This window comes from Nyctereutes procyonoides, unplaced genomic scaffold, assembly GCF_905146905.1.
Source record: "Nyctereutes procyonoides isolate TBG_1078 unplaced genomic scaffold, NYPRO_anot_genome, whole genome shotgun sequence".
In the NCBI taxonomy this organism is placed as follows: Eukaryota; Metazoa; Chordata; class Mammalia; order Carnivora; family Canidae; genus Nyctereutes; species Nyctereutes procyonoides.
Window position 1 is genome coordinate 4,587,119 of NW_026575052.1, and position 109,287 is coordinate 4,696,405.

The 109,287-nt window shown below is 56.5% G+C and overlaps 3 protein-coding genes, 1 long non-coding RNA gene and 1 pseudogene across 6 annotated transcripts; 4 read left to right on the forward strand and 1 right to left on the reverse strand.

The window, feature by feature from the left end:
- Positions 1-1,066: 1,066 nt before the first annotated feature.
- PADI4 (peptidyl arginine deiminase 4) lies at positions 1,067-32,106 on the forward strand. Of its 2 annotated transcripts, none has more exons than XM_055332289.1 (16): positions 1,067-1,369; positions 9,926-10,106; positions 11,829-11,895; positions 13,751-13,818; positions 15,013-15,130; positions 16,952-17,077; positions 18,489-18,667; positions 18,794-18,897; positions 19,856-19,967; positions 21,288-21,395; positions 26,582-26,736; positions 27,581-27,722; positions 27,937-28,039; positions 29,133-29,200; positions 29,773-29,913; positions 30,401-31,582. In XM_055332289.1, the coding sequence occupies exons 1-16, from the start codon at positions 1,278-1,280 to the stop codon at positions 30,470-30,472; spliced, it is 1,836 nt and encodes a 611-aa protein (XP_055188264.1). In that variant the 5' UTR covers positions 1,067-1,277; the 3' UTR covers positions 30,473-31,582. The 2 variants fall into 2 exon arrangements, with proteins under 2 accessions (XP_055188264.1, XP_055188263.1); XM_055332288.1 differs by lacking the exon at positions 30,401-31,582 and adding an exon at positions 31,589-32,106 and having other exon boundaries at positions 1,071-1,369.
- LOC129513539 (60S ribosomal protein L9-like) lies at positions 22,893-25,182 on the forward strand (annotated as a pseudogene).
- A 5,327-nt stretch (positions 32,107-37,433) lies between the features above and the next one.
- PADI6 (peptidyl arginine deiminase 6) lies at positions 37,434-58,194 on the forward strand. The gene is made up of 16 exons (XM_055332298.1): positions 37,434-37,543; positions 38,309-38,492; positions 40,185-40,257; positions 42,911-42,978; positions 43,443-43,557; positions 44,368-44,493; positions 48,631-48,809; positions 48,926-49,029; positions 51,873-51,984; positions 53,210-53,317; positions 53,531-53,685; positions 54,218-54,374; positions 54,487-54,610; positions 55,726-55,796; positions 56,812-56,973; positions 57,817-58,194. Exons 1-16 carry the CDS (start codon positions 37,452-37,454, stop codon positions 58,060-58,062), a joined length of 2,076 nt encoding a protein of 691 aa, XP_055188273.1. The 5' UTR covers positions 37,434-37,451; the 3' UTR covers positions 58,063-58,194.
- Positions 58,195-59,442: 1,248 nt separating this feature from the next.
- Positions 59,443-84,260, reverse strand: RCC2 (regulator of chromosome condensation 2). Of its 2 annotated transcripts, none has more exons than XM_055332296.1 (13): positions 84,162-84,260; positions 82,618-82,924; positions 77,309-77,402; positions 74,002-74,145; positions 71,033-71,164; positions 70,544-70,632; positions 69,234-69,348; positions 67,170-67,336; positions 65,308-65,488; positions 64,959-65,064; positions 64,135-64,207; positions 62,423-62,500; positions 59,443-61,792 (listed from the first exon to the last, which is right to left on the reverse strand). In XM_055332296.1, exons 2-13 carry the CDS (start codon positions 82,915-82,917, stop codon positions 61,688-61,690), a joined length of 1,584 nt encoding a protein of 527 aa, XP_055188271.1. In that variant the 5' UTR covers positions 82,918-82,924; positions 84,162-84,260; the 3' UTR covers positions 59,443-61,687. The 2 variants fall into 2 exon arrangements, with proteins under 2 accessions (XP_055188271.1, XP_055188272.1); XM_055332297.1 differs by lacking the exon at positions 84,162-84,260 and adding an exon at positions 84,029-84,100.
- Positions 84,261-87,133: 2,873 nt separating this feature from the next.
- On the forward strand, positions 87,134-89,723 carry LOC129513889 (uncharacterized). Its single transcript, XR_008665316.1, has 4 exons — positions 87,134-87,372; positions 88,777-88,903; positions 89,036-89,150; positions 89,241-89,723. It is a non-coding gene; the product is annotated as an uncharacterized LOC129513889 (long non-coding RNA).
- Positions 89,724-109,287: the final 19,564 nt, after the last annotated feature.

A 109,287-nucleotide genomic window follows, 5' to 3' on the forward strand; every position in this document is an offset into this window, starting at 1 on the left:
ATTGGCTGTCTCTTTCTATTAAAAAAAGAAAAGCTCCTATGAAGGCTGGATATTTGTCTGCTTTGTTCACTTCGCATCCTCAGCGCCCGGAACAGGCCTGGCAAACAGTAGGCAACCAAGAAATATTTGTTGAGTTGATAAAACTGCTTTGGGCTTGTTCTCTCTGTGGCTTATTCATAGCCAATGTGAACCCCCAAGATGCTGAAGAAAAACAGGGCAAAAAGGAAAAATAAAAAATCACTCCCGGAGGCCTAAGGCTTAGGATAGATCCCAGCCCTGCCGCTGATGTGCTGGGTGACAGTGGGCATGTCAGCCCTCTCGGTGCCTCGGGCCCCCGTCCACAGGGTGACCGGATCTGGTGGTGAGTCGGGTCTGGTGGTGACAGTCCCCTCTCCCGGCTTCCGTCCGGAGCTCAAACTAGTCCTAACCCCGTGACCAGCTGGAGAAAGTGGGTTTATTAGGCCCGGCTGTGTGCAAGGAGCCACGGGGCCGTGCCGCAGCGTCAGTGGCCGCCTCATCCGCCCACACAGAAGAGGGGCTCTGGGCCTGGAGAAGGTGGTCTGGGGCCCGGCGCACTCTCCAAGGGTTGGGGAGACTCGGGGGTATCACTTGGCTTCTCTGTGCCTCAGTTTCTTCTGCCCCGTGAGAACGATGGTGGTTCCGACCTCGGGGAGCTGCCGTGGGGACCCAGTGGGGAGAGGATGACAGCGTTTACCCCACGTGCCTCATGGGGTTAGTCGCCTGGTGCACAGAACACACCCGAGGCGGTGAGCTGTCACGTGGGGGCCCAGCCTGCGGGGACCTGTCCCAGGCCATGCGCGTCTTCGAATGTGTTGCCCGGGGAGGGGGTGGGGGGTGAGCTCCAGCTGCAACCTCCCGAGCGCCTCCTCCTGTCTGAGACTGTGTTTGGCACCGTGAGGCAAGGTTGGCCGCACTCAGGTGTTCACGGCCCGGCCCAGGCGCCCATGGGGCTGTCCCCGGAGGACGCACCCCTGCACTCGCCACTCCCCTGCCCCACCGGTGTCCTGAGCCCCGGGCCTTCCCGGGAGACTGACGGAGCCAGCCTGCCTGCCCTGGTTCTGGCACCGACGCTCACACGGCCCGGGTCTGAGGGGCAGCTCCGGGGCACGAAGGGTGGAGAGAACCCGCCCCGGGACCTGAGTGGGGAGGGGCTGGGCTGCCTGTAAACCGCAGGTGCTGACTCATGGCTCTGCTGGGCCGTATAAAGGAAGCAGTCGAGGGGCTTCGTGCAGCTGGAGGGACGGGCTGGCGGGACCATGGCCCAGGGCTCGGTGATCCACGTGGCCCCGGAGCAGTCCACCTATGCCGTGTGCGTGCTGGGCACCGAAACTCAGCTGGATGTCTACAGGTGAGCAGGGCCGTCCCGGGGGCGGGGCACAGGGCCACGGAGGCTGGGGAGCAGGTTCCAAAGGCACGGGGTGTGCAGTTGGCTCCGGCTTCAGGTTGTGGCCGGGGGAAAGCTGGAGGGTGGGAACTGAGTGGCCCAGGGATGTGCGTGGACTCAAGGCCTCACCACCAGTGAATTATCACAGGGCCCACAGGACCCTCTCCTTTCACCAATGAGGCACTGGAGCTCAGAGAGGGTCTATGACTTGCCTGAGGCCACACAGCAGGTGTGCCCTGGGAGGAAGGCCGGGCCCTGGCTTCATGACCCACACCTGGTTTATGATGCAGATTGTTACCCCCTACCTCGCAGCCAAGCCTCGCTCCACGGCTGTGTAATATCATACACGTGATGGGACAGGCTCGGGGTTGGAAGAGGCTGGGGCGGGAGGGCCGTCCCTGCTGTGGGCCAGCTGGTGGCTTTGGCCAACGGAGCCTCACGTTCCCCTTCTGTGAAATGGAGATAATACCCACTTCCTAGGGTGGTTAGAGGGATTAAATGTGAAAGACCATGGGAGTGTGTCCGTACTTAGCACGGAGCTGGACGTACTGCTGGTGGTTGTTCATCCATCCATCCATCCATCCATCCAACCTTCCATCCTATACCGACTGAACACCTACTATGTGCCAAGCCTGGGCCAGGCTCTGGTTAAACAAAATGGTCTAGGGATGCTCGACAAGTGTGCCCGGTTGGTGTCGTTGTAATGAGCAATAGTCGGGGCCTCCCCTGGCTTCCCCCCTCCAGGACATGTGTGGTCCTAGAACGGTGCCCACACGGGTGTCTGGGGGCATTTCCTTAAACGTGTCACTGGCTGCCTGCATCTGGGCCTTGGAAGAGCAGCAGCAAAGGTCTGGGGGTGCTTCCTGGAGCTGTGGAGGGGAGGCAGGAGATGGGAGGTTAAGGGCAAAGGGAAAGAGAGGCCGAGGTCGCCTGAGGCCCCATGACCCTTCCAAGAGTGGGCTCCTCCTTCAGTGACACATCCCACCCCCTGCATGTCTCAGGGACAACAGCTGGGGCTGCCACCCTGCTGCCTACGCAGAATGCATTCATCAGCCTAACGAGGCAGGCAGTGCTGTTGCTCCCATTTGGCAGAAGGGGAAGCCGAGGCTCTGAGAGGTTCAGTAACTCCCCTGAGGCCACACAGCTCATAGGTTCAAACACAGACAGCCTGGCTGAGACCCTTCACTCTCTCTTCCGACCTGCTCATGACAGCAGCCCCCGGCCAGCGCCTTCAGCCCGTCCCCTGAGCGGCCACCACCCTGACTGTGGCCTGGATTCTCTCCCTGCACAGACGGGCTGGCACTGCCTCCTCCCCAGTGCCGCTCCCCTGACCTGCTCCCGGCACCTGCACACCACCCCCCGCCGGAGCGTGACCTCTGTCACTGGGCTCAGAGCCCCCAGGGTTAGAAGCACAGGGCTGCAGAGGCAGGAGCAGACCCAAGAGTGTGGGCTCCTATCCAGAGCTGCCCTTAAAACGCTGCTTGTGATTTTTCACTCTGCACTTGGTAAGTACCTCTCCCGCAACGGGAAACACATTGATTATATTCCAGCAAAATCCCACTGACCTGAGATGAATACTGAAACCTGCGGAGGGCTTTCCGTGGTGCTTGTGGCTAGAGTCAGGGAGCTATCACGACCCCTGCTGCTAGGTGCCAGGTCCTTCTGTCCCTGATTTCTAATGAGCATCACACCCATTTTAGAGATGAGTAAACTGAGGTGTCAAGGTCATGCAAATTCAAGGTGAGGAAGCCAGGAAATTCAAACCCAGGACTATACAACCCCAAACTCATTCTGCTTCCCTAGCACATGTGGCCTCTGAGTGCTGTGGGGCTGGCCTCACTGGGCACTGCTGCCTGGTTGGTGGAGCTCAGGGAGCTTCCAGACAGCTTGGGAGGCCTAGAATGGGGTGGAGTGTGGTGCGGTCTGGAAGTTGTCAACCACGAAAGATGGTAGATGCTCTGGCACTGCAATTAGGAGGATTCTCCTTTTCCTCCCAGTGTCTCCTTCTCAGCAGATGGCCACTCAGGGTGACGGCAGAGAGCATGGACAAGTCTCTGAGCTTCAGTTTACCCATCTGTAAAATGGGACTATTTGCATCCATGCTGCCGGGCTGTGGTGGGGGTTAAACTGCACGAGGCATGCCTAGTGTCTGGCAGGTGCCCCGTCCCGTATGGATTGTGTGAACCACTGAATGCAAGAGTGGCAGACGCTAAGCGCGGTCTTCTCTGTAGATTACGATAAGGCTTTTTCACTTCATAGTGTCCTTTGATGAACAGAAGTTATTTATTCTCATCTAGTTGAACTTAAATCTTTTCTTTCTTTATCTTATTTTATTTTTAAAAGATTTTATTTATTTGACAGAGATCACAAGCAGGCAGAGCAGCAGATAGAGGCAGAGGGAGAGGGAGAAGCAGGCTCCCTGTGGAGCTGAAGGCAGATGCTTAACCCACTGAGCCTCCCAGGTGCCCCTTTCCTTTAATGTTTATTGCTTTTATATCTTGTTTAAGAAAGGGCATAAAGATGCCTGTGTCATCTTTTTTTTTATATATTTTATTTATTTATTTATTTATTTATTTATTTATTTATGATAGTCACACAGAGAGAGAGAGAGAGAGAGAGAGAGGCAGAGACACAGGCAGAGGGAGAAGCAGGCTCCATGCACCGGGAGCCCGACGTGGGACTTGATCCTGGGTCCCCAGGATCGCGCCCTGGGCCAAAGGCAGGCGCCAAACCGCTGCGCCACCCAGGGATCCCTCATCTTTTTTTTTTTTTAAATGCCAACACTTAAAAAAAAATAAAATAAAATGCCAACACTTACTTACGATAAAACTCTCAGTAAACTTAGATGGGAATTTCCTCAACCTGATAAAGAGTATCTACAAAAACCCGCAGCTAACATCAACCTAATGGTGAGAAACTTGAAGCTTTTCCACCAAAACCAGGAGCAAGGCAAAGAGTCCCCTCTCACCACTGCTTTTCAACATCATACTAAAATTCCTAGCAAGTGCAATGAGACTAGGAAGAGAAATATGAGAGATGCCAATCGGAAAGAAATAAACCTGTCTTTGTTTGCAGGTGATGTGATCATCTGTGTAGAAAATCCAAATGAATTAATAAAAAAAAAATCCTAAAACTAACAAGCTATTATGGCAAGACGACAAGATACAGAGTTAAAAAGTCCATCATTTCCCTACTTACCAGCAAAAAACAAGTGGAGTTTGAAATTTAAAAACACGATACTACTGACATTTGCATTCTCCCCAAAATGAAATACTTAGGTATAAACCTAATAAAATAAGTATAATATCTATATGAGGAAACTACAAAACTGCTGAAAGAAATCAGAGCAGTAAATAAATAGAGAGATATTCCATGTTCATGGATAGGAAGATTCATATTGTCAAGGTACCGGTTCTTCCCAGCTTGATCTATAGATTCAATGCAATCCCATTTTGTGGATATTGACAAACTGATTCTAAAGTTTAAATGGATAGGTAAAAAACTCAGAATATCTAACACAATATTGAAGAAGAAGAAAGTTGGAGAACTGACATTATATTATAAAGACTTATTATAAAGTTATAATCAAGACAGTGTGGTATTGGCAAACAAAAGAGAACTAAATAAATGGAACATAGTAGCCCAGAAATGGGTCCACATAAGTATAATCAACTGACCTCTGAGAAAAAGCAAAGGCAATACAATGGAAAAAGGAGGTTTTTTCCAAAAAATGGTACTGGAAGAACTGGACATCCACATCCAAAAAAGGAATCTAGACACAGACCTTACACCCTTCACAAAAATTAACTCAGGATAGGCCATAGACCTAAATGTAAAACGGAAAACTATAAAATTCTCAAGAGGTAACACAGGAGAAAATCTAGACGACCTTGGGTTTGGCAGTGACTTTTTAAATATGACACAAAAGGTGCCATCTAGAAAAGACAGAATTAATAAGCTGGACTTTATTAAAATTTCAAAGTTATGCTCTAAAAAAGACTGTAAAGTGAGTAAATAAGACAAAGCACAGATTGGGAGAAAATATTTACAAAAGGTACATCTGATAAAGGATTGTTACCCAAAACATACAAAACATTTTTTTTAAAGATTTTATTTATTTATTCATGAGAGACCCAGAGAGAGAGGCAGAGACACAGGCAGAGGGAGAAGCAGGCTCCCTGCAGGGAGCATGATGCGGGACTCGATCCCGGGACCCTGGGATCATGAGCTGAGCTGAAGGCAGACGCTCAACCGCTGAGCCACCCAGGTGCCCCTATACAAATAACTCTTAAAACAACAATGAACAACCTGGTTAAAAAATGGGCTAAAATCTTAACAGACCAAAGAAGGTATGCAAATGGCAGGGAGGCATGTGAAAGATGCTCCACCACGTGATATGCCATCAGGGAAATGCAAATTAAAACAACCATGAGATGCTGCTTCATACCTATTAGAATGGCCAAAATCCAGAACACTGAGAACACCAAATGCTGGACAGGATGCAGACGAATAGGATCTCTGGTTCCATTGCTGGTGATCATGCAAGATGGGATAGCCACTTTGGAAGACAGTTTGGTGATTTCCTATAAAATTAAACATACTTTTGTCATACAGTCCAGTAATTAGACTTCTCGGATATTTACCCAAAGGGGGTGAAAAGTTATGTCCATGTAGGGCACCTGGGTGGCTCAGCGGTTGAGTGTCTGCTTTCGGCTCAGGGTGTGATCCTGGGGTCCTGGGATCAAGTCCCGCATAGGGGTCCCTGCATGGAGCCTGCTTCTCCCTCTGCCTGTGTCTCTGCCTCTCTCTCTCTCTCTCTCTCTCTGTGTGTCTCTCATGAATAAAGAAATTTTAAAAATCTTTAAAAAAAAGAAAACTTATGTCCACATAAAATTTGCACATGGATGTTTAGAGCAGCTTTGTCCACAGTTGCCAAAACCTGGAAGCAACCAAGAAACCTTTCAGTAGGTGAATGGATGAACAAGCTGTGGCCCATCTAGGCCATGGAATATTATTCAGTGCTAAGAAGAAATGAGCTATCAAGCCATGAAAAAACACGGAGGAAACTTAAAATGCATATTACTAAGAAACAAGCCAATTTGAAAAGGTTGCTATGACCCTGGCTGTATGATATTCTGGAAAAGACAGAAGTATGGCAACAGTAAAAGATCAGTGGTTGCCAGGGGTTGGGGGAAGGAGGGCTAAGTAGGCAGAGCACAGAGGGTATTTGGGGCGATGACACTACTCTGTATGATACCATAATGGTGGCTGCAAGTCATTATATGTACATTTGTTTAAATTCATAGAATGCACAACACCGAGAGGGAAACATAATGTAAACTGTGGATTTAGGGCGTTTATGATGTGACAGCGTTGACCTACCAATTTTAGCAAATATTCCACTCCAGGGGATGATGCTAATAATGGGGCAGGCTGTGCATGGGAGCGGGGGGCAAGGGATACGCGGGAAATCTCTGTCCCTTCCTCTCAATTTTACTATAAACCTAAAACTTCTCTAAAAGAGAAGATCTATTTTTTTTTAAATATTCAAATGTTTGCCTTTCATTTTTAAGTCCTAAATCCACCTGGAGCTTGTTTTTGTATATGGTGTGAAGGTGGGATCAGTTTAATTATTTATCCTATTTAACTGTCTTCCACCTGGACAAGCCATTGTCCCAGCACCATTTGTGACGTCATTTTCCCTTTGCCCGGTTATCTGCAAGACCACCTCTGTCTCAGATCAAGGACAGTCTCTCTCAGCTATATCTATTGTTTGTCCCTGCCTGAGCCATCACAGCACCATCCATGGCTTTCTGGTAACTTACACCTGGTAGAGCAAGTCCCTCACCTTTTGCTATTTTTCCTTCAAGAGTACGTCGACTGTCTAAGCAGCTTGGTTTTGTCAATCTTGGAATCAACTTGTCAAAGTCCATGAAATGTCCTAGAATTCCATTGAATATATCCATTCATTTGGAGGGAATTCATACATTAATGATATTAAGCGTTTCTAACTATGTCGTATTTCTTTCTATTAATCTGTGTCTTCTCTAGTGCTTTGAATAGGTTTGTTTTTCTCCATAAAATCCTTACATATCATTTGTTAGATGTAGCCTAAGTACTTTACAGGGATTTTTCCTAATGTAAATTATATCTGCTTATAAAAATTATTTTTCTAACTATTGCTGATGTACAGAAATGCAGCTGATTTTTGCCTCTCCACCTTACTACCTACCTTATTAAATTCTTAGTGTATCTTTTATTTTTTTTATTTTTTTTAAAGATTTTATTTATTTATTCATGATAGTCACAGAGAGAGAGAGAGAGAGGCAGAGACACAGGCAGAGGGAGAAGCAGGCTCCATGCAGGGAGCCCGACGTGGGATTTGATCCCGGGTCTCCAGGATCGCGCCCTGAGCCAAAGGCAGGCGCCAAACCACTGCACCACCCAGGGATCCCCTTAGTGTATCTTTTAAATTCAAAGTTTAAAGTTTGGGGGAGAGGTTGCAGATAATCATGCTCTGGGATTTTTGTAACCTTTTATCAATTATCTACAAAATAATCTCCTTTTCCTATATGGATTTTTTTCCCATTTTTCTATTTTTTTTCCTTTGATCAGTCTTGCCAGAGTTTTACCAGTTGTATCAGTCTATTTTGGCTCTGTTGATTTATATTTCACAGATTTCTACCATCTTTATTTTCTTTTGGGGGAGTATATTACATTGTATTTTATTTTTCTGTTTTATCCTATATACTCATATTTTAGCTTTTCTCTTCTTTTTGAAGATCTAGGCATTTAAGGCACAAAGCAACACCTTTAGCTCCCCAAAAGTGTTGAAATGTAGCATTTTATGTATTGCTCAGTTCTAAGTATTATTATTTAATTTCCATTAATTGTCCTTTGCCTTGTTAAGTTATATAGGAGTCTGATTTTAAAATTGCCAAGTGTATGGGGTATTTAAAAATGGACTTTATGTTAGTGGTTCCTAGCTTAGTTACGTTCTGATCAAAGAATGTGCTACCTACACTGTATGTGACCTGTTCTTTAGCATTTGTTGCAACTTTGCTTTGATAGCCAACTATGTGATCAATGTTTTTTACTGATCCACGTGCACTTTGCTTGGGAAAATGTATATTCACTAGTTGTGGAGCAAAGAATTCTATATATGTGTACTAAATTGACCTTGTCAATTGTGTTACTAATTTTTTGTCTGCTTAATCTATTGTTGATTGAGAAAGAAGACTTGAAGTCTTCAACTATGATCATGGCTTTATTAAAAATTTATTAATTTTTTTATACAAAATTAATTTTGTCTGATATTAACATACCCACTCCAGCTCCCTTTTGATCAGTATTGGCTTAATGTATGTTTTTCCTTTCCTTTATATTTCATCTTTTCTGGATCCTTATATTTTAGATGTGCCTCTTATAAATATTATATAGATGAGTTTTGTTTCAGTCAAAACTCTCTTTTAACTAGTAACATTGATACATTGACAGTTATTTTGATTATTCATATATTTGGACTTGTTTTTACCCCTTTGGTATTTTTATCTGTACAATTTTTTTTCTTGGCGCACTTGGGTGGCTCAGTCAGTTAAGCATCTGCCTTTGGCTCAGGTCATGATCTGGGGATCCTGGGGTCAAGCCTCATGTTGGGCTCCCTGCTCAGCAGAAAGTCTGTTTCTGTCTTCCCCTCTACCCATCCCCACCACTCATTCTCTCTCTCTCTCTCTCCTTCTCCCTCTCACTCTCTTAAATAAAAAAAAATAAAATAAAATCTTTAAAAAATAGATAATTTAGTGGGGTACACAAATCTAAGTAACAGTTATTTTTTTCAAAAATATCCTGAAGATTCATGTTATTCAACTGTCTTCTGGATTTCATTGTTGCTATTAGGAAGCCTGCTTTTAATCTACTAGTAATTCCATTGTAGATGTTCTGACTCTCCTTTCTGGATACCTTCAATATCTCCTCTTTGTTTTTGGTGTTCCTCAGTTTAACCCCCATGGTGTGTATGTGTGTGTGTGCATGTGCATACAGAGAAGGGAGTCCTTGGAGATCCTCCCTTATGTCTCATGATCTCAACAGTGCCCTAAAAAGTATACTTTAATCAGGATCTAGTTGTTTTGTAAGAGGAAGGTCCTTCAGAGTACTGGTGTACCATATTCCAAAAGCAGAAGTCTGTGGTTGTTTACAAATACATGGTCCTCTGTGCGCACACTTGTGTGGTGTAAACTCTGGGTGTGCTGTCTGCTATACATATACAGTATATGCTGTGTGTGTGCATTTGGTAAGCACATAGCTCTGTAATTCTCCTAGTTCAAATATAAGTCCTTCAGGTCAGGAGATTTTTTGTTTGTTTGTTTCTTACTACCTCCCAACAACCTCACAGCACTTACCCCCACAGTTAGGGTCACCTGGCTGCCATGTGGTGTTTACACTTGTTGGTTGAAAAGCAAGAATGCGGGGCCAGGCCTCCCTCACTATGTCTCTCTGTCCTCCCCACTGTCTCTTCCACAGCTCTGCCCCCACGGGCTACACATCCTTCAGCATCAATGCTTCCCCAGGAGTGATTGTGGATGTTGGCCACAGTCGTCCAGCCAAAAAGAATTCCACAGGTTCCTCCAAGTGGTCCCTGGACCCCAGCCTGGAGGTGAGCCTGAGGATGAGAGCCGCCAGCAGTAGCACAGGTGATCAAAAGGTGAGTGTGGCAGCTGTGAGGTGGGATGTGTGAGAGGAGGTCAGCAGGTTGCAGCAGGTTGCAGCAGGTCAGCTACCCATGGTCTGTCTCCCATTGTCCCACAGCCCCAGCCCCTTGTAGAGCTTCCTCCTCTCTGGATACTATGGTGACTATTCCAGCTACAGCATCCTCACAGACAATACAGGGATGCCAGGGGTTCATAGAGGCCGGGTTTTTATTAAATTCATCCATTCAGCAGGTGTTTAGTATTCACCTCCTACATGCTGGGCACTACCAGGCTCTGGAGACACAGAAGGGAACAGATCAGGTGAGGTTGCAGCCTGCAGGGGGCTTACAACCAACACATGTAATGGCTTACAGGTAAGCCATTATAAGTGGTGGTGAGGCTATAAGGCCACAGCCTGGCAGGCTGGAAGCTCTGCTCCATGTCCATTCGTTTCCTGTGGCTCCTGGACAAATGACCACAAATTACTGGTTTATATCAACAGAGTTGTATCCTCTCTGGAGGACAGAAGCCCAAAATCAAGGTGTCTGCAGAGCGGCACTCCTGGAGGCTCTGGGGAAGAACCAGTTCTTTGCATCCTTCAGCTTCAGCTTCCTAAACTCGTGGCCGTGTCACTCTGATCTCTGCCTCTGTGGTCTCGGTCCCCCTCCTCAGGCTGTCAAATCTCCCTCTGCCTCACTTTTATGAGGACACTAGTCGTTGGATTTAAGTCCTCCCTGGGTAATTCATGACCATCTCATCTCAAGACCCTTAACTACATCTGCAATGACCTTTTTTCCAAATAAGGTCACATTCATAGGTTTCAGGGATTTGGCTGTGGACATAGCTTTTTCAGGACCACCACTCAACTCATTGCATCCCCCTGTGACTGCAGATGGGCTCAACAGGACCCTTTAGGGTTCCCACAGAGATCTGGGCCAATGAGCACTTGTTTCCAGCAGGGCAGGCCAAGCAGTCTTCACCTTGGGGCAGAGTTGTTGCCTGCTGTAGGAGCATAGAACTTGGGCATCAAAGTAGGTTGAGGGTGAGGATGAGGATGCAATCGGGAAAGTTCTTGGAAGAGATGGCAAGCTAAAGGATGCAAGGAATGACCCACCTCAGAGAGAGAAAGTGGAGTGAGAACTCTACGGGGCATGTGGCCTGTATGCACACTCTAGATGAAGAGATGACCAGGCATGTGTTGGGGAAACTGAGGAAGATCTATCTGGCAAGAAAAGATGGTGAAGAGGGAAGTGGGGAATGAGGGAGCAGTATTAGAGAGTTTGGCATCAGGGATGTCATTTTCTGAAGGCAACAGGAAGCCAGGGAAAACCTGTCATCCAGGGAGTAAGAAGTCTGCTTGTCTTAGAAAGACCCCGTGGGCTGCAGTGTCCTGAGTAGATTGGATCCAGGCAATCCACTAGAGGCTGGTGCCATGGCCTAGACATGAGGCGATGGTGGCCGTGACATCTCCCTGGATCCCCACTATCTATGGGACAGACCCAAACAGCCCTTCCATTCCTGGCTCCCACAGCACCCTCATTTAAGTGGCGTAGGCATTGGAGTACTTTGCTACCCCTCCATGCCCACCGGTTGGGATGCTTCTTATAGGCTGGCACCACTTCTTGCTCATCCTTGTCTCTTCCTCGGCCTCTCACCCTGAACTGGCACACAGCAGGGGTCCAGTTAGTTTGTTGAATGACTAAGAGAAGACCTCTGTGGTTTGCTCTGTCTTTTAGGTTCAGATTTCATACTATGGACCCAAGACCAACCCAGTCCAAGCCCTGCTCTATGTCACCGGTGTTGGTAAGTGATTGACCAGGATCTTGGGATGCCACTGCCTTTCCCTCCACACACACGCCATTGCTATGGGTCTCTCCAGGAGAAAATACACTCTGGAGCTTACCTTAGACTGAGCAGAGAAAAGGGACAATTTCTAGCTAGTCATATATGTGGTGGCTCATAAATATCCCCTCCCCAGCTTATGAGCCATAAATTCAACTGGGAAGAGAGGAGAGTGCATTTACAGGGAGTTCAGTTACATCTTAATGTTTTCTCAACTTAGGAAGTGGTGCATGGATTTCCACATATGAATCTCTACACCTTTTTGATACTTCAAACATCTATAAGAAATGTAGATGATGTCAATGTCATATACGATAATATATATACTGATATTCCCCAAATGCCATGACTTCCATCCCATCTTTACTGTTTTGCTGTATCAACGATCTGCACAGACTCATATTTATTTCACATTCTTCTTTAAATCATTTTCTTACTTGACCTCATCTTGAACAATAATATGGTAAGATGACTATTACCATTTAGATGGGCACTAAACGTCAGAGCAGCATGGGAAAACTTCAGGTTTCATTTCGTTGATGAATTTCATTTGGTAATACACATTTATTTCATGAGCACGCATTTAAATCATATGAATAACATAGCACTCATTCTATACCAGGCACTGCACTGAGACCCTACATTTTTTTTTAATTTTTATTTATTTATGATAGTCACAGAGAGAGAGAGAGGCAGAGACACAGGCAGAGGGAGAAGCAGGCTCCATGCACCGGAAGCCCGATGTGGGATTCGATCCCGGGAGACCCTACATTTAAACCCTACAACGATTCCGTGAAATCGGCACTATTATATTCCATTTTACAGATGAGTAAACTGAGGCACAAGGGGTAGACAGACTTGCCTAAGTTCATGCAGCTGGTTAGTGAAGGAGCCGGGAAATCCAGAGCCCTAGACTCTCTGTGGCTCTGGCCTGACACTAACACACGGTTATGGGTGTGTTTAAAAGGTCATCCAGGTCAGTGTCCTCCCGTGAGCCCCCCACGTCGCTACATACGATGTAGGTACATGGATCTATGTCACTGGAAAGACTGATCACGTGTTCTGATGAGGGTGGGAAGGATTTATTTATTTATTTTTTAATTTTTATTTATTTATGATAGTCACAGAGAGAGAGAGAGAGAGAGAGAGAGAGGCAGAGACATAGGCAGAGGGAGAAGCAGGCTCCATGCACCGGGAGCCGGACATGGGATTCGATCCCGGGTCTCCAGGATCGCGCCCTGGGCTAAAGTCAGGTGCTAAACCGCTGCACCACCCAGGGATCCCGGTGGGAGGGATTTAGAAACAGATGTGTGCTTTCTCGGTCTTGACATTTGGATAGAGTGGGGTGTGTATGATTTGGCCCCAGTGTAGCTATAATGCACACAAAGAAGAGCCAGGTGGGGTTGGATTAACCACTGTGTCCCCTGCCCCGAGGTCACTGGGGGCTGGAGTTGGAGCCAGAGGCCTGTGAGAGCCTGGCTAGGTGTCCTTGCAGGGGTTTTGCACCAAGAGTCCCATTGGGGTGGCTGGGAATTCTTTCTGGGCCCCTGAAGGTGGCCAGATGTGTTGGCCTCAGCTGTGGCAAAGGAGGATGGGTGTGGCCAGAAGCTCCAGCTCTGCTGTCCCAGTTGCAGTCAAACATCTTCCCTGGGGACATGGGGGTGTCCTTGAATTTGTGTCTCCTCTGAAGGGGAGGGAGAGAAGCCATGGGGCAGGTCATCCCCGGGGTGGGAGGGAGGATTATCCGGTGGGACCACCCTGAGTCCCTGCCCTCGTACCCTCACCAACCCTCTCCTCTCACTTGGTGGGATTGCAGAAATCTCCCTGAGCGCGGACATCGCCCGCACGGGCAAAGTGAAGCCTGCCGGAGCCAGGAAGGGCCAGGTACGCTGAGCCACCTGGCCTCCAGGTGCTCCCCCTTCCGCTGGGTTCTCCTCTGGTGCCCCCTGGTGGTGGCCACACGAATGGCCGCCTGTCCCTTGAAGAACAGCAGAAAGGAGAAACCCCAAATTGCCTTTGCCATTTTGCTCTATGTATTTCCCCATTTCTTTTGCAAAACTAGATTCTCACCAATTGTGAGTCCCGAGAATGTGTTGTCCCACAAATTCGAAACTACAGAGTCACCCGGTTAATGCACAGCCGAGAAAAAAATTTGTAGGCAGTTCTTCACTCGGGTGGGAGGGGGGGAATAAAACTCCCCCACCCCAGGGTTTCTGGGCTGGTGGGAGAGGGTCCCGCGGAGCTGCCCACGGGGAGTGAAGACTAGAGAAAGGGCGACCTGGCAGGGGGCAGAGGAGGGAAGGAGCCACGTGGGGGCAGGAGAGTCTGGAGCCTAAAGGCAGAGTAAGTGGGGTGTGCAGAAGCGGGGCGTGCAGGTGGCGTTAACTGGGTCTGCGGAAAAACCTCAGGGTGTCCCTGAAACCCCAAAGCCGCCTGCACGGTTTAATGCTGGTGTGCACTTTAGGAGGACATGGGCCATCAAGAGATGAGGATCCCTCTGTGGGGTCAGCCAAGAGGGGAGGGAGGAATTACAACCTCGGAGTGGAATCCGCGCTTACGTCCCACCCAGAACGCGGTCATTCCCCGGGGCCAATGCTGTCCTGCAAACCAAGACGTCATCACTAACACGTCCCTGCCGGGAGGGGCTGCTTAATTTGCTTTGATCTTTGGACACACAGCAACTGGCTGCTAAGAATAGCACCCACACTTTGGTGAATGAGTAATTAAGAGTTCACACAAGGCAACTATTGAGATTAGGATCTTGACATAAATATTTAGCACGGTCCGGTTTGCCAATCCGACAGTTTTTGTAAAGCTGCGAAAATCAGTTTTGCAAAACAGCAAAGCTTTTTTTTTTTTTTGAAGTGGATGAATTGCATTTTTGGTGAACTTGTTTAGGGTTTTTGGAGCAGGCAAACAAGACTCTCTTGGGGACCAAAGAATTAGCTGGTGTAGGATCGAGATGTGTAAATGGCACAAGACTATCGAGGTGCTGGGGAAAGGTGGCTGGGCTTCCCCACGAGTTGGAGGGACGCACACGGTTGCTCAACATGCCCCGTCTCTGCTGGGTGTCCACAGAGGACCTGGACCTGGGGCCCCCACGGGCAAGGCGCCATCCTGCTGGTGAACTGTGACAGAGACAAGCCCAAATCTTCCACCATGGACTGCAGGGATGATGAGGTGGTTGACAGCAAAGGTAAGGACCCCCACGCCCAGCCTCCCCCTGCCCAGAGAGTAAGGGAAATAGAGCTTTGCCTTTTTGTAAAACCCTCTTGTCTACGCAGCCTGAGCTTAGTATCAGGCCTCAGAAATGGGGGTTATAAGAAGCGTGTTCTTATTAGCTTGTTCATTGGGTTTTTCTTTTTAAGATTTTATTTATTTATTCATGAGAGACACAGAGAGAGGCAGAGACACAGGCAGAGGGAGAAGCAGGCTCCCTGCGGGGTGCCCGATGTGGGACTCGATCCTGGGACCCCGGGATTGTGACCTGAGCTGAAGGCACGACCCGCTGAGCCACCCGGTTGCCCCTAGCTTGTCCGTTGTATAAGAAGAGTAGACAAGGTCCTGAGAGGGTAGGTGACCCACCCAAGGTCACACAGCAGCCAGAGAAGAGCTGGGACCAGGCCCGAGTCTCCCAACGCCTCTGGGCCCCATGTTCCCATCTGCTGCCCGACCTACATTTCTGCTCTTGAGTCAAATCCTGGGACCTGGGGAATAAATCAAAATGAAAGCCTCACTACTGCCCCAAAGTCAAGTCTAGCCACCCTGCCCCCTGCTGGACACTGCTCTGACCACCTCAGAATCACTAACTCATCCGATCCTTGAGTACAAGGCTTGGAGGTACGTCCTGTCCTCATCCCCATTTTATAGCTGGGGAAACTGAGGCACAGGGAGGGGAAGCAATTTGCTTAAGGTCACACAGCTGGTAAGTCACAAGCTCTGGATCTGGGCCCGGGCACCGGGACCCCTGGCATCCCGACCCAGGTTTGGGGGCACAAGGAGGGTGGCGGGCACAGGGCCTCCACTGGCAACCCTCTGAGTGTGGCCGGGGTGGAAGACACACGGCCCACCCGCCCTGGAGGAGGTTGGCAGGGCCTGCTGCGGGGCCTTCCCGGGGACCTGCCAGGACAGCCCAGGAACAGGTGTGTTTTGAGGGTCCATGTGATCGTCTCCACCCCCTGCTGAGGGGCAGCGTCTCTGCGGTGCCCGCGCACGGAACAGTCGGAAGGGGCCCAGGGCGCCGGCTCCCTTCCCGCGTGTCACCTCCCTCCTCCCTCTGCGTGGGCCCTGCTCCGAGCTCTGTTGACCGACAAGGACGCAGAGGCTGGGGGAGCCAAAGGAGCTCCCAGGGTCATGCACATCCGGGGCTCCAACCTGTGCCTCCAAGTCCCCCAACCTGGTGCCTACTGCCCGGGGGTGACCGAGGTCCAGCTTTGCTCCGCCCTCACCTTTGTTGGCCGTTATTCGGGTTGGTTCACTTCCCACTCGGGCCCAGGGCAGAAACCCGGATGGTTCCACAACTCGTCATCAAGCAGCCTGCCACGCACTCATCACGGTTCTAGGTGCTTCCAAGCTCCAGGGGCCGGGGACGGAGCAATAAACAGGATGGTTGTGGCCCCCCCTTCCCCGAGCGCCTCGGAAGCTCATTCTAGCGCCAGAAGCCCCAAAACGTCATTAGCTTTGATGCCAAAATAAAATCGTCCTTTAAATCCCAGCAGGGGCACAAAGAAAATAAAACCAGGCCAGGGGCATCTGGGGGGCTCTGTCGGTGAAGCATCTGCCTTTGGCTCAGGTCATGATCCCGGGGTCCTGGGTTCGAGCCCCACATCCAGTTCCCCGCTCAGCGGAGAGCCTGCTTCTCCCTCTGCCTCCGCTGCTCCCCCTGCTTGTGCTCTCTCTCAAATAAATAAATTAATTTGATTTAATTAACTAATTAAAAAAGAAAAGAAACCCAGGTGACGGGGTCAAGGGGCATCTGAAGGGAGCAGTGAGAGAGGAGAGGGTCTTCTCGTTCCAGACCTGGAGGACATGTCCCTGGTGACCCTGAGCACCAACACCCCCAGAGACTTCTTCGCCAAGCACCAGCTGCTCCTCCACGTGGCCAAATCGGAGATGGACAAAGTCAGGGTGTTTCACGCCAGCCGTGAGTCATCGTTGGCCGTCCCCTCGGTGTCCCCTTCCCACCCCCGGCACAGCCCCTTTGCACCCCTTTCGGTGAATAACTCCCGAGCCCCTGTTATGTAGCTTGTCCTGAGGACCAAGGCCGTGGCAGCGAGCCAGACGGCCATCCCTCCGCTCCCTTCTAGAAAGGGAACACAGACGAGATGCAAACACACAGCAAGCCGATGTCCGGTGCTGGTGGCCACCGAGGAGGAAATACCGTCCCTGCCAAGGACGGCTGTAATTGCGTCTGTGTCTTCCTCTCTGCACACGCACGCACACGCACACACATGCACGCACGCACGCTCACAGGACGCCTGCTTCCGGGGCTTGTTGAATCCAAGCCGACTGCGTACATCCACATTCCGTAATAATTTGTCCTCCAGCATCCGCACCTGCTACTGCGTGCCGGCCCTGCTCGGGGGGCTCGGGGCTCGGGGCGTAGAGCAAAGAGCAGAACAAAGCCCCTGCCCTCGTGTCCCCTTCCTCTGGGTGGTTGAGGGAGACCGAGTGTAAAATAATTACATGAAACATCTAGTGTGTCCGAAGGCGTTAAATGCTGCACAGAAGCAAGAGGGAAGGGGAGTGTGGATGAGGGGGAGAGTCCAGGGCGGGGGTGGGAGGAGTTACGTGAGCGGAGGAGGTGCGGGAACAGCCGCGCAGGCACCAGGCGAAGGGCATTCCAGGCAGAGGGAACCGTGAGTGCAAAGGCCCTGGGGTGGGTGGCACCTGTGGGCCTGAGGGAGGGAGCAGGGAGGCCAGCGTGCTGGAGAGCAGCACCGGAGCAGGCGGGTGGGCGTTCGGATGGCAGATGACGGGGAGAAGAAGGGGGACAGGCCAGCTCCGGGAGGCCTGGACGGTTTTGGCTTCCAGTCTGAGGGCCGTGGGGGAGGCCATGCGAGATCCGAGTGACTAGCCTGCTACTGATTTAGTGACAGACCAAGTCTTGGCCTCCGCTGAGGCATCACCTCCTCCGGAAGCCTTCCCCGGCCCTCCGGGGTCCCCCCATCACAGCACTCACTAGCATCTCTGCTGCTCCTCGCTCACCCAGGAGCCTGTGCGCTCCCTGGGGACCAGGACAGTGACCATGTCCCTGGTCTCCCCAGCTGCCAGCTGAGAGCAGGTGCTCAGGAATGAATGAGTGAATGAATGAATGAACCCTGATGCATGTTGGACTTGTATGTATGTGGTCGGGACCGGCTCGGGCGCCCCCCCACCCGCATCACCCCATCCCTGGACCCCCAGCCGGAGCGCGACGTCCCAGCTGACGCTCTGGTTTCCTTCCCCTACGGGAGGCTCATTTTGCTGCGACATGTCGTCGTGACGGTGGTGGCCCTGGGAAGGCCTGGCGGCCCCGGGGAGACTAAGACTCGGGCTTCCCTTGTCTCTGCCAGGGGGCAAACAGGTCTCCAGGTACAGGGCGGTCCTAGGGCCAGAGCAGCCCTGCCACCCCCTGGAGCTCCCCGGAGGCCAGCACAGCACAGACTTCTACGTGGAGGGTCTTGCTTTCCCCGACGTCAACTTCCCGGGGCTCGTTTCCCTCACCGTCTCCCTGCTGGACACGGCCAACCCGGTAGGCCGAGGGCAGTCCCTGGGTACCCCGAGTCCCGCTAGAGGCAGGGGGTGCGGAGCCCAGCCGGGGAGGAGCGGGTGTCGGGCCCTGGCGGCCGTGGCAGCCCTGCCCTTGCCCTCCTTACAGGAGCTCCCCGAGTCCCTGCTTTTCCAAGATAGTGTGGTCTTCCGGGTGGCCCCCTGGATCATGACCCCCAACACTCAGCCCCCGGAGGAGGTGTACGTGTGCAGGTGAGCGCCTGGAGGCCAGGGGGCGGGGCACAGACACCCCCCCAGGGGCCCTGGGTTCAGCCACAGCCTCCCCCCACACCCTGAATATCTGCTGTGTAAATGGGGAGAGACGATCCCTGCTGCTCTCTCTGGCCAGTTTGGAATAAAAAGGTGGGAAAATTCCTGTTGCTACTGTTTCGTCCCCACTTTCCCGCCCTGATGCGGGCTGAGGGCGGCTTTCTCTCCTGAAGGCCCGTGGAGTTTGCTAGACCTGATGGATGAAAACCTTCAGCCCGTGAGCCAGCCTCAAGGCTCAGTGCGGGGCCTCTGCACCTTCTGCACCAGAAACCATTTCAAATGCCTGTTTCTGGCCAACCTCAGAGCTCTGGGGTCTGGGGGCTGGGGCTGGGGCTGGGGCCGGGGCCGGGGTCTGTCTGCCCTGTAACAAGCTGCTCTGGGAGCCTCGGCGTCCACCTTGCCCTCTGAGAGCACCTGTTGAGTATGCTGTGGCCTCGGGGAGGAGCTTCCCATCTACTCTTTCAGCGGCTTCTGGGCAGAAGAGGTGAGGGGCAACCTGGTGGTTACCTGGAGGTCAGGACGCAGCCTGGAAGCCAGCAAGGCCTGGGTTCGAATCCTGATGCTGCCCCCACCCCCCACCCCGATGGCATGACCTCGAGCACTGACCTCCTCATGGTGGCCTCCTCTGGATGGAAGGGGAACCTGCCGGTCCCCTCGTGGATCGCCGCAAGAGCTCAGTGAGCTGTTTGCTGAGAGCAGAGAGACGAGATGAGCCGGGCCTCTCCATCCAGGCACAGGCATCTCCTGAGCTGCCACCGTGCACCTTGCCCACTCCATCCAGGCCTGAGCTCCTGCTCCAGCCCTGGGGACCCTCTAGGAGTCCAGCTTGCCCCCTCGGAGCCTGGCCAAGGCCACTGCCCCCAGGATCCAGAGCACTAAGGAGCTTGTCTTCTGCTTCTAGGATGCTGGAAAATGTGGACTTCCTGAAATCAGTAACTGCTCTGGCCAAGGAAGCCAAGTGCAAGCTGACCATCCCCTCCAAGGAACAGAGCAACGATGATCGGTGGATGCAGGTACGTGGCCCTGTGGGGCAGGCAGGGGGCCTGAGACACACCAGGGGGCCTGCACTCCTGGGGCTGGGCCTGGCGGCTTGCTGGCCACCTCTCCTCAGATGGGCAGGAAGTGAGGAACCGCTGAGGGTCCTGGCACATGGGGCCTCAGGCAAGTGAACAAACCGGCTTTGGCTGCCAGCCACGGCATGCCTGCCATGGTCACCAAGATGAAAGCCACCTTCCTGCCTGAAAACTCTCAGATGACCCTCCAGAAATGATGCAAACCGGTCCCTCCAGTGGCCCTCCCTCCAAGCTCAGCCATCACACCAGGCCGCCCCCCTGCTCCAGCACTTTCCGTGGTTCCCATCTCCTCCTTCTCAGCCTGCCTCCAGGCCCCCCCCCCCATCCGGCTGCCCCTTGCCTTTTGCCAGCCTGCTGGCCGCATCCCTATTCTGCTTCCCCCATCATGCCACAAGCTCCCTAAGGACGGAGACTGAGTCTCACTCAGCTCAACACCCAGCACCGGCATGGGCAGTGGCTGCAGGCGCTGGCAGGCTGAACCCAACCTCCTCACCACTCCTTTGCCTTCTTTGCGCTTCCACCCTGCTCCCGCCCCCGTGCCTGGACCCACTGATGGTCCCTCTCTCCGCTCTCCATTCCCATCCCCCATAACCGATCCCGCTTGTACAATCCCAGCTCCAAAGCTTCCCCTCCGGAAGTCTCCCATCCCTCTCCTAAGCCCACAGATAGCACCCTCGCTGCCTTTCCCATCGTTCTGTCTGCGTGAAGTTGGGCTGACGAGCATAAGACTGCTGGCAGCACCATTTTTAAACTACAAAACTGGCAATTTCAGGGGGTTCAGCCTATTTGAGGTCACATCCGACATCACATCTGTCAGAAAACTGGGTGCATCTCTGAGCCCTCCCCGCTTCTGCCCCCTGGGCAAGGCTGGGTCTGACCTGCCCCCTCTTTGGGGGAGGGCTGCTCTTCCCCCGCCCCCAGGTCTCAGCGTGCCAGTTCCCATTCTCTGCCTGTCCCAAGCACATCAGGAACCCCTCCTCCTCCTCCTCACACTGGGTGCTACGTGCCCAGCTCCCTGCAGACAGGTCCTGACGCTCGCTCACCAGGTCCCCAGCACCTGCAGCACCCGGCCCCAACACTCACCAGGAGTGGGGGTGAGCCCCTTTGGGCACACACAGGATAATAAGCTCTGCTTCCTCAGAGCCCCTTCTCTGGGGTCACACACTGCACAGGGATTAGCCCTTGAGCACAGGGGAGGGTGACCGCGTGCAGGCCCCCATCCCCACGCCCCTCAGCCCTCTTTCCGCTCGCCCTGCACAGGACGAGATAGAAATCGGCTACATCCAAGCCCCGCACAAGACCCTGCCCGTGGTCTTTGACTCTCCGAGGAACAGGGGCCTGAAGGACTTCCCCATCAAGTGCTTGCTGGTACGTGCTGGGGGGCCGGCGGCTCCGGGACCCCCTGCCCCAGGCCTCCTTCCTCCCTGGGCTCGGCAGGTTACTTCCTGTATTTTTGTCACTGCCGAGATGAAAGCAGGCTCTCCCTTTCCCAAAGCTCCTTCCAGCCATGAGCTCAGCCTGTCCTCAGAATAACCCTGCCAAGGACGTCAGGTCACACTGGGTCGTCCTGGTCCCACTGAGGATGCTCTCGCTGCGGGAGGGGGGGGGGCAGAATTGGAACCTCCCCAACTCCCCGAGTGGGAAGGAGGGATCTGGCCCTTGTGATGGGTCCATCTGGGATAGGGAGCGGGTTTGGGGATCAGAGTGGTCATTTCCTAGATGTGAGTCTGCATGTGTGTGGGGGTGGAGTGGGGGGCATGTATCAGTGAGTCATGCCAGACCAGCCCGGCGGGTTCGTGTAGACTCAGCACAGAATTATCATGATAGGGGCAGCCGAGGTGGCTCAGTGGTTTAGCGCCACCTTCGGAGTCCCAGGATCGAGTCCCACGTCGGGCTCCCTGCATGGAGCCTGCTTCTCTCTCTGTCTGTGTCTCTGCCTCTCTCTCGCTCTCTCTCTCTCTGTGTCTCTCATGAATAAATAAATAAAGTCTTAAAAAAAAAGAATCATCATGATAGGAATAGTCACATTGACTGAGCACACACTCTGTCGGTCACGATGCCAGGTTCTCTACAAGCACGGACTCGTTTAATTCGTCCAGCAACCTTTAATCTAGATGCTATCACTAGGCCCATTTTATAGATTAGGAAACTGAGGCTCAGAGAGATACAGTCGCTTTCCCAAAGTCACACAAAAGAGGGGAGGAGCTGGCCCTCAAACCAGGCGGCTTGGCCCCGGGAGCGAGCTCCGTTCCCAGGATGCCACCAGGTGCGCGCTCCAGGTGCCAGGGCAGCGCAGGGGAAAGGAGTGGGGGGCACAGGGTGCAAGGTTTGCACCGAGGAATGGCTTTCCGGGGAGCACCCTGCGCCCCGGGGAAGGGGAGGCAGCCCTGCCCACACGGGAGGCTTTGAAAGCAAGTCTGAGCTCGACTCCGCACCTTGTCCGAGTCTCGCTCGCTCTCCCGCGCTGAGCGGTGCCACACAGATTTCGTGGGGTCCGGGTGTCTCTCTGGCTGGAATCAGGTTCCTCCTGTTTCAGGACCTCGGGGATCAAGGGGCAGCTGCTGCGGGGACTACAGTCCCTCCCGCTGCTTTCAGCCCTGCTCTGCTCAGCGGCCTATCGCCCGCTTCGCTGTGCTGAGGGTGACAGAGGCCAGAGTCTCTGACATCACAAGCCTAATCGCCAGCGTCACCTCAGCACAGGTGTCCCTACCTTTCCCACACCTGGCCTTGCGCGAGGGGCTGCGATGCTTGCTCAGGCAAGTGCAGCTGCGGTTTTCTGACTCGCATCACCCAGGAGGGGAATTGGGGTAAAAGTCAAACTTGTCACCAGACAACGTCGTCACCATCTGCTCTTCCAAACTCCTCATGGGCCGCTTTGCCTGTTCCTCACCCAGCTCCAACCCCACCTTCCAGGCCGCCTTCCTCTTCTCCAACGTGCCCAACTCCCCCGTACCGGAGCCTCCGCAGGGGCCGTTCCCTCTGCCCACCGTGCTCTTCCCACTTCACATAAATCTCTGACTTGTTATTTTGCTTTTGTTGTTTCCCTACAAGACTGTGAGCAGCATGGTGGGGGGGGGGGGAGCAGGGCCAAGGCCACGGCGCCCATCACGCGGACGCCACTTAGCACACCACATGCTCGCAGGGGCTGTTCTTCCCCTAAGAAAAAAATTCAGTAAATTTTTACACCAGCCGTGAGTGGAAAACCAGCAGCACTTACTGTGCGCAGAGGGCAACGGTGGAGGTAGACAGAGTGAAAATAACGCCACCGGAGCCAGCTCCACACGAGGGGGTGCGAGAGCTGAGCAGCGGAGGTTTGCTCCATGGATGTTAACATGGGTTTTGAGGATGGATTTGCACACTCTGGGTCCTCGATGAGCCCGAAACACTAGAGGAGAGCTCACAGGGCGACGCGTGTCAGTCTGTGCGGGAAGCTGCACAAGCAGGTGTGAGTGGCCCCTGCACCCGCTGCTGCTGGGGGGCCACTTCGCATGCGGGCCAAGGGTGCACCCCACTTGCTTTGGGAAATCCAAGCCCGTGGCCTGTGGAGCTGAGCCCCTCTCATGGAAAAGGCCAAGGCAGCGACTTCTGTGAATTTATCATTCGTTCATCAAATACTCTATGAGCCCGTGCTCCATGCCCAGCCTCGCTCTGGGCACTTGGGATACATCATGAGCAGCACCAAGGATCCCACCCTCATGGAGGTGACATTGTAGCCCAAGAAGACAGTGAACATTAAGTACTGTGAACAAATACATTATATCGTACATTGGAAAGTGGAATCTAATGCTACAGGGAAAAAAAAAAGGAACAGAATCAAGGGGCTCCCAGGTGCTGGAGTAGTGGGGGGATTATGCTGCAATTTTATTCTATTTTTTTTATTTAAGGATTTTATTTATTTATTTATTCGTGAGACAGAGAGAGAGAGAGGCAGAGACACAGGCAGAGGGAGAAGCAGGCTCCCTGCGGGGATCCCGATGCAGGGCTCGATCCCAGGATCTCAGGGTCATGATCTGAGCCGAAAGCAGATGTTCAAGCACTGAGCCACCCGGGTGCCCCTACATGGCAATTTTAAATAGGAAAAGGTCAAGGTAGGTCTCTTTGAGAAGCGGACACTGGAGCAAAAACTCCAAAGAGGTGAGAGAGTCGGCTGCGAGGATGCCTGGGTGAGGAGTGTCTGAGGCGGAAGAAAGCCAGTGCAAAGGCCCTGGGGCAGGAGCAAGCCCGGCAGAATCAGTGAAGAGCGAAGAGCGAGGAGGCCAGAAGGGGTGGAGCAGAGAGAGCAAGAGGAAGGGTGGGATCTCTTTGCCGCACCTGCTGGGAAGGGAGACCGTTCTCAATGATCAGACTGTCGACATTCCAGAAAACGCGGACGTCACTCTGACGGGATGCACTGTTACTGCGAAGGGCCCCAGGGGAACCCCGCGGAGGGACTTCAGTCACATGCACGAGGAAGCCAGTCTCGTTGGAAAGAAGAAGAGGCTCTAAGTGGTCCCATGGTGGGAACTGGAACAGAACTGGAGTCGTGGGCAGAGCAGGTCAAGGGCGTTGCGCCGGGCTTCCCTTACAAGACGAGGTCTGTGTGCGCTCACTTCCCCTTCAACGTCGTGGTGCAGGAGGATGCTTCTTGTGTTGAAATCTAACGTTTCTGGGGTGAAAAATACGTCCCCTGGGCTCGGATAAGGCCAGGTGTTGCGTGTTCAGTATCTTGAGATAAAAAATGAGTTAATTCTCGAAGGAAATGGCATTGAACTTGCATCAAACTCAGCAGCTTCGATTCGGCAAGCCACGGGAGTTCAAAGTAAGGATACCGGAAAATCTGGGGACGGTATCCACGTTTCTGAAAAAGGAACAGTTCACCAGGCTGATGGATAAGATCCGCAGCTACAGAAACAGCAAGATGTCGGATGGTTTTTCAGACTTACCTGTGATATCTGAAAGATGCAATAAAAGCTGTATTGGAGGGAAGAATGAAGGCAGGGCGGGAGGAGAGGCTGTCAGAGGTGATGGGGATGGAGTCGGGGGCAGGTCCTGTGGCCACTGCGGGGCTGTTTGTTTAAACCCTGAGAAACTGGGGGATTGTTGCAGAGTCTTAAACGGAGGATTTGACCTGATGGATGTTATAAAAGGGGAGCTCTGGTTTCTTGTTGAGAATGGATGGCAGGGGGCAGGGGGTCAGGTGGGCAGGGACATGAGGTGCAAGGAGGAGGCAGGAGCCAGGGGGACAGGGACAAGAGGTGCAGGGAGGAGGCAGGAGGCAGGGGGCAGGGACAGGAGGTGTAGGGAGGAGGCAGGGGGCAGGGGGCAGGGGTTGGCAGGGAAGTGCAGACGGGAGACAGATGTGTGGGGTGGTCAGCACGTGTTCCATGTTCCGGGAGACTGGGTGCCAGCACCAGGAGGAAGACAACTATAGAGAATAAAGGATGAGAGAAGAGGCTGGGGCAGGCTGCCCCGTGCACAGGAGCCTGAGACGCAGGACCCAACAGCGTGCAGTGTCCTGAAGGCCAAGCACAGAGAGTGTGCGAGGACATGAGTGTGACCAGCTGACTCCCCTGACGCCGGAGGGCACAGCTCTCAGGGCTCAGCTGTGTGGTCAGGAAGTTTCCAGGGCACAGCGGGCACGGGAGTCGGGCTGGCATGGGTGTCAGAGAGAAAGGGAGAAGTGGGATTGGGAATGATCACCCTTTTGGGGGACGCTGGGGCCAGTGCAGTAGGCAGAATGGTGGCCCTCAAACACAGGCTCGCGCTAATCCCCAGGACCCGAGGCTTTCCTGTGGCAAAAGGCCCTGGCGGGTGTGACTCAGTTCGGGACCCTGGGATGGGGAGGCGCCTTGAGTTATCTGGCGGGCTCTAACCATCCTGGTGCTCCTTGGAAGACGGAAGATGGAGGACGGAGTGGGAGAAGGGCCGTGTAGACACAGCAAGTACCTTGACCACGAGGGAAGAGGCCACCAGGCACGGTGACAGCCAGAAGCTGGAAGGGCAGGGAAACAGCCTGCCCTCGGGGCCTCCAGAGGCAACCAGCCTGCCTTGATGTTAGCCCTGGTTTCAGAGCCCAGAGAGAACAAATGTGTGTTGTTTTAAGCCACTAGCTGTGTCACAGCAGCCACAGGAAACTCATAGTGGGGGTGAGAGACGTGTCGCCTGCCTGTTCTTCCCATGAAGATCCACGCAGGACGTCACAGCCACTTGGGGAAGCCAGTTCCAGCCCAGTCGGGAGGGAGCACGGTGTGGTCCAGGAGGCTCGCTGTGTAGATGGTCAGTCCTCCCTCATCTGGCTGTGGGGCCTGAGGAAGCCACCCACCGCTCTGACCAGCCTTCTGTCTGCGGAATGAGGACAAAAATGCTACTTGGCAGATTCACTGTCACTCCCCAGTTAAGGTTTGGGACGCTGTGGGCTCATACCAGCCCCCACCGCCGCTCCCTCCGTGGCCGGCGAGTCCGCCCGGGTCTACACTGCACCAGCTCCGGCCACGGCGAGCCTTCCTGCGGCTGGGCAGCCCGTCCTCATGCGGGGACCCACTCTCCACGCCTGGCATGCGCTTCTCCCATCGCAGGGTCCAGATTTTGGCTACGTGACTCGAGGGCCCGAGACTGGAGAGGTTACTACCTTCGACTCCTTTGGAAACCTGGAAGTGAGCCCCCCGGTCACTGTCGGGAGGAAGAAGTACCCTCTGGGCAGGATCCTCATTGGGAGCGGCGGCTACCCCAGGTGAGGAGGGGAGGGGTGGAGAGGGCCAGACCCGCGGGTCCCAGGAGAGGAGGGGAGGGCTGGCTCAGCCGGCGCAGGGAAGGAAGGCAGCCGTGAGCAAGAGGGACAAGGCCTTGCTGCTGTTCTAGTGGGCGAGACACAATGTTAGACAAATAAGATCATTTCAAATAGTGAAGAAAGCAAAAAGAGAGGGGCAGAGGAAGAGTGGGAACTGTTAGGGTGACTAGGGAGGCGCTCACTGAGAGGGCAGCCCTGGAGCTAAGGCCCGATGACAACAAGGACAGGGCTGTGTGGGATCTGGGGTGGAGGATTCCTGGCGGATGAAAGAGCACGTGCAAAGGCCCTGCGGCAGGACTGGGTGTTCAAGAAGGCAGAGTGGCCGGAACAGATTGTATGATGGGGAGCAGAGGGCTGGACTGGGAAGGACCGTGGAGACAGGGCCAGGAGACTGAAGCCCGTGGAAGTGGAGGGATGGTCCCCAGTCTTCACCGCCAAGGAGGGATTTACCCACTCGGCTGGGGCCGGCTCTCCACATCCACCCGGGTAATACGGGCCAGCCTCAGGCTTACCCCCAACAGCAGCATCTGGGCCGAGTCAGTGAGCAGTGTGTTCTGAGGCTAAGCTCTGGTCTTACTGACTGTGCCGACTTGGTGCCTCAGTTTCCCCCCCTCCAACAAACTGGTAAATTCCTCCCGTTTGGAGGATGGTGTAAAGGAGTCCGGGCCTCTGATCCCTTTCCTCGCTGAAGGGGGGAGGCTTGATGCGCCTGCCAGGCCTCCATGTCCCTCAGAGGCGCCCCTGCTGCCCCCACCCCCGTGACACCCCCTCCGTCCTGTGCGGGCAGCAAGGAGAGCCAGGAGATGCACCAGGCCGTGCAGGACTTCCTCAGCGCCCAGCAGGTGCAGGCGCCCGTGAAGCTCTACTCCGACTGGCTGTTTGTGGGCCACGTGGACGAGTTCCTGAGCTTCGTGCCCGCGCCCAAGAAGGTGCAGTCCCGGGGGGCTCCCTGAAGGAAGCCCCATGCCTCCTCCCCAGGCCCCCAAGCCTCGCTCTGCCAACTGCCCCAGGAGGCCTGCCCGGCCGCGTACAGCCGCCTGGCCTTCCCTCCACCCCAGGAGGGGGCCCCCCTGGGTCAGAGCCCATGCTTTGGGGAGCCCCCGGGGACACGGCTGACCTCTGCCCCCGTGTTCCTGCCTCCAGGGCTTCCGGCTGCTGCTGGCCAGCCCCCGGGCCTGCTACGCACTGCTGGAGGAGCAGCTCAAGGGGGGCCACGGGGAGGCTGCGCTCTTTGAAGGCATCAAGAGTAAGCTGGCTCTGCCCCCCGCATCGGGCTCCGTTCTCCACCGTCGCGGGGTCCCCGTAGGAGATGGCGGCGAGCTGGCGGTGGTTGTCCCCTGAGCACCTGCTGTGCCCCAGGCTCCGCGTGACCCCGGGCCGAGTAGCTCCCCGCCCTCGCCGTTGGGGCTCAGGTCTCGGGGAAGTGACTCAAGTAAATGACAACAGCTCAGGGGGCCTTGCGGGAAGGGGGGTGGCGGGTCCCTGGGAGGAGTCCAAGGGAGGCTTCCTGGAGGAGGCAACAGACCAGGTGAGTGGGAGCATGAGTGAGTAGGAGGTCGCCCAACGGGGCGCTGGGACGAGAGGAGGAGGAGACACATCTCAGGCAGAGGGAACAGGGAATGCAAAGGCTCAGAGGCAGGAGAGAGCGAAATGAAGTGTCTGAGGACCCGAATGAAGTCCAGTCTGGCTCAAATGCTGAAAGAGTGAATGAATGAATGAATGAGTGAGCGAGTACATGAACCAGCGATTGAAAGTTCTGTCCGTCCGGAGCACAGAAGGAAATCTTGGCGTCCGCAGGCGTGCGCTGGCTCAGAGGTTGGTGAGTCTCCACCGCCGAGAGGTTTTACCAAGTATCTGCAGGGCGTCGTGTGATATCAGGAACCCGTTAGACCCCCGTCTGCCTCTCGGAGATGGGATCCCTTTGGAGGTAATTTAAGGGACTGAAACATTTTTTTATTTTTTAAAAAATTGTATTTATTTATTTGACAGAGAGAGGGAGAGAGAAAGAGCGAGCACAGGCAGGGGGAGCAGCAGAGGCAGAGGGAGAAGCAGGCCCCCCGCTGAGCAGGGAGCCCGACGCGGGACTGAGCCCAAGGCAGACGCTCAACCGCTGAGCCACCCGGGGCCCCAAGAAAAATGCTTTTAAGGAGAACTTATGCTCTTGAAATATTTCATTAAAGGCATTCGCCTCCTAGATGCTCGCAACGAACCTGTGCGTTAGGAATTACAACTGCCGCCTTTTTATAGCTGGGAAGGCCGAGGCCCCGCCGGGCCCACCAGGAGGGGGGACCTCGGCCTCTGAACTCATCGGCATTCTTTTTTCTTTTTCTCCATGACAGAAAAAAACCAGAAAATAAAGGACATCCTGTCAGACAAGAAACTGAGAGACCAGAACTCATACGTGGAGGTACCAGCCTGGGAGGCAGGGGACGCATAGCCTGGGCAGACGGGCGCGGGGCGGGTGCCTTCACCGGGGCGCCCGATGCAGAGCCTTCCCCTTCCGCCGGCTGCGTGTCGGCGGGGTGGTGAACGGATTTGGGATTTGGGTAGCCGTGCGTGGGACCGACAGACAGATGCTAGTCACCACCGTGGGAACACGCGCGAAGGATGCGTGGGAAAGGGGGGAAGGGAGGCTGGAAAAGCCGGAGCCCCGGGAAGACGGGTGCAAGTCTCAGAAGCAGAGGGACAGGCGGGAGAGAGGCCGAGTGCTAGAGGGACACGGGGTGGCCAGGAGCACGGGGACAGGTGGGCAGAAGCAAGAGGCGGGGGGCTGGAGCAGAGCAGAGCCAGGGAAGGAGGGAAGCGAAGGAGGTGCCATCGCTGCCTTGCCCTCGCTGTCCCTGGTGCCCTCCCCACCACAGTCCCCAACCCCCAGGGGCGCCCTGCTGCGCCCCATCACCCCCACCGGCCCTCCACCCCCTCATCGCCTGGCCCCTGCCCGAGTTGACCCCACCACACCCCCCCCTTCCCCCCCTCCAGAAATGCATCGACTGGAACCGGGAGGTGCTGAAGCGGGAGCTGGGCCTGAGTGAGCGGGACATCGTGGACATCCCCCAGCTCTTCAAGCTTCAGGAGGAGGACAGTGGGATCCTCAAGGCCGAAGCCTATTTTCCAAACATGGTGAGGAGGTGGGCTCCGGGGTGGGCCCAGGGCCTTAAGTCAGGGACCCGGGGTGCGGATCCAGGAGGCCTGGGCATCACACAGCTGCCCTGGGAGCCCCAGACTCTCATGGGTCTCCCTCATGGATGAGGCCCAGAGAGGTCGGGTCTCTGGCACAGGAACCCACAGCTGGTAAAATGGGATTTAGAACTGGAACCCGAAGCCAGGGTCTGGCTGCAGAGCCCACGCCGTCACCACCAGGGCTCTTCCCTGCACGGGCTGCGGTGGGGGTGCGGTGGGCAGAGCAAGCCGCTACCAGGGTGCTCTCGGGTCGCGTTTGGAAGGGATAAGAGTGGGCGCAGCACTGCAGACTGGGTGCTCCGGGGAGACCCCTCCGAGGGCAGGAAGCCAGCGCTGCTGGGCTGGGCAGATTCTCTCCTCTGAAGGGCGGACTTGAGGGGGCTCCCGCCCTTACCAAGGACCTTACACTGTGACCCCCTCCCACCAGCACCATCTCAAGGCCGCCTGTTGTATTTTTACTGTCCCTGTGCCCTTCCTCCGTCTCCACCAAGGATACTAGAGGGCCAGGCGACAACCTCACCCAGTTCTCCGGAGGCCCCTCGGCTCCCCTCTCCTGCCGGGCCTGGACGTCACAGGTCAGGGGCAGCCGGGAGCCCCTGGCACAATGGATGTCAAACTGGTCCCCCCCCCCCGGCTCACTGGGGTTCAAAGACGGTGCCTCAAAACCCAGTGGTTTGGATTTTCTCTATTTTAGGCATCAAAGTACTGCAGGAGATTTTGTTTAGAAGAGGGTCTGTGGTTAAAGCAAGGCAGGAGGGGGTCCCTTGAACAAAATTCCTTGCCCCAAGCATTCGGTTGCGTCGCGTGAGCCCAGCCAGGGTTCCCAGGCAGGAAAGGCTGACGCTGGCGGCCAGGGGATGGGGCATCGTGAATGAAGGCGTGGGTGCCACTCGGTGCCTTGACTGCGGGCTCTGCAGGGGCCCTGAGCCTGGCTCAGCCCCAGGGACCCCCGGCGGGAGGTGTGAGTCTGGATGTGGAACTGGCAGAAAGACTCAGGGAGTGAGACACTCGGCCAGCAGGGGCTGGCCTGAGTCGTGACAACGACTCCTGAGCCCGGGAGACTGACCCTGCACCTGCTCCATGAGCGTGACAGCTTGTTGTCCCAGCAACGTAACTGCATTTGGGCTCCTGTTGCTGGTGAGGCTCAGAGAGGCCAAGTGACTTGCCTAAGGTCACGCAGCTACTGAGTAGCCGGGCTGGGATTCAAACCCGGGTTGGCCTGCAGCCAAAATCCTCCTCCTTTCACCTCCCGGGATAAGGGAGGAAACAGCTATTTACATAAGTGTTAGGTAATACACGGGGAGCACTAACTGCCGGGGTTCGGGGACTCACGGGCGGCTTCACAGAGGGGGCGCCCCTGGAGCTGGGCCTTGAGTCACACAGAGTTTGCCAGAAGGTGGCAGATGGGGAAGGAGAGTGTAGCGTTCATAACACGGGCCCTGGAGTCTGATAGACTTAGGTGGCCTGAGTCCGCCCACTTTACCTGTCTGGGCCTCTGTTTCCCCATCTGTGAAGTGGGGCTGCTATTTCTGAAGATCAGAAGAAAAAGGGGACACACAGGTGGTGATGCAGGCTGCTGCCCTGAGCTGGGAACACCCCCCCCACCTCCTTGCAGGTGAACATGCTGGTGCTGGGGAAGCACCTGGGCATCCCCAAGCCCTTCGGGCCCATCATCAACGGCCAGTGCTGCCTGGAGGAGAAGGTGCGGTCCCTGCTGGAGCCACTGGGCCTGCACTGCACCTTCATCGACGACTTCTACGCCTACCACGTGCGGCACGGGGAGGTCCACTGCGGCACCAACGTGCGCCGGCAGCCCTTCTCCTTCAAGTGGTGGAACATGGTGCCCTGAGCCCGCCTCCACCCGCCAACCCGGAGTCCTTGCCCTCCCGAAGCTCCCGAAGCTCCCGGCCAGACGCTCTGGTCCCCTGCAGTGTGGCATTGCAAGAGCGCCTGGGCACAGGCTGGCTCCCTGGCTGTAGCCACCCTCCCGGCAGCGGCTTGCCCCCTTCCGCTGTGCCCTGGCCTCTGGGGCCCCCCCTTCTGAGGACCCCAAGATAGTCCTGGCCTTGCAAACTCGTTTCTGCTGTGTGACGCCCCAATAAAGTTTTATAATCTCTTTGTAAGTGAGGTCAAGCCAGCGTCGCCATCCTTCGTGCATTCGCTCATTGTCACCGTCAGACTGAATGTCACAGGCTCGAAGGTGCTGTGGGGCACGTGGAAGGCCAGCGTGACTACGCGTGGCTTTCTCTCCCAGGCCTATCCTTGGTCTGTGATGTCTTCTGTGACCAGAGCCCAACTGATTCTAAGCTCCCACAGAGCCCTTGATGGGGCAGGGGTGGGAGTGGGGGGTGAGGGGAGGGCTGAGCTCCCCCTCCAGCCCCGGGGACGCAGCACATCCCTCCTGCAAAGTGCATTGAAGTCCGTTTCCAAGCAGGCAGCTGCGTGAACATCCTGAGGCTTACGGGTGCCCGTTTGATGGTTCGCTGTCGTGTGGACGTGTCAAGGACGCACCTGTGCTGTGTGCTTCGTGATAAGGAGAATTATAGGAAGTACAGTGGGTTCCGAGCACATGGGCAGGAAGAGCGGCAGGGACAGTCCTGTGGGCCTCGGACTGGTCGGAGACCCCAAAGGGATGCGCATAAAGTTCCCAGGGCAAAGGTGGGGCCAGGGGTTGCACTCCTGTTCGCGCTGTCCTTTGAGACAAAGGCAACAGACGCCTGGAGCAAGAACCCGAGGGGAGCGTGAGGATCGTGAAATCCATCCAGGGAGCAGCGAATTCTCTGTGTCCCTCACACTTGTCGTTGCCATTCCAGCCCGGTGAAGGGCCCGGTGTGACGCTGTCCCCAGGCTTTGCGGAAGGAAGTCCCTCTCTCCCTCTGTGGCCTTTATGTTTCCTTTCATGGCCCTGACAAGGGGACTTAGGTTCCTCTGCAGAAAACAAAATCTGATGCATCTGGTGCCTGGAGATTTTAAAAAATCAAGGCCAGATCTTGGCTGCATAGAGCCTGAGATGCTCAGAAACACCCGGAGATACTGGTTTCGTGTGGTCATTGGAGAACGTACGATGGTGGAAAAGGTGGACATCCAACCCCTCCACCCTCGCACCACACAGAAAGGGATCCCAGAAAACCTGGCTCGAACTGTGCTTCTCTGAGGAGAGTCTGCTGCTTCGCCTCCCAAATTGCCAGGCAAAGGATACACGAGTGGGTTTTGGGGACAGCAAGGGGCCTGTGCCCAGGAGGTCATCCCCAGACCTGACCGACGGGCTCAGCAGACAAAAGCTAAAGGTTTGGCCAGGTCGCGGGGCTGCAGAAGGACCCAGGGACGGGCTGGTGACTGAAGCAGCCTTGGCACCACGACACACGCAGGTGAGCCTCTGCGGGCCGCTCGCCCGGCGTGGGAGCATCTGCCAAGGGCCAGGCCCAGGGGAGGGAAAGCACCAGCTGTGAGTCCTGCCAGCCCCTCGGAGCACCGAGCCATCCGAGGATAGCACCTGGGAAGCTAGAACTTTCCAGCTGCCTCCTGTCCCTTCGCCAGCGGCCACAGGCTACTTTCCCGAGGCTGCCGTATGTGACAGGTTACCGCCAACTGGGGTTCGTAACACAGGAGACATGGATCCGCTCAGTTCTGGAGGCCAGAAGCCCCAAATCAGTGTCCATGGGCTGAGATCAAGGGGGGGCCAGGGCTGTGGTCCCCCCGGGGGCTCCTGGAGGAGTCCGTTCCTCATCTCTTCCAGCTCCTGGTGGCCGCGGCACACTTCCAGAACCCTCCTGTGCTCACCTTGCCTTCCTCTGTGGCAAATCTCCCTCTGCTGCTTCACAAAGACGCTTGTCCCTGCTTTTAGGACCTACCCAGAAAAGCCAGGATAATCTGCCCATTTCAAGGACTCGTGGTCACATGTGCAAAGACTGCCTGTACGAGGTGGCACAGGTTCCAGGGATTAGGACCTGACATCTCATGGGGCCGGGGCTGTTAGTCCACATGCCACAGGTCAGGAGCCCCCTGGTCCAGCTGCAGCAGGCGGAAGGGGCAGAGAGAAGCTGAGCATCCCTTCTCCACAGCCTGAAGCGTTGCACCTGCATTAAGCTCTAATGATCAGGGCACCCGGGGGGCTCAGTGGTTGAGCGTCTGCCTTTGGCTCAGGTCGTGATCCCGGGGTCCTGGGATCAAGTCCTGCATTGGCAAGGAGCCCGCTCCTTCCTCTGCCTCTCTCTGTGTCCACCATAAATAAATACATAAAATCTTTAAAAAAATAATAAACCCTAATGGCAAAGGGACAAAACTCAACTTTTTAAAAATTAAGATATAGGGGTGCCTGGGTGTCACAGTCGGTTAAGCGTCAACTCTTGGTTTTGTTTCAGGTTGTGATCTCAGGGTCATGATATCAGGCCCCGCCTGGGGCTCTGCGCTGAGTGTGGAGTCAGCTTGGGATTGTCTCTCCCTCTCCCTCTGCCCTTCCCTCTGCTTTCTCTCTTGAAAATAAATAAATAAATAAATCGATAAGTCAATCAATCAAGACTGAGCTATAATGGACACGTAACACTGGACAAGGTTAAGAAGTACAGCGTTGATCTGATCCACTTACACACAATAGGATCACCACATGGTGGTGGCTAACACCTCTGCACGCCACATAATTATCCTGTCTTCTGTGTGTGTGTGTGGGGGTGTGCGGGGCAGATTTAACTTTATAAAACCAAGTGGGAGGTTTTCTTTTGTGTGCACTTTGATGTTTCAACCTCGGAGTTGAAATTATCTGGTCACTGTTTTGTGTCTGGTTCCCAGAAACTGATGCGGGGAGGGGGAGATGTGCCTGCAGGTGGGGGATGGGGGCGGGGAGGTCGGGGAGAAGCAGGAGACAATGTGCAGTGTGGTGGCTACAATGGTTCTGGGTGACCCGGGGGATGCCCTGGTGCTGGGATAAACCCTTGAAGTTGTCCTGAATTAAGATGAACAGCCTGCCCTTGTCCTCCCCTCCCCCCACTTTGGAGGAAGCTGCCCCCAGAGAGGGGGACGCGGCCTTGGGAACTGGCACGGTGGACAATTCCAGGAGGGGGCCCCTGCAGCAGCTGGGGGAATGAGTGATGCCTGCGTCCCGAAGGGGGTCAGGTGGCGCACCATAGCATCCCCCACAGTGACCTGAAGTGACCGTGGGACCCGGTGACCAGGGAGTGAGCTTCGTGGAGGAGCCGAGGGGGACTGTGTACACTGAGTAAGCATGCAGGGAGCTGTGGGAGTCTAAGCAAACTTGCCTCAGGGTCACAAAGCCCTTGGTTTGCTTGGAGAGCCCCATGGAAGCCCACTGGGTTATCTTTTTGAGGGGAATGGGGGTCATGTAGTCATTTGCACAAGAATTTATTGAGCATCTCCTACATCCAGGACCCTTTTGTGGGTGCTGGGGATTCAGTGATGAACAGGAAGCCCCCTGGAGGGGGAGCAAGACCCACTCTAGATCTCCCCAAGTCCTTCCCAGGCCCAAAGGGGTCTCCGTCCCCCAAGTTGAGAGTGCTCTGCACCCCCCCACACACACCCCGCTCAGAACCCTGGCACAAGGCAGGGTGGTCCAAGGTCAGGGGGACAGAGCTCCCAGACTGGCTCCAGAAGCCAGAGCCCAGCACTCAGCAACCCCCCCCCCCCGCCCCAGCCCGGCCATCCCCTCCCTCCAGCCCACCTCCTCCGGCTTGTGTGTGAGCAGCCAGGCAGGCAGGTGGGCGGCCGTGGGCGAGAGCACACTCGGGCTGAGCGCCTCCTCCCTGTTGAATCTTTGCCACTTTCAGCCCAACCAGAAGGGCCTTTAGGGTCTTCCTGGCCCACCCACTGTCTCCAAGACAAGCCCCTAAATAAAGCTGCCCCTGACAGTGAAATGTTGCGCGTTTAACGCTTCCAAGGAGGGATATTTCTACTTTTAGTCCCGAATTTAACAATCCTGGCTGACGGAGCGGACTTTACTCAGGACCCAACTCACGCCCCCTGTGCCGTTCGTTACACACCAGACACCCATCACAGCGCTGCCCGCCAGGGCCAAAGCCTGAAGACCAGCGTGTCTACCTGCAACGGTCCGGCTCTGCTGGGAGGACCCTGCAGCCATGAAGAGGGATGAGGATGCTCTTCACATGCTGCCAGGAAGGCCTCTCTCCGGGTCGCACCATGAAGTGCAGACAGCGAGACACGGACCCTGGGCAGCGTGCGCTGCCACGCACATAAAGATAAGGAGGAGGGGAGGACATGCACACGCGTTTGCTGGTCATGTGTGACATTTCTATGGACAGACACGGATGCCGCTGGCTGCCTCCATCAGGAACTGGGCAGGTGACAGCAGGGGGGATGCTGCTGCAAGCCCCCTTTGAACTTGGGACCATGTGAATGTGCTTATTTCAAAAACAACCATAAACCTTCACTTTTAAACCATAAAATGAACACTGCTTTAAAGTTCGCTGCTGAGGTGCCTGGGCCGGGGGGTGGGGGCGCTCAGTCTGTCAAGCATCTGCCTTCGGCTCAGGCCATGGTCCCAGGGTCCCAGGATCGAGTCCCACATTGGACTCCCTGCATGGAGCCTGCTTCTCCCTCTGCCTGTATCTCTGCCTCTCTGTCTCTCTCATGAATACATAAATAAATAATTCTTAAAAAAATAAAGTTAGCTGGTGAGTCCCTTGGGCGGGAGCAGTTCTCCTTTCTTTGCCCAGTGTGCTCAAGGAAGATGGGAGGCAGCTGGTGAGCCAACCAGGCTCTGCAGGGGCTCCCCTGCTCACTGGTTCTTCCAACACTTGCCATGCTCTGTCTGGGAGCGGAGGCCACCGCTGTGGACAAGGAGCGCCCCCTAATCACCTGAGGATGGACCCCAGGCCTGGCGGGCCCAGGAGTCCATGACGTTGGCGAGCACCCCGATCATTTCTGCAACCGCCCCGCGTTGAGAACCCCGGGCCCAGCCCTTCGCCCGGCTCACCTCCTCAGTTTCCAGGAAGCACACGCCCTAGAACTGAGGCCCCAGGGCCCCGAGATGCTGCAACATGCTGCCGTCCTGACCACTGCCCCACACCACCCCCCCCACCCCCCCCCGCAGATATGTGCTCCTGACACTTCCAGCTGAGCCAGTCCTGCAGCCCATGGCCAGGTCACTCTGTACCCCTGCCCTGCATGGGCTCCCCAGACCACCTCTTGCTCCCAGCTGAAGGCCAGAGACCTGAGCAGCCAGCCTCAGATGCCCTGGATCTGCAGGAACTAGCTAGCTAATGGATTAGCGCTGGCGGGGCTCCGACCCCACCTGCTCCTCTGCACCACCTCCCACCCCAGCAAGTCTCCTTGGGGAAAATCAGTCACACCTGGGCAGCTGCCGAAGTGTCCTTAACAAGGGGCGGGCTGGGGAGGCCCTGAGCCCGTAAGAGAGGAGGGGTCGGGGGAGAGTGGGGTTATTTGAGGCTGCTGTGCTGACCTCGGGTTGTCGTGTAGGTCTGGGGGTAGTCGGCTTGGAGAGCCGTGCCATGTCTTTCCAGAGCATCATCCACCTGTCCCTGGACAGCCCTGTCTGTGCCCTGTGTGTGCTGGGCATGGAAATCTGCTTGGATGTCCATGGGTGAGGAGCTGGGGGCTCTGCTGGGGTTGCCTGGGGGACAGGTGTGCACAGGGACGCTGGTGCCTGACTCCCATACTGGGGTTGCCCCTAAACTATGTGGGGGCCAGGGGTCACCTCCTTTCTCTGCAGCTTTGGCTCCTGCCTCACCTCGAGGAGTGTGGCTTGGGTGTCTAAGGACCTCCCAGTCCCAAAACTGCAAAATCCTGACCCAAGTCCCCTAAATCCTGCCTCTGCCCGATATGGGCTGTGGGACCTCAGAGAAACCAGTGCCTTGCCCGTTCTGTTCCCTTACTGGTGAAAGTGGCATGAGGCTGGCTCTCCAGGAGGCCATGAGGATTAAGGGGGGGGGGGGTGTTCTATAAGTTGGAGCCTTGGGGGAGGGGGGTGACTTGCTCCTGAGAGCTCCAGTCTTCCCCGGGGTCACAGCATGGAACTCCCGAGACCCGTGTCCCTATAGGGGTCCCATCTGGCTCAAACAGCTCCTCTCTTCATGGGCTTACAAATAAGATGTAGCCTTGGTGACTTCTGGAGCCTGGGTGGGAGGGTGAGGTCTGGGCTAGAGCTGGTGGGAGGGAGGCTACAGGCCCTTGGAGCGGGGGGAAGGTAGGAGGGGGTGAGGTCTGTGAGGACCACGAGGCTGCCCTGAGCAGCAGGCCTTTGGCTCAGCGCCCTAAGGAGAAAGAGGATAAGGAGCCGGCTGTGCTGTGGGCCGAGGAGGGGAGGCTCTTGTGCCCTAAAGTCTCCTCGTCTCGTCGGGCTGACCAGGTGCGCCCCGGAGAAGTGCGAGGCGTTTACCATCAGCGGCTCCCCGGGGGTCTCGGTTGACCTCCACGGCACGCTCCCAGGGCCAGGCCGGGAGGGGACGACTGTGACCCGGTGGCCTCTGTCAAATCCCACGGACGTGCTGGTGAAGATGACCTGCCCCAGCTCCGCCAACGACGGGGACCAGGTGCGCTGGGGCGGGGCCACCTCTGGGGGCAGCCTCCTGACACTGGGGTGTCCTGGGCCTGGAGTCCAGGAGAGGGGGTGCCCGGCCCCCTGCTGACCTGATGCAAGCTCAAGCACGCCTGTCTCCTCCCCGCCTCCTGACCGCACCGGGCTGGCTTCCCAACAAGCCGCTTCTAAAGTCTGGCTCCAAGGTTTTAGCAGCAAAACGCAGATGGGCTTTTTGACTAAGGCTGGTCCTTGGGGATGTGGAGATTTTATTTTTTTTTAAGATTTTATTTATTCATGAGAGAGAGGCAGAGACACAGGCAGAGGGCAAAGCAGGCTCTTCACGGGGAGCCCGATGCGGGACTCGATCCCAGGACCCCGGGATCACGCCCTGAGCCCAAGGCTGACACTCAGCCACTGAGCCCCCCCAGGTGCCCTTTATTATTTTTCTATTTTGGGGGGTGGAGATTTTAATGAGACTTAAGAGCTAACGTGTATCGAAGGCTGTGCGCTGGCTATCTGGAGGTCAAGAGGTCAGTCTTCCCTCCGTTTACACACAAGGAAACTGAGGCACAGAATGACCTCTCCCCAGCCTGAATGACGTGACTAGAGTGGGGCAGATCGAGGACTGGAGCCCAGGGCCGTGTTCTTTCTCCTGGGCAAGCCGTCTCCCAAAGGGCACCGTTGGTGGCAGGAGGCTGAGCTTGTGAGGCGGGCTCCGCTCGGTGGTGGCTCTGTGGCGGCGGCTGACCGCCCCTGCAGGGTGATTGGAACCACCGGGGACTTCGAAACACTCGCCACCCAGGCCACAGCCCCTGCCAATTAAGCCAGGCTCTGGGTGGGCCCCTGGCTTCTGTGGCTCATAGCCCCCACCAGGTGCCCCCAATGTGAAGTGGGGGCGAGGACTAGGGCAGCGGTCTGCAGAACTTGCTGGAATGGTCGGCTGGCGCTCTGTGCCCAGGGCAGGGCCTCCCTCGGCGTCAGGCAGTGCACTTAAGCCCTGCGTAGCTCACAGGATTCACGGCTGTGAGGTGTCCTGGCTGAGCCCCGAGGACCTGAGCAGTGTTCTCTGCCCGGGGCTCAGCCTCCAGCACCGTCAGGAGGCGTCTAGGGAGACCCTGGACTTTGGAGGACAGAAGCTTCCATTTGGAAGCAGGTGGTGGGTCACATGGCCCCACGTACTGGTGAGCTCTCTGGTCCGTGATGAGGGCTTGGTGGGCCAGGCCCGTGGCTGAAGCGCAGGTGTTTGTCTCAAGTACAAAGGCCCTTCTGGAAGCAGTTTGGTGCGGGACGCAGGAAAGACTTATTCAGGTTCCAGGCCCCACCCCAGGTGTCCTACCTTTGAGTAATCAGCTGAACACTCAGAAGCACCCCTGCTTCCCCGCTGCCCATCTCCAGGCAACAGGTGCGACCCCAGGAGGGCGGGGGTAGGGCGAGGAGGATGTCCAGCATGGCCTAAATCTCGACCTCCAGGGCCAGGCAGCCTGGATCTCCCATCTCGTGCCACCCCTTTCTGGTTGAATGACGTAGGGCAGGTGCCTTGGTGTCTCCCCTTGGGGTGGAGCCTCGGGTGGGCTCGCCCCTGGCGGACCCTGCCCCGCGCAGGCAGACCTCAGAAGCTCCGAGGCTGGAACGTGAGACCGACGTCCAATGGCCGGACGTGGGTACGAAGCCTCCGCCCCACCGGTTCTGGGCGCTATCTCCACAGGTTCTGGTCTCCTACTATCTGCCCGATGAGGACGCCCCCGTGGCCACGGCCGTGCTCCGCCTCACCGGGATTGGTGAGTGGGCTCCCACCCCGGGGGGCGAGGGGCAGGCATCGCGGCAGCAAGAGGGTCTGCGGGGCTCTTCCTGCAATAGGCTGCCTCCCGTGGGTCCCGGATGGACCTGGATGGACTGTCCCTTCCCGGCCGCCCTCCTCACCCTGACCTGGTCCCTGCGGGCAGCATGGGACCTTCCCTGTGACCCCGCCATCTACCCACCTACCCTCGGCCCCACCTGCACTCTGCTGTCTCTGTTACAACTGGGGTGAGTCTGGTGCAAGGTTACCCTTCTCCTGTCAGGTCCTTTCCCCTCTCAGAAACCTCCTTCGACAGCTTACTGGTGTGGGAAGTGGCTTCCCGTAGCCCTGACCCGGCTCCTTTTCTAGATTATTCCAGAACAAGCTGGAACCTCTATCTTAATAGAAGCAAGCTATGCTCCCTAAGTCTCTTAAGGAACAAGATACAATCTTTACTTTTTTTTTTTTTTTTTTTTGAATCTTTACTCTCTTAAACCTGATTCTGGATGGTCTTCAAGCCCTACTCCCTAGCTCGGGACCCGCCGTGTCTCCTGTGCTGTCTCTAGTCAGACCACCAGCAGCACTGCCCTTGAGGGGGACCCTAACGACCCCTCCTTCACTAAACCCGGTGGTCCTCGGTGCTCCCCTGCCTTGACCTGTCAGCAGTAATACAACTGCTTCCCCTTTCTTGACGCATTTTGCCTGAAACCTCCCGGGACCTTGCGCTCAGCTTTCCTCTACCCAGCTGGCTGTTCCTTCTCGGGTCCCTTTGCTGGATCCTTCAGCCCCCACCCAACCTCCCTCGCCTGGCAGAGGCACTTTAGGCTCAGGCATCAGGTCACGTGGCTCCGTAGACCGATGGAGCCACGATCCGTCCTTCCAGGCATCTCCCACACACTTGCGTACCCGCTGACCCAACATAACTTCCTCAGTGTCTAACCAACGTCTCAATATATCCCAAGTGGAACTGGCTCTACTTCTGGGGAAGACGGAGGAGTAGGAGGCCCCAAACTGGCCATCTTCTCCTCTAGACCTACCTTCTGATGATCTTCCCATTGAAGGACTGTGGCGCCCACCCTTCTAGCTGGCCAGGCCCACACCCTGGGTGTCCCTCTTTTCCTCTCCTTCCTCCATCTACATCAGTCCACACATCTTGTCATGGTTTCCTCAAAGTTAGCTGGATGCAAGCCACTTTGATGGATGTTCTTGGCTGGTCCGAGCCACCAGCCTCCCTTGCCTGGGTCACTGCATGGGTTCTCCCTGGGGATGGGTTCCCCCCAGGGTTCCCTGCTCTGTCCTTACTGTCCTACTGGTCTACTCCTGGCCTGGCTCCTAGAGCAGGGTGTCTGGAGAAGGACATCTGATGACGTCTCTTCGGATCAAAGGCTTCCAATGCTTCTGTAAAGCTGGCATCCCTTTTACCCACAAAACCTACATGAGCTAGTCTTCTACTTCTGATCCGTGGCCTGTTTCTCTTTTCTATGCTCGTTCTGCTCTGGGCCCAGTGGCCTCTGGACCCTTGACTTTGCCACCTTAAGCTGCTTGTTCTAATTGCTTTTACCCCAAATATTAACACTGATCATTTTTTCACCTCCTTCCGGCCTCTGTTGGTATTTTAACTCTTTAGAAGACGTCTCTGATCATCTAAAACTGAAACCACCCCCCACCTCGTTTCCCATGGCACTTTTACCATTGGACATAATGTGCATTTTACTTATTTCTTTACCCCTTGCCACTGCTGCGTGTGCTCACACACTCTTCCCTAAGATTGAAGGCCGGGCCGCCTGTCTCACGTGCTGCTGTATCCCTGGGACCTAGAACTGTTCCTGGTTTGTAGTCAGGATCCTGTCCCTGAGTATCCACACCAGGCACCAAATATATGCGGCCACTGTGGTCTGTTCTCATGGCCCAGGCATTCCAGTTGGGATATAGCACGTCAGGGGAGAAGCTCTATGAAGAAAAATAAAGCCACACGGTGGACAGTGTGCGGTGCGGAGGAGTGGAAGGGGGGATGTAGAGACTGTAGGAGGAGCCTCTGATGATACTTGGGCAGAACCTGGATCCCTCAGCTCCCAGAGGCTTGGAGTTGCCATGGATTGAGGCCTTCCTAAGTCTTAGAGTGCCAGGAGCTTCCCAGAGGGCTAAAGAGGTGGCTCCTCCAGGGAGGCATCACCTGGGTGGAGTCTGCGAGCACGAGATGGCATCAGGACCAGAGTGGACTTGTTCTGTGAATTCCCAGGGGGTTAGGGGAGACACTAGGATACTTGGTCCTCTCCGGGCTTGCTCACGAGAAGCAGTCTGCCTCTGAGGAGTTTTTTGTTGTTTCTTAACATTTTTAAAAAAATCTTCATTTGAGAATGAGAGAACATAAGCAGGGGGAGCAAAAGAGGCAGAGGGAGAAGCAGACTCCCCACCAAGCATGGAGCCCAACAGGGGCTCCATCCCAGGACCCCAGGATCCCACCCCGAGCTGAAGGCCGACGCCAAACGGCCTGAGCCACCCATGTGCCCCTCTGAGGAGCTTTCCTCTAAGCTGACCTCATGCCCCCAAGACTGGGCATCCCTGATCCAGCCTTGGGCAGCGCTGGACTTACCTGCCGCTGCGAGGCTCCATCCAGCAGGTCTGGGTGGCGGAGACTTTCCCTCTTGTTTCAGTGGTCTCCCTGGACGTGGACATCTACCGCAGTGGGCAGGTGGAGATAGCGAGTGACAAGCAGGCCAAGGTGAGGCGGCCCGGGGAAGGGCGCGGGTTCACACTGTCTGGATCCTGTAGTGTCTTTGATGTCAAATTGCTCCACTACGATCAGAATGGATGAAGTCCATGTCTAGCTCCTTAAAAACCCCTCTATCTGATGGTAGGTCCCCATTCTGGCCTGGTCGTACGTGGTCGACCAGAACAGGCCCCCTAGGTGGGACGGGTCTCTCCCTTGTACCTCTGTCCCTGCTTCCCCAGCACTGAAACCAGGCGGGGAGCTGCAACCTGCACCCAGCTTCTTCCCTCTCACTAGACCCATTCCCTGGGTGCCCCACTCCACTGGCATTGCCTTCTCCTATTAGGTGTCGAGTTGGCAAGGAGGTCCCTGTCACCCTGGAGAAAGCCTTGGCTCTGCTCCCGATGTGGGGTGGCCTCTGGAAAGCAGGATTTATCTGGCTGCTTCCTGAATCCACTCTCCTGTTGTCTTTGCAGAAAAACTGGGTCTGGGGTCCTAGCGGTTGGGGTGCCATCCTGCTTGTGAACTGCAGCCCTACTGACAAGGGCCAGATCATAGACCAGAAGACCACCAAGGTGTTCTTTCCAGAGGGTAAGAACTGGCCACTGTCCTGGGACTGTTGCCACCTTTTCTTGCTGGGGTCCGCCTCTCCCGGGGCTTTGCTGCCGCCTCACTCGGTGCACACGGATCCCAGGCGGAGGCCCACCCTCTGCGCCCACAGCCCCTCATCAGAGGCTTGGAGCTTGTAACCAGGAAGAAAGCGGCCCCATGGGAGCAGTGTGGGCCCTGAGGGCGGACAACAAACTACTTCCTGTCTCTGGACTTGAGCGTGTCCACTTACCGGGTCTTGCTTTGCCATCTGTACAATGGGGATGATCTAGCTGGCCTCACTAAGCAGTGGAGAAGACTAAGCACGAGGAGGATGCGTGAGCATCTTCCTAAAAACCCCCTCGTGACCTGGGCTGGGAACCCCCGACTGTCTTGGGGAGAGCAGTGTTGGATCTGGTCCTCATTTGTGGTTGGGACCCAGGTTCTGGGCCTTACAGCATGAGGGGCTGCCCTGGCTCACACCAAGGCTGGAGGGGGACCCTCCCTGAGCTGACCGTGCCAGGCCCCGTTCCCTGTGTTTGGGGGTGGGGGGCCGGGTGCTCTCCCAGGCCGTATGGGGCAAATGCTGACCTGACTCCAAGCAGACCCCAAAGATGGCAAGTTGCCTGTGGCCACGTGGGGCAGCGAGCCACAGACACCTGTTGCTGCAGACACCTGTTGCGGGGCTGGGCCAGGGCGGAGACGGGGTGGGGGGGGTCCCCAGTGCCCCCACATACAAGCCCCAGCCCTCGCCCTACAGCTCCTCCCTCCACTGCTGGAGGCGCCTAAACCTTCACCTTGTCTCTTGTCCAGAAATAAAGAGCCTGTCCCAGATGACCCTGAACGTTCAAGGGCCCGGCGCCACTTTAAAGAAATACCGGCTGGTTCTCCACACCTCCGAGGAAGAGGCGAGGAAGGCCCGAGTCTATCGGCCCCAAAGTGAGTGTTCTTGGCTTGACCCGCTTGACCTGCTCTCCCAATGCACCAGGGGCCGGCAGTGGCCACATCGCTCCTGGCGGCAGGGACCCCTTCAGAGGCCACCTGGGGCTGCAGGTCAGGGCCTGGTGTGGCCACACTTGCGTCCCTGGGACTCTCTGGCTGCCACCTCCACGGACTAAGCCGAGACCTGCGGGTGAGTGGCTGTGCCTCCAAGCCACTTTCCCCAACAGTGATGACCGTAGTAGTGGCGGCCCATCCTGCGGGATTCCCGTGGCTGGGGGAGAGGAAACCCACGCTGGCTGGAAGCTGTTGCCTCCTACGCATCAGCCAGGCTCTTCTGCCAGTTGCTCCTGCCGGAAGGGGCCATCTCGCTCCTGTACCAAGACCCCGCCGTATTGTTTCCAGAACTCGGAGGCCAAGGAGCGGAGTGGCAGCTTGGCGCTGGCATGTCCGTCTCCGGCATCGCACCACACCCTGCCCGTCCCAGCTGTAGCTCTGTCATCCTGAGAGACAGGTGGCGTGTTCACCTTCTACAGATAAAGCCGCAAAGGCTGTTGGTTTAGAAAGTGGAGGTCGGCGTGTCCAGCAAAACCTCCCTGAATGAACAAGGCTTTTTGTTTGGTTTCTGGCGTATCTAACCAGGTGTAGTATTCAGTGCCTTCTCTCAAAAGCCAAGTTCAGCTTCGGCTGGGCGACTGGGGAGCGCTCCGCTATGGCGTGCCCGTCTCGCCATCTCCTGCACTGGAGAGCGTGCCTCGGCGGCTTCCCCGCCTGTGCTCAGCCTGCTAGCTTGTCTTCTGCTCCGTCCCTTCTGCAGACCACGGCTGAACTTGGAAGTGAGGCAGCCCAGGCTGGTCGTATGTGGGCTGGGAGCGAGCCTTAGCCGAGGGGTCTAAGCCGGGTTCAGGCCCCGAGGAGGCTCTGGCCCAGTGTGACCCACGGTGTACAGATAAGAGGCCGTGACATGTGTAGCTTGCTAAAGATGTTGTGCTTCATCACCTGCACCAAGCTGTCAGGGGTTTTTTTTGTTTTTCTTTTTTTCTTTTTCTTTTTTTCTTTTTTCTTTTTTTAAACAAAAACTTAAGGGCATCTGGCTAGGTCGGTAGAACGTGTGACTTGATCTCGGAGTCATGAGTTTGAGCTCCATATTGGGTGTAGAGATTACTTCAAAATAAAAACAGCTTAGGAACACAGGGCAACACAGGGCACCCGGATGCCAGGCTGGTGCAGTCAGTGGAGCATGTGACTGCTGATTGCAGGGCTGTGGGTTCGAGTCCCACGTTGGGGTTAGAGTTTTAATTCTTAAAAATGTTTAACTTCTAAAACAGGGCAGGGATACACAGACATTGTTTTCACAAGCCCTCCAGGTGATTCTGAAGCAGCCTAAAGGTTGAGAATCCCTGCTCTATAAGCTACAGCAAAGACGTCTAAGGGGGGAGACTCCAGAGAACTAGAAAGCCGGAGCAGAAGTTCTGGTACAAAGGAAAAGGAAGCCTTTCAGGAGGGCCGTGACTGACTGTAGCCAATGCTGTTGCTAGAAGAGTCAAATCTATGGTAAAGTCTTGGTTTTTCGAAATGATGGTCATTTGTGAACTTGATGAGAGTAGTAGGGGTGGAAGCCACCGCGAAGCGAGAGGAGAGGACTCTGCCGTAGAGGGAACCGTGTGGAGGTGGAGGAGGGGTGATGTCTGAAGCAGGAAGAGCACAGCACCCCTGCAGGTGGCCCGGATCTGGCGGGGGTGAGGAAGCACATCTAGAGCAGGAGCTACAGGCGACCATCCCACCCGGGGGACACGGGAAGCGGGTGCGCTAGCGGACAGCACGACCGTGGTGTTCCCGAGCAGGGTTGAGGGTGGCTCTGAGGCTTGGTCCCCCCTAAAGTGGGGTCGTTCAGCATGGTGGTTCCTCTGGCTGCTCAGATACAAGAGAGCCCTGCAGATGTGGCTTAACTAGAGTGGAGGTCATGGTGTGGGAGCCGATGGTACGTGTGCCAGGGAGCAGGCGTAGCTGTGGCTCTTAGAATGTGCGTGCATGTGGGGTGGGGGGGGCGGTGAGATGGGTCGGCAGGGTGGGGGCTGGGGTTAAGCATCACAGGTGGAGTGTACATGAGCTGAAAAGATGAGATGCCGACAACCTGCTTGGAGGGGGTGTCGGGGCCGTGAGCACGGAGTTTCGTGGCTGAGGTGGCGCAGAGCTGTAGCTCGTTGCAATGAGCTCAAAGTAGAGAGCTCATGGGTGGTCTACGGTGTGACAAGCAGTGACCACAATCATGGTAGAGACGAGCCGGTGCTAGAACAGTCCATGGAGGACGGGGGCATTATCTGCTAGCATGTGCTTCCCAAGGGACTAGGATTCTCGAGGGATGAAGAAGTGGGCTAGAGGTATTGAGGATCAGACCCTGCGGTACACAGAAGGGAGGAGAAAAGCACAGCTCCGACCCGTGTTTACTCTGTTCTGGGGCTCCAGCTCCAAGGGTAGGTTCACTGGCTGCTCTGCAAGCCTGCTAGGGACAGACAGCCACAGACAGTTCGAAGGTAGCGGAGCTGAGAGCTGAGTGGGAACAGGCATGAGGGCAGAAGAGTGTGTCTGGGGCCCAAGGTACTTTGCTCCCTCCTCACCCCTGTAACGGGGATGGCAGTCACAGCCTCTGCCCCCAAGGTGGGGAGGAGGTGCATAGGAATCCACGGGCCTCCACCGCGGTTCCCGGCGCATAGTATGTGCACAACAAAACTTCAGCCGAGCTTAAACAGCAGCTAGAAGAGAAGCCCCCCCCTCCCCCAGTCAACGGCAGAAGAACTGAAGTGGCTGGGAAGCTGCCGGTAGGTCCCCAGGCAGACCTGGGACCCCCTTGCCTCCCACCACTCCATGCTGAGTCAGCTTTGGGTGGAGCCCTGGGCCCTGGTGCGGTGGAAGGTGCTAGGCCTATGGTAGCAGCTCTTGGGGTGTCGAGTGGTGGCCAGCACAGGCCTGTCTGGGTAGCTGGGAACTCCCACAGGGCTCCAAGTTACCTGCTGCAAACCTCCGCAGCCAGTTGAAAGAGCTGTGTCCCTGTGTTGGGCAGCTTTGGGGGCTCCGGTGGCAGATTCTATCTTGTCCGGCTTTTCTCCTTCAAGGCCTGGGTGCCTGAGGATTTCCTGCAGAGTGACTGGGAGCCAGCAGCTGTCTGGACCCACGAACCCACAGCCCCACGCGGGCCACCACAGTGCACTCACCCAGAGCGAGGGGCCAGTGAACTGGAGCCGAGCCTGTGCCCGGAGGTGGCGGTGGCTGCAGCAGCCATCTGCTGGCACCAGCTGTGAGAGGATGCAGTGCCCAGATGGTCCGGGGCCTGGGTGGACCGAGGTAGACCTGGGATTTCCTAGAGTTGGAGGCTGTCTAGAGGCTCTGAGTGGGAGCAGCTGCCATCAGGGTAGAGCAGCCACACCAGGAAGGAGTCAGAAGGCGGAAGGTGGTGGCAGGAAGGTCCAGTGGGGAAGCTCAGTGGCCTCGGGTCAGGACCTCCTCTGAACGGAGAACGAACCGATCTGGGACTGAATTAACTAGATCCGACCACAGGGTGGGGTCACTTCTCTCTTCTGTGCGTGGTTTTGTATCTCACACCCCAAGAAGCGCTGGGCTCCGCACAGCTGATGGGAACTTTCCTTGGCTTCTCAGGAAACGCTCCGAGGCCTGCCCTGTCCGACAGGCCATTCCCACGGACGCCTCCCTAGCGCTTCCTCGGGCAGGCTCGGACTTTTCAGATGAGGCTGCCAAGCCGCCCCTTGTAGCTTCTCCCCTCTAAGGCTTCTTAGGATCTCCTCCCCAAAGCTGGCCCAAGCGTAGATCCGCCTCCCTCGGGTCTTGCCCTGGCCTGAGGGCCGGGAAGGCGGGGGTCTTCATCTGAACCCCTGTCCTCAATGTGGGATGGGTCTGGGAGCCGCGTCGCTGAGCCGTGGCCCCTGTTTGGGAATGAGCAGTGGATTATCCACTAAGCCCTAAACACTGGAAACACAGGGACAGAAAGCCAGCTTGGCCCCTGTTCCCCGGGGGGGCTTCCAGCCTGGCTTCTCCCCGGAGCAGGGAGCTGGCACCCCGAGTATCTGGTGTGCAGGCGGGCGCCGGGCTGCGTCGGCAGCTGGCCCGTCCCTCTGTCCCCAGGAGACAGCTCAAGCACCTTTGAGGTGCTGCTGGGGCCCGGCCAGTGCACCTACACGTTCACCCCCCTGGAGAACAACCTGAAGGAAACCTTCTACGTGGAAGCCATCGAGTTCCCGTCTGCCGACTTCTCGGGCCTGATCTCCTACTCCGTCTCCCTGGTGGAAGAACCTCAGGACCCGGTAGGTCCCCAGGTAGACCAGCAGCCCGGGGCCCACGTGGGAGGGGGAGAGTGTGGGGACGAGGGGGACGGGGAGGCAGAAGCAGCTCGCTGATGGGGCCCTGGGGGCCGTTGCAGTCCATTCCAGAGACCCTGGTGTACAAAGACACGGTAGTGTTTCGGGTGGCCCCCTGCGTCTTTATTCCCAGCACCCAGATGCCTCTGGAGGTCTACCTGTGCAGGTAAGAAACCCTCGGGCTGCCCCTGGGGTGGCATCTTCATCTTCGTGATGGAGGCTGGGCCCAAGCACGTCCAGTCCCAGCCCCTGGGAAAGAAGAAGTGTCAAAGTCGGGCAAAGCTGTCACTTGTCACTGCTGAGGTCTGGAAGTTTCCTGAACTACTTCTCAAGTGCTCACGGCCTGCAGAGGGCCACATCTGAGGGCAGGAAAGCCAGGACTGGCGTCTTAGCTAGGTGGCCACATCCCTATGGAGAAGGGGACAAAGGGCCCTGGCTGGTAAGACCCGCAGGAAACCATCAAGGGCCTTGTCTGTACGATCGCTCCGACCATCTGGAAAACCAGGGCATAAGCAGAAGGCAGGAACCGGCTCGGCTGCTGCAACAGTGCGAGCCAGACACAGTAGTGGCTCAGGCCAGGCGGTGGGAGCACAGAGGTTAGATTCAGGGGTGCACTGAGGGTGGACCCTGCCTACCCCCTGACCCAGGTTTGCTGACACATGGGCTATAAGGAAACAAGACCGCCCCCTGGGCTTGGGGTCCACAGTAAGGTGGATGGTGATACCACTGCTGACATGGGTAGAGTCGGTGCTCTGGTCCTGGTGACTTAAAGCTGGGGGCATCCACTGGGTTTCTAAACTTCTGGAGCTCCGTGGACAGTTTGGAAGCTCCAGATGAGTCTGGGTGTCCCTGGCAGGTGGAGGACGTTCACAGCCACAGGCCTAGCCGTGCTCGCGAGGAGTACTGTACCCAGGAAAGGCAGCTGGGCCGTGAGCTCTGGGGTGACCTGACGCTAGTCTGGGTGAGAATCTGGCAAAGGCAACCAAGAAGGCAGAGGAGGTTCGGTTAGAAACCAGGAGAGGGGGAGATTCAGTGGCAAAGGTGAGGGGGCCAGCTGTGTGAAACCCCAAGAGAACGAGATGCCCACTGATTTTGGCAAGATAGGGGCCATGCACCATGCAGCAAGAAATCCTACGAGGTGGGTTTGGAAGCACTGAAGGACGAATGGAAAGGGAGTACTTTGCAAAACTCTGAAGAAATGGGAAGCAAGAAGGGGATATGAAGCCAAGGGAAGGCTGGTTTTTAAGGTAGAAAGCAAAGAACGATGCTAATGGAATGACCCAGCAGAGCAGGAAAAATCCGAGGGGAGGGGAGTGGCAGCTCCAGGAACCAGGCTGGTAGGACGTGTCTACAGGTCCTGTCCGTAGGTACAAGGACTACTCACTCGCAGCCCAGGAGGGAGAGCAGAGCAAAAGGACGAGGGATGTGCTAGGACGACAGCTGTCGGGGGCTAGGACCAGTTCCCGTTGTCACCAGCGGCTCTTCTCCAGCTAGTCTCAGTAACTCGAGTTCTAGGGAAGAAACGTGGAACTGGACTAACCAGGCCTGGGCTCTGCCAAGCGAGTCACCCCAAGCGCGTGGGCAAGCATAGAACAAGGATGACGATCCTAGGTTCCAAGCCAAGGGAAAGAGGAAGGCCAAGAAGCAGAAAGCTGGGGGGACAGCAGCTGAGGACCAGAGGTCCCAGTGAAGGGGGAACTGGGAGGGGGTGGAACCAGATGCCAGATGGAGAGCTTGGAGGAAGTGCAAGTGCCCCGAGCAGTGCCTCATGGCGAGGGGCGACGGTCCTTTTTCCAGGCCCGGTGGGGATGGAAGAAAGCTTAGCCCTTCCGTGGGAGAGGGCTTCCAGAAGGGACCCCGGAGGAAGGCCAGGCTAAAAAGTGAAAGAGCTCCAGGGATTTTGCTGATAAGATACCCAGACACCAGATCTTTCTACTTTGTCTTTTGTATCTGAAGATCAAAGCTCGCTCATAAGAGGCATCTGCTGAAAGCCTGGCCTTCTAAGACTCTCCCCTAGAGGGTGGCCTGCAGGCACAGCTTGACCCAGCGTGGCTGCCAGCCTGGGGCCACCCGCCCTTCCCCCAGCACATGTCCTCAGACTGTTCCAGACCTGGTCAGCCCGGTCAGCTACCGGCAGCCTTGTCTGTTGACCAGAGAGATCGGTTGGTTCTTTGGGGCCACAGAATAACGATGGAAGTCTTGGACGTGGAACCAGACTAGAATCTCCATTTTGGCGCTTCCCAACAGTGACCTCGCTGGCATTCAGCTTGTGAGGATCTGTTTAAGATTTTATTCATTTATTCATGAGAGACCCACACAGGCAGAGGGAGAAGCAGCCTCCCTGCAAGGAGCCTGATGCGGGACTTGATCCCGAGACTCCAGGATCACTCCCTGAGCCACCCAGGCGTCCCAAGGATCTGTTTATAAAATGAGCGGTCTTAATGTCTACCTCAAACATTACTGTTTATCCCCAGCAAGGAACAGCTGTGCGTCCTGGTCCCATGTGGCTGTGCACGACAGCACTACGATCCCAGCGTCCAAGACCTACCTCCCCATCAACCACACAAACGTGGCAACCTTGTTGGCCTCCCATGGCGGGGTTGCTTGGCTGCTTGGCTTCTTGGCTTCTTGGGAGAAAACTATAGCTCCTTCCGGGTAGAAGTCCGCCCTCTGGGTAGACTGAGGTGTGGGAGAGCTTGGGGCGGGGCTGGGAGGCACACAGGGGGAGGGACAGCAGGACAGGGACAAAGCAAGCTCTTGAGGATGGATACTGGTAACCCTTGACCTGACTGCATGAGCTGGGTGCCGCTGAGTGAGACCCAATCGAGGAACCAGCTTGTGCTCCAAGAGGTGGGGGGGGGGGGGGGATAGCAGCTCTGCTTACCTCGGGGCTAGGGGCATAATCTCTCTTGCCCAGAAGGTGGTGTCCCACCCCTGGGAGAGTGAGGCCATGACGGGGTGGAGGGAGCCTCGAGGGCCTCCCCACAGTTGGCGTCTCTCCTGTGGCAGAGAGCTGCAGGTCCAGGGTTTTGTGAACACGGTGATGGAGCTGAGCGAGAAGAGTAACAGCCAGGTGGCATCTGTCTATGAGGACCCCAACCGCCTGGGCAGGTGGCTCCAGGTAAACCCACCTGTTGGGGAGGGGCTGGGAGACTTGCATGTGGCACCTCAGACCAGCTTCATGTGACCACTCCACCTGCCCAGCAAAGCTCAGACTAACTAGAGGGGGTCTGTTCCTAGGACTTTAGCAAGGACTCACGGAATGATGTGCCCAAGTCCTAGCCACTAAGGGATAGCTTAGGGTCCAACTTCCTTCCATTCCACGATGTGTGTGTTCGAGACCACAGAATACCTAGGTGCTAACAGTCTGGTACCTTCACCCCCGGGCCGACTGCTGGAGCCCTGAGGTCTGGTGCTCCCCTCTCCCCCGGTGGCTGAGTGAGGACTGTACACTGGCCACCATTCTACGTCCTGGAGGTAGAGGACGATGGGACAGATCGTGCTCCTATACTAGCAAGGACACAGGGCTCTAAGCTCTGGGAAAGCAAGATGCCATAGTGAGTCTCTAGCCCAGACTAGGCAGTTTTGGGTGGTCAGGAAAACCTTCAACTTCAGGAAACCCAGCTGGCCACGCGAAGATTGGGGGTAGGTGCCACATGAGATATTAGAGCTCTTCGTGTAGGAGCGCGGCTGATGGGAAGACCCCGATGGGGTGAGGGGGTGGGAGTGTGCTCGGAGGAGCAGAAGAACGGAAGGGCTGTGTGGCCAGGTCAGAGCAGAAAGGCCAGAGGTAGGAAAGAGCCAGATCCTATACTAGAGACCTTTTTAAGTCAAGGTAAGGACTAGACACGAGTTCACAAGGTGGGATGACGTCGAAAGGTGAGAATTCAGAGTGAAATGTTCTGACTTCGGTTTTTAAAGGGCCCCCTCTGGCTGAGAACTAGAGAAGTGGTCTTAGGAAGGGGCAAGAGTCCGAGTGAACTGGTTGTAGGGGCCCCGCAGCATCTGGGGAAGGCCCGGGCTGGCTTCAGGGAGGAGTCCACCTGCCACCTGAAGACGCTGAGGCTTGTGTGTGGACGGGGTGCAGAGGCGAAGAGCGGGGAGGATCTAGGTGACCCAGGTTTTAAACGTGATGCAGAGAAGGGTCTGGAAGAGCCCCCAAAGAAAGGGGGATGTCCAGCTGAGGTTCAAGGCCCAAGCAGGAGTTGGCAGATGGGGGTTCCTTGTGCCCCCCGCCCCTTGGAGGCGGCCTGTGTGCAGGGAGTGTTGGGACTGGCAAGCCAGACCCGGGCAGGAAAGCAGCCGGTAGAGCAAGGGGACTCAACTCCTCCTCCTGTCTCCTCCAGGACGAGATGGCCTTCTGTTACACCCAGGCGCCCCACAAGACGCTCTCCTTGGTCCTGGACACCCCTCGGGTCCTCACGCTGGAAGACTTCCCCATGAAATACTCACTGGTGTGGGGCTCAGTGTGGCCGATCGATCAGACCCCATCCCACCTGCCCAGAAGGGATGGGGTGCCAAGCGGGGGAGGGCCCGAGGGGCCTCTGGGGGCAGGGGGTGTGGGACTCTGAGAGTCTGGATTAGCGATGAGCCTGGGGCTGAACGCCCATCCTTCCTAACCTACCCTACCCCCCCACCCCCACCCGCCACACTGCGTCGTCTTCCAGAGCCCCGGGGTTGGCTACGTGATCCAGTGCACCAAGGACCACAGGGTGGCCAGCATGGATTCCATTGGGAACCTGATGGTGTCCCCACCTGTCAAGGTGGAAGGGAAAGAGTACCCCCTAGGCAGGATCCTCATTGGCAGCTGCTTTTACCCCAGGTGAGGCAAGAGGCCAGGTGGTGGCCAGCTGCCCTAACACTAAAGGGACCTGGTAACTCCTCTGGCTCCACCTGACTTGCACATGACTCAGCAGGTCATCTGCTCTGGATCATTCTCTAAACTGCCAAGAGAGGATTTTTGAGTCTTTGTTGTGGGAGATTATAGATAGAAAAAGCAGACAAACGGCTCATCCTGTTGAGTGGCAATTCCAGGGTTTAGATCGGAGGGATGTTAAAGGTGAGTGGCCTAGTGGCCAGCAGGAGCTTATTTCTACGAGGTGTGTGGACTTCTGGGTGGTTGTTAATCCAAAGCCAAGAGCTCCTTGCATCCCAGGGCTCAGAACTGATCTAGCTAGAACCCCTTGGCTTGGCCAGGGGGAAGGGATTCTTAGCCACCCCCTCCTTTATGGACTGGGCACCTGGGCCCAAGGGTTAGAGCAGCCAGTTAGCTGAAGGGAGCCTGACCCCCGAGCAGGTGGCCGCCAACACACACCATGTCGGCTCGAGGGCTGTTTGTTCCGTCTTCCCCTTAGCAAGGAGGGCAGAGACATGAGCAAGGCCCTCCGGGACTTCCTCTACGCCCAGCGAGTCCAGGCCCCGGTGGAGCTCTTCTCGGACTGGCTGATGGTGGGCCACATGGATGAGTTCATGTGCTTCATCCCCACACAGGACAAGAGTGAGGGTGAAAAGGTCTGGAGGGGGTGGGGGGGGGGTGGGGGAGAGGGAGGGTGTCTTCCACCTTTTCAAACTCCTTAGAAGCTTCTGGAGAGGAAGCTTGCATCTGACCCGAGCTGCTCCCCAGGGCTTCCGGCTGCTACTGGCCAGCCCCAGCTCCTGCTACAGACTGTTCGAGGAGAAACAGAAGGAGGGCTATGGGGACATGGCTCTGTTTGAAGAGGTCCGGGAGGACCAGCTCCTTTCTAACGGTGAGGAAAGCCCCCGGCGCTGGAGCAGAGGCCAGCTCCTCCTTTCCAGGGTGTCCTTGCTAGAGGGCCGCTTCTCCTTTGTTCCTCCTGGTTCAAAGAATCCCAGGGAAGCATCAAAGCCTAACGTGTAGCACATGAGCACAGCTTGTTCTGGGTCGGGGCTATTCCAGCAGCGCTAGGGCCGCCCAGGCCAATCAGAAGTTCTAGGGTGGCAGAGAGGTGGCCGAGCGCATGAGGCGGCGGCTCCGTGGCGGGCGGGTGGGGGTGGGGTGGGGGGAGTTGCGACAAAACCAGGTGCTACCAACACTCACGTCTGTCTACTCAGGAAATGTGGAGTCAGGTGCCTGGGCTTTGGGACTTCAGGGGTCCCCAGGTCACCCACGTGGAAAACCTAGGTGGACAGGCAAAGACTGTACGGCTGGCTGGGGCACAGTCATTCTGTTTGAAACTCCGTGGGTCCCCAGAGAGGGGCTGCTGGGAAGTTCTCTAGACCCATGCTACACAAAGTGCAGCTTCAGCGTCTCTGGGAAGCTTGTTGGAAACACAATATTTCAGCCCCACGCCAGACCTGGTGAATCAACCTTTGGGGCGGGGCCCAGGAATCACATGGGTCCCAGAAGCACTTCCAGAAGGTGACATTTACTGAGCACGAACCAAGTATCACACCCCACATGCCAAAGACTGTGTGACGTCAGCTGGGGCGTGAGCTGGTCCCTGTCTCAAAGATGGAGCAACTGGAGGAATAAATAATCTAGTCAAGGTCCCCCGTAGAAGGTGGCTGGGTTGTTTGGGTCAAATGATGCACAGCGCTGCCCAGGAGACGTGAGTGCAGGTGGGAGGCACCTGCTGACTCGTTCCAGGCTGCTTCCCCTCCTACCAGGGCCAGAGAGGCGGGTGGCAGTGAAAGTCTTCCCTGGGGTCTAATAAGGGCCCTGATGTATGTCAGTCCCCAGATGTGACAGGTGACCTGAGTAGGTCACTGGAGACTGGCCAGGTCGCCCGTCAGACAGAGGAGCAGCAATACACCCAGTGGGCTGTGCCCTGGGGGGTCAGCCTGGGCCCGGGCGGCCCCACTCCCTGGCCTTACTGCCCTCCCACCCTCCTTCTCCCTACAGGGCGGGAGGCCAACACCATCAATCAGCTTCTGGCTGACGAAAACATGAGAAAGCAGAACAACTACGTAGAGGTAGGGGCCAAGGGTGTGAGGGACCTTCCGCAAAGGAGTGGGGGGAGGAGGTCCTAATTGGCAAGGGCTCTAGCCCAGGCATCATGACAGCTCCGTGATCCCCGAGCTCAGCCCCCGAAGCACAGGAGGATAGTGAGGCTTAGTGCCCAGGTGTGAGCCTAACTGTCCGTGGGGAGAACTGGGTGTGATCCCAAGCTGACCCCTAAAGACAGGCGCTGTGTCCCTCAAGTTGCCTGGCGTTGGACCAGAAAACAGAGGGCCCCACTCCCCCCAAGAAGCTCCAAGTGCGAGCATCGTCCAGATGCTTCCTGAAGTGGCCCACGAGCTGTGTTCGGGGCCAGCCAGCACCTCGGGCCTCACCCCATGAACCACTGGCTGGGAGCAGTTATTCCCAGAAGAGATCCTCCAACTTCCAGGGAAGAAGTGGAAGTCTGGAAAAGGGCAAGGACTTGTCCAAGGTCACGGGGTCAGCACAAACAACTTTGCTGATGGGGACCTTAGGGCTCCAAGCTGAGGGGGGTGTGCTGTGCCTCGGTGTCAGGGTGCTGACCTTTGCTGAACATGGATGGCCTCTGGGTACAGCAGGGTGGGTGCTGGCCAGGTATGGGGTCAATATAGCACCTCAGCCCCGGTGACTCCTGAGGGTGGAGGTCGTGAGCCCTTTGTCAAGACCCGGGAAATAGGTGGTCCGAGCAGGAGCGTGCCCCAAGGTGGGGCAACTGCTCACGTCCCTAAGGAAGGAAGCAGGGTGCCTCCTGAGGACTCTTCCCACCCTGCCCTCGCCCGGGTCCTCCACCCTGGCCAGGCTCAAGGGCAAAACAACGCCCACGCTGCAGTGGCATCAAACTGGCTGCTGCCCCGCACAGACCAGCGGTGAGGTCCCGGCCTCTCCTGAGCCCCGCTCCCCCTGGACAGACCCTGTGCGCTTTATCAGAGGGCGGGCTGCCCGTCTGCGGGGAGTGATGGAGGCGGTCGCCCCCCGTGCCCCGCCAACTCCCGTCTCCCCGCCCCGCAGAAGTGCATCAACCTGAACCGCGACATCCTGAAGAAGGAGCTGGGCCTGGTTGAGAGGGACATCATCGACATCCCGCAGCTCTTCTGCCTGGAGCAGCTGACCAACGTGCCCTCCAGCGAGCAGACCGGCAAGTTCTTCGCGAGGCCCTACTTCCCTGACCTGGTGAGGCGCGCAGGGGTGGCGCGGGGGGCTGCTGTGCCAACCCTGGCTGGTCTCCGGACCTCCGTGATGCTGGGCTCGAGGCTCGGGCATAGCAGGCAGGAGTGCCTGGGAGGAAGGGAGATGGAAGCTTCTCTCCCTCCCAGGGAGGGGAACACTGCTACAGGGCACAGGCCAGCAGGTGCCAGGCTGGGTGACTAGCCAGGCCCTGGGCTCATCCCAACCTAGAGGGAATGCTATGGGCCCACCTCATGGATGGGGGTGCTGCTTACCCTCTTCTGAGTCCCAGGCACACAGGCCCTACAGCATTGGTCACATATGGGTGGCTTTTAATTCTAGGAGGCCAGAGGGCCCTCTGGGCACGACACAGGCCCTGGGAGCCCGCGTGCGTAGCAATGGGGGAAACGTCTTTGAGGAACTAGAGGCTGGAATTGAGAAATGGATGGAGATCAACCGACAGCTGGGGAGGGGGGAGGGCATCCCAGTAGAGGCACCTGGGTTACAGTGTAAAAGAAACTTCCTGTCCAGAGCAAGAGAAGAGCAGTAGAACAAGGGACCCCGGAGGTCTGCAGAGCCAGACCTTGGCCCAACAGGATTTCGGTGTTGCTGAAACAGGTCCGAGCCAGGGGAAGGTTAAGCAAAAGTGAGCTGGATCTTGCTGCGGTTGACTGGCGGTGTCTGCAGGGACAGTCTAGAGAAACTGCTTGCGGCCAAGCCTGAACACAGGCAGCTGCGCTTCCCCTTGGGTCGGACCCAATGGCACCGACAGGAGGGACGGGGTGGGGTGAGGAGGCTGTCTTCCATGGCTCTGACCCCTACCTCGGCCTTGCCCATCCTGTGTGCCAGCTGCAGATGATTGTGATGGGCAAGAATCTGGGCATCCCCAAGCCTTTTGGGCCCCAGATCAAGGGTACCTGCTGCCTGGAAGAAAAAATCTGCCAGTTGCTCGAGCCCCTGGGCTTCAAGTGCACCTTCATCGATGACTTTGACTGCTACCTGACCGAAATCGGGGATTTCTGTGCCTGTGCCAACATCCGCCGGGTGCCCTTTGCCTTCAAATGGTGGAGGATGGTGCCCGAGCCCCAGGCCTAGTGCCGCCAGTCCTGGCCCGGCGCGAGCGGCCCACTGATCGCCACTCCGCAGCATTCGGGTTCCCTGCCTCACCCTGTGTACCTGTCCCTGTGTCCTGAGGGTGGCAAATGCTGCCCGTGGGAACCTCCTCAAACGGCCTTCAGCCAAGAAGGGGTTACCGAGTGTCCATTAAAGTTCGAGCTGTTCTGAATGCATTTTGGCAGCAGCTGCCTTGCTTGGAGGGTGGGGGTGGGGTGGGTACTAGCTAAACTCCAGCTGACTCCTGCAGTCAGGCTGCCCTCCCTCCCTCCCTCCCTCCCTCATCCCTGTCCCTGGTGGGACATGGCTGGCCTCGGAGAATTTCAGGTTTTCCCTAGTTCAAGCCCCTAGAACGAGCTGGGTCTGGGTCTACACCCTTGTGCTGAGGGTGATGGTGTCCAGGCTCGAGGGGAAGGAGGGCTCACTGTTGGCCTGCTGGGAGCTGTGGTGGGGGAAACCTTGTACCACGTGCGGGGAAAGGCTCTGGAAGCTCTGTGGTCTGAGGGACAAGACTCCGCAAGGGCAGGCCGGGCTGGGAGGGATGGGCTGGACTTTTGTGAAGGTCTCTCAAGTCTCCAGGAGAGAAACTGCCCCCCCTCCCTGCCTGGGACCCAAAGATGCCAGCTTCCACGTGCCTGCCAACCCAAGCTGATGGGACAGGGTGTTGCTGGAGTGCCTCTGAGGTTAACAAGACCTGCTCCCTGCTGCTCCCACCCTGCCCCTCCTGCTGCTGCTGGGGAGCTCCACTGAAGGGGGTGCTGGTCTGAAGACCTGGGACAGCCATCACCCCAGAGGTGCCACCATGATGGCTGCCAGATGCTAGGGAGGAGCAGCGGCCTGGGAGCAAAGGCAGTGGGTCAACCCTGACCGACCGGGCCTGGTGCCTGGGGCTTCTGAACACCCGGGACTGGCTCTGCAGTGGCCCCTGGTGGGCCCAGAGCACCTGTGACCAGGGCTTAAGTGACCCGAGGGCTTAGGCTCCCCTTGGAAGGGTTGGTGGGAAAAGATGGAGAATGAGGATACGGGCTTCTTGGGCACCCAAGACCTACCACCGTTCAGTGCTTTTCCATGCCTGACCGTCTACCCTTGAAGCCTCAGTGTCGCAAACCCAACCCCCTTTCGGAGTTGGGCCCGTGAAGGAGGAGCCCTCCCGCGGTCACAGGTTTCAGAGGGAGTTGGAGCTCCACTCACCTTCAACCCCAGACACTGATCTGGGCTCCCCTGAAGCCCGGTTTTCCCGGGGGAGCCTCGGCGTGGGCAGCAGGTGGGAGGTGCCTGCAGGGAGCTGGGAAAAATGGGAATTGCTGTTTTTATGTCTTATGCTGGTTCTACTGAAAAAGAAGCACAAAAGCCAAAACAGAGTAAACAATGATGTCGTTTATTTAAAATGTTTACTCCAAGAAATATATATATAAAAAAAGACAATTACAGCACTAAACCAGGCACCTTCAACCAAATCACAACCTCTTCTGTGTTCTCCCCTTTGCCCTGAACCCCTCTTCCAGAGCTGGAAGGGGAGTCCAGTGCCCGAAGGGTTGGCGCCAAGTACTTGCTCAGCCTGGGCCCGGGCCCCCTGTCTTCTCTTGGAGTGCGGGACCACCCCCCCAATTCCTTGTCCTGGAGGACCTTTCCCCTTTAGGAAGTTCATTTTAAAATTCTAAGCCAAAAGGAGTGATTGTGGCAGAGAAGAGGGCCGTCTTCACGTGGGAGCCCCGTGCCTATGCTGCTCTAGTCTCCGGGCGAGGGGCCCGCCCCGACCTAGGCTGGTGGCGGGTTTCAAGCTAGTCCCCTGGAGGGTCAGAGCTCCGCGCGACCAAGGGCAGCTCCAGGGGACGAGGGGCGCGTGCGCCGAAGCCCCGTTCCAGGAAAGAGGCTTGCGTCCAGGAGAACGGATGGGATCCCTGCACGGAAGTGAGAGCCCCAGAGGGTGGCTTTGGGGGTGATTTGGACAAATCAGGTTAGTTTAGCAGAAGCTCCTCCCCTGGACTAGACAAAGGACAGCAAAGACGAGTGTGGAGTCAGACTAAACCTTAGGAAGACGCGGGCCGCCCTCCTCGCGCGGCCTTGGGACCGGCCAGGACAGATCCTGTCACGTGCCTTGGAAGGCGTGACGGGGGAGGGGGGGGCGGGCAGGGAAAAAAGCAACAACAACTAGATCATTTTTGGCATTTTAACATCGAGACAATGACAAGTGGTAACAACAGCAAAGCAAAGAATAAAAAAGAGACCAATATTGAACTTTCCCATCCACCCAAGTATCACACGAAGTTCTAACCCCATCTCCCCCAGAAGCACCACGGAACTAAAAAATCTATTTTAAAGCACCCAAACCAGTCCAGACCCTCTCGAAACCAAGAGCCCCAGCCAGAGCTGTCGCCTCTCCTGGGTCCTAGTGAGCGGAGGGGTCCGGGAAAGGCACCTCGTAACTCACGCAGAGCAGCGCAACGCCGGTGACGAGCTCGGGCAGAGGGCAGGTGGCGGGCATCGGGTGGCAATCACAGATGTGCGCTGGCGCGGGGAAGGGGGGCTGCTTCAGCAATCCCAACTATTTGGTACCACAGCCAAGCGATGCGACCAGAGAGCTGGGTGAGCAGAGCCGGACCCCACGTCTCGGAACCAGGGCCCGTTCCAGCAGGATCCGGCGGGGGTACAGACAGAAGCACAGAGGTGATAAAGGCTGGTACGGAAAGGGCTGAGCCTTCCTTGCAAGGACTCCAGAATGCACTTTTTTTTTTTAAGCTGCTGGCTGATCAATCTCTAATGGCGAGTGCGGGCGGGGTGGCCCCTGCTCCTCAGAGGAGCCCCAGGGCTGCCCCTGACCCAGACACATTGTCCCCACGTCTGCCCGCCCCCCAAGTCCCCAACGGGTCCACAGTCACCTGATTTTCATTTGGACTTCGTTTACAGCTAAAGTAGATAAAAATGGCTAAACACAGACCCCAGAGCCCCCACCAGGGGGGACACGACAGATTCTAGTAATGTTGCAGCCAAAAGGCGGTGGGGCGTCTAAGCAGCCAGGGGGAGAAACAGAAGGCCAGCCTCAGCTGGGCCGCAAGAAGCGGGAAAGAAAGTGACCCAGATGCTCCCGAAGCAGGCGGGCGTGATTTTGGATGGAGATCCGCCACCACGACTGTCTCTGTCCGGCTGCTGCCGGTTCCCAGAAGGGACATAACCTTCTGAGTCCACGGGGACTCCTCTCCCAGGGAGCGCCCGCTCGGATCACAACGCTAGTCACGACTGGAAAGGGCTGTTCTGAGAAGTGTATTTAGGAGCAGGAAGAAAAAAGAAAAATGACTTGAAGGAAAAAAAAAAAACAAATACCTGGGTTGCTCAAAGTTTCTGCCTCTTTGTAGGAATGGTTAAGTCAACTATGAGCAAACACTTTAATTAAACGTTAGGAGGGAAAAAAAAAAACCACTTTGGAAAGCATACAGAAAAGGTAGTTGATGTTGAATCACTTATAAAACGGAACCTCAGGGAGTCTAACGAAAATGCACCTTCGGTCAACTTTTGTTTTCTTCAATTCCTTGTCCGACGTCCCGTCCCAGTGCGCGTGGAACTGACAGCTGCCGCGGGGGGTGTGGAGCCGCGGGGGGCTCCAGGGCCATCAGAGGGTCCGGGGGTTGTATTCTGGCAGTTTCTTGATCTTCTCCTTCTCGGTCTCGCTTTCGTCCCGGGCTATCACCAGAGAGTGTGCGTAGCCCATGGCCACCTGCGGGGGGGAACCAGCGCTGGAGGTGCCAGGAGTGGACAACAAGCCACCGGTCGGCCCAGGCAGGACCGGGCCGACCCTGGACCCCGCGCCCTATGAGCTGGAGTGTCCCAGGCTGCCACCAAGCAGGGATTCAACGCTGTCAGCAGAGAGCAGCCGGGCCGTGGAGATCCTGCTGCCTGGGCCTCCCCGGACCACCCCGCCTGGTGTGAGGGCCCAGGGCCCAGCGCCCAGCTGTGCGTCGGCAGACTGGGGCAGGCAGGGCGGGGCACCCAGTGGACAGAGAAGCAGGGGCCTCACCCCGCTTCCCCCCACCGCCCCACAGCCTAACAGTGTGTCGTCTCAGCTGAAGGTTCGGAGCAGATGTGAGTGAAGCCTTTGTCCCCATGACAAATCCTTGGGAGCTGGACGGTGGCCAGTGTCACCTGGGGTGAGAACGGCTACCGAGTCTGGCTGGCTTGCCCTGTGCTGCGCCTTCTGATGGCCGTCACCACCAACACCCCCAGTGAGACGCAGCAGGGGAGACCTGGGGAGACCAGCTTGCAGCGGGCTCACGAGCCCAGGAGCAGGGAAAGGCAGGCGCGGGCAGGCACCTCTTGGCTCTGCTGCTGGCCCAGGGCCCTGGCTCACCTGCTCTGTGAAAATGCCGTCCAGCGTCTTCACCTCTTGAGCCGCGGTGGAGGACTTGGGTTTGTGGTCCCCGTAGCCCTGGCAAAGTGAACAGAGACACGGACCCGGGGTCACAGTGGCACAGTCCAGAAAAGGGACCGCTGGTGACGTGCACAGGGAGCCCGCTGCCCGTGAGCCAGAGCCGACCCTGCTGGCTTGGTGACAGCCCCGGCACGCTGGACACGGGGGCCAGGCTGAGGGCGCAGCACCTACCCGCGGAAGCGCTGCTGACACGGGACTGAGTCTCAACTCGAGGACCCTGATGCCGAACAGTCACCTGTGGGAGTTTGTGTACTAACGGGCACCCTCTGGGGTCGTCACTGGGGACGTGACACCATAGCTAAGAACACCAGCCGCCCAACACTCGCCCTGTGGGCTGGGTCCTGAATGACTCCGGGACACCAGAGACCACGGAGTCTGCTCGAGGACTGCCCAGAGGGCGTCGCACCGAGGGGGTGGGCACGGGGGCTTTCAGGGCCGGCACACCCTCGGCGGAAACGCAGGGCCTCCCTTCCCAGTACCATCGGTCGCCAGAGGCCACCGTGCACATTCTCGTACGAGAAGTGCCTCCTCCCAGCGCCACGCCATCGCCTCGCCCCCCAGACGCTGCCCCAAAGGCCCCCTCGTTCCCCTCTGATTTCTAAACGGGAATTCGGAATCTCTGACGGGCCCTAGAAACACCTGCCCTTCTCCAAAAATAATCCATAAAAGCCGGGCCAGGTTCGGTGTCTTGATTTTAAGGCTGCACCCGGGGCTGCCGCTGAGGAGCCCTGTGGGGCCCCAAAGTGTGTGCAGAACACCGAGGACGAGGCCGCCAAGGCCCAGACATGGCTCCAGGGGCCAAGGAGCCCTTTCTTCCCTCCTCTGCATCACCCCTCAGCTCCCACCCACGAAGCGAGGCGGGAAGGGAAACAGACCGCCTTCCCCGCAGGAAATAACAAAGAGGCTGAGGATCAAATCGCAACTAGAACGGGCGCACCGCCAGCCGCGTCCGCAGCCAAGCTGTTCTCGACGAAGGAATTAAAAGTTAAAGCCTCATCAGGCACCGTGGGCACCAGCCCCCAAGAATCAGACGGCTGGGGAAGGCCAAGTATGTGCGAGAAATCGAGGGCCGTCGGTTCTCATCAGGCAGGCGGCGGCGGTTAGGGAAGCAGCAACACAGGCTTGGACTTACTGAGGAAAATGGGGGAGCAGCGTCCCCAGGTGACCCAGAGGCTGGCCCCGTGGGGCAACGCTCTGTGGGGCCGCAGGAGGAAACCAGGGGGACGGACGCCTGCGCACCTCCGGCCACGCGGTGCCAGCGACCCGCTGTCCCTCCTGACCTAAGCCCTCCTGGAGAGATCCGGAGAAAGCACCCCCTTCCGCCTCAGGGGCACACCGCCACCTCGGCTCACACCACCGCGGGAAATGGGATCTGAACCCTCCCTGGTTCCGTATTTACAATGTGATCAAAGGACGTTCACCACGGCCTGATGGGCACAGAATCCTCTGTGGGTCTTGCCTCCCCCTACACAGGCCCCCACCTACTGGCTCCCTGACCCCCCCCACACGGGCCCCCCACCTGCTCCCTGACCACCCCACCTGCTCCCTGACCTCCCCCTACTGGCTCCCTGACCCCCCCACGGCCCCCCCCCACCTGCTCCCTGACCCCGCACACACAGGTCCCCGCCTACCAGCTCCCCGAAGGTCGGCGACGGGCCCCAGCTGATGGTGCTCTCATCGGCGGCCACGATGATACTGCTCTTCCTGCAAACAGGGAGAGGCCGTCACAGGGCGGCCACCACGGGCACTTCCTGCAGGCGGCGTGTGACTTACTTACATTAAGATCCAGTCTGTCCCATTAAAAACTCTCCAAGGTGCTCATTTCCCACAACATGCACAGGGTGTCCTGGGCAGGCCCCGAGGCAGCGCCAGGAACCAGAGCCCCAGACCCTCCCGCCTCGCCCCGGCCTGGTTCTAGGGCTGGGGGTAAACACACCAGGGAAAGGCGTCATCAGATCAGGATGACGGAGGACTCATTCCAAAGGGGCTAGAACACGACACACAATAACCCAGACGGGCCTGGACATTCAGGCCGACTAAAGCTGAAGCACCCCAACCCCGAGACGTTGCCCCCACCCTCCCCGGCAATCGAACTCCTCACCAAGAAGTGCTAGAGAGCTCAACAGGTGTCCTCAAAATAAACTGAGGAGCACCTGCTTCCAGCAGGTCAGGGGAGCTAAACTCCTATCATCCAGCTAAAGTCATTTTAAGCTGCAAGACGGGCAGAGCCCACCGAGCCTTTGAAGAACAGAAACCTTCAGGAGGACTTTCTTCCTGCGAAGGTGAGAGGACAAGCCACCTGTTCTAGGTCCTAGAACTCCGGTGCATCTGATGCCCTGATGGGGGCTGCCGGCGCCTCACAAGGAAGAGGCCCCCGCCCCAGTGTGTCCGCCGGGCCCAGGAAGGGCCAGGAAGGGCCCAGGCATCCTGCCCACCAGGAGACGTTGCCACATACCCACAAGCCAGGCTCCGGATTCTCCAGCCACAGAGGTCCTGCACGGCCTTCGGGTACATGGTGGACTCACGGGACGTGTTGGTGGCCCCCCAGAAGAACAGGCCACCTGGGGAAAGATAAACACGTTCCCACTCTGACCACACATGCCAAGAACTGAATTCTCCTCTCCAGCACCATCAACAAGAAAGGCAAGATGCTGCACGCTGGTGACAAGAGGAACATTCTGTCCAAAAGAACACTGGGGTTCTGGTCGGGGAACGTGGAGGACTCTGCGGCTCCCTCGCCCACCAGAGTGCTCATCTGCACACCCCCCTCCGGAGGCCCAGATGGGGGGGTGGGGATCACTAACCCACTTCACTGACAGCAAAGGAGCAGGTGTAGCCGGCGTAGATCTGGGACGCCCCGCGCCCGGGGAAGTCGAACAGCTTCACCAGGCGAGGGACCATCTCGTCCTTCTGCTCGGCGTGGCCCAGGCGGCCATAGCCACCAAAGCCCCAGGAGAAGACGCGCTTCTGAGAGTCCAGGACCAGCTGTGGGAGGAGAAACAGTGTTGGGATGGGCTCCTGACGGGAGGGGACGAGAGGGTCACGCTGTGGTCCAGAGAACTGCTGCAGCAGCTGATGGTAAAAGGCAGAAACGCTGCAGATAGGCCGAACCTGCCCCCACCCCGAGGTGCAGGAGGCGACAGGGCATTTCCTCTTCCCTCTGCTGGGGACGCTACTTTCCATCCTGAATCAGGACTAAGTCACAAGTCTCTCCCTGGTTCCTCATCACAAGCAAGAGCGGGAGTCTCTAGAGGGCAGGTCAAGGCACTGGCTTCCCTCATCACAGTGTAGACGGAACAGCAGAAAGACCCGAGGGAAGGCCTGCCTGCCTGGGACTCTTAGGCGCCACCCCCACCACGCCCCATTCACGGGGGAACCTCCGTCTGGTCACGTGGACTGAACACAACCTAAAGTGGATCTTCAGGGCACCTGCGGGGGCTCAGGCAGGTAAGCGTCAGACTCTTGATCTCAGCTCAGGTCTGGATCTCAGGGTCCGGAGTTCAAGCCCCACAGTGGGTGTGGAGCCTGCTTGGCCGATAAGGCGTGGAAAACAACAACAACAACAACAACAAAAGCCCTTTTCCTTCAGGACGTCTTCCAACGTTCAGCATCTGAACTGTGTGAACATACGACTCATTAAAACGACGTGACTACGAGGCCTGCGCGGGATCCACCTCTGCTTCCCTGGGCTACCCCGGACAGAAGAGAACCACAGATTTTAGACTCCACGGGATGGAAATCTAGTTCTCGTCACTGAGCACTAAACAGGGAACATTCCAGGGAAGAAGTCACGCCTGACATTTCTCGCCAGTCAGCTGCACACCACACCAGCGCGGTGTCTGGACTCCCAGCCCAGTGCTCTTTCAACAGAAAAGCGAGCCAACCTTGACTCACGGGCATCCCTGGGCAAGGTAACTCCAAGAAGGCAACAAAGATAAAGACCCAGTACTGGTGTGCCTGCCGGGCTCAGTGGGTGCAGCACCCAACTCGACCTCAGGGTTGGGAGTCCAAGCCCCACACCGGGTATAGAGATTACTTTAAAATGGAAATCTTAATGGGGCACCTGGGGGGCTCAGTGGTTGAGCGTCTGCCTTTGGCTCAGGCCGTGACCCCGGGGTCCTGGGATCGAGTCCCACATTGGGTTCCCCTCAAGGAGCCTGCTTCTCCCTCTGCCTGTGTCTCTGTCTGTCTCTCTGTGTCTATCATGAATAAATAAACATTTTTAAGAAAAAAAATCTTTAAAAATCAAAACAACACACATACACAAAAACTGTACTGCCATCTAACCAAAGCCATCTCTAAGGAAACAGCCGTCACAGTTCACCATTCAGCACCCTGCCTGTATGGGACATTGCCTACGGACCTAGGACGAGGCCTGTGGTGCTCTGCTGGATGAAAGCCAAAGCCAGAAAGTCACCATAGGATTCCTACCCCACACGCCCGTCCTTTCGTTACGTCTACAGAAGTTACACAGACACTACGTTAAGGTAAACGGTAAGTAGGCCCCGCAGTGAACCGCCCGGTGCACGGCCGCGGGAGGACGGCGGGAGGTCCCGGGTCTCCAGGACCAGCCTGGCCAGAGCCAAGTGCTGGGACACCCGAGCAGACACACAGCCCTCCCCCCCGCCCCCCTGCAGGGGACAAGCCAGAAACCGTCAAGCCTCACCGTGTGGTTAGCGCCGCAGGCCACATCTCGTACGACCACGTTGGGGACCGGCAAAATCTGTCCGTCTTTCGTCTTCTCGATGAAGATGGCCACTCGCCGGGGGACCAGCTCACAGTCATACTCTATCCGCTGTGCCCTGGCGATGAACTTCCCGTCGGAGTTGTGTCCTGCGGGGACCAGAGCCAGCAGTCGGCAGCAGTCGAGAGCACGTGCCCCTGCCCCGACCCAGCCCCTCGGGGCCTCGAGCGGCACTTCTGTCCCAACACAATGCCTTCCCATCTGGGGCACACCCCAATCCAGGAGATCGATTTTGGGGGCTGAAACCAATTATTTTTTTAAAAAAATGAACGGGGCAGGATAGGAAACACCCAAGGGCATCATTGTCTGTAATGAGGCTGCTGTTTCTTAGAAATTCTTTGTACGGGCCTCGAACATCTGGATCCGGCCGTGACACACACGTTTCTCACTGTGAACTGTGGTCAGAGTCAAAGGAATGGCCTACAGGGTACAGTCTGTGCCCCACTCGGCCCCCGGGTGGGCCAAGAAAGGACAGAAAAAGTTCAACACACAATCCCAAGACTAGAGTTTTTAGGACTTACTAGTAACCTAAATATATCACTACGGGTGTTAAAATACAGTTAATGGCACATTCTCCTCTTTGCCTTGCCTGACCCAGTAAAATGCGTCATGAGAGAGAGACAGAGAGAGGGTGGGGGCGAGCGCGCGTGCCGGGAAACACTTCTCCAAGGTTACGCGTCTACATTCTAACAGGGATCTCCCTGGATTTGGACAATGAGGTTCACAGGGTTTCCAAGAGAGCAGAGGAGCATGACTGACCAGACACCCCTAAAGCCAGGATCCCAAACTACCTCTAAATCAAAGCGTACGCGGGGCCCCCCCCGGGGCCTGTACGAAGCCCCGAGTACCCGGCACAGTCACGGCTCAAGGACCGGCCTCCTCGTCACTGCCAAGGTCACGCAGTTCTCCCCGAAGGAAAATCCACCTGCTGGTCTGCAAATCCGGGGCGGCCACAGGCAGCAGGGGAGCCACACGTTTCCGGAAGTAGACTGGAAACACACTTCCGGTGTTTTGCCCGGGGTTGGGGATGGCACCAGGGCCTGTGGCCATGGAAACGGTTTCTCCAACAGTCTCCGGCAACTCCCTGGCAACCAACACCGCATGTGCGTAAGGGGCTGCTCGTTCTTATTCACTTCTGACTTGAGGTATATTTAGTTCCACAAAGTCACTGTTCCCTGAAGTCTAAGGCCAGCGCGATGCTCCTTGTTCTATTTATACCCTCTTCCATCTGCCGGCTCTTAATGACGTGGGGACCCGGCAACCCAGATCCCAGATCCGGAGGCCGCGGGGATCCGGAGTGGCTTGCGGCTGAGGCGCCAGCAGGGGGCGCCCACTCCTCACCTCCCACTCGCCAGGGGCTGGGCCGTGGGAAGGCGCCAGGAGGGGAGAAAAACACTTTGGTGTCAGATGGGAAAAGAAAATGGAGACCTCGTAAAATCAGGATCGAGAGCACTGCTCTCTGAGCTTTCCCTTCCTACTCGATGAGCCAGACGGGAATGTGCTTCTGGAGGAGTGCGTCCTGTTCGGGGCGGCACCGGGACGGGTCCCGGTCACGGGGAGTGGGGCTTAGGTGGGCACCGGAGGGGAGTCGCCCAGACCAGGGTTTGCACAACCACCTTTACCTCGAGTGACGTTCTCACTTCCAAGAAAGGCAAATCTTTAAATATGAAAACCGAATGAAGGGGGCTTGGTTATTTCCTTACAACTTCGAAATCCTTTTCTGCATAAGCGAATTCCCCTCTCAAGAAGAAAAGATTCCTTTGTCAGGCAGGAGGCCGACTTACTCATGAGGGCCAGGCCACTGTAACGCCCCACAGCCGTGGGTTAGGACGCGCCGTCCCGGTAAACGGGAGATCCACTTAATGGATCGAGGCTATTATCTGCGATCAATTACCCACATCTCCAGCACGTGTGTGCAGGCCCACACTGACTTCTGGTCCCAGATATGCAGTTAGATTACAGGGCTTTTAAAAAATGTTTCCATACCCAGCTGACCATATTCAGGGCACCCAAAGGAATAGAGGTTCCCTTTGCAGTCCATTATCATACTGAATTCAGCCCCACAGGCCATTTTGGTAATTGGCTGGCCGTTGTACATTATCTGAAAAGACAAGACAGCAGACTCTCAGACATTTTTTAAAAGACTGATAAAAAGCCTCCCCCGCCCCCCGCAGATCGGTGTGAAACAATTATTCGATTACAAAAGAAACTGAACGGACCCAGCATTCTGAAGGCCAAAGCCTAGAATATCCGTGAAGAAACAGCCTTGTGACCCCCTTCCCCACCTTCCCAGCAGAGTCAAACCCCAAGACGGGGCCCACGGTGCGCCCACCCCCACATCCCTCAAGATGCCCAACACCGTGTCCGGGTCAGTGCAAACCCCAGCTGGGACAGGGACAGAAACTTGCCCGCACGTAACCCCCAAACCTCACCCCGTCACTAGTATGTCGGCCTCAACTTGCAAAGAGCAGCTTTCCCCCTTTCTCCTTGCCCTCTGCAGATACCAGCCTAGCTAGTCTTCACCGAGGCGTGGGCAAGAAACAGAACGGTTCAAATTCAGGAAATAAGACCGCCAAGGCCCCGAGGGACTCAGCGTGGGCTCTGGAAGCACGTGTCAGCCGGGACTTAGAAACCGTGCCACGGCGCCCCTCAGTCTGGGAGAGCCCTTGCCATCTAGCCTGCGCCCTGGGCCATGCCTGTCGCTCCCGGCCTCCTCTGCAAACGGTCACTTCCTCCTTAGAGCAAATGGCAGATGCAATGGGGACATTTCAAAACTCTTTCAAACTACAGGTAAACTTGCCAACTGTCTCTTTTTCAGACCAAGAATGCGGAGTCCCTCCCCCTCCATCTTTAAACCACTGATCAGATACCTGCTGGCACATGGCTGCCCTGCGTTCATGGTCACTCTCGGCACGATCCCCACCTGCCTAACTCCTGTCTGTGCACTAAGCCCCTGGCAGGTGACGTCCCATAAGGTCCCAACTCAAAAGGTTTCTGCAGAGAAACACGGATCACATCTAACGTTTCTCCCTTTCTTTGGAACAGAGCAGGCTTATGGCAAGGCCCCTGGGAAAATTCTTTCAATGAGAGGACTGTTCTCAGGATATTTCTCGATGCCGGGCACCTAGTGAGCGTGCTTTAAAGACGACAGGACATGAATTCTGCTCTAAGAATCGAGACTGTTTCCACAAGGCATCAACTGAACTACAGGGAGCAGTGCTGGGTCTCGCTGCAGAAAATTGAGAGCAAAAGCAGAGAGAGACAAAGGCCTCGGAGCCAGGAGAGAGGAGTGGCACCTGAGCAGGGCTCGGGACAGCGTCTGTCTGGTTGCCGAGGCCGAGCTGCCCCATCTTGTTCTCTCCAAACGCAAGCACGGAGCCCGTTTCTGGAAGGAAAAGACAGGATCACAAAAGGGAAAAGAACACGGAGGGTGTGGAACTCGATCTGGATCAAAGGCTCCAAGATAATAAAAACAGCTCATGTGGCCAGGAAGAGCGCCAGTGAGACCGTACCGCAAGCAGAGGTGGGACGGGCAGCTCGGGGCACGGGCCCTTCAGAGCCGAGGCTGAGGACGCAGGGAGGGTCTAGGGGCCCGGCCTCTGCCTCCCGACCACCTTCTGATGCCAGCGGGTGGGGAGGCCAGCCGTGGCTCCAAGAAGCACCCACTGGGGTCTCCGGGCGCCCCTCTGATCCTGACTCAGAGCCCCAGAGACGACTCCACCCCAATGCCCAAGGTGGACCGTGCGGCCTCCTGCCCAACTCAGCAGAAGCCAGCCATTCCTTACCTGTCAACGCCAGGGTGTGGTTCCGTCCACACGCCGCAGACACAATCACTTCGTGGCTGAGACCCTCAATGAGTTTGGGGGCTTCCACCCTCTTGGTGTCACCGTGTCCCAGCTGCCCCTTCTCATTTCGACCTGCAGATCAAGAGCAAGATACAGTGGGAAGGGAGAGAGCAGCCAGGACAGCGTCCCGGGAAAGGCCAACGCGCTTGGGTCCCCCCAGAGGGTGCCCTCCACCCTTGACAGCCGAGAACCAGAGGCAAAAAGCCCTGGCTCCCGTCAGTGGCCAACCTCTCGAGGTCGGCCTGAGCGGGGCCGGGTGACCAGGGGAGGATATACAGTGCCATCCCCAGAGACGTGTCTGCGGGCCGTGGCCACCTGCCTCACCTCTGACCCGCTTTTCTGGGACAGCGGCTGGGACCCACCCGGGAGCCCTTTCTGTAGCTCTGCTACCGGGGAGACAGAGTGCTCGGTTCGCCCCGGGTGTCCCGCACAAGCAGATGAGCTCATGGAAACTCCTAGTTCTCACTCCACCTGCCAGACAACTCCCTCGCTCCCTTCTCTCCGAGATGGATTTTAAGAGGGGAACTATTTTGGACGCCTGCCTCACAGAGTTTAATTACCTCAGTGCCCTGGGCATCTTCCATGGACCATTTGGTTCATTTCTGCCCGTCGTTTCTTTCCTTTCACCTGCCCTGGAAACGCTGCCCGCAGAGCAGTGCCAAGCCCACCTCCTGGGGGCGGCCCTCCACAAGACCCTCCACAAGACCCTCAGCTACGGGACCCCCAGGGGTGGACCACAAGCCCCTCCTGCCAACGGGGCCGCGCAGGCTGTGAGCTGGGGAGGCAGGAAGGCCCGAGGAGGCCGGCCTCTGCCAGAACCCTCCACAAGGCACAGGCCCTCTGGCTGCACAGCAGACATGGGGATCCCGGTGGGCCGGGAGGAGCCCCCACACTTCCCCTGCTTTCCAACTCCAGCTACCACAGTTCCCAAACCAAACAGCTCTGTGGCCTCACAGGTCCCCCTGGCCAAGAGAAGAACCACATGGTGGTAACCAAACAAATCTGGGAGATTTCATGGGGCCAAAGAGTCAGGGCACCGAGGGGTCGGGGGTGAGCAGTTCACGCCCTCCCCTGACAACGAACTTCTGACCTTTCTTCATGAGAAACACGGAGGACAGAGCCACAAAGAGCAGGGCCAAGCATCCTGAGACCTGAGGAAGGAAGGGAACTGCCAGCTGCGAGAAGAACCGTCCTCCAGCCCGCACGGATTCCAGCCCTCTGGCAGGAGCGGCACATACCGGCTTCCGCCGGGAGCGAGCGGTCTGGGTTCACCGGCAAAGGCAGGCTGCACCGGGCGAGTGTTGGGCATGGTCTCTCGGCCCCTCGAGAGGCCCGAGTGGCTCTAACAGGTGCAGACCCCTCAAGAGTAACGTGCACCGAAGCTTCTAGACTCCAGACGACACCCCTTGCCATTTCACGCAGCTAACCGTGGAATGGTGATGTCCCCACGGGCATGTCCCCCCCACACCCCCCCCCCTGCCATAGCACCAAGTCCACTCACAGGGACACGAGTCCTCACTCTGGGGCCAGGCTGGGCGCATGGCCTCCAGCTCCCCTCTCTGCCCACAGTGTCGGCACAGGGCATGTTTTCAGAAGCACCACGTTAGGGAAATTCAGTAAAGAGATCAGAAGGAAGAGATGTCAAGTTCGGAGCTGTGACGCTGGCGTGTTCAGTGCTGGGACACTGCGGGGAGGGGCGCCCCGGGAGGAGCCCGGAACCCTGCACTGATGGGGGAAAACGACAGCCGTGGCAATGTCAGCGAGTCATCAAGAGACGACAAAGTTTAAATGTGGGCCAGACACACTTGTTAGCTCCTTTTTTTTTTTTCCAACAGAATTACAAAATTAGCAGAGTGCAGCAAAGACAACAGATGTTAATATATTTGGACTTTGGTACAGCAGCTCATGAAATTGCAAAAAACGGTTCAAACAGACTGAAATAAAAAAGCAGTCATATGGGCTAAAAGCTAGCCAAAGGACCAGAAACAAAGGGCGGGGACGACTGCCAACGTACCCAGCTGGAGGAAGAGTCCAGGAGCTACGAGAGGGCACGGGGCTAACCTGAGCCTCGGTCAGCACCTCGATCAACAATCTGGAAGAGGGAACGGGCAGCAGTGCGTGCAGCCCTGCGGAGGGGCCTCAGGCCAAGGCCACCACCGCCAGGGACCCGGGCGAGGGGCTCCAGTGGCAGGAAAGCAACTCAATTCAGAAAAAAGTAAACTCCGCCGTCGGGAAGTCTAATCATAGGCACTGAGCAACCGAACCTGCAGGCGGGCGGGATCCCCGGAAACAGAGGGACAGGAGCACGGAGACGCAGTGGCCGATGCCATGACGTGGCCGGCGGCATTTACAGTGGCAAGAACACAGGTCTCACGTCAATGCTGTGCCACAAAGCAAGGGGGGGTACTGTCTGCCCGGGGGACGGCGTGTCTAAAATAGAAATTTAATTCTAGGCACCTCAAGATCAGAAAGATCCAGATTCAGTCAGAACGTTCAGGGAAAGGTTGCTTAAAAGAGACCCTTCAGGGGCGCCTGGGTGGCTCAGTCACTTTGGCTCAGGTCATGATCCCGGGATCCTGGGATGGATCCCAGTGTGTGTGGGGGGGGGGGCTCCCGGGGAGGAGCCTGCTTCTCCCTCTGCCCCTCCCCCCGCTCATATGCATACATGTTCTCTAATAAATAAATAAAATCTTTCCAAAAGTGGAGAGAATTCAAAGACTCCGGTGTATGTATGAGCAAAGGGGAGGGGAAGAAAAGGATGCGCTTGTGGGGAACAGGCGAGACCAGCTGGAAATCAGGGAGAAGAATCGAGGCTGCAGAAGGGCCGCCCCTCCCGGAAGCCAGAGGAGGAAGTCAGCCCCGGGGGGCCACCTCCATGAGTCACCCGGTCCCGCCAGGCCCGGACTTACCCCAGCTCCACAGCTTCCCTTCCGTGGTGATGAGGAGGCTGTGGGCAGCACAGGATCCCGAGACCACTGTCCGCACCCGGACCCCCGACAGGCAGCCGTATCTATGGGGCCCCCACAAATTCTGACCGAGGTTGCGGTAGGCAGCTGCAGAGAGAAGAGTGCAAATCAAACACCCAGTGACTGAGGGGCCGGCCGCGAGGGGTCTGCTCTCCCAGGACACGGGAGCCCCGAGGAGCTGCAGCAGCCTGGCATCGGGAGGCTGCCCCAGGAGAAAGGAGCCCACCCAGCAACTGGGGTTGCATCACCTCTGCCTCTGGCCCCAGCCCTCCCTAGGGGACCTCAGACCCCTGGCTACTGAGCACACCCACATGCAAGTGGCCAAAGAGGCAGGGTGCTCTCCCTCTTGTTGGGAGCCCAACCCAGGAAAGCTGGCAGTGGACCCATTATCTCCCTCCCCATCCTCCTTGCTCCCTACACCCCTTCTCACATTCCCCTGCCTGCCCTCCACCCACCTTGGCCTCGCCCCTGCAGCCAGAGGATCCTGAGGAGTCTGAGTGTCTCCACCCTCCTCTGAACAACCTGCCCTCCTTGCACATCCACCAGGCCCTGGGGCGGGGGGTGGGGGTGGGGAGGCAGTTGACACCCCTCTCCTGCCACACCGCTTCCTTCTTAATCAGGGGCCCTGCTGTCATGGTCAGGTCACGGCCCCATGCCTTTGCCATGTATTCCCTCCCACAGAAGGCCCCTCCCTGTCACCTGCTTGTTCTTCAAAGCTCATGTCAAGCACCGCCGCCTCTGGGAAGCCCTCCATACCCACATCCCCCTTCAGCTCATTGTTCCCCTCACACCCTGAGGCCGACCACAGCACTCAGCCTCCTGAACTCAGGTGCCTTCCAGACCCTACCAACCCGAGGGCCTCGCCAGTGCCTGGCACCCAGGAAGCACTTCGAACACTGGAGGGCCTGTGGGTCCGAAGAACACAGCTGTGTCCTTCAAAACCCTCTCCCCTCCACTCAGGGACAGGGCATGGCCAATTTTTTTGCTTCGTATTTTCAACCTGGGGCTCTCAACAGAGACACAAGCCACGTTTCTAGGCCCGTGGGGATCACTGTGAAATGCTAGCCACTGCCACGTCCACCTCGTCCGGTCGATCTGGGTGCGGGAGCTGATTAAGAGGCTGCCGGTGACCCAGCTCCAGGGGTAAAGCAGGTGGAACTGCTGGAGGCCAGTCCTGCCTGCGCCCCCCCAGCAGAGGGCGCCAGGCGTGTCATCACTGGGCTGCGCGGCCGCCCTGGCACCAGCAGCCCGGAGCTGCTCCACTCGACACTGTACCCCAACGTTGAAGACGACCCAACAACTCCTTGCCAAAGAGGAGACCAAAACTGACGGCCTTTGCAGCTTCTGTCCAAGTCTTCATTGTGAAGGCGACACAATCGGTGGCATCACTGACGCTGGTCATCTCTGGGAACAGCACATGGTGCTGTGGCAAAGTGGACCTGACTCGGGTGGCCAGATGCCCCGGGCTCGCCAAAGCCTCTTCCCTAAGGCAGCGCCAGGAGGATCAATCAATGCCCAGGACACCAGGAGCCCGAGGTGCGGACCTGTCCCCGCCGGTGCCGCCACCACCGAGGAAGCCGGTCAAGTGATCCTCAAATTCAGTGGCTGGCAGCAGTTCCAACTCCCACCAGGCCGGTGGTCAGGGCACGGAGCACGAGACACTGGGTCAGGCTGTCCACCAAGCGGGCGTCATGCTGATTCCACGCGAGCCGTGGCAGTAGGACAAATCCCCCTCCTTTTCCTGTAGTCTCTTGGCAAGGTCACGGAGGGCCAAAGTCACTTTAAAAATCTTACAAAGGGGATCCCTGGGTGGCGCAGCGGTTTAGCGCCTGCCTTTGGCCCAGGGCGCGATCCTGGAGACCCAGGATCGAATCCCACGTCGGGCTCCCAGTGTATGGAGCCTGCTTCTCCCTCTGCCTATGTCTCTGCCTCTCTCTCTCTCACTGTGTGCCTATCATAAATAAAAAAAAAAAAAAAAAAATCTTACAAAGAACCTTTTTTAATTGCATAAAAAAAAAAACCTTCATTTGTGGGGAGACCAATCAGGGAAGCCAGGGTCGGAGAGGGAGAAGACAAAAAGGCCCTCTGAAAACGCGCCCAGAAGGCCTCCAACCAGGGCGTGTAAGTGGATCTTAAACCACAAGATGGTTTTCCTTCCTCCTGTTCCTTCACGGGTGGGGGGAGCCTGGCCCAGCCTGGCGGTGCCACCCACCCTCCGTCCGCAGGCGACAGCTCGAGCTCCGCCACTTGCTCTCCTCGGGAATGGACTCCCCGATGCTGGGCCCGAGCGTGCGTAACTGGGACGGGCCCACTGGACCAGCAGCTGGGGAATCGAGGCGGCAGGTGCACAGGGCTGCCAGGGAGCCCGCGGCCATCGCACACCGCCAGGAGGGGCTTCCAGGACACCAGCCCCGGGGGCCGAGCGCTCGGCCGGCTCCAGCTTGGCGGGACCCCAGGAGCTGCCGAACTCCTGCCACATTCGTGGGATAAGATGATCCTCATAGAATAAGATGATCCTCTGCCCGTCCTGAGGCACCAGGGAGTGTCAGTGTGCAAATATTTGTTCGCTGGGCAATGCTGGAAAGTACTTTGGGAATCTTTCCAAATGAAATCAAGAAGCCATAAAATGTGGCGACGTGCCAGCTTCTCTTCTCTTGGATGGGCTGGTATCCTCCTGAGGAAAGATACCGATTCTCTAAAAGCCACTGGAAACCAAAAGCAACTTCTCGGGACTTCTCTCCGCACCCCCCACTCCACTCGCTGTTACTTGCTCCCACCGACCAGTTCCTGCCACAGCCTGGCCGCTTGCAAAGAGCCGTGGACTCTTCTGTAACGTCTAACAAGTTGGACCTGTGACGTGTGACAAATATCTCGGACATTCGGACATCACGCAGGAGGAGCCTCTTCGTTTTCGTGAAAGTAACTGACGGGAGGAGGACGGTGGGAGGAAGGTGTCCGCGTTATCTGTGGTGACTGCTTACGCTTTTCCCACTTAATCCTAAATGGAACCTGGATTTTTCAAACACAGACCGGTGAAGCGAGAAACTGGCACAGGAACCAGGGTTCAAGTCCTGCCCCGTCACTATGGGGGCTGTGCAGCCTCGGGCAAGTTGCTTGGCCTCTCTGAACACTTCTGTCGAGGCAGAGGTTACCTACCTGGTGGGGGCTGGCCGGAAGCACACGGACACCTAGCACATAGGAAGCACGCGACAAACAGTAGCTGCGTAGTTTTAGAAACCGGGTCTCATACCTTGCTGTTTAGGCACTTCTTTTCGACCAATCAAGTCCCAGTTGGTTGCCCCAAAAATCAAAAGCTGCCCTTTGCACTTAGACCCTTCAAGTTTCTACAGAGACAGAAAGAAGAGAAAGGATTAGCTTGCAATGTTGCTTCCAGCTTTCGTGGTCTGTCCCATGACAGCCAGAAACAAAAGAAAAATCGTCATTCACACCCTCCCCGGCGGCTTGCACCGCGAGGCCAGAGGTGGGCACCCCCTCATCAGCATGCATGATCCCAAACCTGCCCAGAGCAGCTCGTTTGTTAGGCCCGGGCTCATTTTTATTCATGGATTTCTCTTGAAGATACCTTGGAGAACACTGACAATATCGGCCAGCCAGCGTTGCCCTCCACCCTGCACGCTGCCTACGGAGGGGTGTGCGAGCGGCCTGGCACGGCACATGAGGTGGCACACGGGGAGCATTACTACCGCTGACCTTGGGGCCAGTCTGCCTTGCCCACGGCCAACACAGTGCCGCACACGGCTCCAAGCCTCGGGAGCCCTGTGTCACCTGATTCTGGACCATCCCTCCGTGTGCTGCCCATGGGGACGTCACCTGAGCGCCGGTGACACGGTGGTGACACGGTGGAGCCCGGCTGCAGTGGGGCCGGGGCCTGGGAGGGAGAGGCTGTGTTCCCTGCCCCGGGGCCCCAGGACCCGAGAGTCCAGACCCTCAGCCTCCCAACGCACAGGCGCCCTCGTCAACGGGAGCATGCACCCCTCAGAACAGCCACCGTCCCATCAGGGTGGCATGCATTAGAATATTCTCAGCAGTTGGCTGTATTTCTGAAATGCCCAAACACACTTGTTAAGGTCAACCGTCAGGCAGAGACTCACTCCTGACCCAGGGACCCAGTTCCTGCGGGATGGGGGGGGGGGGAATGGACGAACGACTTCCCTCTCTGCCTTCATCCCGCCCCAGGACACAGAGAACGGCTTCCCGCTGTTCACAGGACTGTTCTTGGAAGGCCTGGTGAAAAACAGCCACCCGGCCCCAGTCATGCTAACCTCCAGGAGGTGCCTGCCCTGGCGGGATGCTCGACAACACGGGGCACGCGTTTTCAAGAGGAACACATCTTCACGGGGACGCTGCGTGACCCAAGCCCGAGGCCACGGGCACCCCACGGGACAGGCCCATCACGCTCGCCCATGTTTACGTGGCTGGAGCTGAAGACGGTCCATCTACAGGGCACGGCTGCAGGCAGCGTGCAGAGAGGGAGCGAACAGCCAGGGTGGAGGACTTCGCCATGCTTCAATTATTTAGAGAACGACTTTAATCGGAGGGCAGTCCCCCCCCACAGCACCCACAGACTCGGATTACTTGAATGGGAGCCTAGTTTCCCTCGGTTATCTCCCCTTCTTTGTTCAGCTGGCGAGCCTGGCTGGAACGTTCTACAGATCGACAACAGAGGAGGACCAGCGGCCAGCGGTTTCTGTCAGGCTCCCCAAGGAAGGAGCGGCCCTGGGTCTCTGCCCATGTCAGCAGCCGGCCCTCCGGGGGCGACGTGACCACTGAACCACAACCCCGAGGGGCACCTGCTAGAGCCGCGGCTCGCAGGTGGCCCCCGCAGGCCCACCACGGGCCCACCACTCCACTGCACCGTCAGAACCTCCACAACGGTCCCGGGCAGGAGCGGGTTTCTTCTGTGACCCAGAGGTGCCAGCGACAGCGCAAGGGAGCAAGGGCCTGTGGACACTGGCTCCTCAAGCCAGCTGAGCGCTTCTACACAGCTCCAACCTCAGTGCTACAAGGCTTGGGGAAAGCCTCCGCCAGTGGAGTCTACTCCAGTCACCGTGGTCAGATTCCTCCAAAGAGACTGTTCTTTTTCTCGGGTTTTCATGTCCTGGGCCTTACGTCCTCACACATCAGATGAAAGTAACTGGCTGGACTTCACTGCTGTTCTCTGCACCGTCGTTTGCCATAAGGCACCTACGTTATTTCTCCCTAATGTAATTCTTCCCTCTACCTTCTAGGAAATAAAAAATTCAAGTAAGGGACGGAACTCCTGATACCCTTTAAATCACAGCCCATGTCCCCCTTGGCCAGATCTGAGCTGGCCCGTCGGGTGCGAAAGACCCCAATGTCTGCTGGGCTCCCCCCAGAGGAACCCCAGGGATGGCTGTCAGGGCCGAGGGCCAGAAGCTGAGTGACCCTTGGAGGTATAATCCAGCCTTCCCTGATTGGGCCAAGAGATTGCTTTTTGTGAGTAAGGACCACGTGGCAGCGGAGCCGGTCCAATAGTCTCCCCAATAGGATGCGTGAACTTCATTACACCTGCTGCCTCCCGACAGCGCGGTCACAGAAGCGGGGCCGAGATGAATGGCCACTGCAGAAAAATGCATTGAGCTTCTTCAATCAACAAAATGGGGCTTCTGGTTCAAAGCGATTTTTGAATTATTGCCCAAGCGCAAGGAGCATGTTTATGAGGCGGAGAGTCCACCTTTTAACATATATCCTCTTAGAAAACCACTATCCTTGGCAGAGGGGAGGCCGTTCGGAGACCTGCCAGAAACGACAAACTCCCGAACGGGGCTATCAACTGGAACAGACGTCAAACTCGCTTTTCAGTGGTATTTGTTTGGCCCTTGCAGATGGGACACACTTGTCTCAGGGTCCACAAGACCTGAGCGCCCCAACACTGAAGAAACCATGAAGACCGGATGGCTGGCCACACTCCCGTTTCCCAGGACTCGGCCAAGGCGGCCTGCGTGACCTACTGGGTCCTGGAGCTCACGCGTCATCCACCCTAGACCATCATAAAATGCTCACCTGACAGCACTACACGTTAAGCCCGGGAGAGAGCACTTCCTGAGACCGAAATCCTCAGAATGTTTTCCAGAAACACACACCTTAACTCAGGGCAACCTTGCCCCTCAACCATCTCCGGGTTCCCTTTTCACAAGCCCGACTCCTGCGGCTTCGAGTTCCAGACAACCCCTGGCAGCTGCTATCTCACACACACACACACACACACACACCCCAGGGGAGGTCCCCAACCGTGGTGAGGTTTGCAAAATTCCCCCTCAAAAAGCTTCTCCGGAAACAAGCTGGGGACAGCTGGTGGTGGCCTAGGGCAGGACTGATGCTTCCCTAAGAAGGCAGGAACCTGGGCCAGGCAGGAGACCCACCCGAGACCCAGGCCTGTGGGAAGCAGAGGGGCAGCACAGGCCTGGCCTTGACCCTGAACCAAACTCCAAAGATGCTGCTAAGAACCTCAACTTGGGATGTGCACCTTCCATGAGGCATCTGAACGCCCCGTCTCCTGATGTACTGAGTCGTCCAAGGGAAAACCGCTCAACTGCTTCAGAGGCCTCCTTGTTTTTTAACGGGGTGGGGGAAGGTACGTATGGATTTGTCTACACGTAGCAAGGATGAAGGAGATACGTGATCCATTAACACAAAGCAAGCGTGAACTGCAAGGCTCGGCTGTGTCTGCTTCTGGGGGCAGGAATCTCTTGGTGAGACTAAGAAAACGCCCTTTCCATCAGACAGGCCGCCGGGGTCCCTCTGCACACTCTCTCTGGGACTACGTTCTGGGTGAACTTTCAGCGTGGGGGTAAGGAGCTCTCCTTTCACTTCGGGACAAGAAAATGCACGGCTCGATGGGCTGGCGAGGGCCCTGCATCTGACGGGGGCTCCCGCACACGCAACCCACCAGAGGCAGAGCCCCGCTGGCCGTTCTGGCCGCTTCCCTGCTAACACACGGGGACTGGAAGGCCAACCGGCTAGGGGCCCGCACAGAGACGTCCATCTGTCAAAGGGAAACCGTTCCTGTGCTCCAGTTTCTCAGACTGGCACGGACACGGTCCTGGTCCCAGACCCTAGGTCGAGGCACTTCAGTGACAGGGGCTCCTCTCCTCCCCAGTCTGACGTGCAGACTCCTCCGGACGGGAGGGCAGTTATAAAGCATTTTCACGTGAACACCCTGCACAGGGGTGAGGGACACCGGCAGAAAACACTCAGCCCATGTGGAAATCTACCGCGATGGGCTGTTGGGACAGGCCTTGAAACGCTGTGCCTCGGTTTCCTCATCTGTAAAGCAGACGAAGACATTCGCTCTTTTTAACCATTTAAACTGAGCACCTCTGGGGGCAAAGAGCCCCGGCACTGCCAGCTCTCACACCCCCTTTGCGGGGGGGGGTGGGGGGGGTGGGGGCACGGACAGAAACGTCTACACCCTGAGTGCAAGTTCTTCCTCTGCCGGGGCTGGCTGCAATCCGGTCCAAGCCCGGATCCTCTGCTCAGCAGAGGTGCAGAGGTGCAGAGGTGCAGAGGACCGCGGACCCCGGGCTGCGACCTCTGGCCCCGCAGGGCTCTGCAGGCCCCCGGAGTTGCCACGGTCCTGACCTCACGGAAGATGCGCAGGCCCAAGTCGAAGCAGCGACCTGAAGGGGGGGGCACCGGGGGATGCTTCTTCCCGGGGGTGCAGCCCGCGCGCGCGCCGAACAAAGCCCCAAGCCGGGTCTCAGCCCCGGGGCTTCCCGGCCCCGGCCGCGGCCGCGGCGGGGAGGGCCCCCTCGGAGCATGCGCCCTCGCACCCCGCCCGGCGCCCGCCGCCCCCGCCTCCCCGGCGGCGCGAGACGGCGCAGGGCCGCACGGGGCATGCGCGGCGGCCGCCAGGCCCCGCCCCCCCGGAGCGCCGGAGCCGAGGCGGCGGGAACCTCAAAGCCCCGGCGCGAACCGCCGCTCCCCGCAGCGCCCCGGCGGCCGCGTCCCGGCGGAGCGGCGGCCGCGGGGGCGGGAGGGCGGGAGGGCGGGGGCCGCGGGCTGGGGGGGGGGGCGGGGGCCGCCGGGGCGTCGCCGCCGCAGCCCGCACCCCGCGCGCGCGCGTCCCCTCCTCCGGCCCGAGACAACTTGCAAAAGTCTCCCTGCGCCGGGCGGGCGGGCGGGCGGGCGGGGGAGGGGAGGGGGGGAGGGAGGGAGGAGGCGGGGGGAGGCGGCTCGCGCGGCGCCGGGGGCGGGGCCTTGACCCCCTCGCGCGGGCGGGCTCCGGCCGCCCCTCCCCCGGCGGGGCCCGGGGCGCGCGCCCCAACGGCCCGCGGCCGCGCAGGCGGGTAGGCCTCGCCCCGCACCGCGCCCCGCACCGCGCGCCCCGCACCGCGCCCGCCCCCGGCCCGCGCCCTTTTGTTGTGCGGCGGCGGCGGCGGCGGCGGCGGCGGCGATGATGATGATTCAGCCCGCGGCCTGGTGGCGCCCGCCCCGCCGCCCCCGGCAGGACGCGCCGTGACGCGCCGCGGCCCCCCCGACCCCCCCGACCCCCGGGCGCCCCGGGCCCGCGCTCACCACGCGCTCCTTGGTGTGCTCGGGCTCCGTGATGACGACGGCCGCGCCGCCCGCCTTGGCCGCCGCCGGCCGCGCCGCGCGCTTGCCCCCGCCGGGGGCCCCGTCGAGCTCCAGGCCGTCCTCGTCGCCGCTGCTGCCGCCGCCGCTGCTGCTGCTGCAGCGCTCGGGCCGCTCGCGCTTCCTGCCGGCCGGGCCGCCGCGCTTCCTGGGCCCCGCGCGGGCCGTGCCGTTGCCCGAGCTCGGCTCCTCCCAGGCCGCCGCCGCCGCCGCCGCCGCCGCCGCCGCCTTCTTCCTGGGCATGGTCGCGCTGGAGGAGACACGGGGCCGCGGCGCACAATGGACGGGTTATAAACTGCGCGGGGGGAGGGGAGCGCAGCCGAGCCACCGGCCTCCACTTCCTCCCCTGCCCTCCCCGAAGTGGCGGCCGCGGGGTGGGCGGGGAGGGGGCGAGCCGGGAGGAAGCCGCGCCTCCCCCGGGGAATCCCGCACGGCAGCCCGGGTCCCCCCGACCGCAAGAGCAGAGGGGGGGGGGGGAGAAGAAAAAAAAAAAAGAAAAGAAAAGGAGACACCCCCCCCCCCGGCACCGGCACCGGCACCGGCACCACGTCTCCCCCGGCCCATCCTCAAGCTAGGTTTGCCTACGTCGCATCACCATTGCAGCCTGGTCCCTTCCCCCACCCCCACCCCCCCCCCCACAAAAAAAGTAAAGGGAAAGAAAAAGGAGCCTCCGAGGGCCCAGGTGCTAATTAGAGAAGAGGCTCCGGGACACTCCGGGGACCCCCCGCGCGCCCCCGCCCCGCCCCGCCCCCGGCCGCCCCACCTGCTGCTTTTGTCCGCGCGCCCCCTCCCCGCCGCCCCCCTCCCGTCCCCTCCCCGCCCCGCCCCGCCCCCGAGTCCGCGCCGGCCGCGGGGCTCCCACCTCGGGGTGGGCCGGCCCCCGGCCCCAGACACCTGCTCGCACACACGCGAAAAATAAGAACTTTAATGCTGCCCCAGTCCGCCGGCCCCGCCGCCCCCGGCCGCCAGGCGCCCCGCTCCGCCGCTACTTTGCCCGGGCTCCCCTGCGCTCTCGCCCTGCGTCGGCTCGCGTTTTTTTTTTTTTTTTTTATTGATTTTGAACAATGGGATCTCTGTCTGTCTCCGATTAAACCACGTGGATCCGCCTTCCTTCCCCCTTTTTTTTTTTTATTCATTCAATCCCCCAACTCCCCCCCCACCACCACCCCGTCTCCTCCTTCCCTCCTTCCTAAGGTTTTTTTTTTTTTTTACCTTTTCTCCTACCAAAAAAAAAAAAAAAGAAGACGGGTTTAAAAAAAAACAAAACAAAAAAAAGCAACTTTTTTTCTTCCCCCCCCCCCCCTCCGATCCCGCGAACTGCACATTGTCGGTTTTTTGATGTTTCGGTCCCTACCTGGCTGGAGGGATGAGAAACCGGGAGAGAGAACGGAAGAGGAGCAAGTAAGAGAGGAACCGGGGGCGCGCGCCCGCCGCCCCGCCCGCCGCCCCCCCGCCCCGGGCCGCGACCAGGGCTCCAGCCCACTCACCAGATACACTTAAAATGTAAATACGAGCTCCCAGGACAGACGCTACAACACAAAACAGAAACACATGTGCGGCCGGGCGGCAAGCTAGCGCGCGGCGGGGCGGGCGGCGCGGGGCCCGGGGAGCGCGCGCCCCCTGCCGGCCGGCGGACCCCGCGGCGGCCCCGCCCCGCCCGCGGCCACGCCCCTGGCCACGCCCCCGCCCGCGCCCCCGGGCCGGCCGGCCCACCCGAGCCCGCCCCGGGCGCCACGCGGCCACCCTCGGGCCCCGCGAGCCCCGCGCGCCACGGGGTTCTTTGGGGTTGAGGAGAACATTAGATTGCTTCCCCCCCCCTCCCCCGGGCATGTCTAGACAGGTCACCTGAGGACACTCGCTGGAAAATAGTTACTTTGCTCACGCATCCGCCGACCGGGGACGTGCCCTAATTGAGCGATTGGAATGAACGACGAATACAGTTTGAATGATTTTTTTTTTTTTTCCTCTCGTGCGGAGGGAAGCTGCTCTTTACATGCACCGACCGAGGATGTAGTGTCGGCCCCAGGGTGCAGCAAGGTGCTGCTGCTACCCCCCACCCCCACCCCACCCCCCACCCCCAACCGCCCTCCTCCACTGGTAGACTTGCAGGAAGAGATTGCCTGTGTTCCTGTGTTCCCAGGTTCGGGAGCTGGCTAGCGGTGAATACGCAGGCCAAGGATGCATTTAGAAGCTGGTTCTGGTGGAAAGTTCTCGTAAATAGTGCCTGGGCCACCCCCCACCCCCGTGCCTGCGAGACACACAGCGCTTAGGTGCTGGCGGTTCAAAGCCAGAGGGTGAGATTCCTGTCTTGGTGAAACACACTGTCTGACGGGAGACGGATCACTAAATAAGTAGTCACAGGTGCGACAGGTGATGGTGTTCAGGACGCACCACCTCAAAACACGGCACCTCGGTGTAGCAATATTGTAAGCTGAAGGCGTTTTGAGAAAGCCTGCAGAAGCTGGAAGGTCACTGATAACTCCCTTGCCCCCACCTACACCCCTTCGCTCCCATCCCTTCTTCCCCTAAAACAGGTCATAAAACCCTCAGGTAAGGGGCACCTGGGGGGCTCAGTGGTTGAGCATCTACTTCGGCTCAGGTCATGATCCCGAGGTCCTGGGATCAAGTTCCTCATCAGGCTCCCCAAGGGAGCCTGCTTCTCCCTCTGCCTATATCTCTGCCTCTCTCTTTCTCTCTCTCTCTCTCTCTGTGTCTCTCACGAGTAAGTAAATAAAATCTTAAAAAAAAAAAAACCCTCAGGTAAGAGATGCCCTCCTCATCCCAGGAGGAAGGGCACATCCTCTCCAAAAACAAGGGAACACCCAGAAGAATCCTAATACAGGACCCTTCCTAAGTGTCCCCAGTCTCCTACACCTACCTCTTACTCTTTGACCTTCACTTGTCCTCCAGCACCATCCACTCTCCCATCAAAAGTGACAGAAAAATGCCTGGGTCTGTTTATTTTGCTCTTCATCGCATTATGAGGGCTCCCATGCCACGTAAAACTTCTATTAAAATAAACTCGTATGCTTTTCTCCTGTTAATCTTTGTCAGCATGATTTTGCAGACCCAGCCAGGAACCCTAAAGAGGGTCGAGGAAAGCTTTCTCCTCTCCTACACAGGTGTAGCAAAGTCATCCCCGTGTCGGACCTTTGCGGCAAGGGAGCTCATCCTGTTCTGGGTTCAGGGAAAGCCTCCCCTCCTTTGGAAAGTTAAGCCGAGTGACTTTCAGGATGGATAAGACCCACGAGATGAACAGCGATAAGACTCTTCCAGGGCACATGGAGGAAGAGTAAACACAAAAGCCCGGGAACCTTGAGAGAGACATGCCATGTGGAGGAGAAGCATCCCATGGGGCGGGTGGAGAAGAGCAGTGCGGCTGGAGCCGGGATGTAGCAAGAGCTAGATCACGTAGCGCCTAGTGAACCATATAAAGGATTGATTTTTCTTAGAAGGTCTGTTTGCTCATCCTGGGAGGTGGATGACTTACCACCCACGTGGGGGGTGGGGGGTGGGTCTTCCCTCCCACGTTACGCCCGAATAGCCCGTGGTCTCCTTTTTTTTTTTTTTTTTAAAGATTTTATTCGTGAGAGACACACACAGAGAGAGAGGCAGAGACACAGGTAGAGGGAGAAGCAGGCTCCACGCAGGGAGCCTGACGTGGGATTCGATCCCGGGTCTCCAGGATCACACCCTGGGCCGAAGGCGGCACTAAATCGCTGAGCCCCCCGGGCTGCCCAGCCTGTGTTCCTACGGAAGATTTTTACCTGCTTCCCTTTGTCTTAGACTTACTGCCCCAAGGAAGTTCCTTCTTTAGACAAATTCCCAAAGATTAGGATAGAGTTCTAGGCTTTTTTTTTTTTTTTTTTTTTTTGCAATTCATTCATTCCTTAATCATTACAGCAAGAAGCAGGATTCAGGAGGCAACAAATGTCTAGAGGAAGACAGAGACACCAAGGGACCCAAATCTAAGGTATTTGATCAGTCCAAAGTCTGTGTGTCCAGGGAGCCAAGAGCACTTATGTAAGAGAACTTTAGAAACGAGAAATCAACTGGTACTTTCCAGAGATTTTTCAGATAGGTCAAGACAGGGAATAGAGACGCCCTTTGAAAGCCTCTTCTTAATAGGTTTGCATTTAAAAAAGAGATTTAGGAGATTAAACCTTGATGCTTGCATATAAAACACAAGTAGAACCAACCAGAAAAGAATTTTGCCTAAGTATGCCATCAAGTCCCCTTCAGGAAACGGCATGCTGGCGCTTGCCAGGCCTCCGGGGTTGGTTGGGTGTTTATCCTCCACAAACACCCTGTGTGGCCAATTAGGAGAAGTACTGATAGTACTTTTAGATTTCAGCCCGTGAGTATTTTTCCTTTTTTTTTTTTTCCCCTCTCTCCTTCCCCGTGATAAGGCTTTTTGCCAGCGCAGAAGACACATGCGTCAGGAACACTGATGCAAGGAGACGCTAATATCGGATTGCGTCATGTGATCCTAGGTGTGGTGCTCCTGAAACTGGTTTTTCTGGAGGTTGTGCTGCCGTAGAAAAGCACTCTGGAGATAACACCCAAGAACTGGCCCTACTCGTCAGATGGCAGGAGTAATTTTTGCATGTACATGCCTCGGTTCCACACCACTGTTCTCCTAGGGAAAGGCGGTGTGGCTTTCCGGGCTGAACCGGGCGTGCTGGGGACAGTCATCAGGTAGGCGTGTCGCGCTGCCGCTTATGTAATGGATGCGCTACCTAGGGAGGTGCACCCACCGGGCCGGCTGGAAATGACACTTCCTCCTCCAGAGCGCGCCCTGAATTGTATCTCACTTTAATCGAGCAGCGTCTCTGGGGACAGACTGGTTCGGTGCAAAACTGGGAGAGGAGAATTGAAGACGGTGGCTGAGATTTCTCGGGCACTTCCTAGGCGGCCGGTACTGGGTTACAAGCACTTCACACGAGGAACTCTGGAAATGTGGGTTCCAGCCGCCAGCCCGCTGCCACTGAACCCCACGACAGGCTGCTTGGCCTCTCCTGGTGTCCGGTGAAGTCCTATGTCAGGTTAGATCAGAGGCATTGAAGGGCCCTCCCAGAAGTGGAATGCCGTTCACCTTGACCACAGAAAGCTGTAACTCCAGAGTCTATTAAAGAACAATCGGGGAACCTGGGTGGTTCAGTGGTTGAGCGGCTCCCTTTGGCTCAGGGCGTGACCCTGGGGTCCTGGGATCGAGTCCCGCATCGGGCTCCATGCAGGGAGCCTGCTTCTCCCTCTGCTTCTCTTTCTCTCTGTGTGTGTGTCTCTCATGAATAAATAAATAAAATCTTAAAAAAAAAATCACTGGTCATGAGAAAGATGTTAATGACACATGGACAACCGATCCCGATGGTCAGTGTTTGTACGGCCGGGTTAGGGTAGGATGCTCTAACTTGGATCTCCACCTTCACCGTCCAGCATGCTAGCCACGGACTAGTGAGCACTGGAAATGTGGCTGATACAAATTATGACGTGCTGGAGGCAGAAGGACACCGAATTTCAAAATCTTAGTACGACAAAAAAGAATCTGAAATATCCCAATAATTTTATCATCCTGATTGCATGTTGAAATGGTCATATTTTTGGCATTAGGTTAAAGGAGTATTAAAATTAACATCACCTGTTTCTTTCTACTCTATCCAACGTGGCTACCACAAAATTTAAGATTACTTATTTAAAATTTTGTGGTTCACATTTTATTTCTATTGGACGACCTGCCTTCGAAAGCATAGCTGGAAAACCAGTAATCGGCTCTGGACCCAACACTCTCTGCCTCTGTTCTTGAGGCTTCTCGCCGGTTAAATGGCAAGATAGAGTTTGTACTAGATTTCTTTTTCTTTTGGGGTTACATCTAGAAGAAAAATCCCTGATTCGGAGAACCATAGTTGGTGGGGGAAGGATCATTACCATAGTGTCGGGAAACATGTTTTCTAGAAGAGGAAACTCTTATAATTCCATTTCTGCCAGTCAGCCATGAAGTTTTAGAGAACCCAAAGGATCCTTAAATACTATCATTGGACATTTAAGCAACCCAGGCTGCAAAGCCCTCCCAGGCTTGTGGTTTATTCATCTTTGTTTTCCCAGCAAGCACCCAGGGCAACCGGACATGAGTATGCTGTCAATTTATGTTTGTTGACCTATGTAATATCCAGATGAAGAATCGAAGCCCAGAGAGGTTCTGCGACCAATAAGGCCACACAGTGGCTGCCAGGTAAGCTCGTTCTAGGAACCCTTGGTGTGGTCCCTGGACCAGCAGCAGCTGCATCATTTGGATGTTCATTAAAAACACAGAGTCTCAGGCTGAGCCCCAGATCTATTGAATCTGCATCTGTGTTTTTATCAGGATCCCACAGGTTTGGGGCACCTGGATGGTTCAGTTGGTGAAGCGTCTGCCTTCGGCTCAGGTCATAGTCTCCGGGTCCTGGGATGGAGCCCTGTGTATGGCTCCCTGCTCAGAGGTGAGTCTGCTTGTCCCTCCACCTCTGCCCCTCACCCCTATTCACGCTCGCTCTATCTCAAATAAATAAATAAAATCTTAAATCCCATAGGTAATATTTATGTGTCCTAAAGAATGAAAAGTCATACACCTTTTCTCAAGGGAAGCCTCACCGTCCCCGTGAGAGTTATTCTGAGCCTAGTTCCAGGGAGAGAAGACATAGGATGCCGGACACCAAGCCTCACATGCTGGCTGATGAAGAACAAGATTTAAGGAAATTCAACAAATATTTACTAAACCTCTGTCCTGCCCGGCACCTGGAGCCGGTGCCCCTGCTTCTCTTCCTGAGGGTTTGCAGGGCTTACGCTTTGTAGCCCCGGTCACCTTGGGGAACAAGGGGCCCCTTCATGATTTTCCTCCTACTGGTCCCAGTGTTCCTACTTTTATACAAGAGTCCAGAAGAGGGATCCCTGGGTGGCGCAGCGGTTTGGCGCCTGCCTTTGGCCCAGGGCGCGATCCTGGAGACCCGGGATCGAATCCCACATTGGGCTTCCGGTGCATGGAGCCTGCTTCTCCCTTTGCCTGTGTCTCTGCCTCTCTCTCTCTCTCTGTGACTATCATAAATAAATAAAAATTAAAAAAAAAAAGAGTCCAGAAGAAATGTGAAATGAAAACAGACACGCCTTGGGAGTTTGACTTTTTGGACCCAGGACCAATGGGATCGAAATGGGTTTCATGGATGTCTGCATGTGAGTTTGTAACTACCAGACCCTCCGTCCTGTGCCAGGTGCTTGCACTCGCATTGTGTTTCCCACCTGGGATAGAACCACAGTATATAGAGTTGGACTCTCTAATCCATAGCTCTCCAGTCACTTTTTTCAGACTATCCCTCATCCACGCTTGCCAATAAAAGCCACACTCTGCAGAGATACCATTCCCCCTGGCAGTGGGCAGTATGGATGGAAGGTTGGGCAGAGAGAGAGATAGAGGACACATGAGTCGCAGGCCAGCGAGACGTTTGCCCAGCACCCACTGTGTAATGGAGCCAAGAAGCCAGGGAGTTTTCTGGTGAGGTCAAGACACAGGGTCTGAATAGACAAGAAAAACCCAGGCTTTGGGCTCCGGCACAGAATTGATCATGTGCCTGGGTGGCTAGTGATAAGGCAAGGAGGGCAGCCTGTTTCATGTGTCAGGTGGCCCTGGTGGCCGGGCACCACTGCATTTCAGGCCATGTCATGTCATGCAGAATGATAACAACCCTCGGCAAAGTGAACAAACCCAACTGGTGTGAGCCCCCGCAGTGCCAAACACCTGGACTGTCGGTCAAGGTCTCACAGGGGAACATGGTGAGGCCACGACTTCCCCTAAGTGCTGACTCCCAATCCATTCCTTCTTGTGTGTCAGACAGACCCAGCATGGGGCCGGGGCCTCAGGCCGGGCAACGTCTGTGAATCCCGGGCCCCAGTGGGGGGGCAGGCACAGCCACCTGGTGGAAGGAGCCGGAGTTCCACGAAGGACTGTGGCCCAGCAGGCAGCATGCTCGCTGGCGCATAGAGAGGGGGGGCAGTGGGGCTCATTTCATCCTCTCCAGGGTGTAGGCTCCTCATCTCTGGGTGAGGAGGGGGGCGGGGGGCAGCGCTTCCTGCCGGGCCTGCTCCCGGGGCCAGTGCATTGAAGCATTCCCTAAACTGTCAAGTGCTGTTCCCAAGACAGAGAGCCTTGGAAACAGGGTCGGTGTGGCTTTAGGTTCATGCCGCACGGTCTGCATCTCCTCCTCCTTGACCCTCTCTGGGGGGACTCCACAAGGTCCAAGCCTGGCGGAGCGCACCTGTTCGTGTCTCAGTTTCCCTGTCATGCAATCTTTGATACACCTTAACTCGTACAATGACTCGATGTCCTATGGTTCACTAGAGCTCAACATGAGATGTAACAACGTGAAGGTAAAATATAATAACGTGAGGAATGAGGATATAATATTTATATAAGTTTTGCTTATTTTCAGAGACCAAAATTAATTGTTGCTGACCTCAGGGGCCCCACCCAAGCCATTCCTGGACTTACTCCGTTGTCACCCACTAGCTCTCTTTCCTTGCTCTGCCCCCTGCCCTGTGCCCTCCTTCATTTTCTTAAATCCCCCTCTTCCTAGGACCCCTTCTTTTTTAAAAAAAAAAAAAAGATTTCATTTATTTATTCATGAGAGACACAGAGAAAGAGAGAGAGGCAGAGACACAGGCAGAGGGAGAAGCAGGCTCCATGCAGGGAGCCCGACGTGGGACTCGATCCCGGGTCTCCAGGATCACACCCTGGGCTGAAGGCGGTGGTGCTAAACCGCTGAGCCACCCAGGCTGCCCTAGGACCCTTCTTTTAATGCCTTCTCTTGCTTTCCCTATAGGAGTCTTGGTTCAGTTCCAAAGCTGGAAACAGCAGGTGGAAGGCAGCAATCGTGTGTGGGTTTCTTCGGGCTTTGAGTCTCAGGAAGAGGCACTGTCTTAAAAGACAATGTCCACTCTGGGCAACAGTGGTGCTGGGCATGGGTAGGGCCAGGGCCTGACTTCTATCCAGGTCCTGCGACTCTGGGAGCGGACCCTGTGAGCTGGCAAGTCTGCACTATGGGCTGAGCCCCGCTGTGTGCAGAACCCTCCCGCGGCCAGGCCTGTCACCCACCCATCACGGCCTTAGATTAGGCCCCTCGACAGCACCGACGTATGATACCCGCAAGCCGCAGCTTCCTCTCTTCATGCAGCAGATCAGGCAGTAGGATCAGCATGAGCAAAGACCCTGAGGTGAGAACACATTCTGTTCTCTTGGGCAAAGTGGAGAAGGAGGAAGAGGACGATTGTAGACCAAGTAGGTGCCAGCCCTATGAGCTGTGTGGTGTGTGGAGATAGCAGTTAATTTCGTAATGGACAGGGAGGCTCAGAGAGGTTCTGAGGGTCAAGGATGCTCAACTGGTACCTTCCAAGGTGATAATTGCGACTCCGTGATTTAGAACCCACACTCTTTATGCCACACGGCACTGCTCCTCAACTCTGAGACCCGGGCCCCCATCAACGAGATTGGGCTTAGGCTGTAAGCCTGGACCCCCAGGGATCCTCCCTGAAAAATGAAGAGGATGGGCCTGAGCTCCAAGGATGTGCCCCTTGGACATGCACCGTGGACACGCCCTTGAATATGGTCTGTGGATGAACACCACAGACAGGCACTGCAGGTGTGCACTGTAGATGCACACCGTTGGCACGCTCCATGGCTATGCTCCATGGATACACTCCATGGAGACACAAGCTCCACAGATGTGCTCTGTAGACACACATCATAGACATGCCCCATGGATGTGCTCCACGGACACCCATCATAGTCGGGTGCCACGGATGTGCACTGTGGACATGCACCATTGGCATGCCTCGACACGCTTCGTGGGCATGCATCGTTGGGTATGCACCGTGGCTATGCACCTGGTGGTGGTTTTGGCAAGTACACAGATGAACATTTTAAAAATTCCTATTGCTACAAATTTATTTCAGTGCATGTTAGAAATATGTGTGTGTGTATAATGAGCAATCAAATCCATGCTTTCAATAATGAATGTTATGGAGTTCTCTTTTAAACTGCTCAGCCACCCAGAGATCCGAAAATGGGTGTTTATTTAAAGCAAGATACTCTGGGACACCTGGGTAGCTTAGCGGTTGAGCGTCTACCTTCGGCTCAGGGCGTGATCCCGGGGTCTTGGAACTGAGTCCAGCATCGTGCTCCCTGCAGGGAGCCTGCTTCTCCCTCTGCCTGAATCTCTGCCTCTCTCTGTGTGTCTCTCATGAGTAAATAAATAAAATCTTTAAAAAATAATAAAGCAAGATACTCAATCAGGTGTTATGTAGATCTTGAGGCAAGTGGTTCCCCAACAGCTTTGTCTTAAGAGATCAGGATTCCCTGCTCTCCGACCCCTCTCCCACATCTGGGGTTCTTCGGTCTGTGATGAACCGTGGACTCTGATGATCTAGAAAAATTGGGTAGTGGCTGAGAAAGCAAGCCTATTTAAATGTACATACTGAATCACGCAGGTCTGGACCTGATCCACGGAAGACTTCTTGGCTTTGCATGTGTGACCAGGTGTGCAACCCATCATCAAACACCAGCCTGATTATGGGGCTTAGGAAGCAGGAAGCTGGCACCCAAGGAGGATGAGCCTTGCAGGTGGGAACCTGATCTCGGCGTGTCGTATCTAGTGTGTATGTGTGATATATAGTCATTTCTATGCCTATTAGGTTGCTCTGGAAAGTATTATTTTCTAGCTGGAAGCCAGTCCCCTCCTTTAAGGGATGAGAAAACGGAAAGCCAGACAAGGCGAGCTGTCACCCAGCCTGAGCCGAAAGAAGCAGGGCCATGTGTTGTCTCCCCACCACTCGGCCAGGAGCCACCTCGACAGCTAAACCACTCATTATATTTTATCTTCTGGATGGTTTAAATAACTATTATTATGCACACGTTTTTTTTTTTCAAAAGAGTGTGTTTATTACCAAACCTCATTAAATTGCCTGTGTCTCGAGCTGGTTCCCCATCCCAGCCTCGGAGGGAAGGAAGGAAGGAATTTGGCTGGACACAGAAGCATTCCCTTCCTACACGATTACCTAATGCTCTGTGTCCCAAACAGGGTGCTAGGGAATCTCTGGGCAACCAGTCTGACAGGGAGGGGGTTTCCAGATGACTCACGGGGCAGCGGCGAGCACAGGTGACCCCAGGAATGTAGGCAGGGCCCTTCTGGGGAGGCAGAAAAGGGTGGACCCCCGTGACAGAAAGGGGGAGATGGGAAGCACAGACTCTGGAACTGGCCTGCCCACGTTTGCATCCCAGCTCTGTCGCTTGCTGTATGATCTCGGACAAGTTAAAGAGCCTCGCCTCTCTGGGCTTCACTTTCCTCCTCTGAAAGTCAGAATTTGTTTTCTTTTCTTTTTTTTTTTTTTTTGGAAATTCAGAATTTTAACAATAAAAATCTACCTTAAAGGGGTGCCTGGGTGGCTCAGTGGTTGAGCATCTGCCTTCGGCTCAGGTCGTGATCCCAGGTTCCGGGATCAAGTCCTGCATCGGGCTCCCTGCACGAAGCCTGCTTCTCCCTCTACATATGTCCCTGCCTCTCTCTGTGTGTCTCATGAATAAACAAATGAAACCTTTTAACAGTAAAAATCTACCTTAGGGCCTCATTCTGTGGCCCAAGCGAGCTGGTCTTAGAATGGCGCGAGCATGTAGTGAGATGTGTTGCTAATATCTCAGATCTTAGATCCAAGACCCTGGTCAGGCCACAGCTGCAACTGTGCTCACGCCGGGACTTTGGGCCGCTCCTGCACTCCTCTGGACCTCGCGTTACCTCGTGTGAAATCAGGGTGATGACGGAGATTGCCTGGTGGGAGGTAGGAGCAGGCCAGGACACAATCCCACAGCCTGGCGCAGAGGGAGCCCTGGAGAAAGAGGAACTTGCATTAGCTGAGACTCCTGTCCACCTATCATTGGGGCCTTGTGACCTCACACGGGGAGCACTCGGATGGACCCACAGGAGTGGATGCCTGTGACCGCTTGGGTGGCGAGGGGGCAGCAGAGGAGCAGAGTGGAAAGGGCCCAGGGCGAGGAGCCAGGAACACTGGGTCTGAGTCTCCTAGTGCTGCGGGCAGCGGATGACCCAGGGCAGAGACCCCCTGCCCCCAGCCCCTGCCCACTTCCAGGGCCACGGCTGCAGCAAGCCTACAGAGAGGAGCAGAACCTCATTAGTGGTCTTCCAATGAGGCTTCCTTGGAGGTGCCACTGCCTAAACTCCCCCAACCCACTTCCATCAGATTTTTAAAATAATAACACATCTGTTGCACCCTTACCACCTACCAGGTACTTTATACGCACGCGTGCATTATCTCAGTTAACCCTTGCAAACCCCTCAGGTGGGCACATGCTGCAGAAGGGGACATGAAGCCCAGAGCGGTGACGCAGTCTGCCTAAGGCCACACAGCAAGCTCGCCGTGGAGCTGGGACTTGTACCCGATTCTGAGTGGCTCCCAAGCCTGGACATTTACTTATCTATTTATCCTTTAATTTTGGAAATCATTACAGATGCCCAGGCGATTGCGCCCGTAGTACGGTGTGGTTCGTACCACCCTCCACCCGGTTTCCCACAATCGTTACATGTTACACAACCACAGGCCAATACCAAGGGTACGATGTGTCTCGATGGGGCACGTCGTCCTCTTCCATTTTACGTGCTTGTGCAGAGCTGCGTGACCCCCGCCACCGTGAACACCCCCAGCCGCTCCCTCATTGCAAATATCTCCCTGGGGGCTGTCCCTCGTAGCGCCCCCCTCCTTCCCTCCCACCCGCCATCCCTGACTCTCGGCCACCACCAGTCTGTTCTCCATCTCTGTAATTTTGTCACCTCGAGAATTGTTTTGCAGATGGAATCGGACGCTTCTCAGGTCGACTTTCACGCTCACCTAATCCCCCGTGATCTGTGCGCCCTGCTGTGGGTTATCAGTGGTTTGCTCCTTCTCCTTATTGTGTCATGGTCCATGCTGTGACCGGTCACAGCCTCCTTCCCCATTCATCCAGTTAGGGGACCTTTCGGTGATTTCTAGGTTTGGGCTATTACAAGCAAACTTGCTGTGAATATTCGTGGATCGCTTTGTGTGTGGACCTAAGTTTTTGTTTCTCTGGGATAAATGCCCAAGTTTGTAATCGCTGGGTCAAAGGGGAAGTGTATACTTAGTTTTGTTAAAGAAACTGCCAAACTCTGTCCGATAGTGGCCGTGGCATTCCCAGCGGCCGTGTCCGAGGCATCCAGCTTCTCACCAGCACCTGGCACGGCCACTGTCCTAACAGTTACGCCGGGGTGGCTCGCTGGGGTCTTGATTCTCATTTCCCTAGTGACTGGTGTTGGTGACCCTCTTTTCATGGACCTATTTGGCATCTGTAGATCCTCCTCCCTGAAATATCTCATGCCTTTGGCCCATTTTCTAATTGCATTTTTTTTTTCTTTTTAACTGTTGGGGTTTGAGAGTGCTTTATATATTTTAGATACGAGTCCTGTGTCAGGCGTGTGGGTTAAAAATATTTTCTACCGTTTGTAGCTCATCTTTCCATCCTCTTGACAGGCTTTTTTTTCCATAGAGCAAAATTTCCTAATTTTGAGGAAGTCCAGTTTATCGATTTTTCTCTTTTGTGGATCGTGCTTTGGAATCGTGTCCCTAGCTTGGAGCTTCGGGGTGAATGAAAAAGCGGAGATTTGGAGAGATTGGGAGGTCTAAGAGAGGGCAGGGAAGCCCCGTGCATCTCTCCTTCCATCTGGCTGTTTCTGAGTTATATCCTTTTTTTTTCTTTTTTCTTTTTTTTTTTTGGAGGGGGAGGAGCAGAAGGAGAAGAAGGAGGAGGGGGAGAGGGAGGGAAGAAGACAATCCTAGCCCTAGGGCCCTAAGACAGTCTTCTACATTTTCTTCTAAATGTTTGATAGTTTTCTGTTTTACTTTTTTTTTTTAAAGATTATTTATTTATTTATTCATGAGAGACTCAGACAGAGGGAGAAGCAGGCTCCCTGCAGGGAGCCCAATGCAGGACTCGATCCCAGGACCCTGGTATCACGCCCTGAGCCAACGGCAGACGCTGAACCGCTGAGCCACCCAGGTGCCCCCCCATGGCTCTTATATAAGAAATTGCAAGGGTTTTAGGGTCTCTGCTTGAACCAGAGGAAAACCAAATACATTTCTTTTCTTTTCTTTTTTAATATTTACTTATTCAAGTAATCTCTACACCCAATACGAGGCTCGAACTCGGGGCATCCCTATGTTTTACTTTTTAAGTCTGTGATCCATTTGGAGTTGATTTTTGTAGGAGATAGGAGGTGAAGTCGAGTTCCTGCTTTGGCCTCCGGATATCCAATCACTCTGGCACCATTTGTTCAAAAAGCCATGCTTCCTCTTTCAAACGCGGACCTGTGATCAGGACCCTTGGCCACCCCGATGCTCTATGTATTCGAGATTCCTGCAGGATATTGTTTGAAGAAAAAATGTGGCAGCTGAAATAGTTTGAAAGCTGCTGAATGAGAAGATGCAGACGTTCTCCTGGCTCTAGTATCTTATCTAGTATCTTCTAAGCCCTGGGGTGATGCATGGAGCCCAGCAGCCGGCTTGAAAGCCGCCCCTCCACCCAGAAGGGACTCCTGGGTTTCAGCCTCAGCACCAGGCCCCTCCCGGGCCCTCTGTCACCATCTGGGCTCTCCCCCCCAGATGGGGCCTCTCACCGCAGAAGGAGTGGTCCGGGGCCTGCAGGCTCATTAGCGGGACCCGTGACATCCCTGGCCAGGGGGCATGAGCTTGCAGGGAGGCAGGCGGCCTGGAGCTGGCACGGAGGGCGAAGAAGGCACAAGGGGAGACCCACCTTGAGGACTTGGAAGGGTGGCTTTGCACGGCAGTTTTCAATCCTTGCCTCTCCTTGCAGCTCTGAGGCCAGAGGACTCCCCCAAACGTGGCAGAAGAAGCTGCAAAGGGCCGTGGGGGCAGGAACGCCCCAGACTCCTTGATCCACTGGCGTCTCTCAACTCGCTCTGCCATCCTACCGACTGCGATGAGACCTGAAGGCCACTTGTCAAAAATCTCTTATTTTAGACAAGAAAAGGCAGCTAAAAATAGTAGCATGCGGAAGGTCCCTTCTCTGATCAGTGTGGTGCTTTAAGTTAGCACAGCACGGTTGTCTTCTGTCTTGGGCCTCCCAACCGCCCGGTGAGGCCACGGGGGCCCAGATTATTATGCCCATTTTATAACTGGGAAGCCTGAGGCCTAGGAAAGGTCAAGTTCCCGGTTCACTTTTCTATCTCCTTCCACTAGGCTGAAAGCTTGGAGGGACAGCTGAGGTTTGGCTTGTTTACTGCTCCCTCCCCAGCCCTCAGCACGGCTTCCAGAATCTAGTAGTTGCTCAGTAAACACTCTGCAGGCAAGCACAGTAACAGGCAGCAGAGCTTAGGCACACAGTCCCCGCAATTCTCTTTTTGCAGCAAGATCTAGCAAATCACAACAAATGACAGGAAGGAGTGTCCGGTCCAAGACCTTCCGAAAAAGAGAGAGGCACCGAGAGGCCAGATCCAGCCTGCGAGTTAAGCAGAAATGTCATCCTCTCCCTGGAGGAGCTTCGTTCTGCGGCACAAGAAAATTCTCCTTGATTATAAATGTAGGGTTTGACAACAAATCAGGAAGCGTTTGTGAAAATTCATTTTACACCTTGTTATGTAAGTAGCCACATGGTACCTGCGAGCGTGCCTCTTGGCTCACAGAGCCCGAAATAGTGACTGTCTGGGCCTTTGCAGAGAACAGTTGCCGACCCCCCGCTCTGGAAGGAGAGAAGTGGGAGCTCACTGCAAGCGTTGAGGGTGATGGGAGGGCATCTGGATAAAGCAAGAAGTGAGATTCTCAGAAGTCACTCAGGTAGGCAACTCCGATCCCAGAGTTCTTTCTGCCCCGTGTCACAGCTTCTTCTGGGGACCCCGTGAAACCTCACTGGGAGAGCTCTCTAGTGTAATGTGGCCCCCTGGAGTCCCCCACCACCCACACGGTGGCTTCTGGGGTGACCACATGCTCGGCAGCCAATCGGCTCCCCTGGAGCTCCGCCTTCCACCTGCCCAGCTCAGCCCAGGACACCCTGGGTGCTGGCCCCTGAGAGTTGCGTGGGCCGTGTGGCTTTGAGAGTGAAAGGGAGGGGCCTTTGGAGAGGCACCAAGTTCACACCCGCTTTGCCTGGTGTGACCTCCGATGGGCGGCCCCGGCTTTCCGGCTGCCAGCCTGGCCTTGCCAGGGGCCAAAGGAGGATGCTTCAGACAAAACCCTCGCACGAGGGAGGCTCGCTCAGGTGGCTTGGGAAAGGCACCCACTGGAGGGTGGGGACCTGAGGGCTCTTCTTCCGCCAGCTGCTCTGCTCGGAGGAAGCTGAAAAATCTCTCTGTCCTAGCGTTCATCTTGAAACATGAGCCTCAACCTGAAACGCTGACTGACGTCCTGCCACCTGGCCACGGGTCCATCCTACACCTTGCCTGAGAGAATGGCTCCTTTCCAAACCATTTCATGCGCGTATCAAACGCGGTTTCTGAGTCAAGGTCTGAACACATCGAGGCACCGTTTGTAGCGAGGAGTGTTTTATTCAGGCTGCTTTCCCATAGCAGAGTCGCGGAGGCTGGGGACGCGCACACTGCACAGGACAAGAACGCGGGTGTCGGGGACCCTGTCGGGAGCATGTGTGCCACGGCCCCCTCACCTAGCTTGGGCAGATGTGTTTTCGATTCCTAACCCCACATGTGACTACACTCGGCACATCTTTATGGAACACGGAGAGGGGAGCTATGTGGCCTCAGGACGTGCCCTAGAAAGGTTTTGACGCTTTGCGTATTTTAACTTACTTAAGCCCCGCAATGATCCTACGAGGTGGGTACTGTTGTCCTCGCTTACAGATCAGGAAACTGAGGCACAGGGACTGAGAGTCTTGGTCAGGGGCGCGCATCCGGGGCACCCTGCCCCCCCACGTCCAACCATTTCTGCTGCTCCCCAGAGGCTGATCTCTGCTCAGCAGGACCTCTGTGCTTGGCAGTGGGTTCCAGCTGCTGGCTGGTGTTTGGGGAGCTGCCCCAGGGAGAAGGTGGCAGGTGGCAAAGGGCAGGGCTTGCCCGTGCGGGTCCCTCCCCTGGATCTGGGGACCACAGGCATGTGCTGCTGGTGGTTCGATGCCCGAAAACCAAGGCTTAGGGTATTTTGTTCGATATTATGGTTGCTTACGGTGGGGGCTCGTACGGTGGTACCAATTACTCCCCCACAGCCATGTCACCTTGTTGGCTGATTTTTTTTTTCACTAAAAGTTTTATTTTTATTTATTTATTTTTTCACTAAAAGTTTTAAATTGCAGTGAAATATACAGAACATAAACTATACCACTTAAGCCATTTTAATGCAATTTCATTAAATTAATTTATTTAGAGACAGAGAGTGCAAGTGTGGGGAGAGGCAGGGGCAGAGGGAGAGAGAGAATCATAAGCAGACTCCCTGCTGAGCATGGAGCCCGATGATGCAGGGCTCGATCTCCCCACCCTGAGATCATGATCTGAGCCGAAATCAAGAGTCGGATGCTTATCCACCTGAGCCATCCAGGCGCCCCAGCACTTAAACCATTTTTAGGTGTATCATGCAGTGACATTAAAGACATGGGCCTTGCTGTGCGGCCGTGGCCACCATCCGCCTCCAGAGCTCTGTCCCGCTCCCTAAGGGAGACTCAGAACCCACCAACATCGCCTCCCACTCCCCCCAACCCCCCTGTGGCCACCCTGCTCCCTCCCGTGAGTTTGAGGACTTTAAGCAGCTAGGGAAGTGGGCATGGGGATGTTTCCCCGATGTCTTTTTAAAACCTGAAAACACTACAGAGGGTCACTGAAAGAAAAGTAGAGAAGAAATACAGGAAAGGAGGGGAAAGACTATCCGACGACGTAGCCCTTTGTTAAAAACACTCCTGTCCCCATTTATAGCAGAACTTTCTGGGAGCCATCGAAGCCAAAGGCTGGGTTTGTTTCTCGGCCAGGGCCTCTAGCGAGATGAAGCTGATAAGCGATCGCAGGAACCTGGCTGCTAACGAGGGCCGGCCCGGGCCCTAACTAGACCTACTGAAGCCGTTTTCCTGGCCCGTGAACTTTGGGGCTCGTGTCCAAGTACAGACCTAGGGCCTCACGTGCCTCTCCAGGGCGCTGGTTTAAGGGTGCCATCAGCACAACCCCGAGCATCCCTTCCTGGCGTTGACACCCACCCCCAGTCTGCCCCCAGGGCCCCCTCGGAGTGTTCCTCTGCTGGCCGGTTAGACACTCAGCCAGGCAATGTTTTCTCCCCCCAGTGGCCTTTATTCATTTATTTTTAACACAACCAGTTACCATTTTGGAGGATTCAGCTTTGGTGGGGATCTTCTGGTATTACCGTGGCCCTGGGGCTGGGCCCTTGGCAAACAATTTAGTCCCTGCCCCCAAGGAATCTAAAAGCTAAATCCAGGCCATTTTTTTAGCCAGAAAGAAAGCTGGCATACAAAGACCAGTTTGGAGAAATCATCATAATTAGAGCTACCATTTCTTATGCTTTTTCTAGGGACAATCGGGTACTTAACATGCATTATTTTATTCCTCCTTGGGAGTGGGCATTGTTACCTCTCACCGGCTGGGGAAGCTCACAGAAGTGAATGGATTAGCCTGACCTCCCACAGCTGGTAAATGGTAAAGCCTTGATAACGCCAGTTTATTATTATTATTATTATTATTATTATTATTATTAACAAGAATTATAGCTGGCATGTATTGAGCACTTAGTGGGTGCTGGCGAAGATTTATGCGTTCTAAGAATGTATGATTTTATATAGTTTTCATAGCGTTAGGAGGTAGGGGCTACTTTCAAGATCATCCCCATTTTACAGATGAGGAAACTGAGGAACATTCTCTCTCCCAGCAGCCTAGCCAGTCCGTGGGGGAATCAGGACTTGAACCCAGGTCTTTCACACCACCTGTCGTTAACCCTCAGCTCACCTGACCCCTTCCCCAAACCGCCGACTGGCTTGCGGATTCACAGCTGCCTTGTACACGAATGACGCTGGCAATTTCATTATGTGCAGACTTGGGGGCTGGGGTTTGAAATGATGCCATCTCGTCTGGGGGGCGGGGGGCGGCTGGGACAGGGGACCAGACTGTGCCACCTCTTGTGAGAATGCACCCTTCCCCGCTCCTCCCCTCCCTCCCTCCCATCCCCCCCCCCCCCCCCCCCCCCCCCCCCCCCCGTCCCATCCCGTCCCCTCCCCTCCTAGGGACTCCTTATCTTTTGGCAGAGCCTGAGAGATTGTGTGTGCTTAGTTCACAGGCATTTGCAAGTTTGGCCACAATCTCTGTTCGGGACTGGTGAAAACACAGGCCCCCATATGTGAATTTTATGTCTGCTTTCTCATTAAGAGAAGTTTTAGCTCTTTTTGGAAACAGCTTTTTCTACCTTCCCGTTCCTTCAGGCTGCCTGTGAAGTTAACCCTTTGCTTTACCCATCCCTCTTCTTAAAAGGGAATCTTTCTTTTGTCCCCTGGCAACCCCGGCCCCTTGTTTTTTTCTTTTTCTTAAGACTCTTTTCTTTGAGGTGTGATTTGCATACAATGAAACTCACCGGATGCCTCTCGGATGCCTCTGGGCTGAGTCCTGCAGCTGGGTGCCTGGCCCTGGGGTGTGCGCCGTTTCTCCAGCACCCCACATGCCACCCACTGCAGAGGGACACCCCATCCCTTCACGGAATCAGCTGGCTTAGGCCAGAGCCCGTGAGAGGACAGGGGAACAGGTCATTTCCCTGGGTGAGGACCCAGAAATGAGAGATGGAGAGAGCCAGCAGAGGGCCTTCCCAGCTACGGGGGAGAGAGCCGGTGGAGGAGGACCCCAGCCCGGCTATTCGGGAGCGTGTGCGTCTGTGTTTGTAAATCCCAACCGTACGATGTGTGCTGTCGAGGACAAAAGGATGGTGCTGGACACTCGTTAAAAGCTGCAAGAAAGGTTGTTCAGGACGATTGTGGCTGGGGAGAGACTGTGGCACCAGTGGGGAGACCAGCAGCTGAGCTCCAAATACACCGCAGGCAGTTGGGGAGTCACAGCCAAGAAGCGGAGCGAGGGGGTGAAGGGAGGGGGTGAAGCGCCTTGCTTTATTGGTGCCTCTACGACGACGAGGGAGAGGCTCGCCTGATTTATTCCTGACGTTTATTTGCCTGAGGCCAGATCCAAGAGACAGACTTAGCACGTGTTTTACAAACGGGGGGAGGGGATGACCCCATTTGTAAATTAGATTTTTGGGGGGAAGCTGGGAGGCAAAGATAGAGGGAGGGGAAAGTAGAAGGGCAAAACCCAAAGGCTCTTATGCAGGGTGCAGGTGACTATTTCGGAATTAACTGGATCTTGCTTTCCTGCAGACACCCAGCCCAGCATTCCATTGTTCCAAAGAGCCACCTTTTGGAAGATTTTCCTTTTACAAATACGTACCGAGCGTTGACTGAACTGGGTACTTGTTCCTGGCACTGGGGATATAGCAGGGACCAATTCAGTCTAAGACCCTGCCCTTCTGGGGCTTCCGTCCTATTGGAGGAAGACACCCATTAAAGGAGGTGAATTGTGACATCTGTTAGGGAAGCGTGCCATTGCAGGGAGAGTGTGCCAGTTGGAAGGTTTGCCGTTGCAAATGGGGGTGGGGGTGGGCAGGAAAGGTTTCACTCAGGAGGAGGCATTCTGGCTAGGGAGCTAGCTGGGAGACAGGAGGATATGTGTGGGGAAGCACCGGCCGTGAGAAAAGCAGGTGCAAAGGCCCTGAGGGAGGTCAATGCTTCCTGTATTAAGGATCCACAGGCAAGGAGGCTGATGTGGCTGGAGTGGAGGAAGAGAGGTGAAGAAATGAGGTGGGACAGCTAAGGAGTGGGGCATAGGGGAGTTCACATAGGGCTTCAGCTGGAACCCTGAGGGCACTGAGAAGAAGAGGGACACGATTCTTCTTACTTAAAAAAAAAATGATCGCTTTGCCCACTTTGGAGAAAGGGCCAAGCCAGGCGGCCGGGAGATCGGTTGGGATTCCAATGTGACAGTCCAAGTGAGAAATGAGTGGGGCCAGGTGGCGAGAAATGGTTGTGTTCAGATACGTTTCGAAGGTGGGGCCACTGGATCCATTGATCGCCGGGTGGGGGAGAAAAACAAAAAGAGGGCTCTGTGATGTTCAGTCTAAGCAACTGGAAGCATGGAGTCACTGTCATCAGTGACGGGGGGCGGGGGGGGAGACGCCCTGGGTAGAGGCAGGTTGGGGCGGTGGGGGGCAGGGGAGAAGCGGGGAGGGCCACTGGGAGCTCAGGCTGGGACATGCTGACGCGCGATGCCATCGGACCCCCCCCCCCCCCACAGAGGCCTGGGGTCTGGGTTGGGAAGCCGTCTGGCCTGGAGAGACGCACGTGAGTCACGGAGGGTATTGGAGGGAACAGCGTCAGGCACTCGCGGCTCTGCCAATTCGGGGCTCACATCTCACGGGAGAGAAAGTGAGGTCCAGACAGGGGAGGGTCCTGGTCCCCGGTCGCCGCAGCCCGCTGATGGCAGCATTAGGAATGAGGCCTCGATTCCCTGGTCGCCAGGATCAGCATCTTTTCCTGCCTCCAGCTTCTCAGCACCCTTTTAGTGATGAATAGGGCTCCCCGGGCTCCAACGCTTTGTCCCCTGGCCACCACCTCACACTCATGGGGTCACCAGGGAGCAGGGGTGGCCTGCCGCCAGCCGCGTGGCTAGTGAAGGCACTAGGACTTCTGCTCTTTGCTCTTTTTGATCTGTGTTGCCTCCTCCAGGAAGCCGGTCTCTCATGCCTGGACCACCTGGACCTTTGTGTCTCCTCTGCCCCTCTCGCCGGACTCTGGGCCTTTGCCACTTGGTGTCCCACAGCCCAGGGGTCAGCCCCTGGTCATGACAAAGAGCCTCTCCCTGCCCAGACTCGACTCAGGCTCCTCTGAAGGCTCTGCTCCACCAGGCCCTGACCCCTGGGCCCTCCCGCGTTCATCTCTGTGCTGTCCTGCATTCTCTGCAGAATGAGCCCCACGGAGCTGGCTCAGCCACGTACCCTCATCCTCCATATATGATCACCCCCTGACATCCCCCGCCACCGCCCAGGTGATGGCCCTGACCCGGCCTGCCTCCGGTGAGACTCCTTGGCAGGTGTGATAGTGCAATATATACTATGAAATGTTGGGGTGCCCGGCTGGCTCAGTTGTAAGAGCGCGTGACTCTTGATCTCAGGGTTGTGAGTTCGAGCCCCGTGTTGGATGTAGAGATAACTTAAATAAGTAATTATTAAAAGAAAGAGAAATGTATTTGATTTTCCTCTGGTTCAAGCACAGAGACCCTAAAACCCTTGCAATTTCTTATATAAGAGCCATGGGGGCGGGGCACCTGGGTGGCTCAGCGGTTGAGCGTCTGCCTTTGGCTCAGGCTGTGATCCCAGGGTCCCGGGATCGAGTCCCACGTCAGGCTCCCTGCATGGATCCTGCTTCTCCCTCTGCCTGTGTCTCTGCCTCTCTGTGTGCTTCTCATGAATAAAGAAATAAAATCTTAAAAAAACAAAAAAGAGCCATAGAGGCATCTTGCTGTTGTGATATTTACTGTTGTCCTCGGTTCCAGGACAATACTGGTGAAACGGAGTCTGCTGTGTGTGTAACAAGTCCCTTCCAGCCACACCGGAGTTTACGTTAATGAGGTAATTTTTGGAAACCCCCTAAGATGGGTGCTGGTTGCCGGGGGAACCAACCAAGGTTGGAAAGTTCCAACTTTCTCACCACCTGCCCCACGCTCATGTCTCACCTGGATCGCACGTTGGAAACCTAACCGATCACCCTGCTGCCTCCCTCGGACTCTCACGACCTCGGGGCAGGAAGAAGTACTGGAGATGGGGTTTCACCCCCCCCCCCATGTAATGAAGCCTCCATAAAACCCCCAAAGGACACAGTTCAGGGCTAGGTGGTGGGGTGGGGTGGAGAGCTTTGGGGTTGGAGGGCTTGAAGGTGCTGGGAGGGTGGCCCTTGGGGAGAGAGACCCCTGCCCACCCACCCCGCCCTGTGCATCCCTCCCATCTGGCTCTTCTGAGATGCGTCCTAACACTCAGCGACCTTCTGAGATGCTCTAATAACACTCAGCGATCAAGGGGGTCCTGTCTTGCTTCTTGTAGGAGGGGTCTCTCTGTGACCATCTTCTAGAAGTAATCACCTCCTTGGGGGTGGGGACACATGTGCTTTGGCATTTCTGTCAAGGGTGCCAGGCCCAGTGCCGCAGCGGGGAATGTGCCGGTGACCCAGGAGGATTTGGAAGGTGATGGGTGGATGGCCCTGACCCGTCGGATCCCGTGCCCCACGTTCTTGTCTCAGACGTGATGCATCTTTAGTAAAGGAGGCGATGTCCACTGGTTTCCCTCAACCCCAAGGCCCAGGTGTGGGTGTGAGGGTGGGGATTTGAGCCTCTTATTGTGGACAAGCCTGGATGAGCTTGTCTTCATTCGAAACCATTCTCTTTGCTAAGGGTTTTCCCTCCCCACGTAGCTCCTGGGGGGTGCAAACAGCCTGGGATTTTGAGCAGTGCAGGGTTTTTGGGCCCTATGGACAGTGGCGGACAGAAGGGGGGCCCTGCGTTGTGGGGGCCATTCCGTGCACTCTAGGATCTAGCCTCTACCCGCTGGATGCCAGTAGCACCTCCTCTCCTACTCATGACAACCAAAATGTCTCCAGACGTTGCCAGATGTTCCCCGGGAGCTGAATCGCCTCCCCCCAGCTGAGAACCACTGAGTTACTGGACAGGATTGTTTTCATCTGTGGCAGCAGGAAGGGAGTGATGGAGAGGGGCCCCTATAGGGGAGGTGACCAGAACCAGATGTGTAGCTTTGATCACTACGCCGAAGCCTACTTTATGGCCACGTGTTTCATATCTAGAGGGGCCTCAGAAGCAGCTTTTTTTTTCACTGATATAAACTGTCCTGGGGTGGGGGAGGATCCGAAGGGAGTTCCCTGGCTCCCTCCAGACAGTGAAAAGTGATGACATGAAAATGATGTCTTGGTAGACGAAGAAAGATCCAAATCTACCGAGGGACGGGGAAGAGGGGCGCGTGCGAAATCTAGTCCTGGTCCCAGCAGAAGAAGATGCTGTGTGGCCTCAAGCTCACCACTTAACCTCTCTGGGCTGTGAGGCTCCCAGGGACGGGAGGGGCCCCGAAGACAAGGGCCTGCCCTTGGCCCGGCCCCATAAGGGCAAGCTCTCCCTGTTAACTCTGAATAACGATGCTGAGCACGACTGCGGGTCTGACAGCCTCGTGACGCTGGACTCTGGAAAGACAAAACCCAATGTAAAGATCACGCGCCCCGTGCACACGTGAGGGCAAACTCATGCCAGGCTGCCGTGCTGTGCAGGTCGCCCCGAGAAGCAGGGGGGCGCCCGTCTCTGGAAGGAAGACGAAGCACAGGGTTAGAATCCAGCGAGGGCCTCTGGAGCCTTCTTGCTTCGTGCTGGACGGGCTCCAGTGTTCTTAGAAAGTTGGATGTCGTCTCGCGAACGTCTGGGGAAGATTAAAGGAAGGCACATATGGGCGCTAACACGCGCACGAACGCACACACGGTAGCTTTTAGAGGAAGGAGCTTAAGTGCTGAACTGCACGTCCTTTGCTTGCGGCGCCAGCGCGTCGTACCCCCCGGGGCCCCCTGCAAATCCCTCACCAACCAGCCCGGCGGGTGGGGTGCGGGTGTCACACCCAGATTTGCAGGTGGCGCGGTGGCCGTAGGAAGAGAGCAAGTTGCTTTGAACAAGTACCAGACACAGAAAAAACTCGGACTCCACTTGACTAATGTTGATGGAGAGAAGTGAGCCGGACCCGCCGGGTCACCCGACGGAGGAGGCCTCTTCTCCTTGGGGTTCTGATAAATGGCTCAATGTTCTAGTTTGTTCTGAAAGATAATGGATTTGAACATCTGAAGAGCCAAATTTTTCCTCCTTCCCTTCCTTTCTTTCTTCCCCTTTCCTTCTTCCTCCCTCCCTTCCTCTCTCTCTCTCTCTCTCTCTCTCTCCCTCCTCCCCGCCCCCCCTCCTATCCATCCAACCAGGGGTAGCATCCGGGCAAAACACCTGCGAACTAGCCCAGTGTGACCGCGTTGCCCCCGCCCAACCTCTATGCAGACAGACCTTTAAACCGATTGCCCTCCCAGGACACAGTGTACATTCCGGGGTACACGTTACCTGTATCACGATCGAGGATCGAGTAGTCAGTTAGTTACCCTCGCGGCCGGAAAGGTGTAGGTGGGCAGCTAGTCAAGACTCCGACGGCCCCAGCCGTCTGTGATTTCTCCCTTCGCTCCCATAGTCCTACCTCTTCCCCTGACCTCTGCTCCCTCTGTTCCAGCCACACGGCCTCCTGTGGCCCCGTAAGCAGGCTAAGCTCCTGCCTCAGAGCTTGCTGTCCTGTCTGAACGTGCGGCTTCTGGGAGCTCCCGGGAGTCCCTCGGTCTCTGCTCTGATGTCACCTCCTCCGGGCAGCCCACTCGGCATAGCCACAGCCACCTGTTCCCTGGTCTGCTGTATTTTTCTGCAGCACTTGCCGTTAGCCCGCGCCCTCTGCGTCGCCTCGTGGAGGCCGGCCTCCCGCTCTGCACAGTTGTGGGCGGAAGGTTGGAGCGAGTGCTGGGTCCCGGGCAGTGGGACCACGCTGGGTTTTAGAACTGGAAGTGGCTTTCAGACCTACTTGGCACCCCGTCATTGTGAGGACAGGGAAACCGAGAGCAGGGGAGAGACGAGCTCGACCCCATCACGCAGGGGGTCCAGTTCGGGGCCCGGCAGCGGGAAGCAGTAGGGAGGCCTTGTTCTAGAACTTGCTGCTGGATCCGCTTCTTGCTCCGTGACTCTGGGCCAAGCGGCTCCGGCTCGGTGAGCCTCTGTGTCCTGGTCTGCGAGGCAGGTGCGCCGGGGCTGGTGCTTGGTGAAGGGACGGGGGTGAACGGCCCAGCACAGCCGCTGCAGCAAATGTTGGCCTGTTGCTGGGAACGGGCGAAACCGGGACCTGGGGCGTTTGGTTCTCAGAGCGCAGGCGGGCCCGCGTTCATTCATCCGTTCATCCATTCACCCGTTCGTCAACGCCAGATGCCGGGCTCGAACTCGCGATCCTGGGATCGAGAGTCGCATGCTCCACCCGCGGAGCAGCCGGGTGCCTGGCTTTGGACGGGGACCAGCAGGGAATGGGTTGTGCGAGTCGGATCAGAGCAGGGCTCTCGGGGTGGCTCGGAGCAGCGGCGCTCGAGCTGTAGGAGCACCCGGGTGCTTGGGTATCCGCGTTTCTAACGAGTCCCCGGGGGCCACATGCCAGCGCCACCCCCGCTCCGGGCCCAGCACCTACGCCTCGGTCTCCGCCTCTGCAGACGTCGTAGGCTACCTCCTCTCTCGACCTGCAAAGCCGCTCAGCCTCCTCCTCCACCCTCCCCAACCTGACCGGATTGCCTCTCTCGTCCTCACACGCCTGTGCGCACAGGGTGCTTCTCATCCTCTCTGGCCCCACCAGGGCCCTCTCGTTCTTCACCGGGCAGCGAGGACAACGACCTCGACTTCTCAGGGTGGCCCCCGCCAA

Bases quoted from the DNA above. Each gene is read 5' to 3' on its own strand.
- PADI4 (XM_055332288.1), top strand. From the start codon at position 1,278: ATGGCCCAGGGCTCGGTGATCCACGTGGCCCCGGAGCAGTCCACCTAT. The intron at 17,078-18,488 runs GTGAGTCATCGT...TGTCTCTGCCAG, and splicing joins CAGGGTGTTTCACGCCAGCC to GGGGCAAACAGGTCTCCAGG. The intron at 29,914-31,588 runs GTGAGGAGGTGG...ACCTCCTTGCAG, and splicing joins AAGCCTATTTTCCAAACATG to GTGAACATGCTGGTGCTGGG.
- PADI6 (XM_055332298.1), top strand. From the start codon at position 37,452: ATGTCTTTCCAGAGCATCATCCACCTGTCCCTGGACAGCCCTGTCTGT. The intron at 44,494-48,630 runs GTGAGTGTTCTT...CTCTGTCCCCAG, and splicing joins CCGAGTCTATCGGCCCCAAA to GAGACAGCTCAAGCACCTTT. The intron at 53,686-54,217 runs GTGAGGCAAGAG...TCTTCCCCTTAG, and splicing joins GGCAGCTGCTTTTACCCCAG to CAAGGAGGGCAGAGACATGA.
- RCC2 (XM_055332296.1), bottom strand. From the start codon at position 82,917: ATGCCCAGGAAGAAGGCGGCGGCGGCGGCGGCGGCGGCGGCGGCGGCC. The intron at 71,165-74,001 runs GTAAGTCCGGGC...CTTGATCTGCAG, and splicing joins AGGGAAGCTGTGGAGCTGGG to GTCGAAATGAGAAGGGGCAG. The intron at 62,501-64,134 runs GTAGGCGGGGAC...TCACTTTGCCAG, and splicing joins CGCCGACCTTCGGGGAGCTG to GGCTACGGGGACCACAAACC.